Source organism: Hyperoodon ampullatus, assembly GCF_949752795.1.
Source record: "Hyperoodon ampullatus genome assembly, chromosome: 5".
In the NCBI taxonomy this organism is placed as follows: Eukaryota; Metazoa; Chordata; class Mammalia; order Artiodactyla; family Ziphiidae; genus Hyperoodon; species Hyperoodon ampullatus.
This window is the reverse complement of record NC_136918.1, coordinates 12460901-12605079: the sequence shown is the minus strand read 5'-3', so window position 1 is coordinate 12605079 and position 144179 is coordinate 12460901. Positions and strand designations below refer to the sequence as shown.

The 144179-nt window shown below is 37.1% G+C and overlaps 1 protein-coding gene across 2 annotated transcripts; it reads left to right on the top strand.

The window, feature by feature from the left end:
- Window positions 1–23893: 23893 nt before the first annotated feature.
- Window positions 23894–129770, top strand: PLOD2 (procollagen-lysine,2-oxoglutarate 5-dioxygenase 2; the record flags this gene model as incomplete). Of its 2 annotated transcripts, XM_079705458.1 has the most annotated exons (20): window positions 23894–24008; window positions 65855–65946; window positions 69064–69200; window positions 80815–80978; window positions 84329–84441; window positions 85991–86054; window positions 87506–87603; window positions 107584–107685; window positions 111312–111437; window positions 113410–113531; window positions 116809–116913; window positions 119057–119182; window positions 121382–121523; window positions 122675–122737; window positions 123738–123851; window positions 126394–126459; window positions 127797–127901; window positions 129065–129211; window positions 129321–129446; window positions 129615–129770. In XM_079705458.1, 20 exons carry the CDS (start codon window positions 23894–23896, stop codon window positions 129768–129770), a joined length of 2283 nt encoding a protein of 760 aa, XP_079561584.1. The 2 variants fall into 2 exon arrangements, with proteins under 2 accessions (XP_079561584.1, XP_079561585.1); XM_079705459.1 differs by lacking the exon at window positions 122675–122737.
- Window positions 129771–144179: the final 14409 nt, after the last annotated feature.

The window sequence follows — 144179 nt, the reverse complement described above, 5'->3', positions numbered from 1 at the left end:
AAGTATTGCGGTGGAGGTGGTTCTGTCCCCTCAAGTCTCCTCTCACCTTCTTCCCTTATATTTTAGCTTCTGATTTCACTGATTCACAGTGAAGCCTTGAATACACATAATATTTCCTTGACATGGTGACACAGCAAAATTCTGGTCCATTAAATGTGAAGTCTGGCAACTTCTTTAAAAGATAAATGACACATATCACTTGCCGCTCATTGATTCCTCCTTCCTGAAGGCTGGCAAAACAGATCAAGCTTTTAATAGTGGATACGTCTGGGAATTAGAATTGGGGAAGTTCATTTTTATTTTAGATGCTATTTTATTTCTTGGATTTATTATAATAAATGTTTATTATATTTTTTTCATAATTTAGAAAATTAAAAATAAACTTTAAAAAGTTTTCTATAGCTGGCCGTCTCTAGGATGTCATATTTTAGGCTATAATTTAGGGCCTCCTAATGCTGAAGGAACACTGAAATTTACTTTTCCTTAATTGCAGTGTAGGGGGCCTGACCCCCCAGACACTGATTTAATTGCTCTGGGGTAGGATCCAGGCACGAGTGCTTTCAAAAATTCCCTTAGACTTCTGTTTTGTGTAGTACAGGATAAGAATCACTGGACATCAGTCACCAGCTTCTTGCTATTCCAGTGTCGCCTGGGATGCTTTGAAAAATTCCGTACCCTGGCTGAATCTGAGAGCAACAGCACCAGAACCTGAAGTTCCTTGGGTGATTCTGATGTGTTCAGCCAAGCTTGGAAACAGTTGTTACAGCCTGAAAGCCTCCAGGAAGCTTCCTTCCAATTTGTATATAAGCCCATAAAATAAACCTTCTTATTTGTATCCATGTTTTAGCCAAACTAATAGGGTTGCTAGATAAAATACAGGATGCTCAGTTAAATTGGAATTGCAAATATTAATTTTTAGTAAAAGATTATCCCATGCAATATTTGAGACTTGCACACACACGAATTATTCAGTGCTTACATGAAACTCACATTTAACTGGGCTTTCTGTATTTTCACTTGTGAAATCTGGCACTCCTACCAACAAAACAAATGCTACTCCAAAAATCACAGAAGAGCAATGTAGACTTTCTCTGTATGTGAAGGATCTTTAAAGAGGTTGAATCCTTGAGGACAAAGCAAAGAGAGATCACATTGCTAATGCCCAGTAAAACAGCCAAAAAGTCTTTGTTATTCATCCCTCTTACCCAGTAGTCCTAAGTTGTATAACAACTGGCTCAGTTTCTTTGCTGGATTTCCCCACCCAACTTAATACATAAGCGAGTTACCCCAAAACTCTGCTCCTGTCACTCCACACCACCCTCAATCTTTCCTCCTTCCAACCAACCAACTAAATCAACCTACTTTCAGATGTTGCTACTTTTTTATCTGAGCCATGCAGAAAAGGTACTAAACCAAGAAAATGTTCCAATGGGTTGACCAGTGTGTATGCCTGTGCGTGTGCAGAGCTATTAGAAACCTTTCTTTAGGTGTCATCCCGCTTTTAAAATTCATGTGGAAATGTAAGCTTCAGGGTATATAGCCTGTCAGTGTTGAACTAGGAATTTGGGTAAATTTATTGGCTAACTGCTGCTTTCAGTGTCAGTTTCAACATAAACCACAGCGTCACCTTCAGTCAATGGTCTGTTGAAGAGAAAGAAAGGCTATTTATTGTCTCTGCCAACTTGAAAATTTCATTGTCTAGAATTCTCCGTTAACCACACGAATCGCAGCTATAGATCACAAATATATGATAAGAAAACAAAGTTTAAGTTGTATACAATGTCTAATATTCAGGTAGGGGTGGGGAAGCTTGTATCAGGTAAGTATTGGGTGTTTTCTGCAGAGACATGTGATGTATCAGAAAGAATGTACTAGACTTTGCGGGGCCCAGACTTTGCTCCCTGTTCAGCAGCCGCCCTTGCTAACGAAGTGACACTAGGCTTGAAATGAAGCTCTTGTGCTCCACCACTTCTGTATCTGTAAAATTAAAACCATAATGGCTGACTTGTTTTGATAACAGTGTTATTGTGAGAATTTCAGTGAGACAATTTATGTGTGTAAAATTGGACTTTTTCCCACATCAGCATTTTTACTAAGTACAAGAAAAGAAGGAAAAGTAGGAACAGGGCTTGTTTTGCTGTATATATACGAGGAAACTTAGCCAGGCTCTTGTGTAGTCTGTTATGAGATGTCAAAGCAAACTGGTCCAGAAATACCCACAAGGGATGAAAGAAATGCCAGCTAGTAGGCCAACTGTAAGCACTGATTTTTTTAAAAGAAAAAGAAAAGATGAAAAGTGCCAAAGCCACAAGGTTAGTTTCTTCAGAGGCTCCTGGCATCCTAACTGGGGATCGTGGATTTGTTAAATGATCATGTTCCCTTCCCTTGGTTAGATGGAAGCATTAAGTCATCTGAACCAAGGATGAGTCACAGACAAACTTACGGGAAGATCCTCAAAGTCTGACTGGTAAAGTCAATGAGATGGAAAAAAATGTGTATGGATGCCATGTCTCTATATACTTAAATAGATTAGCTAGGTTAAGTTTCCTTTTGAACCAGAATCATTTCTGTTTTTAGAGTTCAAGGAAACTGCATTACATCTGGCTCCTCTAAGTTTGAATATGTGCTCATTTGGACAAGCTCTGGAGTCAAGTATACTATTACAGTTTTCATGAAGAATCTAAAAAACAAAAAAAGATCAAACAGTATATTTAAATCCTTCCAAAAAGAAAAAAATTTAAAAAGTAATATAAGTAACCATATTATCTAGCTACATATAATTTACATGTTCAGTCCTTTACACTAAATTCTTTATAAGCTTATCTGCCCTCATTATATATTATATATTTGTATATCTCATTAACAATGGTATATACTTCCACTGTATATACACAATGTATATAACAACGGATATATACATCCATTGTTAATGATATATTTACTCTTTGTAAGGACTCAGTGAGGGCAAGGCTGGTGTGGAGAGCCTTCTATGGTCTCTGTTGCTAACACAGTTTTGAAAATCATCCTTTAGAAATGACTTCCCAAACCACAAAACTCAGTTTGTACCATAAACTCTATGACTCCAAAGACTCACTGACGACATTCACCTACTTATCTCAAATCTACTCTCAAAGGTTTTCCAAATTAAGTTACTGCCTTCTGAAAACGCTGCAGTAGCTTTCCATTTATCCACATGTCAAAAAGCAAACTGTGTTTCCTCTCGGGGCCCTGGATCATTTTTCCCAGATCTTAAGTTTGCTTTTTCCTTGTCTTCACAGTTCATCTCCTCAGAATGGCATGCCCAAATTCCCCTATCTAAAATATTTCTAAGTCCCCCAAATTCACTCTCTCCTTGTCGGCACCCAACACCATCAGAAATATTAGTTTTTGTTTATAATAATTACTGAGAAGGCAGGAATTTTGTATGTCATGTTTATCACTATATCCTCACTGCCTACAAGAGTGACAAAGAAGAAGCAGAAACTGGGCTTCCCTGGTGGCGCAGTGGTTGAGAGTCCACCTGCCGATGCAGGGGACAGGGGTTCGTGCCCCAGTCCGGGAAGATCCCACATGCCGCGGAGCGGCTGGGCCCGTGAGCCATGGCCGCTGAGCCTGCGCGTCCGGAGCCTGTGCTCAGCAATGGGAGAGGCCACAACAGTGAGAGGCCCGCGTACCGCAAAAAAAAAAAAAAAAGCAGCAGAGACTAATGAATGTTGAATAAACGCCATTGAATATAGGTAAAATAATATGATAGTTTCTGTGAAGATAGTTTTAAAAGAGGAATTTAAAAGAGTATGAATGAGAACAGCATCATTAGAATGACTGCATCTCTAGCCATGATGGCTACTTTGAATGAGACACTACATTTTTGGACATATTCATTGGCCATAAGAAAAATGTTTTTTGTTTAAAAATACAACACATTATATGTACACACACGTGTATGCACACACAAACTCACACAACTCATAAACATTCTCACTCACATACATGCAGACATGACACTGAAAGAAACACATCAGAAGGTAAACTCTGGTCACTTCTAGGTGATGAGTGGATTATGAGTGATGTTATTTTATTTCTACGTTATTTTCCCATTTACCTCACCAAGCTTCCTCATTCAAACTCCTCACACCCAGCTCTGCATCCAAAGGACCCTTGATTCTTCTCAAGCCCAATCCAGCCAAGTTCCAAGCTATCCAAGTCTACCTCTCACTCACTGGGCTCTGAAGCCGCTCCTGTTCATTCTTCATCCCTGGGTCCAATCTCACAGGGTTAGACATTCTTTACCTTAAGCTCCAAAGAATAGCTTCCTTGCCTGGAACTCAAGCAGTTTTAAAACATTGTCACAAAACTCTTTGACACTAGCCCTGTTGAGTGGTGGGATCTATGTCCTCTCCCCTTGAATATAGGCAGTCTTGTGATAGACTGTTTCAACCAATCCAGGATGGTGAGAGTGATACTATGTGACTTAGGAAGCTGTGTCATAAAAGGCATTGCAGTTTCTAACTTGTTTTCTGGAATACTCATATTGAGTCCTTGTGTCAAGTCTGACTACCTTGAGGCTGCCATGTTGTGAGTTAACCTCAGATCAGTGGAAACACCATGTGTAGGTGCTGAGGCCAACAATGAGAGGGAATGAGCCCTCAGCTGATCCCAGCTCTGTAGGGTTTCTCCCCACCTTCAAATATTTCCAGCTAAGGTCCAGACATGGAGAAGCAGAGTCAAGCTGTTTATACTGTGCCCTGTCTGAATTCTCTACAGGAGAATCTTGGAGCTTAATAAAATGGCTGTTTTAAAATGCACTGCCAAATTTGGGAGTAATTTGTTACACAACAATAGCAGCCAAAACAGGACCCTTGAACCCAATTTGAGTCAGACTTCTGACAAAGAGCCGGTCAGCCTTTTTTTTCTTTTTTAACGGCCCAGGAGCCAAATGCAACCATTCTCCTCAGGTTGATATAATGCTTTTCCCAAGTGTTTCATCAGTCCAAGGAACCTGAAAGAGAAACTCTGCTTCCTATTACAGAGATGCCCAAGGAGGCCCTAGGAATTGTTAGAGACTCCTTTTAATATGTTATATCCTTTCCTTAATAAGGAACTACCAGGCTTCCCTGGTGGTGCAGTGGTTGAGAATCTACCTGCCAATGCAGGGGACATGGGTTTGAGCCCTGGTCTGGGAAGATCCCACATGCCGCGGAGCAGCTAGCCCCGTGAGCCACAATTACTGAGCCTGCGCATCTGGAGCCTGTGCTCCGCAACAAGAGAGGCCGCGATAATGAGAGGCCCGCGCACCGCGATGAGGAGTGGCCCCCACTTGCCGCAACTAGAGAAAGCCCTCGCACAGAAACGAAGACCCAACACAGCCATAAATAAATAAATAAAATTAAAAAAAAAAATAAGGAACTATCCTTAATAAGTTGTTTCCTTCCTCTGTGAAACTTTTGGATCCTTGGAATTTTTTTTTTTTTTTTTTTTTTTTTTGTGGTATGTGGGCCTCTCACTGTTATGGCCTCTCCCGTTGTGGAGCACAGGCTCCGGACGCGCAGGCTCAGTGGCCATGGCTCACGGGCCCAGCCACTCCACAGCATGTGGGATCTTCCCGGACCGGGGCACGAACCCCTGTCCCCTGCATCGGCAGGCGGACTCTCAACCACTGTGCCACCAGGGAAGCCCGATCCTTGGAATTTAAGGACTCATTTTCTTTGCCTCCCAAGTTCTAGAAATCTTATCACTTCCTAAAAAGCATGCATTATCCTGCCTCCTAGCCCTCCAATTTGGATTTAGCTGAAGATTTTAATTTCTGAGAATTTTCTTCAGGCTTGACCTAAGGTCACATATACCACGAATGTCTGAGATCTGAAGAGGAGATGAGGTAAAAGTAAAGAACAAGAATAGAAATGGAAAGTACAGGAGAAAATTAGGAACTAAAAGAAACGTGAAAAGAATTATCATTCTTGGTTATTTACAGTGTGCCAGTATGTTACATGTATTATATTATTTCAATATAACATCAGTCCTAGTGATGAAGGTATTTTTATTATCCCCATAATATATGGATGTACAGATTTTTCCCAGGGTGGAAGAGCTGATAGTCATATCCAGGAGTCTGACGTGAGATCCTGCCCTCTTAACCACTAGACCATACAGTCTAGAAATAGTCAAAACTATTTTCATAATAATATTAAAGTTTGACTTTTTTCACCCTTATTTTTAATAAGTGTGTAGTGAATTTTCCATTGTGTATTGAGAACAGTTGCATAACTCAAAGACCCAATGTATTTCAAATTTCCAATGCACAATGTTATAACATCATATGTGAGTCAAAGATCCTTTCAAAGTGCAAAATAGACCAACGGATTTTAATGTAACAGCGTGCCAAATGTTCACTGACATGGTTTGAGATTTCACTTTGCAACTAATCTTTCAGAAACTGCTACTTTTCAAATGTTCATGTGACATCAAGGAAGACTGTGAAAAGTCAGTTACAATAATCCTGTCTTTTTAGACTACATATTTGTGTGAGACTAGATATTCTCCATGTACTTCAACCAAAAAGCAAAAACATTACAACAGATTGAATGTAGAAGAAGCTATGAGACTCTAGCTGTTTTCTATTAAGCCACATATTAAAGAAATTTACTGCTCTTCCTACTAAACTTTTTTTTATGGAAAATATAGTTTTTTTCATAAAAATATGTTATTTATATTAAGTATAGCAGCTTTTTCACTTGTACCTTAAAATGAATAAATAAAGATAATTAAAAAGTTTGTTTTAATTTTGAATTGGTAAATATTAAAGACTATAACCTACATAACCAAAAGGTCTTTGGGAGTTGTCTTAGGCAATTTGGGCCGCTATAACAAAATATCTTGGACTGGGTGGCTTAAATAGCAAGTATTTATTTCTCTTAGTTTTGAAGGCTGAGAAGTTCAAGACCAAGGTGTCAAGAGAATCCATGTTTGGTAAGCACCCTCTTCCTGGTTTGCAGATGGATATCTTTTTGCTGTATCCTCACATGGCAGAGGATAAGATAGGTGTTTTTAAAAAGGCACTAATACTATCATGGAGGTTCCATCCACATGACTTCATCTAAACCTAATTACCTACCAAAGACTCCACCTCCAAATGCTATCACGTTAGGGATTAAGCCTTTGGGCATATGGACAAATAAATTTTGGGAGGACAAACAAACATTCAGTCCTTCAAGACCTTTAATAATTTTTAAGGGTGTAAGGTGTTCCTAAAATCAAAAAGTTTGAGAGTCTCTGGTCCAGAAATTGGGTGGATGGTTATGTGGAACCAAAAAAGTGGGTCTTTTGATTTTATTATAATGGAATCTGTAGTGTATACAAGTGTTTTAGGAAAGTGCAAAGAGAGGTGTTGCAGGTATAGGAGAGAAGGCCATTGATAAGGTCCAATATGTGAGTGAGTTGAAGTGATTCATCCCAGAGCACAGGTGGAGGGACCCGCCTGGGAGGGTCAGTGATGGCAATGAATGAACGTACATCTTTCATCAGAGCAATGGGAATAGGGAGAGAAGGTAGTTCAAAAACCTTCACACCGTTGGCTTCCACTTTTTCTATTAAGTAGAAGACAAAGGATTCTTTTGAGATTGCAATGGTGAGTTGAATCTTGAGGAAAGAAGTAAAGAACTCTACAAACTATTATGGGAATGGGAGAGAAAACTCCCTGGGAGCATGTAGTCTTATGTTGGCAAATGATTAAAAATAAATTTTTGAATTCCTGAAACTTCCTATGGAAAAACAATTTTTTTGTTGTTATTGAATTTTGTTCTTTCATATGTGCTTAGCTCATGTGAAGAATGAAAAATGAGGAAAAGGTTGTTATAAAAAAGATAAGGACAACATCTTGGAGTTAGACATCTTAGGTAAATCTTATTACACTGCATGGCAAGTCAATGGGGTTTTTTTTCTTTTAGAAAAGTCACTATCCATCTTCTTTTTGCATGTCCTACTGTAGATTAAAAGCAATGTGATTATTTCAAATTTAGACTGTAGTTTAAAAGGGTAGGGCAAGAGCTATACTATTTGTTGGGCTTCCCTGGTGGTGCAGTGTTTGAGAGTCCGCCTGCCGATCCGGGGGACACGGGTTCGTGCCCCGGTCCGGGAAGATCCCACATGCCGCGGAGCAGCTGGGCCCATGAGCCATGGCCTCTGAGCCTGCACGTCTGGAGCCTGTGCTCCGCAACAGGAGAGGCCACAACAGTGAGAGGCCCGCGTATCACAAAAAAAAAAAAAAAAAAAAAAGAGTTACACTATTTGTAAGGTTGAAAATTCACACTTGATCAAAAATCTTTTCCTGAAACTAGCATGCAAAGTTCCCTAAAACAGAATTGCACTGACATAACTTTAAAAATACGTGGTGGGCTCTACCTTGTTTTTGTTACAACCCAAGATGACATAGCTATTTCTCAAGCAATTCTATGAAAGTATATTTAAACTGCTATATCAACTTAATCCATATTTCAGAATGCTGAAAAATGTTTTCATGGGGGAAGTTGGTTCAGAGTTAGAGGCTGCAAGGCAGATGGAAGGCCTTGGTATAACTCTGGGGCTGTCATGCGAAGGGGTCTGGGAGGTGAGAGAAGGCAATTTCCAGTGAGAACTCAGTGGAGAAGCAGAGACCTTGAGGCACAAAAGGTGACCTTATTCATTATTATATCAATAGAATCATCCTACTTTTTACAGTCAGCTACATCCCTCTAGGAGAGGCTACATGTTTTATTGCTGAACTGCACAAGAGATTAGTGACACCAATGATGATGTCAAATTGTATCAGCAGAGCCTTGTGATGATTCAGGGAAATGTAAAACCTATGTCTCATGTCAATGACAACCTCTTCACGCTGTCATGGGACCAAAAACCCTTCTTCAAATGATGCATCAAAAAGCCACAGAGAGGGCTTCACTGGTGGTGCAGTGGTTGAGAGTCCGCCGGCTGATGCAGGGGACACGGGTTCGTGCCCCAGTCCGGGAAGATCCCACATGCCGTGGAGCGGCTGGGCTCGTGAGCCATGGCCGCTGAGCCTGCGCGTCCGGAGCCTGTGCTCCGCAAAGGGAGAGGCCACAACAGTGAGAGGCCCGCTTACCGATTAAAAAAAAAAAAAAAAAAAAAAAAAAAGCCACATAGATAGTTTTCCTAGATGGACATATGAAAGTCTCAGTAACAATTGATGAGAAAAGCACAATATCAACTTGGCTTTTCTTGATGGTGACCAAGGGCCAAAGCCCAAATCTTCACCGTAGCCTTTAATACTCTATGTTGTCTCCTCTGCCAGTATGAACCCTCCACCCCGCCCACCCCCACTCCATTCTCCTTCTCTAGTCCATTTCTTCTCCCACACCCCTTGTTCATTACTAGTCAGCAATTTATATTTTCTCTCCTGCCTGTGGTCCTCCGATCCCCAGAACACCCTCTCCCCAGCTCCTCCTTCCTCTCACCCTTCAGGTCCTTGTTTAAACATTTCCTCATCAAAGTCTCCCCTGGCTACGTTAGCCTCCCACACTCACCCAATTCCAAGCACTTTGTGCTTCCCCGTTTCGTGACACTTACCACGCTTGTAATTCCTCTTTCCACCTTTGTCCTCTCTGATAGCTTGGAGGTACCAGGAAGACTGGGAATACTTCTGTTGAGTTCAACACACTCTAGCCCCATCACTCAGGATGTCCACAGTGCTCAAAACTTCACAAATGAATCAATATATTTGGCATTTAATAAAGCATCAAAATGGTTTTCATAAAAGATGTTTTCATCCAGACCTTTTGAACTACCTCTGTTGATTTAAAATACTGTTAGCACATTTTATTTCTTCAAGGGAAAGCGATAATAAAGCAGGGCAGTTTAGTTGGAGCCACAAATACGTTTCTATTGACAGATAAAACAAGCACAGACTATCTATAAAAACCTCTTTGAAACATTTCTCTCCAGATCACCTCATTCCTTTAGATATAGTTAAAGTTGTATTGAAGTATAATTACATAGATATATCAAATGCACAAATCTTAACATGGTATCAAATATATAACCTATGTAAACAGTACACTAGTTAAGATATAGAACATTTCCATCGCCATAGAATATTCTCTCATCTTGCTTTCCAGTCAATCCCCCTCCTACCCCAGCAACAACTACTGTTCTGATTTCCTATTCGCAGCAACACAAAAGAAGGAGCAATTGATTCAGGCAGCCATATGAATGAATCTCGAAAATATTACATTGAGTGAAATAAGCCGGGCACAAAGAACCCACACTATGATTCCATTTCTGTGAATAACCAGATTTTAAAATGCTTTCTTCAACATAACTCTGGCTGCTGTCATGTACTGATAAGGATCTGCTCTGCACCAAGACACATAGCAAGTCCTGGTCCTCAGGCTTTGGAGGCAGGCACATGGGAAACATTTTAAAAATACAAGAAAGATTGCTAATTCAAAAATTCTTTCTTCAAATACTTCTATTCTTTCAAATTTCATCCAATACACTGTACTCATTTTTTGAAATTTCTAGCCCCATGATTGCAATGAATTATATTATTATATGTGTAATGATTTCTAGGGGCACACCAAGACCTACTTATCTATACAAGAAAACAGGCATATGTTTAAATAAATTCCCATGGCCCCAAATTAAACTTTACATATTTAGCCCCTCAAAACACATGCAACTTTTGTCCTTAAAAAATTCCATAATTCTCTACACTGGAGAAACAACAAATATTTTATAGTAAACAGTTGATATGAAAATGAATGTCTTCTAAGGAAATCATCATGACATTGTGTTATTAATAAAGTCCAGTCAAGATTAGTAGACTTTATAAAGTACTGGCATATATATTATTAAAATCAGAAAAAGTTTTTATCAACCAGGTATAGTTTTGTAAACTTGCCTATAAGCTGCCTCTTGTTTTTCCATTGACTTGGATTCCAATGAGAGAGGTACTCCTATAGAAAACATTTTTGGTTCTTATTGACATATTATTTCAAACCTGATAAATTATCACACTTGTCTTTAAATATTTTTTAAATGCCAGTTTTGTGATAAATTCTGATAAGTTTCACAATAAGTTAAAATGTAAGACTGCAAACTAACACTGTTTTTCATTTATAATAAAAGTTTAGAATATGGCAGGAAAAAAAAAAGTATGGTTCAACCAAACACCCCTCACAGGACTGAAAAAGTACATGTATCGCTCTTCCCAAAATGATACATGTTGACAGGCTTAATACCAGCTTCCTAGCATCTGACCAAAAAGATGTGGAGAAGTGGAGACATATATAATGATGCAAAAGAAAAGAGCAGTTAAAAACAGGGAAGTGCAATTATGATAGTCTTTGGATCTGGGGTGGTTAAAATTATGTATGAAAAGTCAATGTCCTGTTTTACTATTCCGAGTATAGTAAGTAAAATAAAAATATATCAATTAGTGAAACCTGGGTTAGAAAAGGGGGCCAATGAATTAGATTTTTGCATGTGACAGAAAGGGAGAAAATAATAAATGTACTCATTCATTCATCAGATATTTATGGCACGCCAGCAGTTTTCAAGGCTTTATGCCAGGACTGTGAGAAATACAAACATGAATCAGGCCCGGCTCTGCCCCAAAGGAGAATACAATCCATGTGTGAGGAAGTATGTGAACTCTGAGATAACAAGGGTGATGAAGCGATGCAGATGAAATACCAGGCAGGGCAGAGAGGGAGGGAGGACTTGCAGCTGCTGGGATCAGGGAAACCCTTTAGTGATAAGATGATTAACTGCTTCCCTTTTTCAATGGAATGTCTAGGCACCACTAAATTCATTCTTTAGCGACTGCATTCATCTTGATGATACAGTTTTCTAAGAATATACCTTTAATAATATGTTGATCACTTGGACTTTATGTATCCTTTTTTGTTTGTTTGTTTGTTTTTGGTTTTTTTTTTGTGGTACGTGGGGCTCTCACTGTTGTGGCCTCTCCCGTTGCGGAGCACAGGCTCCGGACGCGCAGGCTCAGTGTCCATGGCTCACAGGCCCAGCCGCTCCGCGGCATGTGGGATCCTCCCGGACCGGGGCACGAACCCGTGTCCCCTGCATCGGCAGGCGGACTCTCAACCACTGCGCCACCAGGGAAGCCCCTATATATCCTTTAGTGATGATACTTTCTATCGGGCAAGATTAGGGTAGTCCCTCAGTTTTTGATAAATGAAAGTTTCAGAATTAGAAATATTAGAAATATTTATAGATCCATTTTCAAGTCTCATCTGCCCCCCTCTCACAGATTATTTTATTAAAATCAATAATTTTCCTTTAGGAAATGATTACAGAAATATAATTATTTATAACCAACACAAAGAGATAATTATTTGCTGGGTGGGGCAGAGGGAAATATATTTTCCTATGCATTATTTACTGTATGTAAATGTATGTATATTTCTTATATAACCTTAATAATAATAAATATTAAGTTGCTGCTTTCTATGTGTTAGGAAATATACTAAAATTTTTCATGCTTTGCCCCTTTAATCCATCAACCATACCATGAGGTAGGTACTATTTTTTTTTTTTTTTTTTGGTAGGTACTATTAATATTCTCATTTTACTGATGGGGAAGTTGAGACTTACTATAGCTAAGAAACAGAAACCTGGTTAAACATAGCAGATTAAACACATGGCTTTATGTCTACTTTCTCCAGAAATCCCACTAAAATGTAAGTGAAGGAATAAAATTCAAATGGGTAAACCCAAAAGGTGATATAAGTGGAATGGGAGTCGATGATGTCAGTAAATTATGGGCAGATATAAAGCAAATAAATCCATGTCAACTCTCTTAGCAGGAAGGAGGAAGCTGAAACCTGATTGCCTGCAGAACAGGGATTTCAACAAGAAACAAAACAGTTCTTGCTAGTGAAAGGCTCATAATTGGGAACTACCAAACTCCTTGGAATGTAAGTTTAAGTGGCAGAGCTACAAGCAAAAGGATTGGTTTAAGGTATGTATAGGAAGGTCTATGTAGATCCCCTATCCTAACCGGCATGGCCAGAAACCCATCCCTCCGGTGAATTCCCCCTTCCCTACCCTCCAGGAGCATGGAGATTTATTCTCTGCAGAATATGGAACAGAGAGGGATGGACACAGGGACCCAGATCCACTGAAAATGATATAAAATACCACACTGAAAACAAGATAGTTAAATTTTTAAAAAATGTAATTATTAATTCCAGGAAAAGCAGAGAGAGTATAAAAAAGGAAACAAAACCAAAGTAAATTATCTAGCTTAACAGTGAATATTATTTACATGGCCATAATCATGCAAACCTTAGATATTAATCTAACTAAAATCATGACATACTTTGGAAGGTTTGGAGAAGAAGTGTGTGGGGTGTGTGTGTGTGTGTGTGTGTGTGTGTGTGTGTGAGATGAGTACTGAATCCTCAACTTCCTTGGTAGCCAGTCAACAAATAGATAATGAGATATGTTGGCTGTCAACATTTACACATTCTTCCTAATGGAACCTAACTTTGTTTAAGTTTCCAAAACAAACTCTCTTCATGTGACTTACAGAAAGCCAACACTATTCACAGCTCTAGGGAAAGAGCCCCACTAGCTAAACAATCTTTTCCCCCCACCGTGATTGGTTTAAAGATCACCATGTGACCTAATTCTCACCAATGACATCAGGGGAAGTCTTTTGATATGTTTTTTTTCCGGGGGGGGGCAGCTTCTGGACATGAAAAAAGCAGCTTCTTTCCTTTTTCTGGATATCTTCCTGTAAATGTAATGCCCAGAACCCCTGCATGCATGTTACTACCAGCCCAAGAACCAGAGTAGGGCATGTCAAGAACATCAGAAAAAAATAGGACCAGAGACTTAACACACTGTGCCTGGAGACCTCCCTACTTCTGGACACCTTTGTATATGCAATAGTAAATTTTCTTTAATTTCAGCCAGTTCAAGAGATTAAGAAACCCAGTCAAGGTTTCACAGGTACTAAGTGGTAGAACTGGGATTGGAACTCATGTTGTCCTGAGTCAAAGATTTGAGATAAACATAATGCCATATCAGCATTGCTGAATTATCTTTAGGGTATACCTTAAAAATTAAAATCAATTTTGTGACAGAGAAAGAAATGAAGGCATATGAAATTTAAGTGACATGCCCTATTGATCAAAAGTAAAGACTACATTAAAACCCTAATAACTTTCATTGCTTTATTTTTTGCAATAAAAATGGCATTTTTAGTAATTTATTTTTTTGGTAACTGAAGTATCAAAATTAATATTTCCTTGGTCTACATTATATCAATACTTCCCAAAAAGACTGATACTGAGAATTGACATGGCCAAAAAAAAAAAAAAAAAGACCTGAAAGCACATAATATTTCATACTTCTATTATTCAACTATATACCAAAATCAATATACATTATCCTTACAAACAACAAATGACGAAAATATATTATCTTTAGAGGATAATTCAAATTATTGTTTTATCTGGGACATTAAGATATACAAAATAATGTAACATCCAAATAAACAGATGGTTAATATTTTTTCTTTAATAAATTTTAATTTAGGTATATTATAGACTACAGAAATGAATAATATAATTTAGTTTACTATTTAGCACAATGATTTACACATGCATGAATAGCTGAACAACTGTGAACTTACTTTAAGGAAATCATGGGTGGAATAAGGAGAAAAAGGGATTTTTGCCTTTGTGATGGATTTGGGGCAATTTTTCTATGTGGATGCTAGTTGTAACATTAATTTGTTTTAACATTAATTTGTTCATACAATAAATTATAATTACTGAAAAACTGTAGAATTCAAAAGAAATATTAGAGTAATCGCATGCTAATATTTCTCAATTTGAGAGATTTAAAAATTTTTAAGAAACCAATTCTTGTTTAAAAATCAATTGATTCGATAATATTTCTCATTTTGAGAGATTTTTAAATTTTTAAGGAAAAAACCCAATTCTTGTTTAAAAACTTGTTCTTTATTTTTTATTTTTTTGCGGTACACAGGCCTCTCACTGCTGGGGCCTGTCCCGTTGCGGAGCATAGTCTCCGGACGCGCAGGCTCAGCGGCCTTGGCTCACAGGCCCAGCCGCTCCGCGGCATGTGGGATCTTCCCGGACCAGTGCACGAACCCGTGTCCCCTGCATCGGCAGGCGGACTCTCAACCACTGCACCACCAGGGAAGCCCAAAACTTGTTCTTTAAATGATTATTTGCCTTTTATAGCCTATACCTAAAACAAAAAATACCCATAATCCTTTGCACCTAAATAGTGTTTTCACTTTGGGCTAAAATTGGCGTTAGTTATCTTTAAATTGTGATTTTTAAGAATCATATTAACCATTGGGGAAAAAATAACACTAGAGCAGCAATTAAGAAAAACACTGTGATTGAAGTAAAATATAAATTAGAAGGCAGTCACCAAATGGCTACCTGCAGGGTACACACAATATGAAGAGGCTCAGACGTAGCCAGCAAATGGGCTACGTGATCATTATGGCTAGCTTCAAAAAGTATGAAGGGGCTCTGTGAATTATGATCTGTGTCTATAGTACAGAAAATTATATCTGAAGCAAACCATCCCTTTTGGAAAACTGTAATGGAAAATGCTCTAAAGAAGACAATAGTTATAATCTTGGGTGTTGCATTCAGACTGGGCACGGCATGCTCTTCCCTATTGCTACACCCTTTACAGTAAATTCTCCTTCAGTTCCATTGTCAAAATATTTCCTTAGTGTATGTCACAAAATTCATTTTCCAGATTTTAGGAATGATGGATTAAAAATAGTACTAGCACTTTTATGGCACATTTCTAAATAATATCTATTTATAATAACCTTTATGATTTTCTATTATTTTATCCTCTCTGTTCTTTTTATGACATCTAAATTAGAGTTACTTACATCTGTTTTATGGTGTGATGGATCTGTATATTTTCTTAGTTAGGCTCTGCTTCATTTCAAATAAGCATTCTTGGAGATCTCACCAAGTGACATTATAATTCAGTTATTTAGCTCATAGTATTCTGTTAAATCAGACACTTGTAATCAACGTATGTTAAGTTCAATTCTATCAAAATCAGCTCTGCCAGGGCAGAGATGACCAGAAGCAGACCAGCCAGTAATGGGGCAGGGGACATAAGGAAGCATCCAATAGCAGGTGGTAAGGTAGTACCAGCAGGAGGCCTGGAGTGGGTTCAGAGGTGGGAGGCAGTTACAGAACTCTGTTCTCTGGAGATTTATGAGATGACAAGGAAAGATCTCGGTCTGAGATGAAGTAGGCTATCAGACAGTGATCCAAGATAAGGACTAAGATGATTGAGCTAAGGTGTGTAAGGGGGACTTCCCTGGTGGCACAGTGGTTAAGAATCCGCTTGCCAATGCAGGGGACACTGGTTTGAGCCCTGGACGGGCAGGATCCCACATCCCGCGGAGCAACTGAGCCTGCGCGCCACAACTACTGAAACCTGTGCGCCTAGAGCTCGTGCTCTGCAACAAGAGAAGCCACCGCAATGAGAAGGCCGAGCACCGCAACGAAGACCAAACACAGCCAAAAATAAATAAATTAAAAAAAAAAGAACAGGTGTGTAAGAAAGAGCTCAGTCACAGAGGAATAAGGTAACAATTTCATTATAGGAAACTGGGCAGAGTGTAGGATCCTAGTTGACTAAGGAAGACCCATCTCGGTGCTGAGCCCAGAAATTGTTGATTGTAGACTCCTTATATTCGTAATACTTATGGAAAGGATTGGGTCTAGGTTTAGGGATAGGACAAGGAGCGAATCAAAGTTTAATGAGGCCTAAGGTTTATATCATTTTAGGGATCATTAAGAAAAAAGACAATAGAGTTACAAATATAAAATAAGGTAAAGAAGTGAGTACTTATTTAGGATAAGAAAAGAAAATCTAAACACTTAAAAATGTATGGGATCCTTGGGCTCGAGTCTTTTTTTCCTAAGATCTCCTTGGATAGTTTCTGAGAAATGCTTTCTTAGTAATTGTTCCTGATAACAAACTGGCTTCCTTCCCAACCCAGGATACTGTACAATCCCCAGCCACTCCCAACACTCACAGAGGCCTTTGCAAGTGAGGGACACTGACACTTAAACTTTATTAGCTTCATGGCAAATCTGCCTCTGGACAGAGATGATTCCAGAGAAAGGAGTTCAGTGGTCCTGGGAAGCAGGAGAATGAGGGACCATAAGAGCAGAGAGCCATAAAAAAACATGAGAGGGCTTCCCTGGTGGCGCAGTGGTTGAGAGTCCGCCTGCTGATGCAGGGGACACGGGTTCGTACCCCGGTCCGGGAAGATCCCAGCATGCCACGGAGCGGCTAGGCCCGTGAGCCATGGCCGCTGAGACTGCGCGTCCAGAGCCTGCGCATCGAGAGCCTGTGCTCTGCAACGGGAGAGGCCACAACAGTGAGAGGCCTGCGTACTGCAAAAAAAAAAACCCCAAAAAACCATGAGAAACTACAGCTGAACAAGAAATTTTTGACACTATGCTATGTAATTGTGTTAATCATAATTAATGTTATTCTGGAATTACCTATGTCAATAAATATGTCATAGCTTAAAACTTTGGTAAAATATGTTTGGAAGACTGAATGCAGAAGCCACAAACGTCTGCTGCTGACCTTGTAGGGTGACTCATGGCCTAGATAGTTCTGTCCCAATCAGTGTGACTAGTCAGAAAACATCTGCTAGGATCATCTTTGGAACACTTGTATACTCTCTGGCTCTCTTTACTGTCCTGGCCTGCTCTTCTAACTATGAATCTGGCTGCATATAGTTTTACATCTGACATCATTCTGCTAGTTACAAGGGTTTCACAATTCATATCTGCAGAGGGAAGATTCTATATAATCATGTTCAGATGACTAAAACATATAAGGGAGGTTAAAAAGAATGGTGCTTTGGCTAGATGTGCTGAATGAGAACCAGGATTCATAAATAAAGGCTTCTTGAAACCAGAGGGAGGAGTAAAAACCTTCAGAAGATAACCAAGGCACATTTCCCCTGTGATAAATAATTGTTTTTGTTGGCTGAAGAAATCTATTTTGCTTACCATCTGTTAAGCAGTTCACTTTCTTTTCTCACACTGGTTTTGTTTGGGTTTCCAACTCTTGAAAACATCACTTTGGAAATTGTTCTCTTCAAGTTGCAACTTAAAGAATTTTAAAAGAAAACAGCTGGGGCCACAAGCCTCTCATATATAGAGAGTAACTTCAGACTGGTGGCAACTTACCCTACAATTAGAAAGGTGACCCCCTGACATGGGCTGGAGACGTCTGATTTAGTTGAAGAGTCACAGAATGAAAGCTCTATTTTTCACGGTGTCCTCCACGCCCTCATCTCCAGTTTGGACCTTACATTCACTGTCCTTTCTGCTCCCATCTAAAGTTTGATATTAAACTCGTGTCCCCAGTGCTAAAAATCAATGACTTTTTCTCAGGCTTCCTATTCCCATTTCCCAAGTCTCTCTTCTGTAGATGTTTTCCTGTTTGTCTGACTTTATCAGTCTCCTTTGCTGACTTCTCTCCTCCTCCACCCCCTATTGGGTCTGGCTGCTCTGAGTTTCAGCTCTTGGCTGTCTGGTTGTTTTTCCTTCTCATCTACTGCATTTAACCCCTCCCTCTTTCTCCACCCCCAGGGCTTTTATATGTGTTTTCAAGGCTTTATGTTTCATTCATTCAACAAATATTCATTGAATAAATATCTTGTCTCCTTTTTTTCCCTCTTACATCCACATTCAAACCATTAAGTTTTGTTGGCCCTACAATCAAAAATCTATTTCAAACCTGACTTGCTTTTACTGTTACCAACCAAGCTGAAACCACCATCATCTCCTGGACCACTGCCTTAGACTCCAAATTGGCCTCCAGACTTTGCGGTTCATTTTCCCACCCATCTCCCTTAGTTTAGTCTCACTCAGCATCTGCGATCCTTTTCAAAATCTACGTTGAATCGTGTCACTGCTCTGCTTGCAACCATCCAAATGGTGCTCTCTCTCTTTTCCAATTGCAGTAAGAACACTAAACATGAAATCTACCCTCTTAACAGAGTTTTTAAGTGTACAATAGAGTAGTGTTATCTACAGAGACAATGCTGTGCAGCAGATCTTCGGAACTTATTCATTTTGAGAAACTGAAATTTCACCCCTGTTGGTTAGTAGTTCCGCTTCCCCCCTCCCCCTAGCCCCTGGCAACCACCATTCTATTCTTTGCTTCTATGAAGTTGATTATTTTAGATATAAGTGGAATCATGCAGTATTTGTCCTTCTGTGACTGGCTTCTTTCACTTAGCATAATGTCCTCAGTTCAAAGTTGATATCAGGCTCCACACTATCACACTGTCTGATTATCTGTTTACCTTTCCCATCCCTTGCTTGTTACCACCCAGGCTTCATATCCTACTAATCTTACAGTCACTGAACTCCTGCTCAATGCCCTCATGGCCCTTTCCAACACTTCAGACATGTTCTGGCCCCAGGGTCTTCGCACTTCCTGTTTTTCTTCCTGGACACAGTTCCCCCATAGAGCATGACTACCTCTCTCCCTCACCACTTTCAGGTCTTTGCTCAAGGATCATCTTCTCAGGACAGCCCACTTCAAAATTTCAGCATACCCTCTCCTTCTTAGTTAGCTTTCCGAATTTATTTTCTCTCTACAACTTATCATCATTGTGTGTTTATTATCTCCTTCTTTACACAAGAGTAAAAGCTACATAAGGGAGGGACTTTGGTTTTTTCACTGATATATCTGTCTTACCAGCATCTAGAACAGTGCCTAGATGTAGTAGGCACACAGTGGGTGCGTTTTGAATGAACAACTGAATGAATGAATACATGCTATTATGTGCCAGTACTGAGTATAATGATGAAGAAAAATTGGATCCTGCCCTTGATAAACAAACTGTCTAGTAAAAGACTGTCAAAAATGAGAGAGTTTTGTTTAAATAGTTAGAAAGCATGGAGCAGGGATACTTAACCCATCCTGAGATAGGATGAGGCACTCAAGTTGGGCTTCCTGTAGGAGGTGGCACCTGAGCCTGACAGAAGTTGGCCCAATGAAAGGAAGAGGAGAGATTTGGAGAAGAGTTTTTTTGGTTTTTTTCCTTGAGAACATTTACCTTTAATTCTTTTTGTTAATTTTTATTGGAGTATAGTTGCTTTATAATGTTGTGTTAGTTTGTGCTGCACAGCAAAGTGAATCAGTTATACATATACAGATATCTACTCCTTTTTAGATTCTTTTCCCATATAGGTCATTACAGAGTACTGAGTAGAGTTTCCTGTGCTATAAAGTAGGTCCTTATTAGATATCTATTTTAGAAGAGCTTTTAAAATAGAGCGATAACATGAACAAAGGCATGGTGGCTAAGAAGATGCTGTTACTGCTTTTCTCTTTTCTCCTCAAATCTCCTTACCATTTCTGAGCATGCCAACCTCACTTCTCATGGCTAAGACGTGCATCATTCCTGGGGAGCTACTATGCCCGTGAGCATAGCAGGCTGGGAATGTCTGAGAATGAATGAGTGCCCCCAGCCCTTAATCCATGACTGATGAGTGTTGGCATATATATATTCCTATTCTCCTGCCCCTTGGCTAGGATATTTCTGTGGGGTGTACTTTACATCAATTCTGTGGGATTGTGGTTACCTACTGTGGTAGAGTTAATAATGTACCCATTATTGGTTAATTCCCTTTCCTGTGTCACTTCACCCTCAGCTACCCCTTTTCCTTGAAACTCCCAACAAACTGCTGGTCCTTGAAACTTGGCTCTGGGTTGGCCTCTGTAAGAATGAAGAGGAAGATGGTGATTACTTCCCAAACTCTAGAGAATAAAAATTACAGTCTTTGGTCTGCTTTGGGAGGTAATAAAGCAAACCAGATCGGCTATAGGGAGAGGTGAAGTGAAGGAATTTGAATTCTAGGTTATGACATTTGGTTTGCTTCCAAATTTCTTCTGAAATCTTTGAGTTTGGGGATAAAGTAAGTGAAAGGATATTTGAGTATGATGAATCTAGCTGTGGTACGTGGGGGCAGGGAGGGTGTACACGGAGGGTGATCAGTTAGGAAACAGTTCAAACAGCACAGTTAGGAGTGCATTAGTGAGGTGGCAGTGAGAATGGAAAGGAATAGAGGAGAGGCAATGTGAGGGGAAAAAATGACAGGATTTGGAGTCTAGCTCTGTGTTGTGGGGAGGGAGGTGGTGGGAGGAGAGAAGTAGAAAATGCCTGAGGCTCTGTGAGCTAAAGAGCAGCAGTATCATTAACAGAGATGAGGAAGCCATGAGTGGGATCTGGATTTCATGAGTTAAAGACATTTGGAGTTTGTGCCAGTGGAATGTCCAAGAAGAAATGTCCAGCAGACGGCTGGAAATATAAGAAGGGAGGAAGGATTTGGTTTCAGAATTGGGGCTCTTTCAGGCAGCGATAAATGTGGCTGGCTATTTTGAAAAGCCCAAAGAAACACTTAACTTTTTTTTTTTTTTCAATAGATCTTGATTGGAGTATAATTACTTCACAATACCGTGTTAGTTTCTGTTGCACAACAAATCCAATCACTTAACTTTATACAAGTCTTTTAGTCCTGACCTTGTGACTCTCAGTAGAGAAGGAGGAATGTCATAGTAACCTGCGACTATTGGTGGACTTTGCAGTTGAAACACACACACCCTTGTGATGTGGAGAGGCTGTAAGTATGCATGTGAGCGAGAGGGGGATTGGAAGGGCAGAAGGTCGGTTCTAACCATGCAAGTTCTTGAAGACACCGGACAACCAGGGAAGTGAGAAGTCAAGTTCAAGGACTTTGGCAGGATTCAGGCACAGAAGACAGGTTTGGAATTCTGGAGACTGAGATTTGGCCAAAAGACCAGCCAACCCCAGCAGAGTCCTCAGATTTAGAAGACTGATGCTGTTTGTTTTCTGCCTAGTTTTACGGAGCGGCACTGCCAGACACAGAAGGATGTTATTAAGGAATCCCTTCCTTAGCCTTTTCTTCTTCGGGCTAAACAATCCTTATTTCATTCTCACGTGTCATACTTTCCATTTCTTTAATTATTTGTTTCTCTTCTCTGAACTTTCTCCAATATCCCCCTTAAAATACTGAGACCAGGGCTTCCCTGGTGGCGCAGTGGTTGGGAGTCCGCCTGCTGATGCAGGGGACGCGGGTTCGTGCCCCGGTCCGGGAGGATCCCATATGCCGCGGAGCGGCTGGGCCCGTGAGCCATGGCCGCTGAGCCTGCGCGTCCGGAGCCTGTGCTCCGCAACGGGAGAGGCCACAGCGGCCACAGCGGCGAGAGGCCCGCGTACAGCAAAAAAAAAAAAAAAAAAAAAAAATACTGAGACCAAACCTTATACACACCATGACAACTGGCTTAGGGCTGGGCACAGGAAATTATTCTTTTTCTAAAATGTCACACACAGGAAACATTTCTTTACAGGTTTTCCACCTGTTTTTAACGCGACCATTTAGTACTCATCTAGACATCATGCTAATTTCAGACAAAATGCGATCATAAAGGAACGTCTTTTCCAATAATTTTGTTTTAACTTCAAAGGCTCAGAGTTGGAAAGGGTATTGGCTCAAATCAGCTCCCTCCCCCTCCCCCGCATTTTAGGAAGACAGAGGTAGAACATTATAGAATATTGCCACACTAACAATATGATTTTTTTTCTCCCATAGGATAGCTCCTGTCGTGAAATATACGAGGCAGATTGTCAGGCTTTTGCCTTAATTTGTGCTTTTGCCCCTGCTCATCCCAACAGATTAAACACTGGGCTAGCTAAACTGTGCTGAGAAGTAATACATTAAAAGGAATTTTCTCAGACATGAGTCAAAATTGGAAGCAGGGGAGGACGCGCCAGGGAGCTAGCTGAGAGATCGCTCGCTCTGACAGCATCTCTGGGAGTAATTTTCCATGTGGACTGAAGGAAGATCTTGTAAGGCACAGCCCCGGGTTATACATGCTGGACTCCGATTCCGCAGTATTTACAAGCCATTACTGGAGAGAGTCTAAGGCTCTCCTGGCACAGACAGAGAAGGAAGAAATGTTCAATGGACAATAAATACTTTCTGTTTATAGAGTAAACTAAAAACAGGGCCTTCCTTTTACAGGGTTTAGAAACTTGCCCCTGAGTTAACGGGGCGGGGGGGCGGGATGTGTCTACATGTCCATCGTTCATTGTCGAGCGAGGTCCCATTCAACCAGGATTGCTGTGGATTTGACGTCGCTTCTGCTCTGGGGGTAGCATCTAAATGTAGAGAAGAGCAGATTCGCACCCTTGGAGGCTACCGGGAAGCTCAGGGCGCTGGGGAAGCCGAGAGGAGGGAGCGGGGAGCGCCGCTCGTCGGCCAGACTCCCAGCGTCTCCTCCCCCTGTCTCAGGCCCACTCCCAAACTTAACTGCACGCTTCCGGGTTCCAGCCAGAAGCCCTGCGTGAGCCTCCACACGTAGCGGCAGACGGCTCCTTAAATAGGTCGGAGTTAAGCAAACAATCCCAGACGTGGGGCTGGGACAGGCGCGCCGGCAGGCGAGCGCAGGCAACCGCACGGTGCACGCAGCAGCGCGGCGGGTCAGCCGGCGGCCAATAGCCGGGGCGCGACCCGCCCCGTCACCTCCCCCTCGGGGAGCCTATAAGTTGCCCGCGGCGCCGCGGGCGCCCGCCGCTCTGCGCCTTCCAGACCACCTGATTCCCGCCCCTCTCCACGCCGCTTGACCTGCCGGCCGCGGGTACCCTGCGCCCACTCGGCGCGGCCGCCTCCGCCCGCCTTCGTCGGCCCGGGGCGGATCAGGGGTCCCCACTCTCGCGAGAAGTGGGCCGTTGCAGGGCGTCAGGGGCTCCGGAGCCCCCGTCCCCGACGGGCCGAAGATGGGGCGGTGCGCGGTGCAGCCGCGGCTGCTGCTGCTGCTGCTGGCGCTCGTCCTCCAGCCCTGGGACCCCTGCTTGGGTGCAGACTCGGGGAAGTCCTCCAGCATCCCCACAGGTGAGCACTCCCGCGAGCCGCCCTGTCCCGCGAGGCTCGGCCGGATGAGCAGTTCATTCATCCACCGGTCCTTCGCGTGGTGTCGGCCGGGTGAGTTGGTGGAGGGGGGCGCCCGTCCCTCCCAGGTCCACAGAGGTGATTTGGTGGGAGCCTGTTCTTCCGCAGGACCACCGAGGTGAGTGGGGGTGGGCTGTCCATCCTCCCCAGGACCGCCCAGGTCTTCCCCAGAACTGCGCTCGGTCTGTGCTGATCCCCGGGGGAGTGTGGGAGCATCCGCCCTCGTGGGCTCTCGGAGTTCTCCGTAACCCGAGAGCGCACGAAGTTTTCTTCAGCACAAGTTGGGGTTTCCTACTGGTCTTGCAGGTCGGTGGGCACCAACACCTTTCTTGCAACTTTGCTTTCTCCTCCTTTGCTGGAGTTGTCATGATTTATCCGTTTTGGACGAAGCAGTACTCCCTTTGTGACCTAAACACTGGGCTAGTGTACTTTCTGATTGATGGTGACACTTTCCTTCCAGCGCCCCAGGAAGCAGCTGGTAACACCTACCTCCTGCCAGAAACAACGCTCAAAACCTTGGTTGTTTTCAGTAAGGCTGTTTGGCTACCCAATACCTCCAGGAGGTAGCTTTCCTCTTTGGGGATTATAGAGGGGAAGCTGTCCACAGCTTTTCCGCTTAGCCACCCTTTTCGTAAGCCTGGTGCCCTTCCTTGTTTTCAGAAGCTGGAACTGCAGCAAATAGTGAAGTTCATGTAAAATAAAACTTTTTACATTTAACAAGATTAAAGGGAGCCTCACCGCATGTTTGTCAAACATACTTTGCTGCCATTTGCTGCACATGAGGTATCCTTGGAGTGTTCCACTTTTGTGCTCTAACTCTGTGCTCTCTTCTGAAATTAGATCTTGCATTTAAATGTCCTTCTGCTGTACCACTTTTGTTTAAAAATTAAAATCATTCTGTCATTTTTTTTGGGGGGGAGTAAATAGGGCACTTTTCTGCTTGAACTTTACTTAAGCACAAGGACAGAAATTTCTATTTTAGGTTTACATTCAGAAGTTGACATTTGGTGTAGAACCCAGTCAATCCATGTAAGCAATACTTTTGTTTTCATCTGTAAGTGTTTCAGAAAACGTCAGTGGACTAAGTTGCCCATCTTTCTACATTCCTGCCAAACAGTACTTGCTTTGTTAGTTTGAGAAACTTCAGCATTTGGATAGATTTTTGTCAGTTACAGGATACTTTTCTTTCTCTCAGATATATGTGATGGCTTCAAAATGAGTTTCTCAACCCTTTGTGGTTTCTTTAAATTTGAACTGAATTTTTTTCATTATTTTAAAATTATCTTTTACTGTAACCTCTAGAAAATAGACAAGAAAATGCCTTCAGCAAACCTGGAAAAGGAGACATTAAAAAAAAATTCCCAGAAAAATGACTTTCTTTGTTGAAACACCCAAGGAAACTTACTGGGAAATAAAATAACCTCTAAGGACTTTGCCACTTTTAGAGGGACCTCTTCAGCCTTTGTATATTTTATTTCACTTCATTATCAACACCCCTTACTTTTTATAGAAGACCTCTCTTTGTGGCTGCTTTTAGGTTTACATTCAAAATTATCTTTCTTTCCTAATCTGACTTTTAAGTTTCATGGAGCAGGACAGTAAAGTTTTAATGGATTGTAACATCAGAGAAGGGAATTTCAGATATGAACGCTTTTCTCAGAAAATGACCACATAAAACCCACTGCTGACAACTGAGGACTGATTTTGGTGGGTGGGCGTGGGGAATTCGGATATCATCTAAATGCAGAAAAATATTGATTTGTCATAGATGGAGCCAGCAGCAGCCAGTTTGATTATGAACTGTGTATAGGTAGATGTGATAAGCTAATAAATATAGATGGTACAGTGCTTCATAACATGGGGAGAATCATGGATTATGTTCCATTTTCTCTCTAAACTATTACAACTGAAAATTGCTGAATTGGAAACCTTTCTTATCTATGTAAATATCAAGCAAACTTTAGAACTCTAAGTTGTCTAGCTTGCTTAATAGGAGGTCTTTAAGAAGAGTGCTTATCATCTCTAACCCGCTATTTTTGTCACCATGTCCCAGCTAAACATGAAGAAATAGATTACACCAGGGTTTTGTGGCTGTATTTTCATTTTGAGCTAGATAATTATTTATTGTGGGAGACTATCCAGTGCATGTTATGATGTTTAGCAGCATCCTTGGCCTCTACCCACTAGAGGTCAGGAGCACCCTCCTCCAGGAGTGAAAATGAAATATGTCTCAAAATGAAAAATGGCCATATGTCTCCTGAGGGACAAAATTGCCCAGGGTTGGAAATCACTGGATTAGACAAATCTATGTGTATTTGAGGCAATGTGGCGTTATAGTGTGCTGGAATGATAATGGCTACTCTTTTTTGGAAACAAATATTTATAGTGATTTTTCCATTTTTCCACTGTAGTAGGGAATGTGTTGTTTGAATCACATTACATTAATCAAGTTTTGGAATATAGTTTTTCCTAGCTTTGATGCTGTGCATTAACCAGAGTTGAGAACACTGCTTTTTGTTCTCTTTACTGAGAGTTCTACAGTGTACTGCATTCATTCCTTTTCGGTTGCCACTTTCTTCTCAGCATGGAAAGACTCTAAATAAGAATTTGGTTAGAAACAATCATTTTCTCCTAGAATCATTTATAGGAATTTTGCCTTAAACTTTTATCTCCATGGGAGCTTTCAAGGCAAAACCCTCCTAACAAGCGTCAACAAATCAAGTTCATACCCTGATTTATGTTTCCTACACTTTTTTCCTTCTCAATGAGAGAAGGTGTATTCCTGCCAAGAATTTGTAACTAGATCTCCAGACCTAGATCAACATTTGGTGTTTTCTAAGGTACCTTGCCTATTCCATGATCTAAATTGGGCAGAAACCAAGTTTTGCACAAAAATGGAGGAAATGGTTTCAGACGTTTCTGTCAAGACCAGTATTTTTCAACCATGTTCATTTATAAACTCTTTAATTTACCCTGGCACACTCAAGGAGGAAAGGAAAGGTCTGTCCCTATCTGCTGATGCAAACTGACAATTTACGGGGTGGAGAGGAAAAAACCAAGGTCCTGGAAAAACCTCGAGAAGAAGAGAGGGAGGCTTGTCCTTTGTGTACTTTCTGTGTCCTGGGCTCCAGCCACACAGAACGACCAGTCTCTGCCTTTCGTTCATGTAAAAATAGACATACAAAACAATTCTAGAGAATGTGAGGACCAGAAATGAAAATAAAATTGAAATACCCTTTTCTACCCATCACATTGACTAAAGCATTTAAAAAATAAACTCTGATCATACCAACTGTTATGAGGGTGAGAAGTCTCAGGAAGCACAACACCTTTGGAGAACAATTTAGTAATGTCTGGTGAAACTGAGAATCCACGTATCCTGCCATCCTAGATACACATGTACAGGTCTCTCAAATTTCTACTTCTCGCTGTTCTTCTTGAAATTATATTCTTTGTTTATATCTAGCTCCTAAGAAATCCTTCCCCATCCTTTTGTTTGGCTCTCTTTCTAACTTCTTAATGCAGTTGGTTTATACGATCATATCTGCTTTGTATGATAGATGTTCATGTTTAATAAATTATAAATTTTTTGGAGTAAAGGACTGAGTCTTATTCATTTTTGTGTGCTTCACAGTACCTTCCCTGTTCTTTTAACACAAAGAAGATTCTCAGTTTATGTTTGTTGAGTTTCTGGCCACTCGGAGAATTAATGAAAAGTGGCATGCAGTCGATGAGATTGCTAGCTGCTCCTTTTCCTAGGGTTTTAACTAAGTTCACTGAGTTTCCTTTCTCTACCCGGGGACCCATGCACTACCATGATCAAGGAACTTACCCATGAAACATCAGGCAAGGCTTTGTTTCTGAACAAGTTGTTGGCAACTCTTTTTTTTTTTTTTTTTTTCCTTGGCTGTGTTGGGTCTTCGTTTTTGCATGTGGACTTTCTCTTGTCGTGGTGAGTGGGGGTTACTGTTCGCTGCAGCGCGCGGGCTTCTCATTGCAGTGGCTTCTCTTGTTGCAGAGCACGGGCTCCAGGCGCGTGGGCTTTAGTAGTTGCAGCGTGTGGGCTCCGCAGTTGTGGCTCGCGGGCTCTAGAGCGCAGGCTCAGTAGTTGTGGTGCACGGCCTTAGTTGCTCCACGGCATGTGGGATCTTCCTGGACTAGGGATTGAACCTGCGTCCCCTGCATTGGCAGGCATATTCTCAACCACTGTGCCACCAGGTAAGTCCAGTTGTTGGCAGTTCTTCTCCAGAAGTTATATTTTCTGCTCTACCTAGCTTTCTCAATATAAAATCATACCTTCAGAAATACTTTCACGTGGTTGGATACCATGATCCTTTTTTTATAGATGATGAAATGGACATTTAGATGGTTTGTTACCTGAAGATCAGATAGCTGAAAGCAACACAAGAGGGACTTGTGCCCTTTCTTCAGGCCATGCTCTGTGTCTTCCCTGACCCCTTTATTCTTTTGGACTTTCGGTACCGATGGGAAAGAAATAGAGACTGGGCATCAGAGATCTAAAGAAGCAAAAGGGCTGCTTTGCTAAAGAGCACTAATTTTGTAGGTTTATATAAATGGAGGGGAAAGGGATAGGCAGGGGCTGAAGGAAAGCTGGGCCCCTGGCCAGGGATGACAAACTACAGCCCATGGGCTAAATCCGGCAGACTATAAACAGCTACCTGTTTTTGTACAGCCAGTGAGCTAATGATGAGTTTTACATTTTTAAATGACTGAAAACTATAAATATAAATATAAATATAAATATATATATATATATATATATATATGTCTCGTGACATATGAAAGTTATGTGAAATCCAATATTCAGGGTCTGTAAAGTTTTATTGGCTCACAACCACATTCGTTCGTTAACATATCATCTGTGGCTGCTTTGGTGCTACAAGGCAGAGTCGATTAGTTGTCACAGAGGCTATATGTCCTGCAAAGTCTAAATTTATTTGCTCTCTGGCCCTGTACAGAAACCCTTTGCCGCCTTTGGCCTTAGGAGGTGATATTCCCTCTTAAGGCACGTCTCCTGCAGATCTGCTGCTCTCTCGGAAGGAGCCACATTCTGGACAGTAGCAGCTGGCTCTGGGCACTTGAGAGAGCTGTTTTTCATTTTAGCCTTTGCCAGTGATTCCTGTGGCATTTTGAATTCAAACATAGAGCTTCTCTGTTACATCTTTTTAAACCTGGTGCTTGATGCTAACTAGACATGTACTTTGGTGTAAATAGTGTGCTTAGGATAAAAAATGGATTTATATATACTACCAAATGTAAACTAGATAGCTAGTGGGAAGCAGCCGCATAGCACAAGGAGATCAGCTCTGTGCTTTGTGACCACCTAGAGGGGTGGGATAGGGAGGGTGGGAGGGAGGGAGACGCAAGAGGGAAGAGATATGGGAACATATGTATATGTATAACGGATTCACTTTGTTATACAGCAGAAACTAACACACCATTGTAAAGCAATTATACTCCAATAAAGATGTTAAAAAAAAAAAAAGCATAAAACACCTGGTGGCCGATTGGAAAGGAGATGCATATTTCTTTTTCAGAGCTTGTGTGTGTTCTAGAAATTTGGTCTAGAAACTTGACTGAATTTGTGGCTTGATTCTTGGGAGGAAATGATTAGCACATTATCAATGACTGTTTTTATTTTTCTTCAACCGTTGCTGTAAAACTTAGGCTAAACTGAGAAATTGGTGCTTTTAAAATGACAGATATTTTTCTTTTACATTTTACCCCTTTGCATTTGCTGCGATATGTTTGCCTCACTTAACTTAAATAACAACTGATTTTCAGAACTATTGAGATTTTAATTAGCCAAGAAATAGTTATCCAGAGTAGTAGAATTATAAACAGTGCATTATGATTTGTTGTCCTTAGGCTACTTACTATCTTCTTAAAATTGAAGTACACTTGATTTGCTACTTACTATATTATGGCCTATTATGTTGCAACCTTTGTTTGGTAATGGTGCTACTGAATTTATCACTACGTTATTAACTGTGTCACAAGAATGCTCCGTCAAAAAATACTGTTTATAATTAAAAAATACGGAAACTTTAAATACGTTTTAATGTTTCCCATTCAGGATAACTTTATTTAAAACAAAATTTAAAGGGTGAAGATATGTTATTTTTATACCCAGAGGAAAGATTTCCATTACATATTTTCTTTTGTGTGTTAAAAGAGGCACATCAACTTCTGTTAATGATTTCGATTTAGTTTTTAAATATAAATCTCTTTATTAAAAAAATAAATTAATTCAGGTTAGTGTATTTACATACTTAGTTACTAGATTGATTCGTAAGTGTTTTTCAGGCCTTGATTGTATTAGTAGCATACTGTAGCCATTATGGGAAAATAACAGTCATTTTTTTTTTTTTTTTTTTTTTTTTTAATTTTATTTATTTATTTATTTATTTATTTATTTATCCTGTGTTGGGTCTTCGTTTCTGTGCGAGGGCTTTCCCTAGTTGTGGCAAGTGGGGGCCACTCTTCATCGCGATGCGCGGGCCTCTCACTATCGCGGCCTCTCTTGTTGCGGAGCACGGGCTCCAGACGCGCAGGCTCAGTAGTTGTGGCTCACGGGCCCAGTTGCCCCGCAGCATGTGGGATCTTCCCAGACCAGGGCTCGAACCCGTGTCCCCTGCATTGGCAGGCAGATTCTCAACCACTGCGCCACCAGGGAAGCCCAACAGTCATTTTTTATTCCAATTGAAATGTGGGTATATCTCCCCCCTTAAATTTATTTCTTAAAAAAAGATGTGATTATATGAGAAAATGCTTAATTTGCTAGTGTGGACATATACTTTGTTTACTGTTTATATTCTGCTATAAAAATTTGGTTTAAAGTTTAGTTTGTATAGGGTTGGAATTGCATTTTGTCTAGTTAGGGAGAAAACTTTGAAAAGTGAGTAGACTATCTTTGCTTTATAATGAAAATCTTCATTAGAAATGGAAAAAAACACTTTAATTTCAAACAATTGAAAGAACATGCTTATTGCTATTAATATATTCTGTGAAACTTTTAATACAAAAAGAGTTTTTGAGGACATACAGCTAAAATGAGGGGGCTAAATGGTCAGGGAAAGTGCTTCTGAAAAACATGTTGAGTTTCCAAAATGGGCTATAGGGTTATAACTAAATCTCATTTGTTATATTGATTTTAACGTTGCTTTTATTATTTTGGATGTATAAGACATCCTGGTGTTATTATATTAACTGATCATCTGCTCATTTACTTTAAGGTTACATACTAAAATTTCTAAAAGGAATTCTATTTATTTTTCTAGTCACTGCTAATCTGTTTCAACATTTCTCCCAAAGAGAAAGAGGGAGGGGATTTTCCTCTGATTAAAATGCTGTGGTTCTGTTCTTCTAATGCTGTGGACGTCATATGGTAAAGATTCTTACGGCAGGAAGGAACTTGCAAGCACATGTAATTTTTATTGCTCTCACCACCAGCCCTAGTCCGACCCAGACATTCAGGGGTACTGAGGAGACACTGAATATGCATCGTGCCACACAGCTTCACTGTCTGCAGGCACAGCAGCAAGTGGAAGAAGGACGTGAGGTCCTGGCAGTCTTGAGTTCCTGATTCTGGGACACTGTCCAGCAAAAGCCCCAGAAACTCGGCATCTCAGTTCCAGTGACCACAGAGCCCCAACACAGAGCCAGTGTCCCGTCAGCAAGGCTCTTTCATTGACTAGTCTGTTTTACTGCTTTGAAGCTACAACTTTTATTGGGCCTTAGGGTGCTAATTACTTTTATGTGCTACATACCTGGCTAGGAAGGGAGCTAGTTACTTTTAGATTTTTAAAATTCATTCTCAAAACTGGTTCTTTAAATATGTGATCCTTTTCTTCCTGGGTCTAGCAGTATACTAAACACGAGAAGCCGTTTTAGCATGCCAAAAAACAACAACAACAAAAACAACAATAAAAAGCAAATGTAGAATTAAATTTTTTTTTTTTTTGGAAGAAACTGGCTAACAGTTTGTAGGCAGATTAAAATGAACTCCCTAATTCAATCGCCTAGGGAAGTCTTACAGAGCCATCATGCAGAGGGCAAACTGGCTCTCTGATGGGATTTTCCAGTCATGCCCAAGCCAGCTCTGAGGCCCCTGGTCTTCCAAGGGCCCCTTGCTGTCCTGCGCTAACCTTGCAGACCTCTCTCCTGGCCTCCAGCTGGCACCACAACTGTGACCAGAGTGCCTTGGTCATCCAGAGCCTCTGAAATTCCTGTCAGCCACGTCTAGAGAAGGACAATTCTCCTTTTCTTCTTAGTTTAGTTTATACAGGGGTGGAATTTTTTAAACAGTGACTTTACTGGGTAACCAAGGGCAAAACAAAACAAAACCCCGAACTGGAAAAGCTCCCAAGCAAAGCAGTGAACAGACTTACAAGTTAGAGACTCAGAGTTCTTACTCTACTGTGACTTTACTTAAAGACCTGCCTACCTGCACATCCTCGGGGATTCATAGGTTGTGTGTCCGTGCTCAGCTTTTCTTTCTCCTGTCTTCCGTCCTACTTCTCCTCACCAGCTTCATTTACACAGAGAGCTCTTTCTTCTCCAGCACTGGAGTCCATGAAGTTCATAGGTAGATAAGTGTTACTAGGTTGTGAAATAATAAACAAATATGCTTATTTTGGTCTCAACTGCCGCCCCCCCTGCCCTATTCCTGCTAATATTTGGCCTTTGAGCCTTGTTCCTGACACAGAGCTCCAAAAATCCTTGTAATTTCCTGAGTGATAGGCGTGTCTGACACAGAGCTCCTCTATCCCTTGGAATTTCCTAGGTGATAGGAGCATCTTTTGTTCTAATGAGACAACTCTTGGTGGGCTCTTGGATGGAGTCTGGTCACTAGAAAGACCAAGCCGTGATTAGAAACTTGGAGCTTTCAGCCCTACCCCCTATATTCCACGGAGGGAGAGGGTTTTGAAACTAAGTTAATAATCGACCATGCCTATGTGATGAAGCCTCTACAGAGATCCCTAAAGTTCAGGTTTTGGAGAGCTTCTGAATCTTGGAATGCATCTACAAGCCAGGAAGGTAGTACACCCCAACTCCAGAGGGGACAGAAACTCCTGCCCTGGGGACCCTTCTAGATCTTGACCTATGTACCTCTTCATCTTGCTGTTCATTTGTATCCTTTAAAATATTTTTGTAGGGCTTCCCTGGTGGCGCAGTGGTTGAGAGTCCGCCTGCCGATGCAGGGGACACGGGTTCGTGCCCCGGTCCGGGAAGATCCCACATGCCGCAGAGCGGCTAGGCCCGTGAGCCATGGCCACTGAGCCTGTGCTCCGGAGCCTGTGCTCCGCAGCGGGAGAGGCCACAACAGTGAGAGGCCCGCGTACCGCAAAAAAAAAAATATATATATATTTTTGTAATAAATTGGCAATAGTAAGTCGGCTGTTCTCCTTGGTTCTGTGAGCCACTCTAGAAAATTATTGAACCTGAGAAGGGGGGCGTCTTGGGAATTTCTGATTTGTAGCCAAGTCACACAGAAGTTGTGGGTAACCTGGGGACCTACTACTTGCGATGGGCATCTGAAGTGGGGGCAGCCTTATGGGACTGAGCCCTTAACCTGTCGGCTCTGTGGTAATTCTGGTTCAACTGAACTGAATTGCAGGACACCCAGCTGATGTGGGAGAAAGGGTCTGTGTGGGAAAAAACCCACACATGGGTGTCAGAAGTATTGTGTGTGTATATAGTAGAGGAGAACACCATAGTGTTTTCTCTAGACATCGGTGGACGAGATATTTTTATAGTTTCGTAGGGACCTATCAGCCTAACCCTAGTCATTTATTTTCTTCAGTGGGTAAGTTTTTAATGCATGTTTGCTCACAGCTCTTTTGCTCACAGTGCTTTTTTCTTGGTTTTGAGTAGTAATTTACATTGGCTTATATGAATCTACACTCTTCAATAAATCTATACTTATTTAAATAACTTTAAAAATTCTCCCAGAATACACTTTTTCTAGAGGTAATTAGCAGTATTGTAACTTCTTAGATACAAATGCATGCTAAGAACAATTCGTACTGTGTAATATTCTGAAGTGTCACAATTAATATTTCAAAATTTAATTCTATGAGTATTTATTGAATGGCTAGTCTGTGTTCCAAGTTGCCTTATGTGGAGGAAAAAGAGAAAAAACAGGACAGACCAAAAATGTGTTAGGCTCAGTTCCTGTTCCACATTGAAATTCTAAGATTCTTACATAGAAAATAATGCATATATAAAACTGAACAAATCAAAAGAGCACTTATGGTGAAGCCTGGCCTGTGGGGAAGACAACAGACATCTGGGCATTGGGAAACCTACATCTAAGTTCTAACCCTTCCACTGACTAACCTTGAGTCAATTACCTTGCCTCTCCCGACTTCTTTGTAATTTATGATCTCTCTAGCTCTGTTATTTGATGTTTCTTGAATTCTAAATGTCAGGATGTGTAGTGGAGACAAAGTGCTGCAGGAATCAGAAACGAGGTCTCAAGGAAATTTACTATCCATGTTTTTGTTAGGCCAAAGAAAGCATAGATACAAAGTTGTTTTGTATTTTAATATTCTAGTTATTCTATCAGCAGCTGGACTTAGGCTTTGATTTCTTTTTTTTCCTAATAAACTTTTGATTTAGAGGTAAGAAAATAGGGCCAAGAATAATTAAATTTACATTTAAAAATATTTCAAGTGTTTTAATGTGAGAGGAGAAAACAATCTGGTGTTTATATGAAGCTATTTTCTATCTCCTGAGAGGAATCATATACTCTTCAGTACATTTAAATATTGTAAGCTGTTTTTAAAAATAACTGTATATTCCTCTGTTTCCACCCTGACTGTTTAAGTCCTGTTGGTTAACAAAAATGATGCTGATAACTCTTTCGAAGTTAAAGAATTTTTTTAATGAAATGTGCTGTTTAAAAATTGGAAGCCCTCCTCCAGATTGTTCTGAAACACTTATCAAATCACCTAGATCTACTTTTTAGAGTCATTAAATATTTTAAAAATATGATTGCATTTAGTAAACTAGAAACATGGTAAATAAAAAGAAAATCAGCTTATGGGAGAAAAGTTTTTGTGTGCATTGTGTGTGTGTACGCATAGTGTTTGCTACCCACAGAGATAACTGTTAAGCCTTGAGAGTGGAGTAGAAATTTGGAGTGCCTTTTGATCTGGACTTTTCTTGGGTATATTTTTCGTTCATTGTCACAGTAACATTTATTCTGCATGTGTTTGCACCCCTGGAGTGAAACATATCAAGTAAATGGTATAGTCTTAGACCCAGGCCTTGGAAGAGGTGGTGGTGCTTTTCTCTTCGGACTGTTTTTCCTACTGCTGCAGATGGATTTTATGTAAATTGAAGGAAGCAGTTCAAAGAAAACAATTGGATGGGGAAGAGGGTGGCTTAATTTTGAAAACATACAGTTGTTAACTTTTTCAACTATAAGATTACCAAGAAATCACAGAACCATTTAGTCTGGGTGTTGTTTTTGGAGATTAACTGTGATTTATTGAATAAGCAAGTAAACATTAGCAGATGTTTCTCCTGTAGCGTCGGTAAGGTTGAAGAAAAATCTGTTTCATTAAAATGATTACTTTTGTATTACTATAAAATAGTTGATACGTTTACATCCCTCAAGTGTAAGCATGGTTTTTTTCGTAGGGTATATAATCCTAAATAGTCAAGCTCCTCCTCTCTATAGCAAGTCGCTGAATGGCTCTGTTACACAAGTGACAGCAGCATCACGGGTTGCAGTTCCAGCGGGTTACAGTTTATGGCTGAGTGGGATTTTTTTAGGTTGAGGTAAGAGATAAACGAAGAGGCTTCTTTTAAATCGTACACGTAAACTTAAGAAATGTCCACACTTGACAGCTCTATCTCCTTTTCTAAAACTGGATTTAAATTCTTCGTTGATGGAAGGTATGACTTTTTCTTACTAAGTGTCAGAATAGTCCACATTTGAATGAGTTTAAAGCATATCTGAATTGTAGAAGATTCTTTTGAAAAACGAGTCTTACTCAGTGTGAAGAGGTGATGGGAGGTAGAGGTGAAGTGGGGGAGAGGAGCTGAAATTGCTTGCAAGCCTGTTAGAAAATTATACAATATGTGATTCGAATGGGTTCAGGCGATTAATTCAGAAATACCTGAAAGTGCCGCTGCCTCAAATGCTGGCAGAGGGAAAGCTTGCTTATGTAAAACTGGACACTCCCTAAGCAGAAATTTGGTTTGAATAGTTTCATATGAGGAATTTATTTCCCTGGTTTGTGCTAACTGATACTGTAGCATTTTGTTTTAACCATAATAAACCGTCCATCCCAGCCATTCTCGCCATGCAGTGACTCCCAGGCTGCAGGCCCCGGTGCGTGGATCCTGGTGGGACATGCACCCTGAGACAGTATGCAGTACTGGATTTGCTTTTCGTTTGGTTATGGGGAATTAGCCAGTTGCTGTGGTAATCAGCAGAGGTTCAGAAACCTAGACACTGTGACTCTATGATGCCAACCATGGATGTGTTCCATGGTGGAAGAGGTCGCGTCACATTTCTTGGTGTTTCTGATAAATTAAGGTGCAAGTCCATTGTGCTTTGAATTATCTGGAAAGCTGTATTGTTCCTACTTTCATCCTGAAAATATTATTAAGAATTTGAGCAAGATGCTACTTTGCTCCTGAAACATTAGGGCAACTGCAAAGGCAGTACAGAAGGGGATGCTTGCTTTCTAGATATAGCCAGAGAGGGTTCACCGTACAGGAAGGGGGCTAGACACCTCTAAGTGTGAATTAAAGGTATGTATGAGCTTGCCTGGCTTACTGAGATACATGATTTATTTTAAGGCCAGATGTTCATAAACTGCTTGTGTGCTAATTATGAAAGATGCCCCATGGAAGACAGTATAGGATAATGCTAAGGAGATGGGATTATGGAATCAGACAGCCTGCATTTAAATCCCATCTCTGCCACTTATTTGCTGATTGTCCTGGGAACAAGTTAGTTAACCTCTTTGAATCATAGTTTCTTTATAACAGTAATTGCCTCCTGGGTTTGACTTGAGGATTAAATGTGATAATGCCAGTAAAAGGCTTAGCACAGAGTCTGCAAACAGAAATTGCTCAATAAGTGCTACTAACTAAATTTATCATTTAGTTAGAGTATAATTTTAAAGAGTATGATTCCAGTTAGCCTTATTCTAAAGTGGAGCATATAAGGTATGGAATTAATTCTTGTGGTCTGATTGATAATGGAGAGGAAAGTGTGGGCTGTCAGTGAATTCTAGAAAATAAGTTTTAACAAGTTAAGATGTAAAGACAGCTTTTTCCAGGGGAACCCAAAGGAAATAAATAAGTTTAGTGGTGCAGTCTCTCTGGTGATGTTCTTTGATTGCTTATTCGAATTCAAAATTTTGAAGTCACTTTTCCTCATTCCTCTTACTTACTCTTAATATTCAGATATGTTGAGTTTTACCCATTATTTTTTCTCTCTCCCTGTTTTTTGTTTCATCTATAGTGGAAAGCATATATATATATATATATATATATATATATATATATATATATGGTTAAATACCACAAACAGATAAGGCCTGTCTTTTTTTAAACATAATCTTAAGACTGTTATCACACTCAGTAATTCCTTCATACCATCTAATACTTATTCAAGTTCACTTTTGCCCCCTGTTCTCAAAACTGACTTTTTTTTTTTTTAATTCTAGGAAATGCAAGTGAGTGACTTTATTACTTTTTACTGTAAGCATACATTCAATGAAGCAGGAAAGAATACCAAATCAGAAGATTAACATTTCTGTTACGTAGTTACAAGTTGATGAAGTTTGACCACTTATCACTGTAGAGTGAGGATGGAAAGTAGGAGTGATCCTCTTTTTTTTTCAAAACTGACTTTTAACAGTTAGTTTATTTGATCAAGATCCATCACTTTCTCCTAAACACCCCTTCAAGCTGTCATCACCTTAGTCTAAGCTCCTGATCTCTGGCAGCTTGAGGGTCAAATTCAGCCTGCTTATTGTTTTTCAGAAAACTTGAACTAAGTCCTGTGTTTTTAAAATTAGGAAAATTTACTGAAGGGTCTGGAATTTATTTCTCTTGGGGTGGGGTGGGGTGGGGTGGGGAGGAGGCCTGGAGACCCTGGATTTGCCCTCCCACGTGGCAGCCACAGCTGGCTGATGCTGAGTGGTGTGCCCCCTGTAGGTGGTACTTGTGTACTCCTGTTCGCCATATTCTCCCCGCACCGCCCCACCTCTTCACTGTTTATTGTGTGTTACAACTCCTGGTCTGGGCACACGTCACAGAATAAGACAGTTATACTTGCTTCTTAAATTGTTAAATTATCGTTCCTCATCTTTCCATACTAATCTTTCTCGAGTCTAGTGGCTTTTAACTGGGAGTGGTTTTTTGCCCTCCATAGCATGTTTGGTAACGTCTGGAGACATTTTTGATTGTCATGAGTGGTGGGTGCTCCTGGCATCCTATGGGTAGAGACCAGGGATGCTGCTAAAACATCTGACAATGCACAGCACAAGAATTATTTGGTCCCAAACGTCAGTGGAGCTAAGATTGAGAAACTCTGCTCTTGTCTGATGGCACATTTCCAATTCCACTGCCCTGTTTAGAAACTTTCCGTGTCTTCCCTATTTTCAAATGTATTTATCACTGTTTCCAATTTTCACTTGATAATGCATACTGGACTCCTTATCCAGCCAAGATACCACAATTTTATCGTTTTTTAGTGATATCTGTTTTTCCAGTTTCTTCTCACTGTCAAAATCCTACTTAACATTAAAAAAATTTTTTTTTGAATTTTTTGGTCTCGCCGCGTGGCATGCAGGATCTTAGTTCCCCAGCCAGGGATCGAACCCGTGCTCCCTACAGTGGAAGCGTGGAGTCTTAACCACTGGACCACCGGGGAGGTCCCCCCTACTCAACATTTTTAAGTCCTCTGTTTTGCCCATTCATGAAGCTGTTTTTTATGACACTTTTCCACATTATTCTCCAAAAATCATCTTATTAGAACTGGAAACTTTCTTAAAGATGATCTTTAAACTTTCTTCAAGATGATCTTTCCCTCAATACTGTTTCTGCTTCTCCAAACCAAGAAATTGCGTCAGGAGGTATTAAGTGGTATATGCAAGGTATCTCCTAGTTCTTTGTTCTTCCCTCCATGCTGGACTCCTGCAACATTATTTGCTAGCTTATAATCTGTTACTTAATTAGGGATTTAGTATGTTATTTTCAGACTTTTCATGTGAATTAGCTTCATGTTCTCTGCTGGATTTTAAACTGCAAGAGGACAGAGACAGTATCTCTTATTGTTGGTACCAAGTCTGTGAATTGCTGTGCTTCAGACCTCCAAGCCTCAGGAGGTTTCTTTGCCTGTAGGCCCTACAGAGGGGTAGTCAGATAACCCGTGTCACCCCAGTCACAACTAACAAGGTGAGTGGGCACCTGTGTTTATCCATTCCATTCAGGAAAGAGAGACCATTCTAGATATCTTGAGCAGAAGGGGATTATTGAACAAAAGTAATTATGGGTTTATGCACTTGTTGGAAAGGCTGGAAGAGGAGGCTTTAGGCTGATCCTCCAGCATTGATTCCTAGAATAGCAGAGAGAGCTAACCATGTTCTGAGGTTACTACCTCAGTCCCAACTGGGGGGAATCAGGAGGCCTCCATTAGAACTACTGCCACATGAGTATGCTGCTGTAAATGTAATCCCGGGATCAGGAAGCTTTCTCCATTGACTTCTTCTGCACCGGAAGCTGGTGACTGGACTCTAGAAAGCAGAATTCAACCCCTGCCTCTGCTGCATATCTATCTGTGTGTCTCCCTCCTGCCCTCCATCCCTCCCTCCACAAAGTGGAAGACTGGAACACTGAGGTACCTTCCTGACCATATTTACCAATGGAATCGGCCAGCAGTGGTGGGAAGACCACCTGTCTTCCAAATTTCATAGGAATGTATCTGAAAAGGAGGGGCATGATTTTCATCGAGAAGCTTAGCTCCAAAGGAGTTGGGGAAATGTAGCTTTAATATTTATTTTTCCCATGACTTTCTTCAGTAATTGTTCTCCTTGCAGCTTGATAAATCATTAAATAATTTTAGAAATTTATAAGTCTTTTTGACAGTAGGAATGCAAGTATGGGCTCAGCATTACGTGAAACACGTGCTCTGCTTGTTAACACGGACTCTCTTATAAAGTTTGAAGATTATTGAATACTTTCCAAAATTTCAACAGTTACTGAAGACAGTCATGGAAAAATGAAACAAAACCATAAAATAAAGGAATTTACCTTGCCTTGCCCTCCATTTTTAGGCCAATGGATCATAACTTATATAGTGCAGCTTATCTCTAATTACCATTTTGTAGTGTTTGTTTGACTTTCAGCTATTTTTTTTTCTTTTTTTTAAATTTTATTTTCTAGTCCTTTCATCTTATACAACACCCTATTAATTTCACAAAGTACTTAGCTGGCTAAAGCGACTTTTCTGAGATGAAACGACTGGGGCTTACTCAAGGCTTCTGGAATTTGAGAAGGTCAAGAGATAATGGAAAAATTCTGGCTCATTTAGGAAGGAAGGATTTTATTTGACTCCACTTCTTAAGTATTCATGGAAGCAAAAGTATGAAACAAAACAAAACTCAAAACCTTTGTGGATCACCATAACTACACTTCATAATTATACATTTATTTTTAGTGATTTTTATTTGAAAGTTTGGTTTTTCAGGTAACACTTTTTACCTTTGTAGTTCCTCTGCTCATAGCAGAAACTATAAGCTTGTGGCTGAAACTTCTGCTGAGCAAATCTACAGAAGATTATCTTGCATTAGACTTTGAATGTTGGTTTTCCTTAAAATTTCTTAGAGTTGGGACATGCAAATGTGCTTCATTTTATTTGACTTTTCTAGGTTCTTCCCAGCTACACATTTATTTATTTTTAAGTTACATTTGTTTTGCTTATTGTTTGTGACAATTCCAGGTGATAAATACATACACTTCAATGTTAAAATGAATAAGCAGACAGAACTAGTTTGGAAATGGATGGATTTGGTTAATAATTACCTATATAGGTTTAATATGCTGCCATGGGAATTTTAGCTTTTTGGTTTTGTGTGTGTGTGTGTTTAAATGAAACACCTCCAAAATTTTCACTTTCATTTTGATGAAGATAAAAATAAACCTTTGGTGAATCTGGATTTATTTTGATGACATGTGCCCAATACTGTAACATGTGCCCAGTATGCAGTCAGTTTAACCTTCTCTCATAATGTTTTTATCTATAAATCATTCTGAAAGCTTTAGTAAGAAATGACAGATCTTTTGTAAGAAATGGTGAAGCACCAGTAGGAATCCCTAAGAACTAGGATATAACAAACTTCATGAAAATGGTATAACTTCACTTAAAAATTTGCATTTTTGGTTACAATGAAAATAAGTGCTTATAACTGAAAATGAAGACATTTAAGGAGATTACATTTGTTCTTGATCTCACTGTCATTAGTAAACAATGTAAAATATTGTGATAGTATTTTTTTCCTGTTCATATATCCTCATATGTTTTCTTTATAAAATCAGGATACATACACATATTGACAAACATAAAGAGATAATTTTTTATTCTATGTTATTCACAAAACACTATATTGTAAGTATTTTCCCATGGCTTTGAATAATCTTCAAGTCATGAATTTTAAGTAACATTTTGATAACTGTCATGAGATTATACCATAATTTTTATAGCCACTATCCTGTTATTAGATATATAACAATATTCAATATGTAACAATATTGGATATATAGTTTGCAATTTTGTGCTCACAGAAATAATATTGTAGGGATGTTCTCAAAAATGAGTTTTGGTTTCTGTTTTTACAGGATAGGTCCAAGAAACAAGACACTGAAATCAAAGGATATGAACTCTTATATCTCTTGTTCCACATCCTTGAGTCACTTTCCAGAAGGTTGTATGGATTGGCATCTCCCCTAACAGGGTACCAGATGGTCTGCAGTATGAAATTCTCAGCAGCATTACTTTTTAAAGAATCTCTTCTAATTTTTAGGGAAAAATAAGTTTTGCTTCTCTTTATCCTCCTTTTTTAATTTCTTAAATTTCTGGTGACTTATTTCTTTACTTGCCAAACTAGAAGCTTTCATTCATTTTTTTAGTCACTGCTATTTCTTCTGTGAGCCACATATTCATATCAATGGAGTGTACATCTTAGTGGAACAAGAAGGGACAATAAATAGATGTATCTAGTGGATTCAAGTACTAAGAAGAAAAGTAAAATGAGATTAGGGACAAGAATGCTGAGGTCAGAAATGCCATTTTAGGTGCTGCTTTCAGGGAAAACTTTTTGTACTGGTTACATTTGAGCACGGACCTGATGGGAGGGGATTTTGCTAGGAGAAGAGCGAGACTTACAGGCAGCAGGGATCACAAGGGCAAATGCCTTGAGTGTAGAATGTGCTTGATGTGTTCCTGGAACGGCATATTTTCCCACCTGCCTGCAGTGGGACAGGAAGGGGCTGGTGCTCCAAGAGGAGATCAGAATGACAGGACCAGATTGCTTAGGGACTTGGGGACTATGGTGCGGAGTTTGGATTTTATGGAGAACAAGAAGGAAACTGTTGAACTATTTTGAGTCAAAAAGACACAAGAGCTATGTGAATTAGAATAAGTTACCACCTGTGAATGGAGTGGGGCTGGGTTTCAGCCCTGTCTCCCCTTTGGCTTCTCTGTTGGGTGGCTGGGTGCAGTGCAACTGCACAGCTGTACACTGCGTCCCTCAAGGGACAGAACTGTAGACGTGTTGCCTTCGTTGGTGGCCATGTAGAGAAGATTGAAGTGGGCATGGGTGAATGAGGGGAGATCCCTTAGGAGGCCGTTTCATTGTCCAGGGAGGAGATGATGGTGCCCAGTCACAGAGGCTGGTCACAGAGAAGGTGGGTATGTGAGGCTGGATTCTCTCCCGCTGGTAGAACTTGCAGATTGATTGATTGGATGGGGAATGTGAGAGGAACAGAGGAGTTAACACTTTACATGTTAAAAGTTTAAATTTGGGAATTCCCTGGTGGTCCAGTGGTTAAGACTACTCACTTCCACTGCAGAGGGCATGGGTTCGATCCCTGGTCAGGGAACTAAGATCCCTGCAAGCTGCGTGGCACAGCCAAAAAAAAAAAAGTTTAAATTTACCGAAGTCTGCATCAATTAGGAATAACTCTACCAGCCATTCTTTATCTTCTCCCTCTTGTTTACATGGATTAAAACTTCCTTGTGAAGGATTTTGGTGACTATTTTACAGTTATCTTAATAATCACCGTTATTAAATTTTTAGTCTTTTTTGTGCCTCTGATGTTGGTACCGAGGTGTTTATTCAGTAGAGTGTGAGTGCTGAGAAACAGGCCACCACAACAGAAACTTTGCAAGGGAAGTCCGAATGTTAAACTCTAGGAAGAAGGCCAGAACAGCTGCTGTGATTCACTGAGCTGTGAGTTTGGAAACCAGCACTCTGCAAAATGGTAAAGTGCTGAAAAATTACAGAGCAGCTTGAAGCAGAATTTTAAGTTTACAGAAGTTGTCATGTAACCAAAGCAAGTAAGATGGGAACAAATAGTGTGGGGGGAATGTAGCTTCAGGACTATAGGCTTAGTACTGCTGCAGTACACCCCCGAGTCAGCTGTGGTTTGTACCAAGGCATCAGTGCATTTGATTTGGCAGGAGAGCAGAATGTGTTGAGCATGCCCTTCTCTTATACTTTGATGCAGTCTATTAATCAAAAAGCTTGATTGTGAACTTAGTGTTTATTGTTATTTTTTTATGCTTAAATTATGTTTAAAGACAAGCACTGGGAGATATATGTGACCGGAAAGTCCTCCGCTCTCCCTCTGCTTTCCTTTTAGTTCGGTGGGAAAATTAATCCTGTGAGATGAGAGGTTTGGGTTTTGTTGGATTTTCACTGATTATCCTTTGCATAAAAATCTAGCTACCCTGTAGTTGGAAAAAAGGTCCCTAGAGATTCTGATATGTGCCACTCTTAGTTTTCAGAAGCAGATGGAGGAAGAAACACAGGAAAAAGAGACTGAAAATGAATAGGCAAAGGGAGGATATTTAGGTTGCTTCCATGTCCTGGCTATTGTAAATAGAGCTGCAATGAACATTTTGGTACATGACTCTTTTTGAATTATGGTTTTGTCAGGGTATATGCCCAGTAGTGGGATTGCTGGGTCATATGGTAGTTCTATTTGTAGTTTTTTAAGGAACCTCCATACTGTTCTCCATACTGGCTGTATCCATTTACATTCCCACCAACAGTGCAAGAGTGTTCCCTTTTCTCCACACCCTCTCCAGCATTTATTGTTTCTAGATTTTTTGATGATGGCCATTCTGACCAGTGTGAGATGATATACCATTGTAGTTTTGATTTACATTTCTCTAATGATTAATGATGTTGACCATTCTTTCATGTGTTTGTTGGCCATCTGTATATCTTCTTTGGAGAAATGTCTATTTAGGTCTTCTGCCCATTTTTGGATTGGGTTGTTTGTTTTTTCGTTATTGAGCTGCATGAGCTGCTTATAAATTTTGGAGATTAATCCTTTGTCAGTTGCTTCATTTGCAAATATGTTCTCCCATTCTGAGGGTTGTCTTTTGGTCTTATTTATGGTTTCCTTTGCTGTGCAAAAGCTTTTAAGTTTCATTAGGTCCCATTTGTTTGTTTTTGTTTTTATTTACATTTCTCTTGGAGGTGGGTCAAATGAATGGATAAAGAAGATGTGGCACATATATACAATGGAATATTACTCAGCCATAGAAAGAAATGAAATTGAGTTATTTGTATTGAGGTGGATGGACCTAGAGTCTGTCATACAGAGTGAAGTAAGTCAGAAAGAGAAAAACAAATACCATATGCTAACACATATATATGGAATCTAAGGAAAAAAAAAAAGGTCATGAAGAACCTAGGGGTAAGACAGGAATAAAGACACAGACCTACTAGAGAATGGACTTGAGGACACGGGGAGGGGGAAGGGCAAGCTGTGACAAAGTGAGAGAGTGGCATGGACATATATATGGTACCAAATGTAAAATAGATAGCTAGTGGGAAGCAGCCGCATAGCACAGGGAGATCAGTTCAGTGGTTTGTGACCACCTAGAGGGGTGGGATAGGGAGGGTGGGAGGGAGGGAGACGCAAGAGGGAAGAGATATGGGGATATATGTATATGTATAACTGATTCACTTTGTTATAAAGCAGAAACTAACACACTATTGGAAATCAATTATACTCCAATAAAGATGTTTAAAAAAATACAAAAAAAGAAAAAAAAAGGGAGAAAAAAATAATAGAGGGAAGCATCAGGAGGATGGTTTGGTACAGCTGCGCAGTGAATTTGGCACTAAACCTTTTGGCTAATTGAATCAAACACGGAAACTTGTTGGATTATATAATTGTCTACTTAGTGGAAAAAGAAAACACTGTACACATATTTGGTTTAGGTGACAAAAATCTGTTTAGAAAAAAATAGTTTCTTTTAATGAAGAACATTAAATAACAGTAGATGGTAGCTTCAGTTGTGGTTAATTTAGAGTTACTTTCAAAGGGATAAATATTTTCTTCCTCTTTTTGAAAAGTAAGGAAGGAATGGTGTTAAATTGTAACTTGGTAATTGCTTTTCTGACAGGAACACTTGGTCGGTGAAACAGTAAGGGACATTGTTACCAATCTTCTAACTCTCTAGAGGCAGAAGTGAGAGAACTCAGAATAGATGACAAAGAGGGGACCTCTGAAATGTCAATATTGCTGGATAATATTGAATTCCACCCTCTTATATACAAATAGCACATTTCTTCACCTGGAGTCATCTTTCCTTCAGGTCTCAGCTTTAATCTAGTTCCTCAGAGTTCTTCCCTAACCTTCCAATTTAAAACAACTTCCTCTGTTAAAATCTCTCACCTCATTCTTGTTCGAATTCATTTTTAACATTTACCATAATTTCCACCTGTACTTATTTATGCAATTATTTACTTACTATCTGCCACCCCAACCCTACCCCCCACTATATTGTAAGGTCCAGGAAGACAGCGATTGATTCTTCCAAAACTATTTATTGAGTGCCTGCTACGTGTCAACTAGGAGTTGGGGATACATCTGCTCCTGGAGTTTAGATTATCCTCAATTCTAGTGTATGCTTTTTTTTACGATTGTATCTCTAACATTTAGTACAGTGCATGGTTCACAGAGAATGGTTAGTAACTAGTTGTTGAAAGAATGAGGATGGAAGTTGTTGAGGATTATTTGCAGAGCTCAGAGGTAGAGTGGAGTCAAGGCTTAAATCTGTAGTTCAGGAATATAAACTTCTTCTGAGGCTGGGGGCTCCTTTTTCCTATCACAGGCTGAAATTTCCAGCTCCCCCTGCCTCTGTGGTGCTCCTTGGATGTGCAAGAGTTTCTCTCTGACCACGGTCACCTCCCTCTCTGAAAGGGGAAATAAGAAGAACCCAGAGATTATGAATGATTAATTGGTCTGAGATGAGTTCTGGGCTCTTTAGGTGACTGTATTATACATGCAGGGTCCAAAATTACATCTTCTAAAGGATGAAGAGTTTTTGTCTAGAGGGTTCTCTTCTCGTCGAATACTACTTGTTTTATTTTGGCAGATGAATTTGTAGGTAGGGTGTGTGCATGTTTGTGTGTGTATTTTCTTCCCCAGAAGGAGTTTTGAATTTTTTCCCTACCACTTGAATAAATATCAAAGCAACACAAATTTTCAGCAAATACCATGGAAGCCTGAGATATTTTTCACTACTTCAGCCTGAGAATGTTTTAGGGCAGCCTGACTTTTCTTTCAATATAAAGTAGAGCCCCCTTAGTGTTAGAACTTATTCTGTAAACTGCATCTGGGGAGTATATATAGTTTAAGCAGGCTGCAAGATAAATCTCTGAAGACTTCGTGTCATAGTGATCATTTTATTATTGGTGAACACTTATAAAATACAGCAATTTTAATTTTAATATAGTTTGTACTTTTCTTTTTTTGGCCATGATTAATCTAAACCTCCAGCTGTTTCTTTATATTACTTATGATTAAAGATGGGAAGGCCATCTTTAATTTATTTAATATACAGTATGAACAAATGAGTTTTCTACCTCTGCGTACATAATATAGTATAAAAATTATAAGGGGGAGGTAACTGGAGAAACGTGCTGTGTTACTGGTGGAAGCAGGCATTCTGACACTCAGACATCAAAATGGAGAACAAGAAATTAAAGATCTGAAACAGCATGTGAAAAATAATGTCTGGGCCCCCTCATTATGGGGATAAGTAGCTGTGGAGAATGAGATGCATTTTGGGGAATTGCTGTATCACTGGAAGGTGCAGTAAGAAATGAACATGAAGCATCAGGAAGAGGTTATAGTTGTTTGGAATTCTTTGCTTAATTATAGTATTTTATACAATGATTTCTATTAAAAAGTATTTAGAGAAAAATTAGACTACTGGGCATATACCCTGAGAAAACCATAACTCAAAAAAAGTCATGTACCACAATGTTCATTGCAGCACTGTTTACCATAGCCAGGACATGGAAGCAACCTAAGCGTCCATTGATAAATGAATGGATAAAGAAGATGTGGTACGTATATACAATGGAATGTTACTCAGCCATAAAAAGAAACGAAATTGAGTTATTTGTAGTGAGGTGGATGGACCTACAGTCTGTCATACAGAGTGAAGTAAGTCAGAAAGAGAAAAACAAATACCATATGCTAACACATAGATATGGAATAAAAAAAATGATTGTGAAGAACCTAGGGGCAGGACAGGAATAAAGACAGACGCAGACATAGAGAATGGACTTGAGGACATGTGGAGGGGAAAGTGTAAGCTGGGATGAAGTGAGACAGTGGCATGGACATATATACACACCAAATGTAAAATAGATAGCTAGTGGGAAGCAGCCGCATAGCACAGGGAGATCAGCTCAGTGGTTTGTGACCACCTAGAGGGGTGGGATAAGGAGGGTGGGAGGGAGACGCAAGAGGGAGGAGATATGGGGATATAAGTATACGTATAGCTGACTAACTTTGTTATACAGCAGAAACTAACACACCATTGTAATTATACTCTAATAAAGATGTTTTTAAAAAAAAAAGATAGACACTCCACGGCTTAAATAAGCAGAATTCTCAATGACTAAAAATGCTAACAGAGAGTAATTTGTGAATTTGAGAAATCTTCTCTATTCTTGTTTTAAGCTATGTTGTTTATTTCTGAAAAAATACACAGTGTCATTTAATCCAGATTCTTTGAGGCATATGGATATTTAACAATATACCAGTTAATGACATTATTGTGAGTTTTCTTCTACTTTGAGAAATTTTGGAATTAAGAGGGAGTGAGGAATGTTGGAGAGGTACCCTTATGCTAAGAAATACTGAATGCTTATCCCTGTTCATCAGAGCAGCTCTCTGATGAGTCATGCTAGGACCCCTTCAGCAGTGGGAATGTCTTTGATTCTGGTGTGTAGAGGCTTCTTGAGAGCTTGGACTTTTGAGGGGTCTTTGCAGCAACTGGCCCCGTGTGACAATGGCCAAGCTTTCCAACTAGGGGATCTTCATCCCGGATACACAGGGTCCCTGACAGCTGCTGACTCATTCAGATACACCCTGACCCAGTTTACAGGAGCATCTCCCCCCAACTGGATTTATACTGCTGAGATTAGACTGCATTCAAAAGGGAGCTATTTTATAAACATCTGCTTTAAATATGTATGTTGTTTATGACTACTTCATGACTTGCTGTGTTTTTGTTCTTCTTTTTGAGGAACCAGTGGGTGAGTTATTAATTGACTATGATTGTTCAGGAGATGCGGAAAGAGAGAGGGAGGGATCAACGTTTTCACAGTGACCTTCCTCTAACAGTGCTCTTTGCCAGCAGCTGATATTTCTTTCCCCAGTTGCTTTTCTATGTACATGTTCTAATCCCCTACGTACATGTCCTAATCTAATCTAACACATTTCTTACTAATGACTTAAAGTGATGGCATTTATACAGGAATGTGCAAGTATGCCTTGCTTATTCTAGAAAAATAGATTTAAAAAGAGAGAAAACCTCTGCATTTTGATTTCTGCCTAAAACTAGTGAAAACCTAAATTTATAACTATTATGAAGTATAGAAAACCTTTACATTTTAGGGTGAGCTCAGCCATGATCCTATTTTATGTATTAAAATAAACTACTTAGTTTATGTTTAGGTTGTTGATAGTTGGGGTCCATAACTGCTCCAGGAGCAAACAAGTAACGAAAGAGAAGTTATAAGTACGGTATCCCCTTCAGGACAGGGAGTGTGGCATTTAGCTTTTGTATCATCTTGAAGGTCACAGGAATCGCCTTTGATTTAAACATTTTCTTACCATTTTACCCATGCAGCAGACTAATCTTTTAAGGTTAGTCTTCTTAAATAAATCTGGAGTCCTTCACACCTTTCTTTCAAATCCCACATTTAATGTCAGTCAGTCTTGTTTAATCTATCAAAACATATCCAGACTGATCACTTTTCACCTTCTTTACTGCTACCCCTTGGTGCATGTCCCTGTGGCCTAGATTATTTATTTGGTTGTGCCGGGTCCCAGTTGCAGCAAGTGGGCTCCTTATTTGCGACATGTGGGCTTCTTAGTTTTGGCATGCGGGCTTCTTAGTTGCGGCACGTGAACTCTTAGTTGCGGCAGGCATGCGGGATCCAGGTCCACGACCAGGGATGGAACCTGGCCCCCTTGCATTGGATGTGCCGAGTCTCAAGCACTGTGCCACCAGGGAAGTGCCATGGCCTAGATTATTGCTGTAAACTTTCTCCCAGTCAGGCTTCCTAATTTTACCCTTGACCTCTTTCATCATAGCAACCAGAATGAATAAACTTTATTCAGATTTTGTAAGATTTAAACTTTAGTCGGATTTTGGAATGCAGTATTTATTGCAGTTATGGGCATAGACTCTGGAGCCAGGCTGTCTGGGTTCTTATCTAGGTCCTGACATTTATGGTGTGTTTAATCTTGGGCAACATATTTAGATATAAAATTGGAATAGCTGTAGTGTATGGATTAAAAGAGTTAATAGTGTCTACATGGTAGACACTATTATTAGTATTAGTATCAGCAGCAGCAACAGTGGTAGTTGTAATAGTAATAGTATTCGTATTTGAACAACTGTTATGTCATCCTTTGACTCAAAATCCTCTAAGAGCTTCCCATTGCATTTGGAGTAGAAGCCAAAATCTTTGCAATGGCCTCCTAGGCCCTGCACAATCTGGTCACTCTGATTTCTGGACGCATCTTATTTTCTCCCTTGCTTAGTCTCCTCTGTATTCTGGTGCCTGTAGTGTACTCCCCTCTCTCCCCCAAGCACGTGTGAGTCCTGAAACTGGCTCATTCAGATTCTTTGTATTGGTTCTTTCCACTTACGGGAAAGCATCCCCTCAGATACCTGCGGGGTATCTTCCTTCCTTCCTTCCTTCACTTCACATCACCCTCTCCGTGAAACTTGATTATGCTCTCCCAGATGCCAACAATTCAAGACTCCCTATGCCCCTTCCTCCTTTCTCTTTAGCCGTGTAAGTTAGATGAAGTTATTTTTTGTTTTGGTTTTTGTCCCCCTGCATTAGAATGTAAACTCCATGATGGCAAAGATTTATTTTTTGTCTCTTGTGTCCCCTCTGGAATCCCCAAACTCCCGAACAGTGTCTGGCATATAGTAGGCCTACAATAAAGATTTTTTGAAGGAGTGAATGAAATTATGGCACCTTAACAATGTTAATTCTCTGCTCAAACCCTTCTGTGGCATTCCTGTCCCTTACAGAGCTCGGTGCCTTTGGCCTTGGCCTCCCTGGTCTGCCGCATCTCTGCTGCCAGCTGGTCTCTCTCACTCCTAAATTATGATTTGCAATTAACCATTTCCTGTCATTCTGGATACTGAAAACACTATTATTTCCTCCTCATTTCTGACTAGCTAAGTCTTATCCCATCTTTGAGGCCCCCTAAATTTTTTTCTTCTATGGCACTACCACCCCCCCACCCCAACTACTTTTGATTTCTTTCTTCATTGTTTAATCTCTTCATTGGGCTGTTATCTAGAATTAGAGATACTGTAGTGTGTATATTCACTGGCCTACCTAGGATGTAGTTCTTAGAATGTGATCCTTGTTCAGCATTATCAACATCTCCTGGTGTTGATGCCTGGTGCAGAGAAATTATTTCTGAACCTCTCCTAAGACATAACAAGTAAAAAATTCTGGGGGTGTGGTCCAGAAATGCATGTTTTAATAAGGCTTTGTGTATTTCTGATGCAAGCTGATGTTTGAGAACTGCTGGAGAAGGACATCAGCATGATGGACCAGACTGGGAGTGTCTGAATTAAGGAACCAGTTGAATCTTCAAAGTTCAGCAATCCCCAGAGATGGGAGGAAACTAAAATGGGTGTAGGAGGGCCAGAGGTAGAATGTTCTAAGAATGAGTAAACAAAAACTTTTCTCTGAAAAAGAAACTGGGAAACATGTCTACAGGATAAAGGACAATCAGGGGAATGGAACTCTGTTAGTGAATGCTTATGTCCATGATTCAGATTTTCTTCTTGTGGAGTAAATTTTGGACCGTAGAAGGTTAGCAGAGAACTTGGAAGTTGTGAGCATTAGCATTGGGCAAACCTTGAGAATGGTCAGCCATGCAAAGTCTGAGGCAGCACATACGGCCTTTCCTGGTAAGCGTTTGGGGTGCCAGCTCTGAGACTGGAATATTTTGACAGGAGCTAAAATTGAGGAAGAAGGTACAAAACCAGATTCTAGTCGTCTATTGAAATAATATGTCATGATAGGTATCTGATCACTGATGGGAAAAGTGAAGGACAGACAACCCAGTTATTAAGGAAAGGAACCTGTCTCTGCCGAAGAGCTTGGCATGGAAGAACCTGAGGACTGAGAAGAGGTTGGTATGAACTCTGGGATGGAGGTTAAATGGCCTCGGGGGGGTGCTTAGGGGCCTGGGATGGGGGTGGGGCAGTTATCACAGAAACCATTAAAGTCAACAAACAAGTGTCAACTATGTGTTACATATCAAATTAAATATTTTACTTGAACACAGGTAATGTACCAGTATACATCTTTTCTATCTCTTTATTGCCTGAATGATAATGGATTGAAATCAAACACTTAAAATGACTGGCTCTTTATAAGGACTTATTTTAATCATATAATTGTGTTTGCTACATGATACCAATCTTTTTGAATTTTTTCCCCTAATTTCAAACTTGAATTAAACTATACTTCAGGCACCAGGAGAATATAAACACATGTTCAGAAGGATCTTTGGCTTCCTGTTAAAACTGACCTAACACACACATTATAATGGGCACTGAACTTAGAAAAGTTAACACGTTCAGGGCTTTATATTGTCTTGCATGAGATAGGGTGAAAGGTCAGTTGGGTAGATTTCTGCTGCTGCTGTCCTTCAAGAGTTCTGAGCCCCATGTTGAGGTGCATGCCTACCCATACCACACCATCCCCACCCTATGGAATTCACCTAGGTCTGGAAGTGTGGTGCAGGGGTTCTGATGAACCGTGACTGATGTGATTGAGGCCATTCTGGGAGGTTAGCTGTCTCAAGGTCCTGAGGTTGATCAGCCACAGACTTGTTCAACAATGACTTGTCAGGGAGAATCATCCATGTATGTCTTTTCACATATGACCTGGTTCAGAATTCAAGAAGGTCCCTATTCAAAACTGAAAGAAGAAATAAGAAGGGAGGAATATCAGGCACTTAGACAACAGGGAGCTGATGGGGTCAGAGATAATTCCATCTTAGGGGAGTTTTTGTCAGTGTGGCAGATGGGAGCACGTAGAGAACCTTTTATGTGGGACTTTATATCCAATCAAAATAGTGTTATAAAGCCAGTTTTACTTACAAAAAAACAAATTATGGGACAGTATTTTGTTCCTGTTACTTTTAGTGTTCTCAGCATTTGTATATTTTGAGACCTTTTTTTTGGTCTTTTTTCTGTCTTTAAAAAATCATAGGTCACCTTGCAATCATAGTTGAAATAATTACTATTTCTCTTTAAAACATTAATATGTTAACTTGACATAGGTTTTAATAATTCAGAATGGAGGGAATTTCCTGGTTGTCCAGTGATTAGGACTGCACGCTTCCACTGCAGGGAGCACGGGTTTGATCCCTGGTCGGGGAACTAAGATCCTGCATGCTGAGCGGACTGAAATGAAATGAAATGAAATAAAATAAAATGAGAGAGCTATCTAGAAAAGAAAATCTATCTATCTATCTATCTGTCTACCTACCTATCTATGTATCTATCTATAAAATTCAGAATGGAACCCAAGGACTTCCTTGTTTGGAATAATATGAGAGAAAGCCTCAACAGGTTCAGCATTTCATTTATTCCACTTCAGCCACATGATAAAAGAAATAAATATGAAAAAAATATAAAAAACTGGAAGAAAATATGGAAGAATTATTTTATAATTATAACATGTGGAAAGACTTTCTTAAGTATAACACAAACCTAGGAATGTAAGAGTTAATGGCTGATAAAAACAATATTGTAGGAAAAGAAATTTAAACAAAATCAAATGATAATAGTGATAGTGAATGGGAGGAAATTTTTGACTCAGAAATTCTATTTTGAATTTATTCTACAGATACAATCTTACATGTAAGAAATTACTTATGTACATCATTGTCAATTGCAGATTTTTTTTTAGTACAGTATTAGATTGGAAATAATTTAATATCTGCCACTAGCATGGTGGTAATTAAGTTATGGTTCATCCATGCAATGGAATACTGTGCTGCTGGATTCCATTTGAAAATATCTCAAAGATATGTAAATTTTTTTTAAAAGATGCAAAAAATATTTAACTACAAAAATGGCCAGAAAACAATTAACAAAATGGCAATAAGCACATGCCTATGAATAATTACTTTAAATGGATTAAGTTCTCCAATCCAAAGACATAAAGTGCCTGAATGAATTAAAAAAAAGGCCAAGACTCATCTATGTGCTGCCTACAAGAGGCTCATTTAGATGTAAGGAAACACACAGACTGAAAGTGAAGGGACAGAAAAAGATATTCCATGTAAATGGAAACCAACAGAAAGCTGGAGCAGCTATACTTATATCAGGCAATGTAGACTTTAAAATAAAGACTCTAATAAGAGAAAGGGTTCCCTTGTGCAATGTTGGTGGGAATGTAAATTTGGTTCAGCCACTATAGAAGACATTATAGAGGTTCTTCAAAAAATTAAAAATAAAACTGTCATATGATCCAGCAATTCCACTTCTGGTTATTTATATGAAGAAAATGAAAACACTAATTCGAAAAGGTATGTGCACAATCATGTTCATCACAGCAGTATTTACCATAGCCAAGATATTGAAGCAACCTAAGTTTCCATTGATAGATGAACGGATAAAGAAATTGTGGTACATATATACAATGAAATATTATTACTCAGCCATAGAGAAGAATGAAATCCTCCCATTTGTGACAACCTGGATGGACCTTGAGGGCATTGTGCTAAATGAAATAAGTTAGAGAAGGACAAATACTGTTTGCTCTCACATGTAGAATCTTAAAACATATATATATTTATACACACACTATATATATATATACACATACATATTTACATATATATACACACATATATATGTACACATATATATATATATGTTCATGGACACAGAGAACAGATTCGTGATTGCCAAAAGTTGGGGAGCTGAGGGGTGGGAGAAATTGAACTGTTTTTTTTAAGTGTAAATAAATTGAAAAAAGGAAAGAGAAGCAAAATGGGGTATAGATTATAAAGTGTTTGGCATTGTATGCCTTGACATCTCTTGAAGCATCCATAAGAACAATAGCATTGGTATCTCCTGAGGGAAAGTCAGCTATATGTCTGGGAGAAAGGGCTGGGAAAGAATATCACTTCCTACTTTATCACCCAGTCCAAAAATTAAATTACAAAAAGTGGCTGGAGAAGGAAAAAGCAGTCATGTGTATATACAAATATATTGCTTTAATCTCTAACTTGGCATAGTGAATACTAGAATATTTCTTTTATTTTCTGGGATATACTCCAAAAAAATAAGACATTTCTCATATAAAGATGATAGTTTATGACATTTTATAACACAAAGTGAATAATGAAGCTTTATTTTGGAGTCCTGTAGTAATTCCATAGGAGAAGGTATTTATAGTTGTAGATGTCACATCGTCTACATTTAATTTTATGTCCCTGAAATGTCTAATATGCTGATTTGGTTTTATAGTAATCTTTTATATGGCAACTTCAACTTGTTGGACATTGTGGGGAACTAGCAAGTTGTGGGGGAGGATTCTGAACTGCCAGCAAAGATGCCATAAAACTCTCAAGGCAGGTGAGGGATGGGGTGCTGCTCAGATTAATTGTACTCATTTTATGCTACCTGGGTACAATGGAAAATGCCCTCTTAAAATATATATAATTATAATATGTTCATGGAAATGTGGAGTGGGAGAAGCAAATGTTTCCTTGTACTTGAAGATGATGAATTACAGTTACGACTTTTCATTTGTTTCCTTTCAGCCCCTCCACACTTTGTCAGGTCTGCTTTTAATTTTGCGTCCCACATTGATTTATTTTCATTCCTTTAGATTAAGCAGATTTCTTTAAAAAGATTTTTTTGTTTTCCATTATCGAGAAATAAAGGTCATCTTGGCTCAGGCACCTTACCCTTGTAGCTTTGTCTCACATGGACCACAAGTGCATCTCAGGATGTTCTCTGCCTAGGACAACTGTTTTTATTTGTGTTTTTTTTTTTTTTTTTCCATTTGTAGGTGAATTAGCAAGAGTATATGATCTCAGCTCCTGCTGTTTTGTTCTGGTAATTTTTTTTTTTTTTTTTTGCGATATGCGGGCCTCTCACTGTTGTGGCCTCTCCCATTGCGGAGCACAGGCTCCGGACGCGCAGGCTCAGCGGCCATGGCTCACGGGCCCAGCCTCTCTGTGGCATGTGGGATCTTCCCGGACCGGGGCATGAACCTGTGTCCCCTGCATCGGCAGGTGGACCCTCAACCACTGTGCCACCAGGGAAGCTCTGTTCTGGTAATTAACTTTATTACTGATGTCCTTTGTTGATGAGTCTGGGAAATACTTCTAGTGCATATGCAAAATATGGAATAAAGAGCAGTAGATCAGATTGTAAATAAAACACAGTAATTTGTTTGAACAAACGGTACAACCTTGGGACCAAATTTCTGGCAGGCGGGTCATACGCTCTGCTAAAGCATTTGGCCAGCAGATGGGTTATATCATCCCACTCAAAGGAGGTTCTCATTACTGGTACATCTTTCTATTTTGGACGTTGCTGCAACCTTTTTCTTTTTTTAATTTATTTATTTTTGGCTGCATTGGGTCTTCACTGCACGGGCTTTCTTTAGTTGTCGCGAGCGGGGCCTACTCTTCGTTGTGGTGCACAGGCTTCTCATTGCGGTGGCTTCTCTTGTTGTGGAGCATGGGTTCTAGATGCGCAGGCTTCAGTAGTTGCGACACGCAGGCTCAGTAGCTGTGGCTCACGGGTTCTAGAGCGCAGGCTCTGTAGTTGTGGCGCACGGGCTTAGTTGCTCCGCGGCATGTGGGATCTTCCCGGACCAGGGCTCGAACCTGTGTCCCCTCCATTGACAGGCGGATTCTTAACCACTGTGCCACCAGGGAAGTCCTGCTGCAACCTTTGAACCCTTGGAATTCAACAGATTGGAGTCAGCTCTGGCTGTGAAGAGGGCAGATCCTTTTTCCTTTGACATTAAAATTACATTCAAGGTATGCATCTCATAACTTTTGAAGGGATCAGTTGTGCTCTCCAAGTCATAAATTCTGGAAAATGGTCCTGTGCTATTTATTTTAATATTTGTAAAGATAGGAAATGCTGCTTTTCCAAGACAGTCCATTCATCCTGGGTACTTTTAACTGTACTTTGTATTTGCTATGACCTGAATGTTTGTGGCCGCCCAAAATTCGTATATTGAAATCCTCACCCACAAAGGTGATGATATTAGAAGGTGGAGTCTTTGGCAGATCCTTAAGTCATGAGGGTAGAGTCATCATGAATTGAGTTAGTGCTCTTATAAAAGAGGTTCCGAAGATACCCCATCCCCTTTCACCATGATAAAATTATGAAGGTGCTTATACTATGAAATATTCGATCCCATTTGTGAGAAGGATATTCATTAGAAGGTCTACTTAAAGCTAATATCCAGAGACCAAAGCTTATTCTTATTTGCCCACTATAACAGTTCCCATGGATGAAAGTGTTTCATAAAATAGCCATATTTTTTAGTCAACAGATTGGTAACTATAATGGTCTGAATGTTTGTGTCTCCCTAAAATTCATATGTTGAAATCTTAACATCTGAAGACAATGAAGTAGAGCCTATAGGAGACACTTAGGTCATGAGGGCAGAGCCTTCATGAATAGGATCAGTGTTCTTATAAAAGAGACCCCACAGAGTCCCTGGCCCCTTCCACCGTGTGAGGACACAGGGAGAAGGTGCTGGCTCTGAGCCAGGAAAAGAGCCTTCACCAGAACGTGTTCATTCTGGTGCTGTGATCTTGGACATCCGGCCTCCAGAACTGGGAGGAATAAATTTCTGCTGTTTATAAGCTACCACATCTGAGGTATTTTGTTATAGCAGCCTGAACGGAGTAAGACAGTATTGATAGAAAATTTGCCTCCTCTCCATTAATTCTTCCCCTAGCCAATTATCTCTTTGAAAATAAAATAGAGGAAATCCATTTTTTTTTTTCTCTTCAAATATGGTGAGGTAGAGAGGTGGTGAATCTTTTTTTCAGGTAGAAAAATTCTCACTTCCTCAATTATTCAATATGTGAAATGATTGCCAAACCTCTAACCATGCTGGTCAAAGTCCATGTTTGTCAAAATTCTCCTTAATGTAGCATGCCAAATGTCCGATAATTTTTTGTACATGAACTGCACAGGTTACAGTGGGATCGTCACCTCTTTCGTTAAGATTGTGTTTTTGTCTATTTGTTTGTTTTGGTCAGCAGTTCACACATTGGCTCATTTTTGAGTTTGTGTTTGAGTAATGTTATGTTAAAATGAAATGCTTCTCAGTCAGTGGAGGAGCAGGGTATGATTGTCTTATCTACCAAATATGTCCTTTATGGAGTCTATTTGGAGTCTTTGCTGTATGTCTCTAGCCTGGCCTCTGAGCCCAGAATGTAAAACTCAGCCATGTATCAGACATAATCAATTACGCCCATAGTGTCTCTTTCAGATGAAGAAATGCTGCCTGTAGCTAGAACCATAATGGGTCAGCTATCCCGAAGACAATTTCCAGGTTCAGCAATTCAGTAGGAGGACTCAGGTGATTCAGCATATCGTCATATTGATAGCTATGACTTTTTACATACCAAGCAAAGTCAGCAAAGGGAAAAGGCACATAGGCAAAGTCCAGGGGAACCAGACACAGCTTCCAAGAGTCTTTTTCCAGTGGAGTCACAGAAGATTAGCTGAATTCCTCCAGCAGCTAGTTGTGACAACACATGTGAAATGTTATTTGTTGGGAAAGCTCATTAGAGACTCAGTGCCTAAGGTTTTTATTCGGGGCTAGTCATAGAGGCAACCCCTGTACCAGAATTCCGAACTCCTAGAAGGAAAGCTGGTGCTCAGCATAAATACCTTGTTTGTACAGTTCAGATACAATAAGCTGCTCTTATCTGGGAATGGTGGGAGTCCTCTCCAAATCCAGCTTTCCAGATGCCAGCTGAGGATCAATCCTGCAAACTAAGATTGAAGTCTTAGGCTTGCTATGTTATCTCTTTTCTGTACATTTAAACAGATTTTAATTTTAATTTTAAACAGATTCTAGCCTCTTGACCTCTTACCACCAAGTGAGGCCACATGAAACATTGGAAAGAAATGGACTTTGAGGAATATCTGAAGTTCCTCTTGCAGCTTTGCTAGTAACTTGTTGGTTGACTTTGGCTAACTTGACCTATTTAGCCTTATTTTCTTCATCTATGAGTTGGATGTAATAATGCAAACTACATAAGGATTTTGTTGGGAACAAATTTTTTTTTTTTTTTTTTTTTGCAGTACGCAGGCCTCTCTCTGTTGTGGCCTCTCCCGTTGCGGAGCACAGGCTCCAGACGTGCAGGCTCAGCAGCCATGGCTCACGGGCCCAGCCGCTCCACGGCATGTGGGATCCTCCCAGACCGGGGCACGAACCCGTGTCCCCTGCATCGGCAGGCGGACTCTCAACCACTGCGTCACGAGGGAAGCCCGAACAAATTATTTTATACACCCACACAGATAAAATATAACATCCCTTGTTCCTGAATCCACTCATTCAACAAATATTTATTAAGAATCTACTATGTGCTAAACACTTTGGTATGTCCTGGAGGTGTAGTGCTGAGCAAAAAACATCCTGCCTTTCTGGAATTTACAGTCTAGTCGGAGAAAGAGATTTTACTCTTGAATAATAATCATGCAAATTAATATGTAATTACAATTTGTCATAAGTGCTCCAAAAGAGAGGCAGAGAATGCAGTGAAAATGTATAATGGACACAGACATACTTGAGTAGGTCAGGGAGGTTTCCCCCAAGGAAACGGCATATGTGTAAGAATCTCAATGAAGTGAACAGGCAGTGGCTGCATCAAGAGATCAGAGGTGACATTAGATAAAGGTTTTGCATAGGCTCTTCTCCTCAGGGTGGGAGGGAGCAGGCATTGTTGGAGAACTGAAAAAAAAAAGAAAAACTGTGCAGTTGGAGCAGAGAGAGCAAAGGGCAGAGAGATAGTGGGTGAGATTAGAGAGGATAAAGGTAGTCAAGGACCACATTAAGGTAAAGTAGCTTGGCCACAGTGCTAATAGCAATGGAAAGTCATTTAAGGATGTTTAGCAATGGGGTGACATGATTAGATATCTAATGTTTTTGAAAAGATTAAGTCTGCTTTGTAGAGATATGATTGGAGTGGGTATAGTGGGATTTAGGAGGGTATTGTGGAAACTTGGGCTGGTGATGATCGTAATTTGAGTTAGCTTGCTTGGAGATGGAGAGAAATGAAAAGATTTGAGATGGTGTATCTGTAGTTACTTGCTAAATTATTTTAGTGCACAGTTTAAATTGAACTCTTTTTACATAGATTTTTTTCCCGCATTACAGTTGCCTGCACCCCTCATCTGCGGCAGATAAATTCCAAGACCCCCAGAGGATGCCTGAAACTGTGGATAATACTGAATCCTATATATACTCTGTTTTTTCCTACACATACATATCTATGATAAAGTTTAATTTATAGATCAGGCACAGTAAGAAATTAACAACAATAACTAATAATAAAATAGACAGTTATAACAATATACTGTAATGAAAGTTATGTGAATGTGGTCTCTCTCAAAATATCTTACTGCATAAAGTTAATGCCTTTTTATCTTAATTAAGCACTTACCATGCACTGTGGCCATGACTTTTACAGTTTGAGGCAAGACAGCAAATCTAGCGTGAATTTCTTTTTCTTTCTTCACAGTTTCACAGATAGATTTGTTCCTAGCATAGATCTTAGCAACCTCAGCATAAGCTTTCCTTTTCCTTATTAAATCAAGAGCATTCACCTTTTCATTTAAAGGAAACACTTTACAGCTTTCTTTGGCTTATTTGAATTACCAGCATCACTACTCTTGTGCTTTGGGGCCATTATTAAGTAAAATAAGGGTGACTTGGACACAAGCAGTGTGATACTGTGACAGTGGATCTGATAACTGAGATGGCTACTAAATGACTAATGGACAGCATACACTGGACAGAGGGATGATTCACATCCCAGGCAGTACAGAATGGGATGGCAATTGATTTTACCATGCTACTCAGAATGGTGTGCAATTTAAACAACTTATAAGTTATTTATTTTTGGAATTTTCCGTTTAATATTTTCAGACCATGATTGACCCTGTGGGTAACAGAAACCTTGGGTAAGGGGACAGTACTGTACTAGCATCATAAAATCTTGAGAGTTGGAAGAGATATTTGGTTCTTGAATGAATAACTTTGGTAGAGAAAAAGATTGAGTTGCATAACTTGCTGAGATTTGCACATCAACTCCCTTACACATTTATCTGTTGAGTGGAAATAATAAGGTACGGTCATTAGACATATGTATGGACTTAAGTGTATCATCCACTTTACATATATTAACTCATTAATTCTCACAGCAAGCCTATCAGGTGCTATTATTACACACATAGATGAGAAACAGATGAGACACAGAGTTTAAGTAACTGACCAATTTCAAACAAGTAATAAACTGTAGGTCTGAGATTGGAACCCAAGTAGTTTGTTGTCAGATCCCTATGGCCAACCACAGTGGCAAACTATGACCCTTAGGCCAAATCTGGCCCATGGCTGTTTTTGTACAGCCAACCAGAAAACTAAGGATTTTTATTTTTTTAATTTTAAAAAAGTTTTAAAGAAGAAAGAAAAAAGGAGAATCATGACAGAGATTGTATGTAGACCACAAAGCCTAAAATATTTACTATGTGGCCTTTTACAGTGAACGTTTGCTGGCCCCTATGCTAACCATTCCTAGGAAAATGCGTTCCTTGAATAGAAAGTTGAGCACCACTGATCCCTACAGATGAAGGACATGTCTTTCATAAAATGAGTTATTGCAGAGTAAAGTATATACTCAGAGCTCCTTCTGTGGTAGAATTATTTTTCTTAATTTTTGCAAATGTAAAATTAAGACTGGGTGTAGGGAAAGTTTCTTGGGAAGTAGGAGAATAATCCCTCTGAGTGAGATCAAAGGAAGCTGGGCTGGCGCTGATTTACTGAATGTGATGCCTGTTATTAAGACAATGAATTTCAGCTGGATTTATGGGCTGATTTTTTTTTTTTTTTTTTTTTTTTTCATTTTGGAGATGGGATATATTAGCCAAAAAACTTCCTGTTTTAAAGCCATGATTTGTTTTTGGAAAGAAACATTATATCAGCTCTAAAAATTGATGAATTCTGGTATTGTATCAACAACTATTTGGAGAAAAAAAAAAGACTAACAATGCCATTTTTCCTCCCCAGAGCTGTAATTTCATTAGTAAGAAAGAACATAGTGGGGTGTTTTTTGTTTTTTTGCCTTTCTAAATAAAAAAGATTTAGATTTTTGGAGAAATTCTGTTATTCATCTAAATTTTCATAGAAGGCTAAATATTAAGCCACTTAACAAATATTTATTAAACCTTACTGTGGTGCTAGGTATTTTGAGGGACTTTGTAAATATGATTACAAAAGGTTTTTTTTTTTTTTTTTGCTATGATGTGATTTTCATTTGATAAATGGTTGTTGTAATAGACCACACTCTATAGATGATTTACATGTTTTTTGCTCATGCAAACTGTATTAACTGTTTTCTAACAGAGTCAGGCAGTGGCTCTAGAGTTTATGTTTGGTCACATTTGGGCTTCCATTTATCTTTTCTTTAACACCATCTTAGACTGGTTTTGGTAGTGGTTGATGGGTAACCATTATTCAAGCCCATTTCTTCAATCATCTCACTTGATCCTTTTGGTTGTTGTGGGTGGATTGGGTAAGGTACTAATTATAGTTGTTTAAATTATAATAATGTCTGGTTAGAAAATTTCTGCTGTCTATTCTATTTTTCCTTTTACTTAGATGATTCAGATTGTTGAAAAGAGTTTTATATTGAATATTTTTCTGATTGGAAGATTAGGGATTGTGCATAAAGTTGAACTCTCTCTTTTTTTAATTGTAGGGATTTCCAAACATATATAAATGGAACCCACTTTTAATAGTCAGCATACGTGGGCAGTCTTATTTACTTTTTATCTTCCTCCTCCATTGTCTCGCATCTACCCCTAATAATTTTTATTTTTTTATTTATTTTTTATTTTTTTATTTTATTTTATTTTTTTTATTTTGCGGTACGCGGGCCTCTCACTGTTGTGGCCTCTCCCGTTGCGGAGCACAGGCTCCAGGCGCGAAGGCTCAGCAGCCATGGCTCACGGGCCCAGCCGCTCTGCAGCATGTGGGATATTCCCAGACCGGGGCATGAACCCATGTCCCCTGCATCGACAGGCGGACTCTCAACCACTGCGCCACCAGGGAAGCCCTACCCCTAATAATTTTAAAACAAATCACAAACACTATTTCCTTTCATTGAATAAATACTTTATTATTTGTCTCTAAATTATAAGAACTCTTTAAAAAATACCAATGCAATTAGCATGCTAAAAAATTAACAATAATTCCGTAATATTGACAAATACAAGTTAGTGTTCAGATTTTCCTAATTTTCTCATAAATACCATTTTACAGTTGACTTTTCAGATCAGGACCCAAATAAAGGCCATGATGTATGTTTGGTTGAATTGTCTCTTAATTCTGGTGATATACTATAATAGTTTCCCTTTCCTTTTTTCTCTTTTGCCATTGATTCTGTAGATCAGTTGTCTTCTGTCCTTATATTTCTGATAAATTTGTGGTATAAATTTTAGTGGAATCTAAAGTATGTGTCAAATGTAGGTTAAATTTTTTGACACGCATACTTCGTAGAGGGTGAACAAGTTGGACTGTTGAACTGGTTGGCACGAACTTATTAGTGGTGCATGTCGGCACTTTCTTCTTTTACTTCCCCCAGTTGAGTAAGATTTATTTCTCATCACAGTCACGATAGTGAATAGCAGGTAAGAAGAAACAAAAGTTTCTGTGTAATGTTATTGAACAGGCCTGCCTTTGACAGAATTACTTATTTATTACTTGGTTTTGCTTTTTTGTAATTAGCAACAGTACTGAAGCAACAGGAGTCCTTATTTGGCATAGGCTTGCCAGACACAGACTACATATTTTTAGTTTTGCCTTCTGAGTCATTAGATTCCGTAACATTTCTGTCTGCCCAAGGGTCTGGCCAACATTACTTTTTTTTTTTTTTTTAACATCTTTATTGGAGTATAATTGCTTTACAATGCTGTGTTAGTTTGTGCTGTATAACAAAGTGAATCAGCTATATGTATACATATATTCCCATTACTTTTCCTATTAAGGATGATGAAATCCTTGCTGTTAATTTTGTACTGGAAATTATAAGTATAAAAATCCATCCAGGCAAAATCTATAAACTTTTTTTGTGTAGAAAAAGTTAAGAAAGAAAGCTATCTTTAGTCATTTTATTATGCAGAAAAGAGACTTAAAAAGTGTGCCTTTTACTCTTATGAAATAAAATCTTGTATTGCCTATTTCAAAATTTATTGGAAATGATAAATAGGTCAAGTTTTCTTAATTGTTAAGCCCTGTTTGAAACTTTACAAATGAAATTTTGTTTTTTAAAGAATAGTTAATTGAAAAAGTACTCTTAAAATATATTTGCCTCAGCCCTGACAGCTTTAATGAAAATGACTTTTATTTTTCCTTAAATATCTATTTCTCATAATGGTGAAAGTTATGTGAGAAATACATATTTCTAGAAAAATATCTAAGAATGTTAATATTTATTTTCATGAAAATGTTTTCCTTTTTTTTGGTTGACTTGTTTGAATTTCTTTCTTTATGTGTCCTACACGAATATATTTTGTTTAAAGTATTTTCAAAATTTGATGATTACCTTTTGTCATATGAAATTGTTTTTAATTGATTCCTATAATACGTTAATGCTATATATTTCATTTTCAATGATTGTCTACTATTTAAGGGATACTTAACACTGTCTGACTTTTTTCTTATTGATAACAATCAAGTGAGAGTCAAATGATATAACTCAGTGCCTAGAATGTTAAAAAGACGTTAATTTTGTTTTCTTAGTCCTTTGGTCCTCCTATATCCTAAGGTTAAAAAAAAATGCCCAGGCTGCTAACCTTTGGCATTTTCTGATGCACTTGTTTCTTTTATGCATTTTTCCAACATGTCTTTTCCTGATAAGCATTTTCCTTAATAGCTTCTATAGGTATTTTGAAATGACTCCTTAAATCTATCTACTTCTGCTAAGAAGAGGTGTTTTGTTAGATTGAAAATAATAATTGATTATAAAATGGTGACTCAAAGCTGTATGTACCAGGGCAGTGCTGATTTTAGTTCCTTTTATTTTTTAAAGAAAAAACAAAGCACTGAAGGTGGTGTAAATGTGGATTTTATAGACTTCCCATATACAAAAATTCATTGATAGGAGGAAAAAATTAAGATTCTCTTTCTAAATATTTGTTCCCAATTCATCATAATTTATTTTAAAAAATTCGGATCAGTCTCACGATTGGATCTCTTCTTTTTGTACATGTGCTTTGAGGAATATAATGTGCTTCTGGACTCACTGATGTGTGTTATAAATCAGTGACGATTTATAGGTGACAGTGAACCTTGTTGATTAGATAACATTTAGGAGAGTTTGTCTTTACGTATAAAAACTTTGTGCATTTTATGGAAGTGTTTCTCTTAGTGTTGAAATCCTCTGTTGAGGGCATGCTTTACCTTAAAAATAAATGCACTTTTTTACCATTAAAATAATTCATTATTTGGCAGTCTGTCATTTGGCAGTAATATAACCAATTTTAATTGCCTAGTTTTTCAACAGCTCTTTGTTTAGCCTCATGTAGATGAATAAACCAGAACATTTCCATAGGTTTAATGAGGTCTCTAATCACTGCAGTGATCTGTAAAGTGTGAGGAGTTAGCCTCTTGGTAAACTGTCTTATGTTATTCCCTCTGTCTTTGCAGATAAATTATTAGTCATAACTGTAGCAACAAAAGAAAGTGATGGATTCCATCGATTTATGCAGTCAGCCAAATACTTCAATTATACTGTGAAGGTATGGTATATCTTTTAATTCATGGAGATGTTAGAATTTGTGCCTGAAGTACATTTTTCATAACAACAACAATAACAACCACAACATGATCTGCAATCCCCAGAAGGATGATGAAATTGGGTTACATTATGATGTCAGTTTACCTATACTTGATTGTTTTTTTTTTTTTTTTTTTGCGGTACGCGGGCCTCTCACTGTTGTGGCCTCTCCCACTGCGGAGCACAGGCTCCGGACGTGCAGGCTCAGCGGCCATGGCTCACAGGCCTAGCGGCTCCGCAGCCTGTGGGATCTTCCCGGACCGGGGCACGAACCCGTGTCCCCTGCATCGGCAGGCGGACTCTCAACCACTGCGCCACCAGGGAAGTCCTACTTGATTGTTTTAAAGATACGTTTTGGCCTTATTAATACTCTGCCACTCAGACAATAGTTTCTTAATATTTGCTAGTGCTTTGTGTAAACATGTTCTATAAAACAACAGAAAAATATATTTATATTTATATTTCTTCAGGGGGGGTCATGTACAGGTACAACATAACTAAGATTTGACAGTAATTTTTTTAACTTACTTTGAAGAATTTTTCTCTGTAATGAGTTTGTCTACCCTGAGAACTGGAAACATTACTGTGAAGGAGATACCTTTTCTGTTCCAGTATTGAGAGGTGCTTTTCCTGTTTTTTTATTTGTTTGTTTCAGAGGAATTTAATAACATTATAAAAGTATAAAAGGGTTTTAGAAGGCTTATCTCCAGGGAAATAGCTCACCGATAAATGATCAGAGGAAAGCTGGGGTATTTGGTTGGACTAGTAAACTGAGATGTGAAAGGCCTGCCTTTAAAAAAAAAACAACAAAAAAAACTTATTTATTTTCTAATAGAAATTAGGCTATGTCATCCAGGTCTTTTCCACATGCAGAGGAGAATAGGGAAATATCCCAGGTAGGAAAACAAATAAACTTAGTTCATTTACAAAACAAAACAGCAAAACAAAAAAAAAAAGGGAGAGAAAAATTGCTTTTTTGCCTAGGGAAAAACTGAGCTACTTCAGAATGTAATGCACAAAAAAGGTAATATTTGCTATGTAGCCACTGGAAGACTAGGTACAGATGTTAATACAGAATAACTATTAAAGAGGCTAACTTTGCTAGAAAAGAGATGTAGATGTTTAATGTAGGATAAATGAGAAATACGTTAGAGAAGTTTGTTAGAAGGGAAATATTGTAGTATGCATTGATAGGGGGCAATATGAAAGAAAAATCAGGGTAAAATAATGCTGAAATCCAATGAGGGGCATCTCAAGGGGAGAGTGTGGAATATATTTTACATGTGAGGCACTGTGTTAGGACCTTCATATATAGTATGCTGTTGATTCGTTGTATAAACCATGTAAGGTAGGTATTACTTTACTTATTAGTGAGGAAAACTTGCTCCAGGGTACGCATCTGTAAGGCATCAAATGTTGGACCCCAGCCCCGTTTGACTGACTCTGGAGTTGTTGTTTTTTTTTTTTTTTTTTGTGGTACGCGGGCCTCTCACTGTTGTGGCCTCACCCGTTGCGGAGCACAGGCTCCGGACGCGCAGGCTCAGCGGCCATGGCTCACGGGCCTAGCCGCTCTGCGGCATGTGGGATCCTCCTGGACTGGGGCACGAACCCGTGTCCCCTGCATCGGCAGGCGGACTCTCAACCACTGCGCCACCAGGGAAGCCCTCTGGAGTTTTTGATCCTCCTGATGTCTTTCCATTGTGAAATGCAGTGGTTCTCAAAGTGTGGACCCAGACCACCAGCATCAGCATCATCTGGGAAATAGGAATGAGGATTCTCAGGCGCAGCCTCACTTACTGAATCGCATACTCTGGGAGAAGGGACCAGCAGTCTGTGTTTTAACGAACCCTCCACGTGATTCTGATGCATACCAAAGTTTGACACACGGATGCTGTGGAAAGAAAACAGAGACTAGAGCTTAATCAACACAATGCTGCACAGAGTAGGCGCTCAGATGCACTTAGGCCCGGTATGACTGCAATATTGGAGAAGTCCAGAAATGTTGTAAAACAGAAGTGTAACAAATCTTAGGGCCAGAGGAGGTCACTTAGGGCAAAAACAAATAATTCTATTAGACTCGCCCCGGTATGAATCCAGATGCCCGCCACAGTTTAACATTTATCCCTTCAGTATAAGTAGTGATGAAGTGCTCACTAGAGATTTGAGGCTGGGAACCCCACGAGCTCTTGTATTTGGCTCAATGTTAAGTAAATATGGAACTAATAATAATTATTTTCTAAATTAATTTGATCTTTTTCTTTTGTATTTATTCTTAATTTCATTCCCCCTGAATTTCACACATCTTTTAGTAGATCCTTATTTTGGGAACTTCAGACTTTGTTTTAGTGAAACTAAGATACAAGGCGTGTGTGTGTGTGTGTGTGGTGGAAGGGGGCATAGACCTGCTTTCTGCTCCCTCCCAGCCAGGTGAGTTAGCAGGCATATGATTCAGGTGGCAGCTGCTGAGGCTAAGCAGAGAATGCCTGCAGGCTTAGCTCTGAGTAATTGTGCTTAGGCGATTTCTTGTATTGATAAATTATTAAACTTTTGAGGGTAACCTAAACTTAAGATTTTTAAGGTAAAGAAGGTGACGTTTGACTTGATGCCCTCTGTGTTTCCCTGGACAACCCATTTGGTTTCAGCAGGAAAATCGCTTAAGGGCACCAGCCAGGAATCACTGAGCTTCCAGGGCTCCCAACGTTCATCAGACAGATTTCCAGCCAGATTGAAAAGTGTTACGGAAAATTTCTTCATTTTCTTTTTCATTTCAGTCTGAATAGAGAGAAATAGGATGTGAGAAATACTTTCTGGGGCTTCCCCCACCAACCCCCAGCTTCCTTGGATTAGACTCCACTTTTGAAATGGTAAAATTAGGAATGGCATCTACAGGGTAAATAATATTGAAGAATTATGACCTAACCTAGGCATCACATTTTTTTCTGTTTAGCATCATGATTTAATGTAACGTTTAAAGAGTGATACTGTGTTATACTGTACAAGTTGCTGGTGACTTCCAGTTTTTATAATACTATCATGATCTGAGTTTTGCCCAGGGATGAAATGTTGATTTCATTTATAGGTCCTTGGTCAAGGAAAGGAGTGGAGAGGTGGTGATGGAATTAATACTATTGGAGGGGGCCAAAAAGTGAGATTGATGAAAGAAGTCATGGAACATTATGCCAGTCAAGAGGATCTGGTTGTCTTGTTTACTGAATGGTAAGAGAAAGAACCTGTGGCTTTCTAAGTCTGTATTAAATTATTTTAAAAGAGCTGAAATTCGTATTTGTAGCTTATATATTAAATTATTTTATTCACATGGGATCATTGTTTTAAAAAGGAGATTTTACTCACAATTATAAAACCGTGGTCTGACGTAGTTACATAATATGATCAAATTTGATGAGTTACCATAAACACCAATGGAAAAACAGGGCATGAGCTAAAATTTTTGTGAAATTCATGTTTTAATCCTCACTTGAGATGGAATAAAGATCATATTGAATTTTTCTATTGAGAGAGCAACTCAATGGATTCTGGTTGTCTGGGAGAAAATACATGTAAGTTATAAGTGAGAAATAAAAAAGCCTATGTTTGGGCTTCCCTGGTGGTGCAGTGGTTGAGAGTCCGCCTGCCAATGCAGGGGACACGGGTTAGTGCCCCAGTCTGGGAGGATCCCACATGCCGCAGAGCGGCTAGGCCCGTGAGCCATGGCCGCTGAGCGGGCGCGTCTGGAGCCTGTGCTCCGCAGTGGGAGAGGCCACAACAGTGAGAGGCCCGCATACCACACACACAAAAAAAAGCCTATGTTTAATAATAAAGAAAAACCGTTCTCATCTGTAAATATCTTTTCGTCTACTAAATTTGGAGTGTTCACTGTGTTTCCATCTTCTTCTCACATGTTTTTAATAATGTCAAGTTGTCATGAGCTATTATTGGTTGCCATCTTCTTTCTTCCCTTTTCTCTACATTCTTTTTTTTTAAAACACTTTTTTTTTTTGGCCATGCGGAGTGTGAGATCTTATTTCCCTGACAAGGGATTGAACCTACGTCCCCTGCATTGGAAGCGTGGAGTCTTAACCACTGGACCGCCAGGGAAGTCCCCCTACATTCCTTTTTATTTTTATTTTTTGGTCATTGGTCATCATTTTAAATCCCTTTGCATTTTCCTCTTTAACTTAGGAAAGTTATTTTATATCTGTCCCTCAATTTGAAAATCCAAAACCACAGATTATTACAGATGAAAATAAGAACAATGCTTTTATGCAAATGTTAAATAAAGGCAGAAATTTTGAAATGAAATGGACATACCGAAGTCCTGGTGCCATCAACACTTACAGGTTTTGAAAGGGTCCATATACTTGCATCTTTAGAATTTCTCTACTGTCTCCTGGGAAAAAAAAGTTCTGCTTATAGTTATTTATTCTTGCAACATGAGATGTGGTATAGATGGTGTTAGCTTGTGTACTGAGAATTTTTCTACAGAATCTATTATTATATATTTTTTTACCCTTAGAAAAAAGAGCAGGAAGTTGATAATAAACGGTTTAGATTAAATATTGAGTATGTTTGGGTTAAAATTACCATGGATTTTAAACAACCATTTTGGTCAGCTTGAACTTGCCACACCTATGTTTTGACTTTGACTTTGAGGCAAATTCTCCTTGTAGAAGTTACCACATATGAGCCAGTAATAGTTTTGGATTCCCAAACCTCTTTCTGCATTTTAGGAAGAACTCGTTTTCCTCTCCCTTTACTCTCCTATCAGACTGCCCCTCCCCGCTATCCCCCACCTAAGATTTAGGCTTGGAAAAACTGGTTTAATAAGGGGCCAATTTGTTTCTAATAAGAAAAGGGACACTGTGAGATATCTGAAGACTGCTTGAGGTTGCATTTGTTTATTTAGATGATACTTTAAGATCCAGTGTGACAGAAAAGACAACAATAAAATTTTAATGGAAGGTCCAGTGTGTGCCAGGCACTGTTAGTATTTGGGATTTATCAGTGAACCAAAGATTAAATTTCTTGACAACACCCTCTGTAAGAACAGCCAGCTAACTGAAAACATGCAGGCCCAACTCAGCCAAGCCCTTGTCTAGGAAGAAGCATTAACATTTTCTCTGTCATCCCCACCTGCCATATCTGTCCTCCTGGAGAAACCAAGGGATAATGAATAAGTAACCAAGATAAAGAAGGATGGGCAACTGGTGCCACTTTAGAGCTCTTTTCTCTTCTTTTTTTTTTTTTTAACAACATCCTTCTAAAAAAGTACTGTGTACAAGTGATCAATACAGTAGAAATTGTGGGTAATCCGAGGTCTAGGAGAAATGAATTAGACTGTAAATTATTTGAAATAGGAAAACCATTTTGCAACAGGATTGCTAATCTCCTAATTAAGCTTACCTCTGGTTAAGGCTACAGTTCAGAATTTATTGTAATTTTAATAAATCAAACAAATTCCTACTTCTTATATGATTTTTTTAAAGGACAGTTTAACTGTACTAATTAGTTTTATGGAAGCATAGGTTACTACTATATGAAAAAAATACCAAGATTTATGTACTTAATAGTTTAAATAGTATTTTTTTAAAAAAGAACAGCTTTGTTGAGGTAGAATTTATATACTGTGACACACTTATTTTAAGTGAAAAATTCAGTAATTTTTATTAAATTTACAGAGTCATGCAGTTATCTTCACTATTCAATTTTAGAACATTTCCAATAACCCACAGTGATTCCTTGTGCTCATTTAGAAAGGCTTTTGTGAATTAATTTGGAAGCAATCTTATAACATCGTTTCGATGGGAATATGTATTCAAAACTGACTTTTGGATGAACCTTTAAAATTAGAGACTGGGTGTTTATAAATATACTTTGTAAGTTATGATTTATCATGTTTATTTCAGATAAAAATAAATATTTTTCAAGGGTTTGGGTTCTACTTAAAACAAAATGAAAACTGCAGCTCTCCATATGAGAAAGTACCACAGACATTTTTTCAAGTTATTTCGTAATGCAGTGTGTGTGTGCGCACGTGCGTGTGCATGTGTGTTTTATTGCAATTAAAAAAGTTTGTAAAGTTGACATTCTCCTTTTGATTAGAACAACCACCAGTAAATATAATGGATTTAATGACTTTAATGGACAAAGCGTGATGAATTCTTTTGAAATAGGCTCATAAAGATTTTGGGGACAAATATTGTAACATGATAGCTGAAGATTCCCTATGGATTAAAATTATAATGATTTTATAATTCACCTTGGTCAAGGTAGCTGAACATTTTGAATTTATAATAAGGTACTTTGCATTACTTTTAGAATTACCTAGTAAAACATGTATTTCTTTTAGTTTAGTCACATTGAAGACATATAGTCAGACCTAATTATTATTACATAGTGGGCAGTTTTCTGTTTTTTTTTTTTTTTTTTGTAGGCCAATATGTAACAAAAGGTGTTTAATTATTGTGAGTAAATTTGATACATACTGAATATTCCCACAAACTTGTTCTGTGCTGGGTACAGTAAAACATAAACCAGCAGAGTCCAGACCTTGAAGTAAGTATGTTGTAGAATACTTTTGAGTATCAGATAAATAATAAAAACTTTGGTCATTTGTTTTATTTGTTTTCTTTTAGGCTAAAGAAAATTCTTTAGAATAAAAGTAGTTAGAAATACAGTTGGTGTAATTATTTGAGTTTGAATTTGGACGGAGCAGAAATTTATATTTTTTTGGCGGCGCTGAATGTAGCACCATTAAACAGAATACAGATGTGCTTTGTTTTGAAAGACTCTCAATATATGAAATAAGTGAAAGACGTATTTGGTGGTGGTGCTTGGCCTCACCAAAAGGAGTATTTCCTCTCTGAAAATACCTACCCAAGGATTTTGCTATATAGCAACTCCCCAGTTCATTAAAGTACTTGTTTAAAGCTGACTAGCTCTATGACTTTGAGGTAAGATAAGGAATTGACTTTTCAGTTTATAGGCTCTTGCTAACTAAAGATAGCAGTAAGGTAGACTGAATTAAAAAAAAAACTAGAATGGTAGTCAATGTCACAATATAAAAATAAAGTTGATATTGAATTAAAATGAATATAAAGTAAAGCTGATATTATAGTAGTTTTCTAGGTGGCTCTGTTCTGGGAGATTGATCCAGCAAACACTGGTTGAAAATTGAGGGATGGTCTTAGTTACAGAAATCTTTGCTGTTAGTGTATATGCCTCATCTTACTTTGATTGTATATTGCTAGCTTTTGTTCACTTTTCATGTTGAACTGTAATTGTTTTCATGCTTCAGACAGTGAAACTTAGAGCTGTACCTGATTTACATATTGTCAGGGTAAATAGCAAGGAATCAATAAATACTAGGTAACAGTATATTGCATTAAAAGACGGAGAAACATCTTGCAAGAGGCAGAAATATGGTGGATGTTTTGAGACTATTTTTAAAGATTTTTTCTTCATTCATTTGGAGAAATAAAGTGACTTAAAGGCAGGAAAGCATCCACATTTTCTAAATCTCAAAGATAGAAATTATGTTAAAAATTGATTTTTGATTAGAAACAATGAAAATGCTGCTGCTGCTTCTTTTGATCTTTCCCATGTCAACCAATGTTTGTGTCTTTTAACTTCTAATTAAATATTAGAAGTGACATCAGTGAGCATATTTTTCACTTTGCATTCAGAATACATGTCTTGAGCAGAAGCTTTGACCAGGTATTGAACTTAACACTATAGAAAAAGAGATCGACACAAATCCCACCCTCAAGGAATTCTCGTATTATACTAATTCTGCAAACAAAACTGAACCAATCTAATATAGAAGAAAAATGTGTGACTTCAAAAAAAACTTGAATTTTGGCATAATCTCTTTAGAATCATTTGCCTTTGGAAAATTTTGAAAGATTATGTTTTATTTGATCATTTTGCTAATTGTGAAAATATTTTTATGATTTTGTTGTTATTAAGAAGTATAATTTATATGTATTCTACAGGGGACCAGATCCTATCTTCTTTTATTCTGTGAAATAAACATTTTATACCTCTCATAATTTAGGTTACATTCCCAATATGCCTACATTTTGTATTGTCTTACATAGTTTATACAGAAGGCAGAGTGAAAATTTTCTAAAAGCAAAGCTTTTTAAGAGTGATGGCTAAAATTTTAACTAACTATGGCAGATTTATCTGATGGACTTCTTTTTGGCAGTGAGGGCAGCTTAAGTGTGCAGACACAAAGAACCTAGTCATTAGTGATGGACAGCATTTCATTATATTAGTATGAAGGAAAGCCAGAACACATCAGAGTTTTCAGTTTCCACACTGCTTTTTAATATTTTTCCCTTTTTTTTGAAGGAAAGGTTGAAATCTTTAGCTGACACTTAGACGTATGCAGTGCCTTCAGGCTCCTCCGTGGTAGTGTGAAGTATGATTAGGAATTATGTAGGAAATGAGTGACATTTTTTCACATTGTTCAAATGTTCTTATCAGTGTTTACTGAGTATATTAGTGGGTATGTTGAAATAAGGAAGGAGCAGATTGTATACAAAAGAAGCATTGGTTGTTTATATATATCTAGATAAATGGCACTAATTTGTCTACTTTTTGTGTCTATGTCTGTATATATATATATATATATATAATTTTTCCCCCAAACCAGATTATCCTCTCCTTGAATCCTGTTTTTTTTGAGTAAACATATATTAAGCATGTGTTATTGTGTAAAATATGGTGCTAGCTGCTGTGGCTGGATCAGGGAGGTGACTGGGACAGAAATTTTGCCCTCTGGATACATTTTTCTATCCATAGGTTTGTATATGTTGTATCTGGCATGCTGTAGCTACATCATAATAAATGCTGGGGATTAAAAAAAAGCTTCTTGATTTCTTCATTGATTCAATGAATGTTTATTGTGCACCAAATAGTTATCCGATTTGAAAGTTCTGGTGTTGCAGAGATAAGTTTAACTATCATTTAAAATTAGAGGGAGATTTTCATTTCACCATTTATTTTACAATAAAGAGACTGATCCAGAAACACCAAGTGATAATGACAGATAGCTAGCAGCTTGAGCAGTTTGAGGTCTTTGCCACATTCTCTCCTTGGCTGCCCTCTCTGCTAGTGTTACTCCAGCACAAGGCTACTCTAAGGAAACTGTCTGGAGAAAATAACCCTCCACCTAGCCAGTGTCCTCATTTGACTCCTACCCCGACCGAGCCTCAGTAAAAATTCTATATTCAGAAAATGAAATTATATACCATTTGGAGGAAAACTCCCCCAACTAGTAGTTTTTAAAATAGAACCCACTTTATCCGAACTAATTCCTTCCCCTTCCTTCAAAATTTCTACAATAAATTTAAACTTCCATTGTGATTTCATTGTAATCTATTCTGCAAGTTCAGTTGGGTGGACATTTCCAACTGCTTTTTCCTTTAGGTGGGGGGTGGGGAGAGTGGTTCCATAATATTGGTTTGTGGCATTAATTAACTATGAAAATATAAATATGTGTTTAAGGTGAAGACATGAAGGACCTAGGGTCTGTCAAACGAGAGAAGTAAGTCAGAAAGAGAAAAACAAATACCATATGCCAACACATATATATGGAATCTTTAAAAAAAAAAAAAGGTTCTGAAGAACCTAGGGGCAGGACAGGAATAAAGATGCAGATGTAGAGAATGGACTTGAGGACACGGGGAGGGGGAAGGGTAAGCTGGGACAAAGTGAGAGAGTGGCATGGACATATATACACTACCAAACGTAAAATAGATAGCTAGTGGGAAGCAGCCACGTAGCACAGGGAGATCAGCTCGGTGCTTTGTGACCACCTAGAGGGGTGGGATAGGGAGGGTGGGAGGGAGACGCAAGAGGGACGGGATATGGGAACATATGTATATGTATAACTGATTCACTTTGTTATGAAGCAGAAACTAACACACCATTGAAAAGCAATTATACTCCAATAGAGATGGATAAAAAAAATAAAGACAGAATTATCAGGTGTGTTGCTACTTACTTGCTTCAGTTTCATTAGCTTTTAAGCTTTTAGACACTAGCTGCTAACAGTTTGGGTGATTATAACTTTTGGCTTAAGTTTATATCAGAGGCGAGGAACAATTAAATAAGCTTAAGGAACACTTCTGTTGCTTTCTTCTCTGGCTCCCCAGTAGGGGGAATATACAGATGAATAAAGTTGTGGATCTGAAGGAAGACCATGCAGTCTAGTATAAACAGGCAATCCCAGCATGAAGAGTAGAAGATAAAACATGCTGTGAAAAAGGAGAGGAAAAGAGCTGTGGAGGTTAAGAGGAAGGAAACGATCTTTTACATTTATGCTGCTCAAGTAGAGGTTTGTAGATGAGGTGACCTTTGAAATGGGGCTTGAGGGTGAGTGGTTTGGATATGATTGGGAAAAGACGTGCTAAGCAGACGAAACACCATGATTAAAGATATGGAGAACAGATCAAGTAATTCAGTTTGACATCAGAACAGGTTATTTAATGGAACATTATTAATGTGAGGCTGATTCATTTAGATTTTATTTTACAGGCCAGGGTTTGGTAAACTATGGACTGGCCCAGGCTCTTTTTTTGTAAATAGTATTGGAGCACAGCTAAGCTCAGTTATTTGCATATTGCCTATGGCTGCTTTGTACCACAATGGCAGAGTTGAGTCATTCAGCAGAGACCATATTGCCCTCAAAGCCTAAGGTATTTTCTGTGAAAGGCTGGATAGTAAATATTGGCTGAGTCCTGCTTTCGACCATAGTGGAGAACCACCGATTCAGTCAGGGGACTGGCACAGAATAGTTTTCAGGAGAGTTTGTCAGACAGTCCTTGTTAGAAGTGTGGAGGAAGGTGGGTGATGTGGAGGCTTGTAGGGTGTTTGAATTAATCTAGTCCCGTGACTTCTAGTGGGAGTAGAGAGGCTTTAAATTCTAAATAGATTCAGTAGATGGAATCAATGGGATCTGGAAAAAGATTTGATGAGAGAAGCCTTGGAAAGGGAGGAGGGAAGGCTGAGTGAAAGATTTTCAGCTTGGGTGACTGTATGGTTGCTGGTGCCACAGAAACAGGGAACACAGAAGGACAAACACTTGTAAAAGTTTCATTGACCTGTTAGAGATAAACACTGACGTGTCTGCTAGAGGACTCAACATGACCACATGAGGTTTCCACCTTATGGTTTTTGCAGGACCCAGGAATATTTACCACAGTTAGCTGTGGAAAGTTTTATTTTATTCTTCATATTTAAATGGACCGATTTACTATGAGAACTATTTTTATGACTGTTGTGCAGTTTTTAGAAAGTTTGAGCTTTTGGGTTGTTGTGGCTAAAATAATTTTAAGTAGAAAACCTTTCTTGCTCTTTGAAAAGTTAAATCGGTTCAAAGAACTTTCCTGAAGTACTTAAACACAGAAACAACAATGCTACTAGAAGAAAAGGGGAACATTTCAGCAACCTTCAATTTTTATTCAAAGTCAAATCCTCATTCGAATTACATGAAGATAATTTTTGCCTTTTACATTTTGCTTACAGAAATTGCTTTTTGTTTATAAAGGTAATGCCTGCTTATAAAATAATAAATTATAAGAGCACAAGTTGCTAACACTCCTCCTTCTCAAGCTACTGACGTCGGCTAATAGTTTGAGCTATACTGTGGAGATACTATATCCTTCGCTGGGATTACAAAGACAAAGCAATCACTTTGCCAACTGTGCATTTATAGCTTTGAATACATGATGCTACCTATAAAATATCTGAATCAATTTGGTCCAAGTCTCCAATCATATGATTCTCTGACATAATGAACTCTCTTCATCCATCTCTCCAGACAATGTATTGGTGTTCCTCTGCAACTTGCCAGGCAGTCTCTGCCTCAGAGGGTTTGCTTTACTTGCCTCACCGCTCATGGCTCACTTACACGTAAAATTGGTCTTATTTCCTAATCTTCAATATTAAAAAAAAATTATATCAGTGGCTAGTAGTCTTGAGGAAAATATCCCTGTTAGAAGAGATAGGATTATCCTAGGAGACAAAAATCTAAAGTGATCATACTGATGAAATCAGTTGTACTTATAGGAAAAAAAGAAACTTGTTGTATTTATGTAAATATCATTTTGTGAAGTCAGATTAATTCAGTTTTGTAAATAAACAGGAAGGGAAGAGTTGGCTTGAGGTTTTAGTCAGAACAAATTTATTCTGATTTAAAATTTATCTTAAAACGTGTGTGTATTTGGCTGAAAATAAAGTTGTTTAAAACTACAGACTGGTGTAAACTTAAAAGTGAGTTTTCTCCTACCTCTTGTTTCCTCAGTCCCTTTCCTATAGTAACAATAATGTTAATTTTGTTAACTTTTTTGAGAGATTATAATGTGTCAAGTATTGTTGTTAATTTTTTATTTTTAACAATAACTTGATGAGATAGGTACTACTTTCCCCCTCATTTTATACTTAAAGAAACTGAAACATAAAGAGTTTAAATTACTAACTTGCCTGTGGTTACTCAGATAGCAAGTGACAGAGCTGGAATTAGAAACTCAACTGGCAGACTTCAAATTGTATGCACTGAGTCACTTTATGATTATGTTATTAATAGTATTAAAAATTTCCTGACCATTGATCCTAGAAGAAAGAAAAAACTATATGCCAAAAAGTGTATCTATGTATACATATATCAATATATGTTTTAATTTTGAAGTTTTTTTTGTAACTGAAATAAAAAGCAATGATAAAATTTAAATTCTCTAGAACAATTTAAAATGAAAAAAATAGTCTATCTCTCTGACTCCAACTTTACGTTTACTAATTTTTTAAAAATTGGCTAGGCATAATTACCAAATTTAGTTGCACATTAGCAACATTTTAAACCTCTTTTTTTTTTAAAAAAAGATTGAGAAATGGACTATCTGGTGAGGGCGTGTATACTTGTGAAGTCTGGTTCTTTAAGGGAAAGAAAGAGAGGAAACAGAGGGTAGGCAGCTTCCTTTTTTTAAAAAAATTTTTAAAATTTATTTATTTTTTATTTATTTATTTTTGGCTGTGTTGGGTCTTCATTTCTGTGCAAGGGCTTTCTCTAGTTGCGGCGAGCGAGGGCCACTTTTCATCACGGTGTGCGGGCCTCTCACTGTCGCGGCCTCTCTTGTTGCGGAGCACAGGCTCCAGACGCGCAGGCTCAGTAGTTGTGGCTCACGGGCCCAGTTGCCCCGCGGCATGTGGGATCTTCCCGGACCAGGGCTCGAACCCGTGTTCCCTGCATTGGCAGGCGGATTCTTAACCACTGCGCCACCAGGGAAGCCCAGGCAGCTTCCTTTTTAAAGCACAAGACCTGGAGACTACAGGAACACACCAGCTCCACTCACACTCCATTGGACAGACTTGGTCATGTGGCCACATGGCTCCAGAGTAATCTTTAGCCATGTGCCCAGTTAACATGCGGGATTCCATTATTAAAATAAAGGCATAGGAGTGCCTTTGGGGGCATATGGGGGTCAGTTAGCATCTCTGCCATAAGTGTAAACTTACGCTATTCTTGCTAAACTAATTTTTTAAAGTTTCATTGGATTTTTACTTTTATAGAGATGAGAAATAGTCTTTTATTTTGATAAATTTCATATATAGAAAGTTATTAAATGTTGCCTGATGCATTACTGCTGTCCTGGCATATAACAAACTCCTTGAGAGCAAGTCTGACAAAGGCATGTGGAACAGCCTCCTTACTCCCCAACTCAGATATCACAGCAGTGCATTTGGACTATTGGCTATTAGGAAGACCTGGTGCTGAATTAAAGAGCATTAGTGGGACTTCCCTGGTGTCGCAGTGGATAAGACTCTGCACTCCCAATGCAGGGGGCCCGGGTTCAATCCCTCTTCAGGGAACTAGATCCCACATTCATGCTGCAACTAAGGAGCTGGTGAGCTGCAACTACGGAGCCCGCCTGCCACAGCTAAGACCCGGCGCAACCAAAAAAATAGTAAAAATTAAAAAAAATTAAAAAATAAAATTAAAAAGAAATAAAGAGCATTAGTTTACTCTTCTTGTTTGCCACCTGGGATGTCAAGTCATTAAATTAGTATCTTTGGAAACCTTTGGTTTTGAGGTACTCTGATGTTAAAAAAAGATGGAAAAGAATTTGTAGTTGTAGCAAGAATTATAAGAATTATTCTAAGAATTATAATAATTTCGTATTATAAGTCATTGTGATTCTGTGGATGAACTATGAGGAATAAAGTCTCCAGAAAAATCAGTGAAGCTATAAATTTCATTTTTTACATATTTTTTCCAAGTGTATTGAGCTTTAAAAAGATGCACTTGTCTATATACTTTTATTTTCAGATTTCAGGCTAAATAGTGATTCAAATATAAATTTATATTGATGACATTTAGTAGGTAAACACATTGTGTCAAAGATAAAGAAATCTTCAGAAATTATAATGGATGGGTACAAATTAGATAGAAACATTAGGCAGTTACAATGGCAGCTTTTGTCAATGATTGTGTTTATATTATGTTACACAGCAAGTTACTGATTTTTAACATTTCAACACTGTTTTAGAATTTTGATTTTGGAGAGTAAGTGATTATTGAAAAATATTAATGCTAAAAAAGCTGTCTTTTATTTGGATTTCATTTGCCAATGTAATGTAAACACTAATAATTTAATACAATCCATATAATTTAAGTTGAGGGAAGCTTCTTTGGTTTACTCTGTAAATAATTTGTACTAATCCTGTGTGGGATTCTAAATTCTGACTTTTGTTAGAGACTGTTTCTTGGTTTATATGTCTAAATTCTGACAACTATATTTTAAAACTTCTTTTTTCCCTCATCAAACAGCTTTAATGTTATATTTGCTGGTGGTCCAGAAGAAGTTCTAAAAAAGTTCCAAAAGTCAAACCACAAAGTGGTCTTTGCAGCAGATGGAATTCTGTGGCCGGATAAAAGACTAGCAGACAAGTATCCCATTGTGCACATTGGGAAACGCTACCTGAATTCGGGAGGTGGGTAGGGTGCTGGAAGAAAAGCATAATGCAAGTCATAGTAAATTGTAAATATTGATGAAACAAGCTTTTTTAAAATATGTAACTGTAGACATGAGGTTTGAAATAAACATTATCTTCTTTTCCTATGGGAAAATTATATCAGTTTAAAATCCACAGTGCATTTTATAGTTGACAGAGCATTTTTCATCTATTATATCATATGATGCTCCTAACAGCACTAGGCAGCGTAAATGTTATTATTTCTGCATTATAAGTGAGAAAACCCATGTTTCCCCGATTTAAGTGACTTTTCTTAGAGACATTTAGTTATTAAAGGAAAAACAACAGGGATCCAGGTCTTCTGACTATAATTTCATTAAGAATTTTCTGGCTCTAGGATAATGGGTTTAGTAAATTCCCTTACTTAGGAAAAAGTGCAAGCTACACTCAAGTAGCTTTAAAAAATAGGCATTACTTAATTTTATCTATATTTTAAATATATTGGAGTAAATTATTTATCTTGAAATCCCTAGTCAAAAAAAGATTCAACATTGAGTGTCTAGGTGTACTTTAAGTACTGCATTAGCTATGCCACCATAGATTAAAGGAACAAATTATCACATTTCCCTCTTTCCTTCAAAAAATAAAATAAAATTTGACTTTGGACCTTATTATAACTCCAAAATGTTTTCCTTAGATTGTGAATAATATAAACATATGGTCAGAAGACATGGCTGTAGGATGGGGGACATGTCAAAGAAACAAGTTGGGTGGAAATTGCAAGTCACATTGGGAAAACAGATTTTGGGGTAATTTATATATAATAACTGATTGTATTCAGGTCAGTTCAAATAAGTGCTGCTTGAGATAGCATTGTCTGTATTCTAGACTTTGATCAGTTACTTTTGTCAATGAAACTTTCAGCAAGTAATTCCCTTTCTCTGAGATGCCACAATTACAGCTCTACTCACCTGCATTTTACTTTAGCAACCCATTTCCATATGGTACCTTGGAACTTTGTCAACCCATATGAATATTACATTTTTGAAACCTCAAATTCCAGTGTGTACTGCCTAGTTTCAGCTCACTTTTTCTCTTCATCTCCATATGTTTTTAAAAAGTTCATGGTTTGGGCCTCCCTGGTGGCACAGTGGTTGAGAGTCCACCTGCCGATGCAGGGGATACGGGTTCGTGCCCCGGTCCGGGAGGATCCCATATGCCGCGGAGCGGCTGGGCCCGTGAGCCATGGCCGCTGAGCCTGCGCATCCGGAGCCTGTGCTCCTCAACGGGAGAGGCCACAACAGGGAGAGGCCACAACAGTGAGAGGCCCGCATACCGCAAAAAAAAAAAAAAAAAAAAAAAAAAGTTCATGGTTTGGGGGATCTCCTGACCATTTTATTTTTCTCCTAATTTATCTACCACCTTTGGATTTTCAATATTCAAAACAGAACCCAGGGTTTCTCATATTGGTCACTTTGTCCTCAGTGTTTTAGCAGTCCTTCCTCTTAGATTTACAGTAGAGATGGCTGCCCACTCTTGACTCCTCTGTCTGAGCAATTGAATTGGGAATGAGTGCAGCTTCCATTTCCAACTGTCAGACCCTCAGTGACACATGGCTAACCTTTTAACTTATCCTAAGCCCTAGGTAGTTTAAGAGCCACTTAGCTATGGAACTCTGAGATAAGTTTTACTTTGTATTTATTAGTTTTCCTAAACATGTAGAGTGAAATACATCATATGTAAATGTATCTAGATAATGATATATCTACTCCAGAATCTGAATTTCAAATAGAAGCACAATACTGTGGAAACAGCAAAAAACTAGCGAGTGCCTTTGTGAGCAAGTTTAATTAAGGAGAAGGTGTTCATATGTGGGAAAGTGATCATACAAGGACATCAAAACGTCATCCTTATGCCTTCTGTAGTCAAAATAATTAAAGAAATGCTAGAAAATCTAAGTATGTTCAATAAAAGTTTGTGTAAGTTTATGAATGATATATGGAGAGTTATTTAAGAGACATGAGTTTTGTTTGTGGGTACCTCATTTAGTTAAAAAAATCTTTATCATGGAGAGTAAACATGTTTCCTTATGAGGAAAATTGCATAATATTAGAAACTTAATTCTTTTGAAATAATATGACAGTTTAATAGAAAAATGTAAATCATAAAATATATATCACATACTATGAAAATAGATGTAGTTCCTTTTCACTTTTTAGGACACTTGGGATTTATGAAACGGATAAGGAAACATAATTTTTGAAAAACAGTAGTATAAACCATTGGAAAATATCATGTGTTGCTTCTTGAATATGTTTTTTATCACAAAAGATTGGTTATAAGAATTAAAAAATACATCTTTTTCAGTGTTTTGGGATTTTTTTATTTGGCAAAAATGACACAAAAAATGAGCCCAGTGATTGATTTAGCCATGGTTTCATTTTGTCTTGTTTTCTGTAGTTAACAATAATATTCCTGGACCTATTTCTTTTAATTCTTTTATTCCTATGAGGACATTTTAATTTTGAGGGTAACAAACTAGGTTTCCTTTCAATTCACAGGAGTAAAATTGGTCCTTTTTAAAAAGTACTGCATATCAATGAAGCATAGCAGTTTGGCTGCATTTCTGAAATTCAGTGGAAGACTCAAACACGGGAAAAATGATCCTGTTTTCTGTGTCTTTTACAGACAGCTGTTGTTGGCATATTTAATGTTTATGTTCTAAGGCCAAGGTGAACAATCCAGTTTTAGACTTTCTTTCTCCAGACCATGACACACAAAACCCAGCCAGAAAATGGTTTAGCAAACACACTACTGACTAGCTCAGTGAAGGAAAAATTCCCCAAATGTCCTAGATATAAAATTTCTTTGGGATGTTTGCAGTCAGTGACAGATCCAACATTCCTTTGATTGCATACTAACATTAAAACCACTGTAGTAGAGTTTTTTTTTTTTTTTTTCAGAAACAGTGAATCCTTTACAAAGGATCTAGGAACAACATTTTAGAAGGTCAGAAAGAAAATTCTTCTGTCTAATTCTAATTTTTTCCTAGTAACTCTTTTTTCCCTTATAAGCCTTCTAAAACATTAGTTCTCCCTCTTGTGTCAATTAATTTGGGGAATACGTTTATTCAAAGAGAGTCTTTGATTTTGCAATTGGTAGTAAAAACTACCTCTCTTGCAGTTTATATATGGAAACAAAGGATACCCAGTAACTCATATTTCTCTCATGGTGAGCTGTGAAATTCAAAATTAAGGATTAGGACTAATAGCTTTACAAGTCTGTGTGACTGGTCTATAAAATTAACATAGACACGAGTTTTGGTCTTTGAATTCTGAATCCTCTATTCTTTCTCTTTTGTATTGCAGGATTTATTGGTTATGCTCCATATATCAACCGTATAGTTCAACAGTGGAATCTCCAGGATAATGATGATGATCAGTTATTTTATACTAAAATTTACATTGATCCATTGAAGAGGGTAGGTAATAGCTCTCACTTTCAGTGTAACTTCCTTGTTGAAATGGCTACTGGTGCTCCAGCCATTGCATCCATATTCTGGGCAGTTAGCAGGCAGAATAATAAATAAAGGGCCATTTCAGTTGTGTCAATGCTCTCTAAGTAGCTTATCTAGAAGTCTTACAAAATACTTTCTCATACTTTTCTTTGACCAGAACATATTTATTTGGCCACACATAATATGCAAAGGAGTTTTGTTCTTTATTTCAAGTACATGTGTCCTACTAAAAATCTGAATTCTCTTATTAATGGGAGGAATGTTGGGGACAATAGCAGCCTGCCGTAAACCCTAAGGACAATATTCCTGAGACTGGTTTAAATGAAACTTTGGAGAAAAGTAAAAACAAAGTTCTCTAATTTGATAATATTTTTAGTATATTCACCTAGTGTAAGTTAATGTTTCATAAGTTTACTATGTATAACCAGTACAGTTCTAAAATTTACTGAATTGTGTATTTCTAGGTGCTGTCTTTAGGAAACATAAGTGTTTTTTTTTACGTATATTTTACAGTGAGTTTGCAGCTGTAACTGCTGCTTTTTCTTAGATAAATACTCCAGTTATCTATATATTTTCAGTAGATACTTCTTAAGAAACTGTATTCTTTAAATGTTTGTTTTTCTTCTCTCCAGTTTTTTACTGTCTCTACGTGCCTGGCACGGCCAGCCTGAGGACTTGGTTTCTCATCTGAGAGCAGAAACCTACTCTTGGCATGAGTGCTAGCCCATGCAGCTTGATGCTTGTCTTTCTGAGTGTAATTCAACAGTGAAAGTGCTCTGAGTCTTATTTAATTGTTTTTGCTTTAGGGTGCTTCCTCTGAAATATCACTGCTGGGTCTGTAATATTTTTTGTTGTGTAAATCCTATTTAAGTTTTTCTCTAAGCATAAGATTTTATCTGGTTAGCATGTGTCTTAGTCTGCTTGGCTTACCATAACAAAATATCATAGACTGGGTGGCTAAAATAACAGAACTTTATTTTCTCACCGTTCTGGAGGCTAGAAGTCTGAGATCAGGGTGCCTGAATGGTTGGTTTCTGGTGAGAGCTCTCTTCCTGGCTTATAGACGGCAGCCACCTTCTTGCTGTGTCCCCACATGGTGGAGAGAGAGACAGAGACAGAGACAGAGGGAGGGGTAGGGCTTGAACATATGAATTTTGAGGGAACACAAAAATTCAATCCATAGCAGCGTGCAAAGACAATTTTAGGAGTATTACTATGACAGAGCAATGTACCTGAAAAACTACATTGAGAAAAAGATTTGTAAAGCAGATTAATCTTTATGATTAGGTTGATTAATTATAAACCTATTGTAGCAGTCAGGGAGGTTATGCTGCATAATAATAATCCCCAACCTCAACAGCTTAACATAACAGGGGTCTTTCTGAAGAAGGTTGCTATAATAATTTATGTATAGGATCTTTAAATTCCCTAAAAAAACAAACTATATTAACATGATAGTGTTGTTTGCTGTTTTTATTGTCATTTTAAATATTTTTTCTGTTCTCATTTTTAGGAAGCTCTTAACATCACACTGGATCACAAATGCAAAATTTTCCAGACCTTAAATGGAGCTGTAGGTATGCTTCCTAAATACTGGGTTGCTCATGTGTGCAAATGAACACCTGTGTTTTCAACTGTCTGTCTTTTGTTATATTCATTTGGGGCTATGACTAAGATTGATGTGTAGGTATTGCAGCTTTTAAAAATCATTGTACTCAAGCTGAGCTTGATATAAATATATTCAGTTAAAATCATTTTCTAAGAATAGTACAAGGAGATAAGCTTCTGCCCTTAGGTAACTTAGACTTTAGTATCTCACCATCTGGGGACTATAGATACAGTTTTGAATAAATTACACTCTGTTATTACACGGTTTTCAGTATCAGCTCTTTACATTGTGAGTTACTCAGGAGTATTAGAGTATTTTAACCTAGGTTAAAGGTAACTGGTAACGAGACATGTACACTGTGGAGTGAGTGTGTGTGCGTGTGTGCATGCCTATATGTGTTTTCCTGATAGACATGTATCCTGATAAAAATACATTAACACATTAAATTTAATTAATTGACACATTAAAAATAAACATACATTAATGCATTAATATTTCACAAATTAAAAATACATTGCAGTTCAATACAGTTCTTCAAGGCAGTTGATAAGTAAAAAGATTCTTAGAATGGAAGGCATTTAGTTTGGAGTGCTCTGGAAATGTGAGGAAAGGAACTTGAAAACAAAACAATAAAATGTTTCTGCTCCCATCTGACTTGTATGTTCCTGGAATTTACATTAGGCCTGATTTTCAAGAACTGGAAATACTATCAGTGATGGCCAGTTGTAGAAACCTAGCTTATGCCTAGCAGTTTTCTATTTGCCATACATATATTGTTATTATCTTTATAATAACCTAGAAAAGCAGGCAAGAATCCCATTTTATAGATGAATAAATTGAGACAATAATTTAATTCATCTGGGATTATGTCACTCTCAAAAGGCAGAGGCAGTATTGCAAAGATGCTTTCCTTCCACCAAGACCCCTTGGTGTCTTAGCACCTCAGTTTGCCAGCACCAGGTTGGAGAAAGTCAGGTGCTCAGAATCCATACCTGTGTCAGTGTTGTCCTTCATTTTGGATATCTGCTGACTTGGAGCAGGCAAAATTTCCAAAAGTGTAGCACATGGAATAGCATGCATGAGAAATTTTATAACAAAAACAAGATGTATAGATAGATATGTATACATGTATATGTATATATGAATACATACACACACATTTTTTTTTTTTTTTTTTTTTTTGCGATACGCGGGCCTCTCACTGTTGTGGCCTCTCCCGTTGCGGAGCACAGGCTCCGGATGCGCAGGCTCAGCGGCCATGGCTCACGGGCCCAGCCGCTCCGCGGCATGTGGGATCTTCCCGGACCGGGGCACGAACCCGCGTCCCCTGCATCGGCAGGCGGACTCTCAACCACTGCGCCACCAGGGAAGCCCCTACACACACATTTTAAATCACTAAAATCTGTCTTTTTAACCCAGATGAAGTTGTTCTGAAATTTGAAAATGGCAAAGCCAGAGCTAAGAATGTGTTTTATGAAACATTACCAGTGGCAATTAATGGAAATGGACCCACCAAGGTGAGTCACAGTGACCATTCTCTGTTTCCTTATTTCTTGGAGATAGACTGTGGAGCAATATATAGAATGACTTCTTCTCCTCCCCCTTCCCCTGCGTCTTCCCCTCCCCCTGTTTCCTTCTCTCCCACCTCTTCCTCCCCCTCCTCCTTTAATATCTTTAAGAGGCTTGGTAAACAACAAGATCCTACTGTATAGCACAGGAACCTATATTCAATATCCTGTGATAAACCATAATGGAAAAGAATATTTAAAAAAAAGAATGTCTATATGTATATAACTGAGTCACTTTGCTGTACAGCAGAGATTGGTACAACATTGTAAATCAACTACACTTAAAAAAAAAATTTAAAAATACCTTTAAGAGGTTTTATTTTGGTGCCGACAATTTACTAGTTTCGCCTTTTACACAGTGTATTATCTGGTTTCATTTAGATTAATCAAACTGATGATTTTTCCTCAGCAGATGGATAACTTTCTATTCTATTTGTAACACATTTCAGTTTAGTGTTTAATGTAATAGCTTACTTGAGAGTGAGCCACATTTCCCTCATACAGAGTATCCTCTCTGAATAAGAAATGTTGAGGTTTATAAGGAATCATTTGTTTCACCTGAGTCACCATTGTCAGAGTTAATAGCTCTTAACGTTGGGGTGTAACTGTAGGTCCAGAATGCTTCCTCTTGCACTTATTCTATAACAAGGTTGATGGATTATAGTTGACAAAGATACAATTTGTCTAATGAAATTTTATGTGCTTTTGGAACATGTATAATTGAGCTTGCTGACAGTGTTACTGACTGCAAAATCTGTAATAAGATTGTATCGCCGGAATCTAATTAAAATAGAACATGAATTGTTATATATACATGTAAGTATATATACACGTATATACACACACATATATACACACAAACGTACACATATATGTTTAGTAATACAGTGCTTAAAACAATCTTCTGAGATACTAAGATGATGCCTGGCTTACTCATAAATACCTAGAAAAGAGATTACCAGATAAATTTGCATTGTGGGAAGAGAGGATGGGGAGATGGGGTCTGCTGTTTCAGTGGAGTGAGTAGCCTGAATTCCAATGAAAGCTATCTGCATGGGAAGACATTCAAGAAAAAGCCCACACTGGCAGCTTTTCCACCATAAAAATGGAGGAAGTAGATTCCCCTTCTCTAGTTAATCTTTCCACATTGCTTTTCATCCCATCCAGCCCTCCTACAGAGCCTTCCCAGTGGGCTCCTTTTCTGGTAGCAATTTTCCCAGCTCTAAGTCTCTCCTTCTCATTAACATTTTAAAGACCCTCAAGCCTTTCTTATCCTAGAAACCCAGCCAACACAAACTGCAACATCCTTTTCAATCTACCTTGCCTCCCAGCCTGCCTGTCTTTTTCCCTCCCCTTCACAGCCACACTCTTTAAAGTAGAGACAAGTCACTGCTACCACTATTCCTCTTCCCATCACCCCCAGGAATGGCTCCTGTCAAGGTCTGTTGTGACATCCTTGTTGGGTAGTAGACACTCATCAGCCCTCATTTCTCTTTCATCCAAAGATAACATTTGACGATGTTCATCCCGTTCGGTCCAATTTGAAATACTTCCCTTTGCTTCCATGATGCTCTGCTGGTTTGTCTAATAATTTTCTGGCCTTTTCAGTCTCTCTCTTTCTCTTTCTTTTTTTAATATACATTTTTAAAATTGAACACTCTGTGTGTGTAGGGGGTTTCAGGGGCTGGGTGATCCTCTTCCTGCATTGTTTTAGTTAAGTGTTCTGCAGGTGTCTGTCTGAGACATCTTTCCATTCCCCAGCTACACGCATTCTTAGGTAATCTGCTTCATTCCCAAGTCAGCAGCGCTGATTATTTTCAAATCCTTTCTGTAGTGTCTATCTTTCCTGAGCTCTGGGTGTGAATACCCAGTTGTTCGATTTATCTGTGTGTCATACAAGACCTGGAGGTCAGGACCTTCAGCTCTGCCTCCTCTTCCACCCACTTGATTAACCAGAACCTGGGTTTTGTTTTGACTGTATTTACCTCCCACTCCCAATCCAAGAGACATCCTTTCTAACTCCCATGCATGGTGGTTTGTCTAATTTGCTTAGAGTCAAGAGCAACCTCATTAGTTCAGGCCACCTGCAACCTCCCACCAGTAGCAATCAGCCACTAGCAGTCTGGAACTAGACTATTCTGCTGAAGCAGAAACCCAGTTACATTACTCACCTGTGTTATGCCCTCTATAGACTTAGGTATGAAGTTCCACATTCTCAACTTGGTTATTTTTTTTAAATTTTGCTTCTGGTTTAGGGGTCCCAAGTCTACCATCCTATCTACTCCCCCGCTCCTGATACTGTAATATCTATACAGAATATCTCATTCCCAATTCTCTCCCTCAGCTCCTGCCATACTGAGTTAATTTGAACTTTGTAAATGTTTCATGTTTCCTCTGTCTGCAAGTCTTCTGTACATGCATTTCACTCATTCTGGAGTCCTCTGACCTAATTCCCACTTGCTAAGTGCTGTTCATCTTTTAGGTGTCAACTTTGCTTTAATTCCTTAAGTCTCCTGAATGCCTTTATAATATCTGGAACTTTGTCCATCACAGAACATAATACCACACGCTGGACAGGGATGGAACTGAACTTTTGTTTTTCATCTCTTACTGGGTCTTTAGCCTAGGAATTACAGAAATCATATCTATCCCGTTCACTTTTTGTTTTGCCAGGGTCCAGCACATGTGTAGCATATATTAGCCTTTCAATAAATTGTGATAGAATGTCAGAGTCTATAAATAATCTAATGACCTAGCATTATTCTTGGGAATGGTGAGGTAGATTTTCTTCTGGCAGGGCAAAATAGTCATAAAATTTCTGTGGGTTCCTGTAACTGTCCCTAGGCAGAAAAATGGACTTTTACAGCTGGATAAATGGACTTTTACAGTTATATCTATTAGTTATAGATATAACTAAATAGTGTGCTATTTCTCCTTGGTAATGTAATATTTTAATCAAATTTAAATGTCTTTAAAGAGGGCGCTTGGTCCCAGAATTTAGTTATTCTGAGTGAGGCCTGATATTCAGTGATTCCATTGCTTTCACCAGTTTTTTCCAAATTTCCAGGATAATGCTGATAGGAGTTTTACAAAGCGATTGAAAGACTTCTCTTAAGAAAAGGAGCTCTAGTCCTCAGTCATTTACAAAGACCTGTGTGTACTAAGAAATTTTAAGTCTTCCAAGAAACATATTCATTTTGGGCTCTCACTGTTTCCGGCATTTCAAGCAGTATGATGATCCTATTATATTTTCTATGACATGATTTTATGATTCTATTTGGCAATAAAAATGAAGTAATTTTTTTATTGTAAAAATTATGTTTGGTATAATTTAAAATTTGAGAAAGGATTATAGAAATAAGCATTCAACTAATGCTAATACTTTATTTAGGAATATGTTAAATAATATCACATTTTACTCTGTGTTCAGGATAATGAGGAAAGAAAACAGATTACTCATTTTAGACATACCCTTTTTATTTAACCATCATAAAAGATGAAAGGATTTTTATATGATATTTTGTAATTTAACATTGTTTTATTTACTAAGAGATGATTATAACGTCAGTAAGTCATAACCTTAATCTGAATGTTAATATTCAAACCATTTCTTTCATTTAAAAGTATACATAGTCTGAAAAAAATATACATAATCTGTAAATGATAAATTGTTTATAATGTGTTTATAGACCAAAGTATGTAAAGCTGAGTTTATTTCTTAGTTACTTTCTCTAAATCTCATGTTATTAGGAAGAACAACTTTTAAATTATAAACAGTTTTAAAAATCACTTATAATCCCACTACCCTCTCATATTGTTTTCATTCATAGTTGCTTTCAGTATTTATGTCCTTGTGATATATAGACATGAGCATTCATATTTTTCATTTGTTTTCATAATGGTGTATAAACAATTTTGTGCTTTTTAATTAACATTTTATTTGAAATATGTTTTTAACTTATTCTACATAATTATTTTCATACTTGTCTAGATACAATCTAAAATAAATCAGTTTTTAGACAGAAACCATGACTTCTGGTGTGAAGTTTTACTTTTTATTCTTGAAACTTATTTACTGTTAGTAACACTCATAGCATTTGAATATTTGAATACCTAACTTTTTCTTTTAAATATCAGTCATTATGAGATTGGTAGTATTTTTTTTAACATCTTTATTGGAGTATAATTGCTTTACAATGGTGTGTTAGTTTCTGCTTTCTAACAAAGGGAATCAGTTATACATATACACATGTTCCCATATCTCTTCCCTCTTGCATCTCCCTCCCTCCCACCCGCCCTATCCCACCCCTCTAGGTGGTCACAAAGCACCGAGCTGATCTCCCTGTGCTATGCGGCTGCTTCCCACTAGCTATCTGTTTTACGTTTGGTAGCGTGTATATGTCCATGCCACTCTCTCACTTTGTCACAGCTTACCCTTCCCCTCCACATATCCTCAAGTCCATTCTCTAGTAGGTCTGTGTCTTTATTCCCATCGTACCCCTAGGTTCTTCATGACCTTTTTTTTTTTTTCTTAGATTCCATATATATATATGTTAGCATACGGTATTTGTTTTTCTCTTTCTGACTTACTTCACTCTGTATGACAGACTCTAGGTCCATCCACCTCACTACAAATAATTCAATTTCGTTTCTTTTTATGGCTGAGTAATATTCCATTGTATATATGTGCCACATCTTCTTTATCCATTCATCTGCTGATGGACACTTAGGTTGCTTCCGTCTCCTGGCTATTGTAAATAGAGCTGCAATGAACATTTTGGTACATGACTCTTTTTGAATTATGGTTTTGTCAGGGTATATGCCCAGTAGTGGGATTGCTGGGTCATATGGTAGTTCTATTTGTAGTTTTTTAAGGAACTTCCATACTGTTCTCCATAGTGGCTGTATCAATTTACATTCCCACCAGCAATGCAAGAGTGTTCCCTTTTCTCCACACCCTCTCCAGCATGTACTGTTCCTAGATTTTTTGATGATGGCCATTCTGACCCATGTAAGATGATATCTCATTGTAGTTTTGATTTGCATTTCTCTAACGATTAATGATGTTGAGCATTCTTTCATGTGTTTGTTGGCAATCTGTATATGTTCTTTCGAGAACTGTCTATTTAGGTCTTCTGCCAATTTTTGGATTGGGTTGTTTGTTTTTTTGTTATTGAGCTGCATGAGCTACTTGTAAATTTTGGAGATTATTCCTTTGTCAGTTGCTTCATTGCAAATATTTTCTCCCATTCTGAGGGTTGTCTTTTGGTCTTGTTTATGGTTTCCTTTGCTGTGGAAAAGATTTTAAGTTTCATTAGGTCTCATTTGTTTATTTTTGTTTTTATTTCCATTTCTCTAGGAGGTGGGTCAAAAAGGATCTTGCTGTGATTTATGTCAGAGTGTTCTGCCTATGTTTTCCTCTAAGAGTTTGATAGTTTCTGGCCTTATATTTAGGTCTTTAACCCATTTTGAGCTTATTTTTGTGTATGGTGTTAGGGACTGTTCTAACCTCATACTTTTACATGTACCTGTCCAGTTCTCCCAGCACCACTTATTGAAGAGGCTGTCTTTTCTCCACTGTATATTCTTGTCTCCTGTATCAAAGATAAGGTGACCATATGTGCGTGGATTTATCTCTGGGCTTTCTATCCTGTTCCATTGATCTATATTTCTGTTTTTGTGCCAGTACCATACTGTTTTGATTACTGTAGCTTTGTAGTATAGTCTGAAGTCAGGGAGCCTGATTCCTCCAGCTCCATTTTTCGTTCTCAAGATTGCTTTGGTTATTTGGGGACTTTTGTATTTCCATACAAATTGTGAAATTTTTTGTTCTAGTTCTGTGAAAAATGCCAGTGGTAGTTTGATAGGGATTGCATTGAATATGTAGATTGTTTTGGGTAGTAGGGTCATTTTCACAATGTTGATTCTTCCAATCCAAGAACATGGTATATCTCTCCATATATTTGTATCATCTTTAATTTCTTTCATCAGTGTCTTATAATTTTCTGCATACAGGTCTTTTGTCTCCGTAGGTAGGTTTCAACCTAGTTATTTTATTCTTTTTGTTGCAATGGTAGATGGGAGTGTTTTCTTAATTTCACTTTCAGATTTTTCATCATTAGTGTATAATGATACCAGAGATTTCTGTGCATTAATTTTGTATCCTGCTACTTTACCAAATTCATTGATTAGCTCTAGTAGTTTTCTGGTAGCATCTTTGGGATTCTCTATGTATAGTATCATGTCATCTGCAAAGAGTGACAGCTTTACTTCTTCTTTTCCGATTTGGATTCCTTTTATTTCTTTATCTTCTCTGATTGCTGTGGATAAAACTTCCGAAACTATGTTGAATAAGAGTGGTGAGAGTGGGCAACCTTGTCTTGTTCCTGATCTTAGTGGAAATGCTTTCAGTTTTTCACCATTGAGGATGATGTTGGCTGTGGGTTTGTCATATATGGCCTTTATTATGTTGAGGAAAGTTCCCTCTATGCCTACTTTCTGCAGGGTTTTTATCATAAATGGGTGTTGAATTTTGTCGAAAGCTTTCTCTGCATCTATTGAAATGATCATTTAGTTTTTTTCCTTCAATTTGTTAACATGGTGTATCACGTTGATTGATTTGCGTATATTGAAGAATCCTTGCATTCCTGGAATAAACCCCACTTGATCATAGTGCATGATCCTTTTAATGTGCTGTTGGATTTTGTTTGCTAGTATTTTGTTGAGGATTTTTGCATCTATGTTCATCAGTGTTATTGGCCTGTAGTTTTCTTTCTTTGCGACATCTTTATCTGGTTCTGGTATCAGAGTGATGGTGGCCTCATAGAATTAGTTTGGAAGTGTTCCTCCTTCTGCTATATTTTGGAAGAGTTTCAGAAGGATAAGTGTTAGCTCTTCTCTAAATGTTTGATAGAATTCGCCTGTGAAGCCATCTGGTCCAGGGCTTTTGTTTGTTGGAAGATTTTTAATCACAGTCTCAATTTCAGTGCTTGTGATTGGTCTATTCATACTTTCTATTTCTTCTTGGTTCAGTCTTGGCAGGTTGTGCATTTCTAAGAGTTTGTCCATTTCTTCCAGGTTGTCCATTTTATTGGCATAGAGTTGCTTGTAGTAATCTCTCATGATCCTTTGTATTTCTGCAGTGTCGTTGTCACTTCTCCTTTTCATTTCTAATTCTATTGATTTGAGTCTTCTCCCTTTTTTTCTTGATGAGTCTGGCTAATGGTTTATCAATTTTGTTTATCTTCTTAAAGAACCAGCTTTTACTTTTATTGATCTTTGCTATCATTTCCTTCATTTCTTTTTCATTTATTTCTGATCTGATCTTTATGATTTCTTTCCTTCTGCTAACTTTGGGGTTTTTTTGTTCTTCTTTCTCTAATTGCTTTAGGTGCAAGGTTAGGTTGTTTATTTGAGATGTTTCCTGTTTCTTAAGGTAGGATTGTATTGCTATAAACTTCCCTCTTAGAACTGCTTTTGCTTCATCCCATAGGTTTTGGGTCATCGTGTCTTCGTTGTTATTTGTTTCTAGGTATTTTTGGATTTCCTCTTTGATTTCTTCAGTGATCACTTGGTTATTAAGTAGTGTATTGTTTAGCCTCCAATGTGTTTGTATTTTATACAGATCTTTTCCTGTAATTGATATCTAGTCTCATAGAGCTGTGGTTGGAAAAGATACTTGATACGATTTCAATTTTCGTAAATTTACCAAGGCTTGATCTGTGACCCAAGATATGATCTATCCTGGAGAATGTTCTATGAGCACTTGAGAAAAATGTGTATTCTGTTGTTTTTGGATGGAATGTCCTATAAATATCAATTAAGTCCATCTTGTTTAATGTATCATTTAAAGCTTGTGTTTCCTTATTTATTTTCATTTTGGATGATCTGTCCATTGGTGAAAGTGGGGTGTTAAAGTCCCCTACTATGAATGTGTTACTGTCGATTTCCCCTTTTATGGCTGTTAGTATTTGCCTTAGGTATTGAGGTGCTTCTATGTTGGGTGCATAAATGTTTACAATTGTTATATCTTCTTCTTGGATAGATCCCTTGATCATTATGAAGTGTCCTTCTTTGTCTCTTGTAATAGTCTTTATTTTAAAGTCTATTTTGTCTGATATGAGAATTGCTATTCCAGGTTTCTTTTGATTTCCATTTGCATGGAATATCTTTTTCCATCCCCTCACTTTCAATCTGTATGTGTCCCTAGGTCTGAAGTGGGTCTCTTGTAGACAGCATATATATGGGTCTTGTTTTTGTATCCTTTCAGCCAGTCTGTGTCTTTTGGTGGGAGCATTTAATCCATTTACATTTAAGGTAATTATCGATATGTATGTTCCTATTCCCATTTTCTTAATTGTTTTGGGTTTGTTATTGTAGGTCTTTTCCTTCTCCTGTGTTTCTTGCATAGAGAAGTTCCTTTAGCATTTGTTGTAAAGCTGGTTTGTTGGTGCTGAATTCTCTCAGCTTTTGCTTGTCTGTAAAGGTTTTAATTTCTCCATCAAATCTGAATGAAATCCTTCCTGGGTAGAGTAATCTTGGTTGTAAGTTTTTCTCCTTCATTACTTCAAATATGTCCTGCCACTCCCTTCTGGCTTGCAGAGTTCCTGCTGAAAGATCAGCAGTTAACCTTATGGGGATTCCCTTGTGTGTTATTTGTTGTTTTTCCCTTGCTGCTTTTAATATGTTTTCCTTGTATTTAATTTTTGGTAGTTTTATTAATATGTATCTTGGCGTGTTTCTCCTTGAATTTATCCTGTATGGGACTCTCTGTGCTTCCTGGACTTGATTGACTATTTCCTTTCCCATATTAGAGAAATTTTCAACTATAATGTCTTTAAATATTTTCTCAGTCCCTTTCTTTTTCTCTTCTTCTTCTGAGACACCTGTAATTCAAATGTTGGTGTGTTTAATGTTGTCCCAGAGGTCTCTGAGACTGTCCTCGTTTCTTTTCATTCTTTTTTCTTTATTCTGCTCTGTGGTAGTTATTTCCACTATTTTATCTTCCAGCTCATTTATCTGTTCTGCTTCCTCAGTTATTCTGCTATTGATCCCTTCTAGAGTATTTTTAACTTCATTTACTGTTGTTCATTGTTGGTTGTTTCCTCTAATTCTTCTAGTTCTTTTTTAAGTGTTTCTTGCATTTTCTCTATTCTGTTTCCAACATTTTGGATCATCTTTACTATCATTATTTTGCATTCTTTTTCAGGTAGACTGCCTATTTCCTCTTTATTTGTTAGGTCTGGTGGGTTTTTACCTTGCTCCTTCTCCTGCTGTGTGTTTTTCTGTCTTCTCATTTTGCTTATCTTACTGTGTTTGGGGTCTCCTTTTTGCAGGCTGCAGGTTCGTAGTTCCCATTGTTTTTGGTGTCTGTCCCCAGTGGCTAAAGTTGGTTCAGTGGGTTGTGTAGGCTTCCTGGTCGAGGGGACTGGTGCCTGTGTTCTGGTGGATGAGACTGGATCTTGTCTTTCTGGAGGGCAGGTCCACATCTGATGGTGTGTTTTGGGTTGCCTGTGGACTTATTATGATTTTAGGCAGCCTCTCTGCTAATGGGTGGGGTTGTATTCCTGTCTTGCTAGTTGTTTGGCATAAGGTGTCCAGTACTGTAGCTTGCTGGTCGTTGAGTAAAGCTGGGTGTTGGCGTTGAGATGGAGATTTCTGGGAGATTTTCACCACTTGATATTACGTGGAGCTGGGAGGTCTCTTGTGGACCCGTGTCCTGAAGTTGGCTCTCCCACGTCAGAGGCACAGCACTGACTCCTGGCTGGAGCACCAAGAGCCTTTCATCCACACGGCTCAGAATAAAAGGGAGAAAAATTGGAAAGAAAGGAAGAGGATAAAATAAAATAAAATAAAGTAAGATAAAATAAAGTTATTAAAATAAAAAATAAGTATTAAGAAAAAAAAATTTTTTTAAGTAAAAAAAAAACAAACGGATGAACAGAACCCTAGGACAAATGGTGAAAGCGAAGCTATACAGACAAAATCTCACACAGAAGCCTACACATACACACTCACAAAAACAGGAAAAGGGGAAACAATAATATATCTTGCTCTCAAAGTCCACCTTCTCAATTTGGGATGATTCGTCTTCTATTCAGGTATTCCACAGATGCAGGGTACATCATGTAGATTGTGGAGATTTAATCCCTGCTCCTGAGGCTGCTGGGAGAGATTTCCCTTTCTTTTCTTTGTTCGCAGAGCTCCTGGGCTTCAGCTTTGGATTTGGCCCCACCTCTGCTTGTAGGTCGCCTGAGGGTGTCTGTTCTTCGCTCAGACAGGACGGGATTAAAGGAGCAGCTGATTCGGGGGCTGCGGCTCACTCAGGCCGGGGGGAGGGAGGGGTACGGAGGCGGGGCGAGCCTGCGGCGGCAGAGGACGGCAGGATGTTGCAGCAGCCTGCGGCGCGCTGTGCGTTCTCCCGAGGAAGTTGTCCCTGTATCCCGGGACCCTGGCAGTGGCGGGCTGCACAGGCTCCCGGGAGGGGAGGTGTGGACAGTGACCTGTGCTCGCACACAGGCTTCTTGGTAGCGGCAGCAGCAGCCTTAGCGTCTCATGCCCGTCTCTGGAGTCTGCGCTGTTAGCCACGATGCTCGCCTATCTCTGCGGCTCCTTTAAGCAGCGCTCTTAATCCCCTCTCCTCGCGCACCAGGAAACAAAGAGGCAAGAAAAAGTCTCTTGCCTCTTTGGCAGGTCCAGACTTTTCCCCGACTCCCTCCTCCTGGCTAGCCGTGGTGCACTAACCCCTTCAGGCTGTTTCCACGTCACCAGTCCTCTATTGGTAGTATTTTTATACAAACAAGTTAAAGGTAGGAAGAACACATCACCTAATGTGCCCATGAAAACAAGTCATTTCTGAAACGAATTTCATTTACAACCTAAATAGAAATCTTAATTTTGTGCATATAAACCTCAATGCTTGGGTCACTATGACCTTGAATAATTGGATGAGTTGAGAAAAAAAAAAAAAAAGAAAAGATTCAGTTGGAAAAGTTTCTCTGCCAATGACATGACATCACCCTTGGAAGCATTTTGATACTGTGAAAGAAGGATCAGGAAAGTACTACCACCTAGTAGCTGGGGACTGCCCATAATAGCGTAACTACATAAACAGTTTTCTGTACTTTCCAAAGCTGCCAGCATAAATGTCTGAGATTTTTAATGAAAAAAACAGATGTAAATGGAGGGCAGTGATGATGGTAACCTCTGCCTGTGTGATGAGAGATCTTAAAGAGGGAGGTTTCCAGTCTTAATTATCTATGAAAATCAAATTTAGGTGAAAAGTAGAAAGTAGAAAAGTTATAATATAGTTTTAATTCTGAGAAAACTAAATGTAATGCCTTCTATGCTCTAACTTTTTAAAAAAGATATTGATCATTTTCATATTCACAGAGGGATCCTAAGAGACTGATCAATAATTCATGAAATAAATATTTAATTTCTTATGAGATTTCTGAGATGAGGAAAGTGCTAGTGTTTATATATAGATGGGAATTTTAGGTATGTCCAGCTCTGTGAGGGTTTTTTTTTCTTTTAAAAAAATTCTTTCCCAGGATATGTAAAACACTAGCCTTTAAAAAATTTCTCACTAGCCTTTTAAAAAATTCCTGTTAGAAATAATGCTTAATAGAGAATCCATTTTCGCATGAATCTTTTTATTTTCTTCAAAATCATAATATTATATAGAACATGAAAGATTAAATTAATGTTTGCACTGTAGTTTGACAACAGTAAAATTTTTGTTTTTGTTATAGAGGCATATTCAGATGACCACATTGACTCTTGAAGTGTCATTAATGAATGTCATAACTACATATTTCCTGCCTTGTATTGAATAATTTGTTTCCTGAATTATCACGTAGTTCAATAGGGATGTGAATGAGTTATCTTTTCCACGTCTTATATCTTATGATTGCACTGTACCGAATAATGTAACTGTCTACAATATCTGTAAAACACAAAGGTATTCTCGTTGTAATTAATACGGTACTTGTTTCAATGGCATTTGCTTCAGTTTTAGTACAATAGAAATATTTGGATGGGATACCAGATATTTGAGAGGAATCGGATAAAATGGTACTGGACTAATTTCCTCATCTATTCTATACCATAACATCTCTTTTAGGGTCTTAGGAAGCTAGAAAAAGTCAGTTGGCACTTCTGTACATTTTTGACCATCATATTTAATGTATAAACATTTTTTCTTTTGAGTTCATTTCACATTTTCAGTGAAAAATTAATGATTATATAAACACAGTGAGGATTTTAGGTGCTTCCTTTTAACAGTAATATAAAATTACAGCCAAAGCTAGTTTGCTTCAGCTTCATTGTGTTGAGGTGAGATAAGTATAGTTTATGACAAGAAATAATTAAAAAATTAAAAACTATAACTGTTCCTACCACTACAGATATTAAAATTGCAGTAGAATGTGTAGTAATTTTTAAAAGAAGATAGGCAGAATTTTCCCTACAATATTTACACGCTAGGTATATTCAAGATTTTTTTTTTTTTTTGAGGGCTCAGAGCATCTCTCAGTGTGTTTACCTCTCTCTGTCATCCATCTTCCCTCACCTTCTCCTAAACCCCAAACATACACAAGGACTCAGATTTTACATATAAAATGAATGCCAACAGATGCTTAAGGAGAAGGGGAGATAAGTCACAAAGGAGGTGCTCTGAGAGATCTGAAAGGAGTAAGTGGGGAAGCAATGTTGTACTTTATTTTTTTTCCTTCCAGTCTTACAATTGATATACAGCACTGTATAAGTTTAAGGTGTATAGCATAATGATTTGACTTACATATATCATGAAATGATTACCACAATAAATTTAGTAAATATCCATCATCTCATATAGATACAAAATAAAAGAAAAAACAATTTTTCCTTGTGACGAGAACTCTTAGAATTTATTCTCTTAACAACTTTCATGTATAACCTACAGCAGTGTTAATTATATTTATCATGTACATTACATCCCTAGTACTTATTTATCTTATAGCTGAAGTTTGTACCTTTTGATCACCTTCATCTAGTTTCTTCTCCCCCACCTCCTGCCTCTGGGAACTGCAAATCTGATCTCTTTTTCTGTGAGATTGTTTGTTCGCTTGTTTGTTTTTGAAGTATTGCCTAAAACACCATGTTAGTTCCTGGTGCACAACATAGCGATTCGATATTTCTATACATTACAAAATGATCACCACAATAAATCTAAGTATCATTTGTCACCATAAAAGATATTACATTATTATGGACTATATTCTCCACACTGTTCATTTCATGCCCATGGCTCATTTATTTTGTAACTGCAAGTTTGTACCTCTTAATCTCTCTCATCTAATTCTCTCACCTCACCACTCCCATCCCCTCTGGCAACCACCTGTTCGTTCTCTATCTATGACTGTTATTTGTTATGTTTGATCATTTGTTTTGTTTTTTAGATTACACATGTAAGTGAAATTATATGGCATTTTTCTTTCACTGTCTGACTTATGTCACTTTGAATAAAACCCTCTAGGTTCATCCATGATGTTGCAAATGGCAAGATTTCATTCTTTTTTATGGCTGAGTAATATTCCATTTTAGATATGTATCATCATTTCTATATATTAATACATTCATACATTGGTGGACATTTAAGTTGCTTCCATATCCTGGCTATTGTAAATAATGCTGTGAACATAGGGGTGCATGTATCTTTATGAGTTAGTGGTTTTGTTTACTTGGAAAAAATACCCAGAAGTGGAATTGCTGGATTATATGGTAGTTCTGTTTTTATTTTTTTTGAGGGACCTCCATACTATTTTCCATAGTGGATGCACCAATTTACATTCCCATCAGCACTGCATGTGGGTTCCCCTTCTTCCACATCCTCGCCAACACTTGTTATTTATTTATTTTTTTTGATAATAGCCATTTTAACAGATGTGAGATGATATCTCATGTGTGGTTTTGATTTGCATTTCCTTGAGTGATTAATTATGTTGAGCATCTTTTCATGTGTTGTTTGGCCATTTGTGTGTCTTCTTTGGTGAAATATCTATTCAGGTCCTCCGCCCATATTTCATTGGGTTGTTTGGTTTTTTGATGTTGAGTTGTATGAGTTCTTTGTATGTTTTGGATATTAACCCCTTATTGGACATATCATTTGCAAATATCTTCTCCCATTCAGTGGGTGACCTTTTTGTTTTGTTGGTAGTAGTTTCCTTCACTGTGCAAAAGCTTTATAGTTTGATTTAGTCCCATTTGTTTATTTTGCTTTTGTTTCCCTTGCCTGAGGAGACATATCCAAAAAATATTGCTAAGATCAGTGTTAAAGAGTGTACTTACCTATGTTTTCTTCTAGAAGTTTTATGGTTTCAAGTCTTACATTTAGGTCTGTAATCTTTTGTGAGTTTATTGTTGTATATAGTATGAGAAAGCAGTTTGATTCTTTTGCATGTAGTTGTCCAGTTTTCCCAATACCATTTATTAAAGAGGCTGTCTTTTCTCATTGTATATTCTTGCCTTCTTTGTCATAGATTATTAACCATGTAAGCATAGTTTTATTTCTGGGCTCTCTGTTTTTTTCCATTCATCTATGTATCTGTTTTTGTGCCAATACTATACTGTTTTGATTACTGTACCTTTGTAGTATAGTTTGAATCAGGGAGCATGATACTTCAGTTTTGTTCTTCTTTTTTCAAGATTGCTTTGGCTATTTGGCATCTTCTGTGGTTCCATATAAATTTTAGGATTATTTGTTCTAGTTCTGTGAAAAATATCATGCGTATTTTGATAGGAATTGCATTTAATGAAGATTGCTTTGGGTAGTATGGACATTTTCACAATATTAATTCTTCCAATCTGTGAGCATAGTTTATCTTTTTTTGTGTCTTCTTCAGTTTCTTTCACCAGTCTTATAATTTCCAGAGTACAAATCTTTTACCTCCTTGGTTAAATCTATTCCTAGGTATTTTATTCTTCTTGATGCAATTGTAAATGAAATTGTTTTTTAAATTTCTCTTTCTGATAGATCATTATTACTATATAGGAATGCAACAGATTTCTGTATATTGTTTATATCTTGCAACTTTTCTGAATTCATTTAGTAGATCTAATAGTTTTTTTGTGGAGTATTTAGTGTTTTCTATATATAGTATGATGCCATCTGCAAACAGTGGCACTTTTTCTTCTTCCTTTCCAACTTGGATGACTTATATTTCTTTTTCTTGCCTAATTTATCTGGCAATGGTTTCCAAACTGTGTTGAATAAAAGTGGGGAGAGTGGGCATCTTTGTCTTCTTCCTGATCTTAGAGGAAATGCTTTCAGCTTTTCACCATTGAGTATGACAGTAGCTGTGGGTTTGTCATATGTGGCCTTTATGTTGAGGTATGTTTCCTCTATAACACTTTGTTGAGAGTTTTTGTTGTTAATGGATGTTGAATTTTGTCAGAAGTTCTTTCTGCATCTATTGAGATGATTATATGATTTTTATCCTTCTTTTTGTTAATGAGGTGTATCACACTGAGTGATTTGCATATGTTGAACTATTCTTGCATCCCTAGATTAAATCTTACTTGATCATGATGTATGATCCTTTTAATGTATTATTGCATTTGGTTTGCTGGTATTTTGTTGAAGACTTTTGCATCTGTGTTCATCAGTAATAATCACCTATAATTTTCTTTTTGGTAGTGTCTTTGTTTGGTTTTGGTATTAGGGTAATGCTGGCCACATAGAATGACTTTGAAAGCGTTCCTTCCTCTCCAGTTTTTTGAAATAGTTTGAGAAGAATAGTTATTAAGTCTTTTCTAAATGTTTGACAGGTCATGGACTGTGAAGATGTCTGGTCATGGACTTTTATGTGTTGGGATTTTTTAGATGTTTGAGTCTGTTTAGAGTTTTTATAACTTTCTGATCATTCTTGGAAGATTGTATAGGCATACTTCATTTTATTGCACTTTGTTTTATTGTACTTCACAGATACATTTTTTATAAATTGAAGGTTTGTAGCAACCATGTGTTGAGTAGTCTATCAGCACCATTTTTCCAACAGCATTTGCTCACTTCGTGTGTCTGTGTCACATTTTGGTAATTCTCATAATATTTCTAACTTTTTCATTATTGTTTTATTTGTTATGGTGATCTGTGACCAGTTAGATGTTATGGTGGTAAGTGATCTTTGATATTACTATGTAATTGTTTTGGGGTGTCGTGAACCTCACCCATATAAAATGGCAAACTTAATCGAATATTGAAATGATGACAAATCATTTAGAATATTACATAAATGTAGTTTTAAAGCAGTGGCATGGTTTGAGAGGTTTACTCCAAATTTGAAAAGAGTTCTGCTGTGGGTAAAGTGCTATTAAACAGCACTGAATGCTACAGAGAAATAATTTGTGAAAGGAAGAGTCAGTTGATGTGGCAGACTTCATTGTTGTCTTATTTTAAGACATTGCCACAGTCACCCCACCCTCCAGCAGCCACCACTCTGATCAGTCAGCAACATCAGCATTGAGGCAAGACCTGCAACCAGCAAAAAGATTATGACTTACTGAAGACTCAGATGATGAGCCTCAGTAAGGTATGTACATTGTTCTTTTTAGACACAATGCTATTGCATGCTTAATAGACTACACTATTGCATAAACAAACCTGATATATGCACTGGGAAGCCAAAAAAATTCTGTGACTTGCTTTATTGCGATATACGTTTTATTGTGGTAGTTTGGAACTAAACCCATAATATCTCTGAGGTATGCCTGTATGTTTCTAGGAGTTTATCCATTTCTTCTAGGTTGGCCAGTTTGTTAGCATATAATTGTTTGTAGTAATTTCTTATGGTCCTTTGTATTTTTTTAACTTCTCCTCCTTCATTTCTGGTTTATTGATTTGGGCTCTCTTTTTTTTCCTGAGTGAATCTGGCTAAAGCTTTGTTGATTTTGTTTATCATTTCAAACAACCAGCTCTTAGTTTCATAGATTTTTTTTCTTTTTTTTACTATCTATTTCATTTATTTCCACTTTAATTATTATTATTTCCTTCCTTCTACTAACTTTGGGTTTTGTTTGTTCTTTTTCTAGTTCCTGTAAGTGTAAGGTTAGCTTGTTTACTGTTTTCTGGTTTCCTCAGATAGGCCGGCCTGTATCACTGTATATTTTCCTCTGAGAACTACTTTTGCTGCATCCCACAGGTTTTGGATCCTTGTTTTTCCATTTTCACTTGGAGATATTTTTTTATTTCCTCATTGATTTTTTCAGTCACCTATTGGTTGGTTACTAGTATATTGTTTAGCCTTCACATGTTTGTATTTTTTGCAGTTTTTTTTTCTGGTAGTTGGTTTCTAATCTCATACCCTTGTGGTTGGAAAATATGCTTGATATGATTTCAGTCTTAAATTTATTGAGACTTGTTCTGTGGCCTAGTGCATCATCTGTCCTGGGAAGTGTTTCATGTACACTTGAAAAAAAAGTATATTTTGCTGCTTTGGGATGAAATATTCTATACAGATCTATTAAGTCCATGTTCATTGCAGCCCTTTTTACAATAGCCAGGACATGGAAGCAACCTAAGTGTCCATTGACAGAAGAATGGATAAAGAAGATGTGACACATATATACAATGGGATATTACTCAGCCATAAAATGAAACGAAATTGAGTTGTTTGTAGTGAGGTGGATGGACCTAGAGTCTGTCATACAAAGTGAAGTAAGTCAGAAATAAAAAAACAAATACCATATGCTAACACATATATATGGAATATAAAAAAAAAATGGCTCTGAAGAACCCAGGGGCAGGACAGGAATAAAGATGCAGACGTAGAGAATGGACTTGAGGACATGGGTGGGGGAAGGGTAAGCTGGGACAAAGTGAGAGAGTAGCACTGACATATATACACTACCAAATGTAAAATAGATAGCTAGTGGGAAGCAGCTGCATCGCACAGGGAGATCACCTCGGTGCTTTGTGACCATTTAGAGGGGTGAGATAGGGAGGGTGGGAGGGAGATGCAAGAGGGAGGGGATATGGAGATATATGTATACATATAGCTGATTCACTTTGTTATACAGCAGAAACTAACACAACATTATAAAGCAATTATACTCCAATAAAGATGTTAAAAAAAATTGAAAACATAAAGAAAAAGAAAGGTCCATATGGTCTAATGCATCATTTAAGGCCAGTGTTTCCTTATTGATTTTCTATCTGGATGATCTGTCCACTGATGTAAGTGAGGTGTTAGGGTCTTCTACTATTATTGTGTTACTGTCAGTTCCTCCCTTTATTTATTTATTTATTTTTTTTGCGGTACCCAGGCCTCTTACTGTTGTGGCCTCTCCTGTTGCGGAGCACAGGCTCCGGATGCGCAGGCTCAGCAGCCATGGCTCACGGGCCCAGCCGCTCTGCGACATGTGGGATCTTCCCGGACCAGGGCATGAACCCGCATCCCCTGCATCAGCAGGCGGACTCTCAACCACTGTGCCACCAGGGAAGCCCCTCCCTTTATGTTTGTTAGTAACTGCTTTATGTGTTTAGATACTCCTATGGGTGTGTGTATGTACATGTGTGTGTTATTCTATCTTCTTGGTGGATTGATCCCTTTATTATTATGTAATATCTTTGTCTCTTTTTACAGTCTTTGTTTTAAAGTCTATTTTGTCTGATATAAGGATTGCTATCACCAGTCTCTTTTCGTGTCTGTTTGTATGGTATGGAATACCCTTTTCCATCCCCTCACTTTTAGCCTATGTGTGACATTAGATGTGAAGTGAGTCTCTGGTATGCAGCATGTATATGGATCTTGTTGTTTTTATCCATTCAGCCACCCTATTTTCTGGATTGCAACATGTAGTCCATTCACATTTAAAGTAATTATTGATAGGTATGTACTTACTACAATTTTGTTAGTTGTATTCTGGTTATTTTTGTTGTTCTTCTGTGTTCCTTCTCTTGTGATTTGGTTACTTTCTTTACAGTTAATGTTTGTATTACTTCCTCTTTATTTTTGTGTATCTAATATCAATTGGTTTATGGTTACCATGAGGTTCTTATGTAACAACCTATGTATATAGCAGTCTATTTTAAGTTGATCATTGCTTAAGTTTGAGTGTATTCTAAAAACACTACATTTTTACTCCCCTCTGCCATGTTTTATGTTTTTGATGTCATATTTTACATCTAAAAAATTTTGTGTATCCTTAAATAATTATTGTAGATATATTTGATTTTACTAGTTTTTTATTTTAATCTTCATACTAGCTATATAGTTGGTTGATCCATTACCTTTACTTTGTATTTACCTTTACTGGTGGCATTTTTCTCTTGCATAATTTTCATATTTCTGGTTATGTTCTTGTCTCTTCTGCTTAAAGAAGTCCTTTTAACATTTCTTAAAAGGTTGGTTTAGTGGTGATGAACTCGTTTACTTTTGGTAGAAGGTCACACTGGTGCTGCCCCATTCACTGTACACTGTATTAGTAGAATTATTAAGGGGATATCCTAATGCAGAAAACATGCTTTGAAGTTAGAGGTTTATTGAATGAAAGCACATTGATGGGAGAGGCTTACTTTTTTTCTTTTTTTTTGAGAGGGGTCTTTTAATTAATTAATTAATGGCTGCGTTGGGTCTTCGTTGCTGCACGCAGGCTTCCTCTAGTTGCGGTGAGCGGGGACTACTCTTCGTTGCACTGCGCGGGCTTCTCATTGCGGTGACTTCTCTTGCTATGGTTGTGGAACACGGGCTCTAGGTGTGCAGACTCAGTAGTTGTGGCATGTGGGCTCAGTAGTTGTGGCTCACAGGCTTAGTTGCTCTGAAGCATGTGGGATCTTCCCGGACCAGGGATCGAACCCCTGTCCCCTGCATTGGCGGGCGGATTCTTAACTACTGCACCACCAGGGAAGTCCAAGGTTTACTTTTGTTAATACAGTTTTCCTTCTTTTGCTAGATTCTCCTGAATTATTTTGGAAACTATGTACCTAATGCATGGACACAAGACAATGGCTGCACTCTTTGTGAAGTGGATACAATTGACTTGTCTGCAGTAGATGTAAGTGGAATTGACTCTGTGTGAAACGTAGTAATAAAAAGTAGTGAGGTGGATGGACCTACAGTCTGTCATACAGAGTGAAGTAAGTGAAAAAGAGAAAAACAAATACCGTATGCTAACACATATATATGGAATCTAAAAAAAAAAAAAATGGTACTGATGAATCTAGTAGTAGGGCAGGAATAAAGACGTAGACATAGAGAATGGACTTGAGGACACAGTGGGGGTAGGGGAAAGCTGGGGCAAAGTGAGAGTACCATCGACATATATACACTACTGAATGTAAAATAGTTAGCTGGTGGGAAGCAGCAGCATAGCACAGGGCGATCAGCTTGGTGCTTTGAGATGACCTAGAGAGATGGGACAGGGAGGGTGAGAGGGAGGCTCAAGAGGAAGGGGATATGGGGATATATGTATGCATATGGCTGATTCACTTTGTTGTGCAACAGAAACTAACACAGTATTGTGAAGCAATTATACTCTAATAAAGATCTATTTTAAAAAGTACATTGTCATGAAATACAATAATTTGTAAAAGAAAAAAGCACATTATTTTATAGTATTGATAATATGGTAGATAATGGATTTAAAAGCTAAAACATGATGACTCCGAAAATTGCTGGATTTGTGTATTTCCAGCAAAACCAGTTAATAATTGACCCCAGTGAAAAGGGCTTGGCTGTTAATATTTACTAGCTTGCTGTGATTGGGTGCTCTTGTTTTATTTTAGTCTGGTAGCTTGGTCAAAGTGTTGAGGTACAATGCTTCATTATTTATATGGACTAATTTTATCTGTTCTTGATTTTCAAATTTGATGATTTTAAAATAATATATGACTAAGGACTGTTTTAATATTTTATAGGTAGTAACATAGTAATTTCACAGATCCCTTAAGTAGGTAGTACTGTTGACTGAGTTTTACAGATGAGAAAACTGAGGTATATATACGTTCAGTAACTTGCTTAAGGCATGTGATTTTTTTAAAGTGTTGGGGGTGGGATTTAAATTTAGGCAGTCTGGCTCCAGATCCTATAATCTTGATCACTGTGCAATTTCGCCTGGATGTGATGTACATATTATATGCCAGACACAGTGCTACTTATACATGTGTTTCATAGAGAATTACAGCTATAGTTTAATGTTTATGTGTTGAGAGTAAATGAGCAACTGGAAGTAATTATTATGTGTCTATTAAACATTTTATGCATCCTTCTCTCATCAACCAGAGCAGTTTTAGGATATCCTGTAGTAACATTTTTCTTCCAAAAAATTTCTCTTGTAACTTGGAAGACGATTATGTGTATGAACAATTGAATTCTAGGGATGATTTTGTCATTAAGGCTGATTCTTTCCTTCATTCACCATAGGTTTATTGAGTATGTACAGCATGCCAGATAAGTATAGACAGAAATAAAATTCGCCTTACTATAGTTCTGGTGACTCCTGTACCCATGCAAATACAAAAATACTCTCACCGTAAAGCACTCAGGCTCCTGAATTAAATAGTTTCTGTTCTGTTCTGAAAAGAAGGATAAAGAGTAACTTGTCCACATTTAGGACCTTCTGAATATAACCCTATTTTACTTGAAAATAAGACTTTTTGGCCAGTCTCTCAAATAACAGACTGCATGTTTCCTATCTGGAAAGAAAGCCAGAAACTTTCTGACTGAAGCTGCGTCATGAAGATGTTTAAAAATTCATCCTGATATTTTTTGCAAAGTCTTCTGGAGGGAGAGTTAAAGCTTTTTATCTGTTTAGTATCCTTTTACATAAACTTTCTGGTGCAAAGATTGAAAAATATTTATATTATAGTTTTTTATCTTTATTTTTTGCATATAGGTGAAAATCACCTAATTCTTAAGCTAAGCTTTTTTGTCTTGTAGACTGTTAGAAAGGAAAACCATTTTATTATGCATAAATTTCTTATGTGTTTTATATGTGTAATAATTAAGCAACAGGGATATAAAAATTAAAATTATGTGGGTAGTTAAGATCTAGGGCTACCATATACTTAGGTGTGGGCCGTAGGCAAGTTTCTCTATATGTAAAAATGATAATGGCTATCTCAGAGGATTGGTAGGAGGGTTAAATGAAATTATATAGATGTATATATAATGATATTTTATATGTATAAATTATATATATGGGGTGCTAAGCCTTGATAATAGCTAACTGTTGTACTCTTATTATCATTAGTATATAAAAATGAGCTTAGATTGACAATGGAGATGTAGCATGTTGAAGCCCAATTCTTTACTAATTTATGTGTTCTGAGTTGCTTAACTCTTCTAAGTCCCATTTTCCTCATGTGTAAATTTGGGATAATAAATAACTTCTAAGGTTATTACAAAATTTAAATGAAATGCATCACATCACTTGATAAGAGAGAGTTGTCATCTAGTTTTTACTCATTTTCCTTGTTAAATTGAGAACTCCTAGAAGGTAGATATTTTGTCTTTAGTTGTTTGTATTTGTTTATTGATTTAGCAATAAATATTTGGGTGACTGAATGAATTGATAAGAAGGACAACAGTGTATGACTTGTACTTCAATGCAAACAAATAATGTTATTATCCAGATAACAGAGGAATATGTGAGGTATCATGTGTGAAAAGATGGGGGAAAGTTACCTAATTCAGCACTTAACATATGTGGTACTTTAAAATATCTGTAATCTTTATTAAAAATTTTTTTCTTGCTCAGTAATGCACTGTATTTATTTATTTATTTTACCTTTTGACCTCCTTCACCCATCTGTATGTAGTTTGTAATTTAAAAATCTATAATCTTTAAAGTCAGACTTTAAGACTGATTAAAAAAGGCATTATAAAGAAATCTTTCATATGGTTCTGGTAATAACACTATTACCTGGCATTTACTTATGTTTCTGTCTTCCTCAATCATTTGTAAGTTTTCCAAGCAAGGAATTTTCACTCCTTTTTTAAAATATTTCTTATCACAAGGACAGACTAATAGTGGATATTTCAGAATTGTTCATGCAATGAATGAAAGAAACTATTCTCTAAAACATACCCAAACAGAAATTAAGAAAATGTTAAAAATCAATACAAGATAAAATATATTAGTGAAAGAAAGTAGCTTTCCTTATATATAATATAATGATGAAGCAAAATAAAGTACTATCAGTAAAATGAGATTAAAGGTTCAAGGATAGAAATAAAGTCTCAAGCCTCTGTGATTGTTTTCTTTGAGCTACAAATTAACCACTAAACTTCCAAACCATGGAAACAAACATGGAAGCACAATTAGCATTCTGGTTTCATAGATGAAGCTATCAAATAGATTTAGATCTGAAGGAAGTTTCTTTTAGGACTATCTTAAAGGAAGCATTAAATAGTAGAGCAGGCAGTAACCTTAATTACAGTATCCCTATGTTATACGATAGTGAGTTTCCTCTTCAACCTAAATCATAATGTCAAGATGTGATTCAGGAAAATCACTTTGGTGGGGTCCACAAAAATGTATTAGAGAATTGTCATGGGGCAATCAAATTTAGGTTAAGTTGTACTGATATTCTAGTATGTTTTATTGATTAAAACTTGAATAGAATTTAAAGTAAAACCATGCTAATTCTAATTTGCTTTTATGTTTGCCACAAAACAAAGGTTCACCCAAATGTAACAATAGGTGTTTTTATTGAGCAACCAACCCCTTTCCTACCTCGATTTCTGGACATATTGTTGACACTGGATTACCCAAAAGAAGCAGTTAAACTCTTTATTCATAACAAAGTAAGTATTTGAGAAATGAATATTTTATGGGAAAACTATTTTGATCTTATTTGGAACTATTTGTTATTATTTAGTCATGTCTAAAAAATTTTTTTAAATTTGAGTTAAATTCAGTGGGGGATTTTTGAAGTCATTACTACTCTGCGTATTTAGAACCTAAGGATTTTAGAGTTTAGAAGCTAGTATCATACTATTGGGATGAGACACATGAAACTGTCAATTTTTTGTATATCAAAAATGGTTGAATATCAGCCATTTTTATATGTTCAACTTAATATATAATGAAGAGATATCAAAGGGCCTGTAGTCCTTTGCCTTTGGGTTAGTTCTGGTACTTTCTTTTATAGAACCGATCATTAAATTGTTTACAGCTAATGATAATACCCAACATCAGAACTTGAAATATCTTCCGTATACAGTATTGTTTTGATTAATTACACAATGGCATGCTCTTCCCCTAAAGATTTTTTTTTCCCCTAAAGATTTTGATACTGTCATTTCCTTCAAAAATATTCAGAACCTCCCAAATACCTCCTATGTATAGTCTAAATTTAAAGACATTTTTCCTCAATATTTTTCAATTTTGCTTGTCTCTTCCCTGTTAAAACAGTTGGCATTTATTATCACCTAGAAAAACTCAATAGCTGTGAAGTATGCTCTTTTCTCTCTTTTGTCCTAATACTTTTTGTTTAAGATTGTTCTTTCTTCCTGATGTACATATCGGCTAATCATTTGCCTTTTCCAGAGACTATTTTATATTTGCAGAAAACCACCTCAGATAAGTTTAAAGGGGTGAATGTATTGAGAATTGGCTTTGTAAAATGCATTGTAATACATGTACTTACATTAAAGTATTTTGTTTTTATGTATTGTGTCTTTTATTTATATTTTTCCTCCTTTCATAGGACCTAAAACCTCTTGATAGCAGGAGTTTTTATCTTCTTTTATTTAAAATTAATTCTATGCAGCTTTTGTATGATAAGTAGTTTTAACAACCTGTGAAAAGCTTTCAAAAATACTTAGTGAGACTTGATACATAAAGAGCTCTGAAATGCTCTAATGATGGAGATAGATAACCTTATCTAAATTTTAGCACAGTTGAATCACACTAATTTGATGACTTTTCATGTTGATTATTTTCTCATCATATTTTCTTATCAATAAAATTTTAACTTTCCGTTCTTTTTGTAAAAAACACAACTTTTTATGTGACCATTAATTTTCTCTCTGCTTAAAATAATATTGTAATATTTATTTTATAAAAAAGATTATAACAGATTAATCTGTTAGGTTTAATAGATATTTTTTATGGATATTTTACAAAACATGTCTAAGATTCTCAGGGAACAAGGCATTTTCCCCCTCAAGTCAGAAATATTTTATAGCACTCAGGATTTAAGTATTAATGCAAGGACTAGGAGTAGTTATTACTAATGGTTCCATAACTTCATCATTGGAGAGTACCTTGGGTCCACATTTAGAACTTATTTTCTCTATTTAAAAATTTTTTGTATGTGCTCTGTTGTATCTGGCTTTGCCTTAGCACAGTGTTTTTTTTATTCACTCATGTCATTACAGTTATCAGCAGCTCATTCCTTTTCATTGCTGACTAGTATTTTATCATGAATAAATAAAATAAATAAATAAAATAAAATTTATCATGAATATACTGCAAGTGGTTTACACACGCCCCTGGTGATAGATGTTAAAAGAATTTTGAAGTATCTTTTTAAAAAAATTGATATGTATCTATTTTAGATTCTACATGTGATATTTAGATGATATTTCAATATAATATGCTTAATATAGTTATCACTTTGCCTGTAGTGAGTGAATATGTGAATGGTGGAATTCACAAATTTTGAATGTGAAGTCATCCCTACATATGAATACTTCAGTCATCTTATTGTCTTTTTTCTCACTACTTTTCTTCATTTTTAGACTAATTTTCAATTTTTAAAATATGTTACAGGAAGTTTATCATGAAAAGGACATCAAGGTGTTCTTTGATAAAGCTAAACATGAAATCACTACTATGAAAATAGTAGGACCGGAAGAAAATCTAAGTCAAGCTGAAGCCAGAAACATGGGAATGTATGTTTTAGCAAATTTAAATTCAACCAGTATCTACTTAAAAGAAACTTAAAAAAGAAAGACAACTTTTCTTCAAAATTAGTGTCCTAAACTTGGATGTCTCAACTGTGTGTGTGCGTGTGTGTCTGTGTGTGTTTGTGCCCACACGTGAGCATACCTCTGCTGTTTGAACTATATCTATGTTTGTGTGTATTTATGTCTAAAGGGCCATGAAAGTTATTTACGTTTTTCTTTTAATGGCTAAGAGTCAATATATTTATTCAAACTATTAACTGAACTTCAGATCAAGATTTAAATCCCCAGACAGATGAGTAGTGTGACTGATGTAACAGTGATTTAAATATACATTATCTGAAGCTTTTGTGTGGCAGAAATGTGTGTTTCAGATATTCTAGTTACCTATTGATCTAAATAGTACTGTAACCACAGAAGAAGTATTTTAAGTCCTTTGTTTAGCCCCTTTAATACTTCAGACAGATTACTAATAAAATTCTGGTAATAACAAAAACGATCACTTATTCAGTGAATGTTAATTGAATATGCCCATCAGTAGGTTAAAAGCTGGTAATGAAAAGGTAAGACTCAGTGATTTCTCAGCAGGAGATGTTCTTGTCTTGTGCTGTGGAAGCTTCAGGCCCAAAGTGATGGACAGTGCCTATTATGAGGGTAAAGGGACAGGCAGGAAAATGGGCCTTAGAAAAACCAAACAGATGTTATTACTAATGGTTCCATAACTTCATCATTGGAGAGTACCTTGGGTCCACATTTAGAACTTATTTTCTCTATTTAAAAATTTTTTGTATGTGCTCTGTTGTATCTGGCTTTGCCTTAGCACAGTGTTTTTTTAATTCACTCATGTCATTACAGTTATCAGCAGCTCATTCCTTTTCATTGCTGACTAGTATTTTATCATGAATATACTGCAAGTGGTTTACACACGCCCCTGGTGATAGACATTGGGCTATGTCCAGTTTGGGGCCATTATGAATAAGGCTGCTAATGAAGATTCTTTATTAGAAGTGTAAATATGTGTGTGTGTGTGTGTGTGTGTGCGTGTGTGTACATATGCTTTAGTGTATTTTGGGAAAATAGCAAGGAGTGGACTAACTAGGTCATAGGGTTAGGATAGATGTATGTTTATAAGAAACAGCTAAATAGTCCAAAATGGTTGTACTTTTTTTTTTTTTTTTTTTTTGGCTGTGTTGGGTCTTCGTTTCTGTGCGAGGGCTTTCTCTAGTTGCGGTGAGCGGGGGCCACTCTTCATCGCGGTGCACGGGCCTCTCACTGTCGCGGCCTCTCTTGTTGCGGAGCACAGGCTCCAGACGTGCAGGCTCAGTAGTTGTGGCTCACAGGCCCAGTTGCCCCGTGGCATGTGGGATCTTCCCAGACCAGGGCTCGAATCCATGTCCCCTGCATTAGCAGGCAGATTCTCAACCACTGCGCCACCAGGGAAGCCTTGGTTGTACATTTTACACTTGTAACAGCATGGTAATAGAGCTCCAGCTGCTCCACATGTTTGTCAACATTTGATATTGCCCATCTTTTTTATTTTAGCCACCCTACTGGGTATGAAAAGGTATCTTACTGTGGTTAGGTATCTAAAGGTATCTAAATCTTTTGTGCATTTTTGTTTACATTGGGTTATCTTGTTAGTTGTGTATTCGTAGGAATTCTTTATATATATTGTATACAAAATCTATCTATCTATCTAAACTCTATCTCTGTAATATTTTGTGAATATTTGTTCCATTCTATGGCTTGATTTTTTACTTTCTAAGTATTGCCTTTTAATGAGAAGAAATTTTAATTTTAATAAAATTCTATTTCATCTTTTTCTTTTATGCTTTGTGCTTTGGGGTTTATTTTCTATTTAAGAAATCTTTCTTTTTCCAGTGTCATGAAGACATTCTTTGGAATTTTTCTTTCATAAGCTTTATCTTTCTAGCATTTATGTTTAAGATGTTTCAATCTGCAATTCATCTTGAATACATTTTTGTGTTTGGAGTGAAGTAGGGGTCAACTTTTATTCTTTGCAAATGAAATTCCAGTTGTTTCAATACTCCTTTTTAATTTAAGGCTTTTCTTTTCCTACTTAATTGACTTGGCCTTGGTCAAAAATCAGATAACTGAGTGTTTATGAGTGATTGTGAGCTCTCAATTCTGTTTTGTTGCTCCAAGATCAGTGCTACACTTTATTACTAGGGATTTATATTAACCTTGAAATCATGTGGTATAAAGTTTTAAATTTTTTCCCAAGATAATTCGAGCTGTTTTTAAAAAAATTATTTAATTTTCATTTTTATTGAGGTATAATTGACATATAATGTTAATTTGAGGTGTACAACACAGCTTCAATATTTGTATACATTGTGAAATAATCACCACAATAAGTCTAGTTACCATCTGTCACCGTGCATAGTTATAGTATTTTAAAAAAAACTTCCTCTAATTTTTTTTGCACAATTGTAACAAACTTTCCTGTCTGGTGTCCTGCCTGACAGTTGCTTAGAAACAAATGTGTCATGGAGGTAAACACTGACAGTAGCAGAAAGTGATAACTCGGATCAGCAGTGAGGGAGGAGAGCTCAGAAAGAGAGGGCTCCAAATGCAGAAACCATAATACTTGGAAGCCTATCATGTATCACAAGTAGTTCATTCCTTCGTGTTCCTGATGATAACGCTCCAGACTCTACCAAGAAAACATACACCACAATCCATGTCCCTGGATAAGAAGAAGGGCAGTGACCATCTTAGAAAGAATTCCATGCAAATCAAGTTTAAAAAGTATTAACACCTAAAGAGTTATACACCTGTATTTCCAAGATTCAATTAAAACTGAGTTGTTGGATATACAGGATTTTACACTGTGAATGTGTGTGTGTGTGTGTGTGTGTGTGTGTGCAGAAAACATTTTGATTTGTGAAAAAAATTTGTTGATAAATCCATTGGTATAAATTATGTTCCCTTTTTAGAGAGAATTAAATGCTGAATTATAAATTGCCTTTCTGACTGGATATTTTATGCTTTGAAGTATTTAGTGGCTTGAAAATCTATTTCACTTGCCCTAAAATTTTTAGTTTCACTCTACCCATGAACATCTGTGTTGATCAACTGACCATTTTGAAATTTAAGATATTTATCCTTTTGGATATAGTCTTACTATTTTGATTAGAAAAGTATTTTAGAGAAACCTTATTTTGCTTATGAGCTTTATGTTAACATTTTTCAACCAGCAAATTTTTATTTAATGCATATTTTATTTCCTTTTCAATGACAGGGATTTTTGCCGTCAGGATGAAAACTGTGATTATTACTTTAGTGTGGATGCAGATGTTGTTTTGACAAATCCAAGGACTTTAAAAATTTTGATTGAACAAAACAGGTACTATATATGATTCAGTGTCAATTTATGTTTAAAATTATAATTATTTTCTGTATCTATGTGGACATGCTGTAATTACTTGTCTGTGTTTAGCAAATTGAGGGAGCTCACAAGAAATTATTTTCTACACCTTATAAACTTTCAATTCTAAGTAATTAGTTTTCTTTTAAAGAAGTCAAATAGGAAACAACCTGATGAAAATTTCAAAATATTCAATATTAGTTACAATCACAAATGTGATGTTTATCAATTATATTTGGCCTATTTTTCTATTTAAAGCTAGATGAAATTGTGATCTATCTAAAAATAGAATTGTCTTATTTTCCACAGATATTTTTAAAGTAGAATTTCATAAAACTTCTGACCTAAGAAGTTATTACAGAGTTGGAAGTTCTTAGAATATGAAATAAATTTCAGAGGTACATATTATTGCACAGCCTGATCTGTGATTTTGTTTAGTACTGAACTAATTATCTCTAGGCAATACCTGTTTTCATTTAACTGAATTGAAATGCGTAAAAGGCAGCATCTATACCAGCTTATAATGATATTAATCTTCATTTACAACTACTACTGCTACTACTATTAATACTCTCACTAATACCCCACCTTTAGTGAGTGCTTATTAAGTGCCAGGTATTACTCTGTGTATGTTCACATATATTAACACAATTATTTCTCTTAACAAATAGAATGGTTAGCAATGAAATGTTAGAATTACTGTTTTCATTTTGCTGAATAAAATATGTAAGAAGTCTATTATACTCCACTAATCTACCGTTTGTATAATTTGTCAATTTGAGAATTCAGTTATTATTTCAAAAGCTAAAACCTCTCAGTATTAATCTTCTAATTCCATACTGAAAACATTGAGGCACACAGAAGATGGATTTTGCTTTTCAATGTCTCTTTCCCCAGCTGTCAGGCAGCTAAGATTATAAATTACAAGATTTTTTTCTATTAAATATTTGATCTTGTTAGTTATCGACATTGAATTATCATTCATTCCTTAGATTAACATAATATGTAGATTCTAATTTATGCTTTTATTTCCAATATTGTAAGTATTCTAAACAAAACAAAATGTAAATGTATCTGGTTAACATTTTATTCTAATAGGAACCAGGAAAAATAAACTACAATCATTATTTTGCATGAAGTGTATTTACAGACTGTGTGTCACTTTTCCATAGGTAAGAGAAAGGGCACACCTGTTCTTCACAAGATTGGAGGGTTGTGAAATACGTTTTTTTTTGTGGAAATAGTTGGTCTATAACCTTCCTCTTGGAGGAGTTGTGTGAGATTTTCTTCAAAATTGTGTGACACCACTACAATTTACTTCATTTTAAAAATAGTTCTAACAGAACTTCAGATTTTGTTACCTCATTTGGAAAATGTTGACACATTATAAATTAGATTTCCTTAAAAGAAATCTGGCATGTTTTGAATTTGTAACATATACTTGTCTTAAAGGGGCTGCTTTCCTGGTAGGTAGTGAGACAGCACGGTATAGCAATCACCTTTTATTTTGTTTTCTAAAATAGTCAAAAGACCAGAAAAATGTTTAGTGTTGCCAGGGCTAGCACAACCCATTTTAAAAGTTAAAAAAAAAAAAAAACGGAAACATACTTTAAAGTAATTCAAGGCTTAACTTACTGGCCTACTTACAAATATCTCAGCCCATCTTCATACATTTTTTTATTCAGCAAATATTTATTGGATACCTTAATGCACCAGGGACTGTTACGTCTGCCTAATAACAATGAAAATATTTGATTTCATTTAGTATAATTTTTGAAATACTAAAATAACTAAATAATTAAGGTAGTTATACTTTTTGGATATAAGTATGATACTTTTAAAAGTTGTTTTTATACTTTCATTCGCATTTTCAATTACTTTTACTTTCTCATTAGTCTTTTTAAAAAAACATCATTGAAAGTCAGCAACGTACTTATTTTTAAAGAAAGTGAGGGGAGGAAATTCCTCTCTATTTTATTTTACATTTAGTTTTTTGGACTAACTACATGTGTGCTAAATGAACTTTATTGTTTTCTGTGTCATGTTAAGCCCAAAACACATAATTCTGTGGCAATTAAAAAATAAATAATTATCTGGATTTGTTTTTCTCTCTTCTCTTTAGAAAGATCATTGCTCCTCTTGTAACTCGTCATGGAAAGCTGTGGTCCAACTTCTGGGGGGCCTTGAGTCCTGATGGATACTACGCTCGATCTGAAGATTATGTGGATATTGTTCAAGGGAATAGAGTGTAAGTTACTTGATTTGATCTTTTAATGTAAAATACTTTTATCTAAAGATATGGTCTTGTTAATATTATATTGAATTTTCAAACATTTTTTTATCTCTTTATGTTAAATAGAAATTTGAAGACCTGGAGACCACTTGGGATCCTGCAATACTAGTGTAAAACTAATATTTAAAAAATTGTTCTTAAAGTTGTAAATCTTCAAAGGCACAAACTCTCAGTTGTGGGAAATACTAAAAGCCAATGTATGATTACCATGGGTAGTCATCTAATGGTTGTTAGAAGAGGAATATTCTTTAAAGTTTGGAAAGGGAATTTAGTTTAGCTAATTTCTTTAGTGGCCAGGGCGAAGGTTGTTTGATAGCTTATAAAATTTTATAAATGAGCAAACAAAAACACCAACAATCAAACCTTCCAACATTTCCTTTTGCAAGAATTTTCTGTGTAATATAGCTAATATTCTGCTTTAAAGAGAAATTGCTTTGCCAGTATGATTTCCATTTCTAGAGTTTGAAAAGAATATACTTACTACAAAGTATGTGCATGACTGATATTTATTTCAGAGACAACAATTGATATTTTTTAAACTAAAAATTAATCACACCTGAAGTAGTTTTTTTTTGCTAAGGTAATATTAAGGAAGAATGTATCCTGTTTTTCATACAGATGATGGACCAGAGTTACTGAGACATTAAGTGCTTTGCCTAATTTCTCAGATACATCAGCTCAATTAAAAAGGGTGAAAATTTAGGAAAAAAACTCCCACACACTTCTTGTTGAACAGTTGAGTGGTAAAGAGATGTTTTGCTTGTGAAAATAATAATAGGTGTAAAAACAGTAATAGTAAATTTGAATGATGTAAACGATAAAGGCTTTTGTTAGCTGCAGTTAAGAAGCATGATAACTGAGAAAATACTATTAAGATCATATTCTGTTGTTTCAAAGTACGTTAATTGATTCTGGAATGATCAGGATAGACCATATGCCTGATATTGTCTGTGGGTATAGCGGGAATAAGGCTTCACAGAAGTAGAAACAGAGAACTCATATTTCATTTGTTTTAGGCACTGGTGTTTTTCTGTCCAACCTCCTGTAATTTTGTCTAAAGTGTAAGGAAAAGAATAAAGTAGAGGTTTTTGATTTAGTTAATAGAAGAATGTACCTTGTGTATAAAAGCTACATGAAAGAATGACATCGTGTGTGTGTGTGTGTGTGTGTGTTTGTGTGTTTTCCTTTAAAATTGAAACAGTGCACACTCTACCATACCAGTGATTAATTTCTGAATTCAGCGGACACATTGTATATTTTTGATTGGCCATTTCCTTTGAGGCTCATCTAGTAAGACAAAATGATGTTATGTATATTGCTTTCAATATCTAACTACATTTCCTTGGTCAGGATCTTCCCTTTCAGTGCTCTAAAAGCAAAGGTATATCCCTTCATGTGAACCTCTATTATATTGTTTTTATGAAATGAGTCATGTTCAGAGTAAGGAGACAGGTGTGGGAAAGAATAAAGGACAAAATAAAGTGTCTCCCAACACTCATGTACTTCTAGCTATGTTTCTTTATATCTTCCTTTTTCTACAGACAATTGAGATAGCTTAATGAATTTCAAAAGGCTATATTTTAGGAGAATTTTAGGCTGTATTCAGTGATGTGCTGGTAAATGTCTAACAAGTAGTTCTTTGGGTTGGAGGAGGCCCTGATTTGTAGTGTTTGCCAAGTTCTGTGTTCTGAATAGTTCTACCACGGCTGATTTCAAGCTTCCAATGTGAAGTCGGAAGGCAAGCTAAATGCTCTGGGGAGCCTGTGTGAGCTGGCTGCAGTACGCCACTGGCTGGGTGTGCTATTTTTTGCTATCAGACTGCTTAATCTTATATGTACAACAGAAAATTATACTCTAGCTGTATCAACAGAGTGAGGGATGACAGCCAAAATGCCAAACATATCAACCTTAAAATGAAGTTTATGTAGGGAGATAGTGGTTTATCTCATAGTATGTAGTGTTTACCAAGTAATCTCATGTATATGTGTGTGTATATATGTGTCAGATGTCATTAAATGTGTTTGCATTTGTGTGTAACTTGATTCAGTAGTTTATATCTGCAAAATTTGAAAACATAGAAGGCATTTATTTTAAGAACATAAAAATAAAACTTCGTATTTGTGGTATTTTGGAACGTCTTATCTTTACTTTCAGAGGGATATGGAATGTCCCATACATGGCTAACGTGTACTTAATTAAAGGAAAGACACTCCGATCAGAGATGAATGAAAGGAACTATTTTGTTCGTGATAAATTGGATCCTGATATGGCTCTTTGCCGAAATGCTAGAGAAATGGTATGGTATACAATGATGGCTTTCTTGAATGTCTCTATAAGATGGCTTGCTTTCCCAGTTGATGTGTCATTTGTTTTGGTGCCCTTTTTCTTTCTAATTTGTAGTACTAGCCAATTTTTCTGGTTCTGTATTGAAATACTGGAAGCAATTATGGAGAATAATTTACCTGTGGAACATTTACCTATAGAAACAACTTGAAAAAAGTTAGGTGCTTAGGTTAACTCATAAGCAACAGTAAGATTTTCAATAATAAACATAGCTTTATTACAAATCAGCTTTGCATTTTTAAGAATTTGCCTTTACTTTCATTTGAAATTCTATAGTTAAAACCTGACCTAATTAAAGTTAACTATATGAAGCCTGGGTGAAATGATCTGTTACACATTTAAGAAAAACACACTTTTGTCCTAAAATCAATGTCCATATTTTCTCTATCATTATTAATCCCATACTCTCAAAAAGTAAGTTCCTTACCACTAATCTGGGAGGAGGATCGAAACATATAGTCTATTTAATCTATGTGAAAAATTAATGATACATTGCTATTCTACAAATGTACTTTCTTGATAAAACTTAAGTGATTGTAGTAAATAGTTTGTTTTTCAAAATGTGTTAATACATCTTAAAACATTTATATGGTTTTCTGTTTTAAAATGGTTGGGTTATTTTATTCAAATTTATTTAAGCAAATGTGATTTTGGAAAAAATCAGGAAAGTTGGCAAGTACTTTTTTTCTGGTTTAATAAGGCATGTATTGTTTGAATATATTTGTTTTTTCCTATAAACTTATGTCCATTGTTATATTGAATATACTCAGTACTTGTGATTGTAATTTGTGCTCATGTTTGGCTAATTTGACTCAACAGCGCATCCCGGAATGGCCATTCTTACACACTTTTCCTTTGTCTTAATTTTGTATCTAATAAAAATTCTACTAAGGAATGAGCTTGGATTTATGTTTGACCAACAGAAAAAAAGGGCTGGAGTTGTTTCTTTGTGTGCGCTGTAAGCTTTGCTTGTTCTGCATGTTGTCTGTGAAGGACATTTCAGAATGTCAGCTTTTGATCAAAGGCTGCTATTTTTATTTACCTAAGAATACCTGAGAGAGTGGGTGTGCAGGTCAACTTACCCAATCCTTCTCTTCATTTTAGACTTTACAAAGGGAAAAAGACTCCCCTACTCCGGAAACATTCCAAATGCTCAGGCCCCCAAAGGTGTTATTTTTATTTATTTTTACTTGTTTTGGTTTATTTAATTTTGTTTATTTAATTAAAATACTAGATATTGTCTAGAAGTAAAGTTTAAGAGCCTTCTTTCCTTTTAGCTTGGTGTGACTGGTCGGTATTCTTTGGTTCTGAATCTATATATGTATGTGTGTGCTTTGCATGTTGGGGTACGCATTGTGTGATATTCACTTCTTAGTTCTTTGGGCTGATTTAGATTTTATGGTTGACAAATGTGAAAGTTAAATCCAAATCACTTTAACTAGTTTTTCCAGTTTTTGTTTTTTTAAGGGAGAGAAGAAGTAGGAGTAAGTATAAAGTACATCCTGATTAAAATGAGATTTGGGTACTCTTCACCATTTTTTTTTTATTACTAACTAACTCTTTTACTATTAAAACAGGTACAAAAAGAAACAACCTTACCTTAATGGTGTTTGCCACATTTATTTGGTTTGGGGCAAGGACAGGAGACTGATTTTCTTTAGCTGCCTCATAACGCAGGAGTAATTTCTGTGTTCAGTCTTTAAATATCAGGACAATAAAAGTATGAAATAGACTGACAAAATAAAATTGACCTTTGAATTCTTGTTTTAAAATGTGATATCTTCTTTGAAAGGGAAAGAAGCTGAAAGAGGTACAATTAATTGCACTTTGGTGTCTCAAAAATATTTCTACTTTCAAACAGGAATTCTTTTTCCTTGATGTCTACATTTAAGACCAATGAGAAAGGGACAAAAACAGTTATTCTTCTTTTTTTCAGTTGAGTGTCAGTGCTATCAATTAGTTTTGTGTGGTGTCTGAATTCATAATTAATGAAAATTTTATTTTTTATTTTAAATCATGCATGTTTTATATGAAAAATAGAAATGCATGTTCCTGAATGAGATATAAAAGTTGAAATTAATATCTTCTGTATATTTTTCCTATGGTTAAATTTATGTTCTTGTACTTTCCTCCAAGATTATTAATGCTATTATTTTTTGGCATATAGGGTGTGTTTATGTACATTTCTAATAGACATGAATTTGGAAGACTGTTATCAACTGCTAATTATAATATTTCCCATTATAACAATGACCTCTGGCAGATTTTTGAAAATCCTGTGGTATGTATTTCATGCTCAGCTTCATTTATTACTTATTTTCCTATAACTCTAAATGGATATAAATCAATTAGGTTAATAATATGAAAATATGGTAAGAGGCTTTAAAAAGGTATTTTTAATTATATTTTTTAAGGCATAATTAATTATATTTCTTGACTAAGAACTTTCTTTTTAAAGACATATGAGGTTTGGGGAAAGGAATTATCAGTTTCTTTGATTTCTCCCAATATCTCTGTTTTATATATTCAAAAACTCCAACAAATTTTTAATCACAATTTCAGGGGAAAATGTTTACAAGTAGGTCACGTGTGACAATATTACATTTTGACTTTCAGGAAAAAAATTCAAAAAGTTAGTTTGTGAAAATGGACTTTACTTTATCATTTTGTTTGTTTTTTATAACAATTTTGCGAATGTACACCAAAGATAGCTAGAGAAAATTGCAGAGTAAGTGGATTCAGCATATAAAGTCTTAAGTTGAGGAAGCGATTTCCTTTTGAAGTCCAAAATTATTTCTTTTCTGAAAGATTTGAATCATGTAGGCATTAATTCCTTTTTTGTCTTACTGGGTTGGTTGGCACAATTATTCAAGGGAAAATACTCTAATCTCTGTTAATACTACTATTTATGGTTTTCTCCTTACCAATAGTAAAAGTTTTAAATTACAAAGACTCAATCCACCTGATGAGAATTGTCTTTTATTTTGTAGTAGTTGACTTTTGGGAATAGTAAATTTAATGGTCTCTGGAACTCTGTTGAAGGAAAAAGAATATCTTTTGACTTTTTTGGGGTATTTTAAAAATACTTTTGTTTCATTTTAGCTGCATATCTCCATCTTTCACAGGAGTAGAATTTAAAAGAGGCTTTTTTTAAATGGTGAGGGTGGAATTACATATTTTACTTTACTGAATCTCTTGGTATTTTGAGAGACAGAATTATTTGATTTCTTGGGTAGTAATTAGCTTCCTGAAAAAAATGTCCCAAGTTATATCCTGTAGATATTTGTGTGAGGATTCAAATCTTTAGAGAGTATGCAATGAATATATCAGAAATAATAGGAACTGCTTTTCTTTCCATGCTTTGTTTTGTTTTTGGTAAATTAGCCTGACTGATATGCCTCATGAGGGGTATCCCATAGCAAAATATTTAATGATTATCCCATTATCAGAACTTCTAAGAAATTAGTAAAGTCAGTTTGTCCCATGACATTTGAAAAGCAGTCTAAAATGAAAAGTTAATATTAATGCTTTAATGTAAAATCTTAGGAGCTTGTTTCTTTAACTTCAAAAAATCTATAATGATGCCAGGAAAGGATACTTAAAAATATTTAAAGATTCTGAAATGTTATGTATGATTATTTACTGCTAATTTTCCCCCTGTTTTGGAATCAGAGAACCAATTAATATTAAAGGAAATAATGAGATAATACAGTAATTTGATCCTTATAGTGATATACTATGTATAAATTAAATTTGTTAAAGAATTTGAAGATAACTTTTGTTCTTCCATATCAAAAATTTCTGAGTTACATATAAGCAGAGATATGCAAAACTAAGAATGGCAAATAAATTATCAGGGCCCTTCTGAATTGTGGCCTCAAAGATATATTTCAGACAAATATTTTTGAAACGTATTTTGATTGGAATTATTTTGAGCCCGTATCTCCATTCTTTCCTGTTTGCTCACTTAATTTGTACTTTGCAAAGAGAAAATTAAGAATTTTGTTAAATAGTCTAAATATATTTAAGAAAAGATCGTTTTGGATATTGACTCATATTTTAATATAAACCCTTTAAATATTGGGCTTTTAAATAAAACACTTGACCCAGGAAAAGGATTCCTTAGCTGATATTGACAAAAATTGATGTATCTTAGTGTGTGGCTTAGGTGTCAGTGATTGGACTAAGAGAAGATTCAGGTTCATGAATTAGTATGAAGGGGAGCTATTTTTCAATATATGGTCTTATGCCTTAATTTCAGTGACTAAAAGATATGAAATAGTAACCCCATGATCATTCTTTGATACACATCTAAAACTGAAGGCAGAAAATTTAAATATATTAAAAAAAATCAAAATTATTTTAGAGTAATTCACTATAAAATTATAAGTAAGGCCAAGTTGATTAATATTTTTACGAATTTTACTAATTTTTACTAATTAAGTTTTACTAATATTTGTTGGTAGGATTATGTTCCTTATCTTTTACTTTTAAAACACACATATTTACCTACACCTATTTATATGCATAGAATATAGCATACAAATATAGTGACTATAAGATTACTCAAATTTTAAAATCCTGAGTTATAAAACTCCGTAAATAAAAATTTTGCATTTCAGAAAATGATGTGAACATACATAGAATCAGGCAAAGTTTAAAAAAACATAAACTGTGGTTTCTGAAAATTCCTACTTTGTCTACTACATGTAGTCATTTATAAATTGCTTGAGCAATTTCTAAAGTGCATGTACTTTATATTTTCTATTAAAGTATTTATGAAAAGGTTTTTGCTTTAATCTGTGCAATTGATTTTTTTGTAGGACTGGAAGGAAAAGTATATAAACCGAGATTATTCAAAGATTTTCACTGAAAATATAGTTGAACAGGTTTGTATTAATAATTACTATGATATGTAGAGCATTTTTGCTATATTTTCCAGCAGGGAATGTTATTAATGCAATACTGCTTTAGCAGCAGATGTTGTGAAAGTGGAGAAACTTTATCCTTTAGGTAAAATTCATATGACTTAATTACCAATTTTACAGCCTTAAGGGTCATACAGTTGTAAACATGTAGAAAAATGAGAATTAACAATAATTTTAAGATCATGCCATCTTTTTAGCATACTTCCAAATGTTATAGCTATCTCAAAAAATAAGGAAATTTTGGCAGATCTCTGGTGTAGGCCTCTTTCAATGAAAGTTTATCTTTGAAAGAAATTGAGCTCCAAACGTCTCTTCTCAGAGAGGTCTTTTAAAAAATGAACTCTGTTTGGGCTTCCCTGGTGGCGCAGTGGTTGAGAGTCCGCCGGCCGATGCAGGGGACATGGGTTCCTGCCCCGGTCCGGGAGGATCCCACATGCCGCGGAGCGGCTGGGCCCGTGAGCCATGGCCGCTGAGCCTGTGCATCCGGAGCCTGTGCTCCGTGGCGGGAGAGGCCACAGCGGTGAGAGGCCCGCGTACCGCAAAAAAAAAAAAAATTTAAAAAAACAAAAAATGAACTCTGTTTGAGGTTAGTGTTCCAAACTATTGCTAATACCTTATTTCAGAGAACGTAAAGTGTCTAAAATGTCTTTAATTCTGAGATGCTCTGTTATTTTGTGTACCATGAGAAAGGAAAAAAATACTGCCGATTAAACTATGATGCAATGTTTTCTAGTCACTTAGAATTTTTAATTTTATGCATATTGAAAGAGCTATTTTAGACTTATTAAGGCATATATGTTATAGAGCACTGTATACATAATAGCATTTCATTTCATTGAGTGGTAGTATAAATCATTTAAAAAGATGTTTCAAAGGCCAAGTCAACAAGTGCAGTGCCAACTAAATGTGTGCATGTGCACACACACAGATACATACAAACGCACAAAGTGAGGACAGAATGAATGCCTGACCAAGTGTACGTGCCCTGTGGCATTAACAACTACATCACTATGGCTGCCTGGCCAATTGTGTCTCTAAGACACGTCTTGATTGCACAGATGTTAAAATGCAAACAAAATAAGTAAATGAATGAAAATAAAAGTCTTAGAAATTGTTTAAAAAAAAAAAAACCAAACTAGTATTGTTTGTAACGGTAATGTCAGTAATATAGGGCAAACTTCTTAAAAAGACATCTAAGTGAGATAAATATTGAATATTCTGTACTTTTGAAATGCCATTTTTAGTAAAAAGACACAAAATGTTATTCTCTTAATGGTGATATCATGTTTTATATATAGCCTTGTCCAGATGTTTTTTGGTTTCCTATATTTTCTGAAAAAGCCTGCGATGAATTGGTGGAAGAAATGGAGCATTATGGCCAGTGGTCTGGGGGGAAACATCATGTAAGTTGTCATTTCACACAAAGAACTACAATGTGTATGTGGGGCAAGGAGGAGTGTAGATATTTAGAGAAGGTAGAGGAGGTTTGTCCTTTTTGTCTTACATCTCTGAGTCTTAGACCTAAATGAAGAGGCTACCCAAGGCTGTCAAGAGAACTCTTGTTTTTAGCCTAATTCTGGTTCTAATTGTTTAACATTTAATCTATCCGGGGCTCAATTTCATCTCCAATTACACTGGTTAGGCCTTAAGGGTCAGTGTCTCCTGGCTGGGGATGGTAAGGTAATATATGCCTATTGTGTGATACTGCTCTTCTCCAAGGTTACTTTTTATTCTCTGCATTTTTGCAGTGAGCTATAGTGAAAATACCAAGACAAAGTTTCTCTGGTTGACTGCCAAAGCTATATTTTTTGTGTAAACATAGGAAGGAGGAATCTGTTTGAATGCCTTTGGTGTAATTCAGTTTTCATTTACATTCAGAGACTTGGCTGAAAGCATTACTGTAGGTGGTTCAAGGTATTTCTTTTCCTCTGAGAACCCACAGATGCCAGCTCCTTCACAGTACTGAGGAATTTTAGTGGAATATTCTGGAATATCACTGCCTCTGCTCAATTATATATTCCCCAGCTAGTTAGCTGATCAGGAAGACAGAAGTTCAAAGTATGAGGAAGAACTTGAAGTCAGCAGGTTGTAGGATAATGAAAAGCAATCATGGAAGGACTTTAGGTGCCACAAAATAAAAGTGAGGAACTTGGCAGGGAAAGTTTATTTTCAGTGATAGGTAATCCAAGTGGCAGACAAACAGAATCTATGCCCATCACCAGCTAAGCCTGCCTGAAGGTTCACTGTAAAAAAACTCATTTTTTAGGGGACACGGGAAGGCTTTGGCAATCAATTTTATTTACTTTCTCATTAGACCTCACATATCTATTAAATAAGTAGGAAAGCAGTCTTACTCTGTAGTACTTTGCTTCATCATTGATACATTTGCAAAGCCATATTATCTAAGTTATTTTGATAGTTTTGCAATTAAAGCAGATGGTACACCATAATTGAACTGTTATTTTTATTGTCTATTATGATCTTGTGGTTGAAAAAAATTCCAAGATAATGTAAGTGTGAATTGCACACAGACCACAGTTTATGATGTCATGAATATTCTTTTTAGGATAGCCGTATATCTGGTGGTTATGAAAATGTCCCAACTGATGATATCCACATGAAGCAAATTGATCTGGAGAATGTATGGCTTCATTTTATCCGGGAATTTATTGCGCCTGTTACGCTGAAGGTCTTTGCAGGCTATTATACTAAGGTAATTATCCTCCCATTCCTGCTGCCTACCTCCTACCAGTTTTTACACAAATGTGCTATTTTATATTGTTATTGATAAGCAAATCCATTGACTTACTTTGCTCTTTTAGGGGTTTGCACTATTGAATTTTGTAGTAAAATACTCCCCTGAAAGACAGCGCTCTCTTCGCCCTCATCATGACGCTTCTACATTTACCATCAACATTGCACTCAATAATGTGGGAGAAGATTTTCAGGTAATTATGGCTTTTTTTTTTTCTATATTTTTCAAAAGAAATACGTCATTATGAAAGGGCTTTGCCTTATTTTTTTTAGATTCTGCTTAGATATCATCATTTGAATTTTATCACTCATTAAAAATAAAGCATAACAAGTTGATACATTTATTGGTCTATCTTTTTTAGGGAGGTGGATGCAAATTTCTAAGGTACAATTGCTCTATTGAGTCACCAAGAAAAGGCTGGAGTTTCATGCATCCAGGGAGACTCACGCATTTGCATGAAGGACTTCCTGTTAAAAATGGAACGAGATACATCGCTGTGTCATTTATAGATCCCTAAGTTATTTACTTTTCATTGAATTCAGTTTTCTTTTGGAATGGATGCCTGGCATGAACATGTCTTTGAAGTTGTGCTTGAGACGATGAGAAGAATATTTAAATAACTTCCACAGAACAACTTCACTTTGGGCCAAACATTTGAAAAACTTTTTATAAAAAATTGATATTTCTTAATATCTGCTCTGAGCCTTAAAACACAGATTGAAGAAGAAGAAAAAGGAAAAAAATGTAAAAGCAAATATTTATTTCTATGCCTTATTGTCTCTGAGAATAATGACAATTTTCTGAATTTGTGTTTCAGTTGATAAAGTATTCAGGTACAGATGTACAAGTGACAAATGAGACTAATAATATTTTCTTATTAAAAGGCTGGGAAGAGTTTTATTTATCAACATGTAGACAAAATGGATATAAATGAAAATTTCAAAAATTTTAATTTTTGAAATGCTGAAAAACTGGAGTTCTAACTGAATTTGTATGCAACTAATTGTGTAAGTGCTTTTTTGACAGCCTATATAGCTACCTTTTACAGTAGTTACTGAAGGAATACAAAGAACAATATTACACAGTGTTTTTCCTCAAGAAACTTAGTACAAAATACAACTGAGGTACATATCCAGTGGAAAACATTTCTGTTTAGATTGTTAGACAGGTTTTTTTTACATTTGCAGTAGAAATCAAGCCTTATGTTCCTTCAGATGAATTTTCCAAGGTAGATTATATTAAGTAGATGTTAGATTTAGGAAAGCTTTTGAGCCTTTCGATTTCTTAAAGTACATCAAGTATCATCTTAAGATCAGCAAGTGTCCTTAACTAAAAACAGGGTTGTTGTTTTTTTTTTATTCTAGAAAATAATGAGGAAAAAGAAAATTTCATTGAGATCAGTAGTAACACTTTATGATTTTTTTTAAAAAAACTCTTTTTACGTTTTTAAGTACTTGAATTTTATATCAGGAAGATAAAGTTGGTGAGCCTTTGTTCTTCCCTTTTGCCCTTTGTCTGCCTCCTAATTCTTTTCTTCGGGAGGGTGATTCACATTTTTGTCTTCCCAGCATAGTCTCCATTTTATCCTTCTTACTCTTTTTATTACCTTCCTTTTATCCCACTTTAAAAAATTCCCCAACACAAAAAAGATTGTGACTTGATTTTTTACCATTACTCTGAGTGAGGTTTAAATACTCTTATTGTAGCTACTGTTTTTAATTTAAAGGTTAAACTTGAAAAAAAGTTTTAAGTCATGGTGCCAAATTTCATTTTTCTAACACCATGTGTTAGAAAATTATGAAAAATAAAATAATTTAAAATAAGTTTCTGTTGTTCTCTTTATTATTGGTGATTTATCTTTAGAAGAGAATATATGGTGGAGTATACTGAAAAAATATCTGGGTGCAATAGGCCGTGATTTTTAAATTTTGCTTGGTACATTTACTGATATCAGAACTTAATAAACATTCTAGTTATTGAATTCCAAATTGAATTGTAATATCTTCAATTTCATACTGACTAGGGATCTGATCTAACTTACTTTACAAGTGAGAAAACAGAGACAAAAATATTTATTTGATATATATTTATTTATTCAATGGTATTTTTCAAGTTCTTACTGTGGGCCAGACACTGGTCCAAGCACTGAAGGTATGGTGATGAATAAGATGTTATATTACTGGGAGATGGATTTAGGAAATAAGGAGTTGGGTTCTATCCCCTTTTTGTTCTTTATTGGCACTTAATATCCAAAGTAAACTCCTACTATCCATCAACTTGATTGAAGAGATATTTTAGTAATTATTCATGAATTATATTACTATACTATAGGATGCTATTCTAAATATGTACTGGTATGTCATGGATACCAACCATTCAGAACAGACTTTGGTTATAAAAAACAGTTCTACCAGTGCAAGCCAGCTTAATGTCCCTTGTGATACACTTCAGAGGAAAGACATAACCAAATACTAGTTCTTTCCAGTAGTAGGTGGTGACTTATAGTAGCTATTTTAATCTCATGCTATGTTGCCAGAAATTGGATCAAGGCAATCAGCTGAGCACATTTTCTACCTTTCCTCTTTTTCCAGACTTCATGAAATGATATGAAATGTACTTTCAAATAGAACAATTTATCCTGAAGATTAAATCTAGTCCTATTGTTATCCTATCAACTATCATCATTATCTTATTACTCATCAAATATTACTAAGTGCTGATCATAACATGGGCTGGGCACCGTATTATAATAATTGGGGCCACTTATTGAGTCCCTACTGTAGGCCAGCTACTTTATGTAGGTTATCTATAATTGTCACAACAGTCTCACAGTGCAAGTTTTATTATCCTAATTTTATGGAAGAAAACGAAATCTCAAGAAGATAAAATGACTTTCCTAAGGCCACACAATGGGCAAATTGCAGAAGCAGAGTTCGTCTGTAAACACAGATCTGTCTGGCTCCCAAAGGTCTGTCTTTTTCCACTAACTCCCAGTCTTTTGAAAACAAAACTGAATTGTAAGAATGATCCCTGCCTCTAATAGGATTATATCTGTGTAGGAGAAAGAGTTAAATTAATAAACAAAGACTATCAGATAAGGAAATACTATATAAAACATGAACAGTGAAAATGTGTGCATTTTGCAAGCAATGATTGCTATAAATGAACAGGAAGGAGGAGAGAGGACATCCGTGTTGATTGAAGTTCCCTGGGAGGTTTCATCAAACAAACAAAAAAAAGAACAATTCATAATTAATGAGCGAAAGTGCCACAAATTCCCTAAGTAGGTCAAAAATTTGAAAGCTGGAAATCAGGCAGGATTAGATGGATAGGGAAAGCTATAGCTTGAAACATGTTCAGCTCTGGTAATCACTAATCTATTCTCTGTTTCTGTGAGTTCAGTTGTTTAAAATTCCACATATATGTGAGATCATACAGTATTTGTCTTTCTCTGTCCTACTTCACTTAGCACAATGCCCTTAAGCCTCATCCATGTTGTCACAAATGGCAATATTTCCTTCTGCTTCATGGTTGAATAATATTCCAGTGTGTGTGCATGTGCGTGTGTGTATATATATATATCATTTTTTATTATATATATCATTTTTTCTTTACCCATTCATCCGTTGATAGACACTTAGGTTGTTTTCACGTCTTGGCTGTTATAAATAATGGTCCAGTGAACATGGGAATGTGAACAGCTTTTGGGGATAATGATTAATTTCCTTCAGATATATTCTCAGAAGTGGAATTGCTAGATCATATCATCGCAATTTTTAAGTTTTTGAGGAACCAAAATCTTTTACTATGGAAACACATCTGTGTATTAATTGTAGAGAAAAAAACAGTAGAAAGAAAAGAGACTGTAATTTAATTACAATAAATTGAAGTGTATTGATGTCAATAGTAACTATTGGTGTCTGCGGGTACATGTATGTGAGTGTGTGTGTATGAACGTGTGTATACATATATTACCAAAGGGCTTTTAAATGCTAATGGTGGCATTTTTTCTCATTCTTAATGTGCATAGGAATCAATGTGAATATCTTCCCTTAATATGGATACTTTAGTAGTAGTCCAGTATATTAATTTTTTTCACTCTGCTTTATTTTTGAAAAACACTAGTAATTTACCTGTATTGGTAACTTACCTAAGAAATCAAGTACCCTTCTACAGAATAAACATGGAAAACAGTTAACATATAATCTGAGTGGTCCCTCCTAATGACAGAATCTCTTTATATTTTCCTTCACTCCTACTTTCCTGTCGTATGCACTTCTTAATTTCCCTGCTTGCTAAGCCCTAAAGCCCATCTTGTATGACATTTTTGGGGCATGTCATTCATTTGGAATATGGAGTGGTCTATACAATAGATCTCTTCAAGTTGCAGGAAAGCCAAACAAAATTTTCTGTCACAGTTGAGAGTCAGTCTCAGTAAATATCTCACTTTGACTAGATGTTGACTATTTCAGAAAATTAAAGTCTCTAAGCTTGATGAAAGCAGCTTTTGTCAAACTGCACTGTTTATCTGTGTCTTTCAGAATAGCAAGCTACAGACTTCTTTCAGTGTAACTCTTTATTAAGAAAAAGCTATTGGGGAGAAACGGGGGAAATGTATAAAGCTCTTCAATGAAAGCAATGAATTTTGGATTAAATTTGAAGAGAAATACACTAAGAAATAAGTAATGAAAAGAGAAGAAAGCTGTACACACAGACATGCTTTAAAAATGCAGAGTACTATATTGTTAAATTATTCTAATAAAAAATTAGAAAAGTGGAAAGATGGATATATATGCAAGGGATGTGTGGACTTTATAAATTTCAAATCTTCCAGACAGTTTTTTTTTAATTTTAAAGATAAACTTTAAATTACATTTTTGTTTTATTCTTAATATATTGAAATAAATTAGAAAATAATAATTTGGAAAAGTAGGTTCTTTGCTGATTCTTGAGGTACTGTAATTTTTTGTGTGATAAATCAAGTAACAATGATTATTTTAGCATGCTATTCTATCTACTGAAAAATGGCTGACTTAAAAAAATCTGAATTCTTAAACTTTTGAAAATTAGAAAAGAATTTCTGCCTATTTAACGAGATAAAATAAACAAGTAATCGACTTAAAGAATGGTCTTAACAAAAGAAATGGAAAACATTATGCATGCTATCAACAATTTAAGGAAAATATTGTTCCTTTCAAATTATCCTTATCCCAAAGTAACTATTAGATTGCAAAAAAGAGAATTCAGGGATGTAGAAGGAGAAAAAAAAATTTCATGTAGATTTGTAATAAGTAATGAACTTCTCTGTGCTTAATTATAAAATAATTTAAAAAATAATTTTAAAGGACATTTTTCTTAACACTGATTTAAGTTCAGTTACTTTTCCTTTAGGAATGTAATCTGAAATGGCAGAAAAAATCCTTAAGGAAAGCACATAATGATATAAAATCCTGCACCTACTCAGGAGACTTTTAAAATTTGACAGAGCTTAACTTCCAGGTGAGAAATGGACAAATTAAAGCATAACTTTCTTCTGCTGATCATAAATGATGAGATAATTGATTAATTGAAAATGTGCATATTTAAAAAATGAGATTATTCTATTAAATTTTGTTTTATTATTTTCATTTGTGATTACATAAATATACATTTTACAAATCTAGCCAAATTGTGACATCAGAGCCCCACCTTGTGGCCAGTGTAGATAACTAATAGTCTAAATTCTAAGCAAAAAGCAAGAGCCTTACTTTTTTTTTAAGGTTCATGCTTTCAAACTTTTTCTTAAAGGCTAACATAAATAAAAATGATATAAATTTAGGTGATTTTTTTTCAGGAATTCCTTTTTTTATTTTTGTAGACACAACACAGTGTTTTAAAAGGAGGAATTGGGATACCTTACTCTGAAATAAGGGGTAGCTAGCATATTCCCAGTTAGTACTGATGAAGTTATTTGTTTTCTATACTTTATGTACTTTGGAAACTGCTAATCTGTTTTCACTAGGTAATACGGGCCAATGATAAAATCAGTTTAGAAATGGTCAGACTCAATTACAACTGATACAGTAATTGGTTTTGAGTAAACAAAATAACTTACATGACTTTAGAAAACTTCCAAAGGGTTTGATTATAAAGAATAAATGAATTTTTAAAAATTCCTCTATGGCAGGGAAAGGTAAATCACAATTTTTTTTTCTCATAATTAGGACAGGGCTAGTAAAGTGCAGCAATGAAGACAGGTTCTCTGTTTTGGTTTTTTGAGGATTAAGGAAGTTTGTTCCTGCTGAAGTTATTGAAGGTAGGTGTACTAGAGTAGTTCTAAGTTACTCTAGCTCTCACGTATTCAGATGTTGCCCCACATCCTTCTTGATCATCTTTCCCTCTTTGAGTTGCCTTGCACCCTGGCTGCTTGACTGAATTCAGGTGCTGCTCATCTAAGTCTAGAGCAATTTCATTGATATTCATATTGTCCTAAGGTGGCTTTCCTTTTGATCTTCTGTGAGCCAAGAGGAGAGGAAATTTAAAAATATACATATGATCAAAACCTCAATGGTTTGGTGTCTGTGATAGCAAGTCTCCAAAGATGGTCCTCAATGACCCATGCCTCCCAGGATTCGTACCTCTGCACCCTTCGCTCTCACCTTGAACCTTGGTGGGCCTTCTGTAACCAGTGGAGTGCAGTAGAAGTTACTCTGCATAACTTCCAAGTTGAGTCAGGAGAGACCCAGTGGCTTCGATCTCTTAGAACATTCACACCTAGGCACTCCTGGAATCCAGGTGCCATTCTGTGAAAAGCCCATGCCACATAAAAGCACTCCAGCCAACAGTGGAAGCTCAGTTCCTACATCATCTGGCACCATGTGAGTGAATTATATGGACATCAAGCTCTGTCGAACCTTCAGATGACTATTGTCCCCATGGTTGACTTCTGCCTGCAACCACATGTGAGTCCCCAAGCGAGAACCACCCAGCTGAGCCCAGTCAACCCACAGAGCCGTGAGAGAGGAAGATTACATTGTTTTGAGTCACTAAGTTCTGCATAGTTTATTACGCAGCAATAGATACCAAAACAGGGATAATTGCCCATACTTCCTCTCTAATTGGGCCTGCTTTCCTGAGCACTTAAGGTCCTAGATTGTTTATTTACCTTTCATTTTCCTCAATAAAGCCATGTTTCTTGAAGGAAGGGGCTGGTCCTTATTCAGTCTTTTCAGTTTTAGAGATAGCCTGGCATACAGTAGGCACTCATATGTGTGAATGAGTAACTGGGAGTTGATTTTATGTCTGAGATTTTGTTGTATTTGAATCAAAATGATCCCTGAGGGAAATAGGAGGTTTGAATTTAACAGACCAAAAATAAAAATAAATCTATGTGTTCTTTGGCTGTGCTGTGTGAGGTAAAGCCTTGAGAAAGACTGTACAATCTGTTCCTGAATAAAAGGATATGTAGGCGGCCCCAAGTTGGATAGTGATGTACTAAGATGTTATAAAAAGAAACCCATATCACTATTATCCTCAATATCCTGTGAGAAAGACCGAGACAGGGAATGGTCAGTTTATGAGTAAACTGCCTGGAGGCCATATGTGTACTAGACTTTAAATAAATATTTTGGATTGAATGAATTTGGTTTTACACATCTTAAAACAGATTTTAGTAAAATGCAAAAGCATTATATCCATATACTGACTAAAAAATCTATATTTTATCATCTCACTTTAAACTAAAAAATAGTTCTAAAGTAGAAACATGTGAAAACGGTGGATTTCTAAATGCCAAGGAGAGTGTGTCCTTGAGGTGTATTTTCACTGGAACTACTGTTGTTGCCATAGTTACAGATTACACTGCTCATTGGGTGTGGCTTGTTGATTTTAACCAAACAACATTTTAACATATATTCAGTATGGTGCTAGAAATGTGATCAATAATGGAATTAAAACTTTATTATTTCAAAAGTATGGACCTGTATGAATTTGTTCAAAAAATGAATTGTTTAGGAGAGCTGTAATGTGGATGATGTCAGAAAGAAAAAACAGAATTTAGAAACTTCTTGACTGCATGTCAGTAATAGTTTGAATAAATCAGACTAGGGAGAAAGTATTTTTATACAAATACAGAGGAGATATCTTTAACTGTTTAAAATTGGTAAAGGATTTGGCAGATCTGAGACGTTAAACGGGTAACAAACAGTGAATTCAAGTGTGTAAAGTGACAAAGACGTGGGAGAGAACAATGAAATCAAGGAGTTATAATCAATCTAATTCTAGTCCAAAGTGAGGATGTGAAAAATGGACATAAACCCCACCTAACTTGCCAATGATTAGAAAGGTTTCCTCTCCTAATTTGGGGCGTTTGTTTTGGCCTTAAGATTTCAGATTCTATTTTTGGGGGGCAGCATGTTGTGTGCACTGTTTTTCGAACAGTTTCATCCTTCAGCAGACTTTCTTGCAAATATTTATTCCAATGGTTCCTTATTTTTTAAAGTCTAAAATGATGACAGAACGAGATGTGCAGAATGTGTACTTGTCCACGTCACATGATTAATTGGAGCGCTCAGATGCTTGTAGCCCAGAACGTAAATCCTCAATGATGGTTTACATTTGTAAGAGTTACATGTAATTTTCCCCGAACATCCCTGTGCTTCCCAGATTTTCCACCCACTCAAGTGGGGCCCCACTTAAGTGGGGCCATGTGACTGTTTTTTGGCCACTGGCCTATGACCAGAAATGATGTGGATCACTCCCAAGGCCAAACATTTAAAAGCCCATTATAGCGACCCTTGAAGCATATATACTGAGATGTCTGGATCCTGAGTCACTATTTGGAAGGGAGTTTCCGTTAAGGGGTATCAGACCCACAACAGCTATGTGTGAGAAAGAAATAAGTTTTACATGTTAAGCCACTGAGGTTTCCAGGCTTGCAAGATGGCTTAGTTTTACCTAATATACCAATCACATGTTTGAGAAAAAGATACATATTTTAATTGAAGAAGATAGATCTAGGTATGTATTGGTTTTAAAATAATGAAAACCTAGAGTTATTTTAGGGTTTAGTGATTTAATTTGTATCATCTAACAATAGAATCTCAATATTGGAGTGGTCTTAAAAGCTAGGTAGTCCAATCTCTGTCTTGCTTTCACCCTAAACAAATCCCTTTCAGGTTTCCCTGGTTGATGATCTTCCAGACTGTACTTGAAAACTTTATTTAGTGAATGTTTATTAGGCATCTCTTACTTGTCTATCATTGTACCTGACATTAAATATTTGATTTAGATGAATAGATAGGATTTATCATCCTTGCATTAAAATCCAGTGATGATCAAGTCACTGAATCCAGACATAGACACAGCAGAGCATTTTCTTAACTGTGCTAGAATCTGTCTTTTGTAACTTCTACTTAAAGTTTATACATGTACATTTGAAAATGATATGAAAAAGATTAGTGCCTTTTAACATGGGTGTCTCTTTCAAATATTTAACTGCAGTAATCACAACTGTTTCCTCTCTCCCCCCAACCCCCTATGCCTCATCCTTTCATCTTTTCCACACTTAAAATATCAGACTCTTCCCTAGTCCTTTATATTGAAAGACAAAAATAACCAATTTCTCCCGAGGGTATACTATGTCCAGAGACTTGACCAGTGGTAAGATGGTCAAGTAAGATTTGGTGCAATCGCGCAAAGAAGAGAGAGCTCATGATTATAGACAGCCTGGGTTCCAGCCAATAGCCTGAGTTCCCTCAGTCTTTTGTTTCTTCAGCTCCAAAAGCACAGACACAGTTTGAGAAATTTCATGAAGCTGCAAGATGTTCTCTCAGGTTATTTGTACAATGGGAAAGAAAGGTCGCATAGTCCAACTTCCTTCCCATGCCCGTGACAGATCACTAGACCTCTGCTTGAGGGTTTGCAGATTGCTCATCTGTGGTTGAAAAGCTCCTGTTAGCAGAATGCTTTTCCTTATATTGAGCTGATATCAGCTGCTCTTGCAACTTCTTCCTGTCAGCTCTTGTTCTGCTTTCTAAAGGAACACAGACTAAGTTGAATGCCCTTTCTATGTGTTAGCAATGCAAATGGATTGTGGTTTTTCTAAATCTGCTCTCCAAGACAAACATTTCAGGATTCACAGCCATCTCCTCATCCTGTCCTCTGTGGCTCTCTGCTTCTCTTTCCATTGTCAACATCACACTTGACAGTGTGTCACCTGAAACCTGGCTACTGCAGTGATTCTGATTGCCTCCTTTGGTCTGGTCACTCTATTTCTAGATGTAAAGCCTAAGATTTTATCATCTTGTATAGGGGGTTATACCACAATGATTTAAAAGAAAACACCAGATTAGTGGTTTTCAAACCAGGCTGCACATTAAAATCACCTGGGGGAGCAGTTAAAAAATGCTGATGCTCACGTCCTAGCCCTGACCAAAGAAACCAGAATCTCTAGGAGTAAGGCCCAAGTACAGCTATTTTTAAAAGTGCTTCAGTGATTTTAATGTGCAGTAATGAGTTTTGCTCTTAAATGAGGCTTCCTCAACCTGTATGTAAATGCAATTTTTTACTTGAATGCAAAATATCGGACTTTTGCTCTGTTCCAGTTTAATTATCTCTGATAATAGGAGTCCCATAATTTCCAAATGCAGTTTTGTGAGGTCAATCTTCAACAATCTTCAACAAAGCTAGAACACTGAAACTACTAAAATGTCCATAAGATGTTTAGAAAAGTTTGGAAAGGAATTTTAAGAAGTATAAGGATGAATTCATTTCAATTTAATATTTCTTATATTGTTGGGTTTATGCATAATTTGTACTGTATGTAAGAGCATCCTACATCATACTATGAATAAACTTGGATGATCATTGTTAGCAGATGACAGAGACCAGTATTTACGGGATACAAGAATGTTTTTCCGAATTCCAGGTCCTTCCAAACAAAACAAGCATTAATCTTCGGTTAGTTAGCTCTTTTCTATTGAAACACTAGGTTTCAAGGCATATCCAAATTAAACTACTTTTTTTTTTTTTTTTTACAATGGTGTGTTAGTTTCTGCTTTATAACAAAGTGAATCAGTTATACATATACATATGTTCCCATATCTCTTCCCTCTTGAGTCTCCCTCCCTCCCACCGTCCCTATCCCACCCCTCTAGGTGGTCACAAAGCACCGAGCTGATCTCCCTGTGCTATGTGGCTGCTTCCCACTAGCTATCTGTTTTACGTTTGGTATAAACTACTTTTTATTCCTTTAACTTTCGATATCTTTCAGCCGTTTAAAGGAATGTTGTTTTAGAAAGTTTGGCAGCAGAAAGCTTTGAGTCTGGCACATCTGAAATTAATCAGTGTTGAGTAAGCGTTAAGAGGAACAACTGCAGTTATTTAAATGTGCATCTCTGGGTCAAGATTGCCCAAGCATTGCAGTAGAGTGAATTAGAATTTCTTAAAAATCCATGTTATTGGCCCTTTATTTAAAAGGCCAGGAGCAGCCCTCATGTTGCATCCCCCATTGTTCTTGGTATATTGAGTACCTTGTTGATAACGATCATGATGTACAGTTTTTTTTTTTTTGTTTTTTTTCTTTTTTGCGGTACGCGGGCCTCTCACTGCTGTGGCCTCTCCCGTTGCAGAGCACAGGCTCCGGACGCGCAGGCCCAGCGGCCATGGCTCACGGGCCCAGCCGCTCCGCGGCATGTGGGATCTTCCCGGACCGGGGCACGAACCCGTGTCCCCTACATCGGAAGGCGGACTCTCAACCACTGCGCCACCAGGGAAGCCCGATGTACAGTTTTGAAAGCACTAGTTCTTAGGCTAAGGCATCATGCTTTGATGTTCATAGTATTTTTCACAGCCACTTAAAATGAGTTAGGGATAGTCCAGAGGAATAATGTTAATACCATCAAAATGAAGATACAAGAGGTCAGAAAACATTTAGAGGAAAGTGGTGAGATATTTATTGTAATTGTGCACAAAACTTATTATTTCTCTCTCTATAGCCAAGACAAAAGAAGAAACACAATAGGTTACTCTACAGAGGTCTCTTGATGTTGCCCAAAAGCATTTTTCACTGCCCAGTTACTCACCTTTTTTTTTTTCTATATCTGTATATATTAGACCTTCACCTAGAGGTTCAGTCTTGCTTGCCCTCACCTCAGTTCTAATCCTGTCTGTGCTTAAGGGCCCCAAGTAGGTCAAGTAACGAGTTAACACTGATGCCTGTTTTGCTTTGACTTCTTCCTGTCAGATTTGTTAACCAAGTTTTATTTTGAGCCTGTGGAGAAATCATACTCTTCATTTATTAGAACTGGATTTGTCTTGTTCTTTTTGTCTGAACACATTCCTGGATTTTTTTTTTTTTTTTTTTTAATGGTATGCAGGCCTCTCACTGTTGTGGCCTCTCCCGCTGCGGAACACAGGCTCCAGACGCGCAGGCTCCGGACGCGAATGCTCAGCGGCCATGGCTCAGGCTCCGGACGCGCATGCTCAGCAGCGGCCATGGCTAACGGGCCCAGCCGCTCCGTGGCAAGTGGGATCCTCCGAGAATGGGGCACGAACCCGTGTTCCCTGCATCGGCAGGCGGACTCTCAACCACTGCACCACCAGGGAAGCCCCCTTCCTGGATATCTTGATTCTCATTGCTGTTACCCTGAGACTGGGATCCTGTCAAGGACTAGAGGTCAGTTTGTGCTTTGCAAACATTACAGTTAGCTTTTGCCAAACAAAAGATTACATAACAAACCACTCCCATAGCACAGTGCCTTACAATTACGATAATTTAATTTCATGGATCTGTGAGTTGCCTGGGCTCAGCTTAATGGGGTTTTCTCTGCTGTAAATCTCTCGTTTCCCTTCCAGGCCTAGTGGTCTCACCCCAGCATGTTTCCCCCATGGCAATGATAGAGGGAAAGGCAAGTGGAAACATAGAAGAACTCTTGGAACTGGCACATCACCACTTCCATATTATTCTTTTGCTAAAGCAAGTCATATTGCTGAACCTAATCTGAAGGATAAAGAAATATACTTGGAACCCTTAGGAAGAGAAACATGGCAGAGAATGTGGAAGCAGGAAGGACTGTTGAAAGGTATGAAGTGTTATTTAAAACATTAAAAATTATTATCCCAATTTAAAAAATTAATTAATGCACAGTTGACCCCTTGAACAACACAGGACTTAGGGGCACCAACCCTCATGCAGTTGAAAATCCGAGTAAGACTTTATAGTCAGCCTCCGTATCCCCTGTTCTGCATCCACGGATTCAACCAACCACAGATCATGTACTATGCTAGTACATATTGAGAAAGCATTCAGGAATAAGTGGACCCATGCAGTTCACACCCGTGTTGTTCAAAGGTCCACTGTATTACGAAATAACTATTATGCCATATGCTAGTAGGATGCTGGTTCATTTATCAATTCATTTCTTTCAGTAAATATTAGAAGGCCCAGGGCAAAAGCGTCTAACCTGCCTTCTCTTCTGATTCATCACATAATGTCACATAATCTCTGGCAACTCACTTAAGGTTTTTTGTTTTAAACTTTTCTTTTTCTTGATGTACAGTTCTATAAGATTTAACATGGGTGTAAATTCTTGTACCAACCACCATAATCAGGATATAGAACAGAACATCACAGCAAAACTGGGTTTTTTTTTTGCTCCTTTGTAGTTAAAACCTCCCCCTACTCCTAATTGATGACATCAGCTAATGTGTTCTTCCAAATAGTTTTGCCTTTTTTAGGTTGTCATATTATTGAACTCATACAGCATGTTACCTTTGGCCACTGGCTTCTTTCACTCAGCATAACGTCTTTGGGATTCATCAATACTATTGCATGTTCCTTTTTATTGTGTACAATAGCACAGTAATAGTAATAGTAATTGCAATAGTAATCCATGATATGGAAGAATTATAGCTTTTTAATCCATTGACTTATCAAAGGACATTTGAGTTATTTCTAGTTTAGGTGATTATGAATAAAATGTCTATAGACACTCATGTACATGTTTTGTATAACCATAAGTTTATATCTCATTAGAGTAAATAGCTAAGAGTGGGATTGCTGTGCCATATGGTAGATGTATGATGTTTATGGTCAGAGTACATGACTGTGTGATTACCATTCTTTTGAACTTGTTAAGGTTTGTACTATGACTCATGATGTAGTCTATCAAGGTGAATGTTCTGCGTGCACATGAAAACAATGAGTATTCTGCTATTGTTGAATGACGTGTTCCACAAATGTCAATTGGTCCAATTGTTTGATGGTGGTGTTCAGTTCTTCTGTATCTTTATGATTCCTGAGAAAGGAGTGTTGAAATCCCCAAGTACAGTGGTAGATTGATAATGTTTCTCTTGTCATGTCTATTCACTTTTGCTTTAAGTATTTTGAAGCTCTGTTGTTAGGTACATATATTTAGCATTGTTATATCTTATTAATGTATTGACTCTTTTATCATTATGCAATGTCCCTCTTTATTTCTGGTAATTTTCTTGGCTCTGAGGTTTATTCTGTCTGATAATAATATATTCCAGTTTTTCTCTGACTAGTGTTTATATATTACCGTTGTTTTCCTTTTTAATCTACCTAAATTATTATACTTAAAGTGGAATTCTTATAAACCATATATATTTGTTACCCTCTTCCTAATCTGAAAACTCTTTTAATTGCCATGTTTAAATCATTTATCTTTAAATTAATTACTTATATGTTTAGAGTTAGGTCTACCGTTTTATTTTTTGTTTTGTGTTTGTCCCCTCTGTTTTTCATTCCACTGCTTCTGTCTTCTTTTGGGTTATTTGAATATTTTAAGTATTACTTTTAAATTTATCAATTATATTTTTAATATGTCTTTTTATATCTTTTCCAGTGGTATTACAATATGCATACTTAAGTTTTCACAGTCTACTTAGAGTTAATATTTTACCATTTCTAGTCAAATGTAGAAAC